This window comes from Sinohyriopsis cumingii, chromosome 1 (assembly GCF_028554795.1).
Source record: "Sinohyriopsis cumingii isolate HCF-2022 chromosome 1, ASM2855479v2, whole genome shotgun sequence".
NCBI lineage: Eukaryota > Metazoa > Mollusca > Bivalvia > Unionida > Unionidae > Sinohyriopsis > Sinohyriopsis cumingii.
This window is the reverse complement of record NC_142961.1, coordinates 175,989,897-176,134,075: the sequence shown is the minus strand read 5'-3', so window position 1 is coordinate 176,134,075 and position 144,179 is coordinate 175,989,897. Positions and strand designations below refer to the sequence as shown.

General features: G+C 36.5%; 2 long non-coding RNA genes across 5 annotated transcripts; both read left to right on the top strand.

Moving 5' to 3' along the window:
* The first annotated feature begins 13,371 nt into the window (after nucleotides 1-13,371).
* On the top strand, nucleotides 13,372-28,704 carry LOC149808435 (uncharacterized). The gene is made up of 2 exons (XR_016425000.1): nucleotides 13,372-13,491; nucleotides 26,741-28,704. It is a non-coding gene; the product is annotated as an uncharacterized LOC149808435 (long non-coding RNA).
* Nucleotides 28,705-88,098: 59,394 nt separating this feature from the next.
* Nucleotides 88,099-139,952, top strand: LOC149808434 (uncharacterized). Of its 4 annotated transcripts, XR_016424993.1 has the most exons (4): nucleotides 88,099-88,260; nucleotides 127,513-127,652; nucleotides 128,022-128,070; nucleotides 136,313-139,952. It is a non-coding gene; the product is annotated as an uncharacterized LOC149808434 (long non-coding RNA). The 4 variants fall into 4 exon arrangements; XR_016424997.1 differs by lacking the exons at nucleotides 127,513-127,652; nucleotides 128,022-128,070; nucleotides 136,313-139,952 and adding exons at nucleotides 94,813-95,011; nucleotides 105,745-107,562; XR_016424995.1 differs by lacking the exons at nucleotides 127,513-127,652; nucleotides 128,022-128,070; nucleotides 136,313-139,952 and adding an exon at nucleotides 105,745-107,562.
* The last annotated feature ends 4,227 nt before the right edge of the window (nucleotides 139,953-144,179 follow it).

Sequence of the window (144,179 nt, the reverse complement as noted above, 5' to 3'; positions counted from 1 at the left end):
GCAATTGATCTAAACAGTATATTTTGTAATTTAACATCGACAGTATGACTGTATACCAGAAGGAAGCCATTGCAGGTCTATTTGAGTGAAAAGTATTTGTGCAAACACGGACCGGTACTGGAAAAGTGCGTATTTATTAGTCCATTCAAGCCATGTGCTCCCCTTCTCTCAATTACGTAGGAACAGTGTTCAAATTTGAACAAATTAGTTTTGATTGGATTCGGTGGCTTGCCGCCGCATCCAATGCGATCAACAGACCCCAAACAGAGAAATATCTGCTCGATATGCCAAGGTGTAGATAGGGTTATCGGAACCTTGGCTACCGAAGATGCACGTGAACCTTTGACTCCAGAATCAACAGGCCTCTTCTATGGCTCAAGTACAAGTCCTGCACAAACATTTTTCCATATATGTAGTCAACAGCTAACGTTATTAAACGGAATATATCTTCTACTGCTTGCATTAGAAAAATCCAGATGTTATTCTCTTCATCCAGGTGTATGCTGATCCAACCCTGGAGGCCCATTAAGTGTTTTTAACAAAACCAAGTAAAGTATAATACTGTAATTTAGTATACATAATGTATAAAATTTTAATTTAGTATTGTTAAGAATGTATGGTCTTACATCAACAGAAAAAGTGAAAACCAAGAAGTTTTGCAAAATTCAACAATTAATTAATTTCCCTTGAAAATAAAGTGAAAATTTAAAGTGAAACTACAGTATTGTGAATTAATACCAAATAATCCTAAAAGTTCTATCAAGTCCAAAAGTAAAGAATATTTCAAATGAATCTCAGTGGTGTTCGGAATGAATTTTATTCTCGAATGTGCTGATGTACCAATAACCTGGAATAGTGTTGAATTGCTAACAGTCTTGATGTATTACAACAATATAATTCAAAATGTCTCTAAATGAACTCATAATAATCCAGAAAACGTGATTTAATCCGAAATTGTTAATGAGCACCTTTTAATTGCAATAAATAATTGAAATAAATAAATCCTCTAAATATATACTGAACACAAAGACGGATTCCACCTCAGGGGTAATGATAGAAACGAGTAGTCCTGTTTATCATTACCTTTTGATATAGAAATAATGCACAATAACACAACTAGGAATTGGGTCATTTTCCCATCAAATTCATTTCCAGAACATTCAAAATTATAAACAAGGACTGATCTCTTACTAAACGTTTAGTACAGAACATGTAAAACATCAGGTAGATCAGAGTTTTCACAAGAGGAATACAAATATCCTGAACTGAGATCCAAGTAAATATGTATGCCTCCTACTAATAATGATCTTTAAAAATAATCTAAAACATATACAATAATTAGCTATATTAATATGTTGTTTAAAAGAAAAAGACATCAGTCAGGTAGGCCCAAGTCCCGACCCTCAATTGCGGACAAAGGTCAATCACATAATGCAAATTAAATATACCATGCAGTGTAATATTTTTTTTATTAACATATCAATGCTCTTTTTATACTGTTATAATCATTATACTATTTCCTTCATATTTCTCATTTTACCTCTGAATTTTTTTCAACTTAATCCATTTTAAGAAACAATGTTGCTAGTACATAATCAAAAGGCACCAGAGATATGCAATATAAACCTAGCAGCCATGCTTGTATACATTTTAAGGCAGACTATGACGTTAGAGTACAGTACTTATAAAAATGATCTTTGTAGCATAACCTCTTGAGCGAAGATTTGCTTAGGGTGAAGGTAAGCATTGTTTGCTTAATTATTTTTGTAACGTTTTTAATTGTTGGTTTAGATTAAAGGCTATAGTATCTTTCAAACTTGCATATGTACAATAAATACAATTAAACTAAATTTAAATCACCCCTTCTAGGTACTGATATTTTTGTTTTGTAATTAAAAGACCACACATGTCTACTCAGATATGAAGCTTATGCGTCCGCAAACGAGGTCCGGATGACTATGAGCCTCATCCCTTTGATTTTGGCTCCTGGCCCCACGTTCTACCCACCCCACCACCACCACCCACTGGATACGATGTGTGTTATGCCTAGTTTGTACATGTTTGCATTTCAATTGTCTTCACTTACCTTCTACTCTGAGTAGAAAAATAGGTAATTGTATCCACTTTTCTCCAGGTGAAAGTATTACCTGTGTATTTTCATAATTTATCTTCACCATTGTGATGAAATCGTTCTTGTTCAATGATGAAGATGCTCATAATTTGTTGTGAAATGTGTGCCATTTTTTGCCGTTTGAAATCGGGCGCCATTTTTACGACTGCTAGTATTGGGCGTTTGGATTGTTAATATCTTTTCGAATTCTTCCATATTTAGTAATATTCGTGAAAATTGTCGTTGAAATTCCCGAGTGTGTTCCCAAACCTTAACATATTGGTGAGATACGTTGATCTGGCAGTTGTGGTTCAGCTGTTTCCAGTGGCGGTTTAATGATCAAACACTCTTCAACAAACACAAGTATCTGGCTCTATTTTGATACTAGCTACTACCGATACATTAAATTATTAAAAGCCTATAAGGCCAAGATTCATATAATAATTATTAATTCTTCGCACACTGTCGACCCATGGCTTAGAATGGTGTCGCAATGGTCATTTTCCAGAATAAACTTTGTTGTTGGGACACGCTACTTTAGTACTAATAACGATTATAATGTTTCTTTTAAGTGGTTTCAAAGCGTATTTCACGATTCATATCAGATACGTTTCCACAGAGTGATTAACTGTCGACACTGTCCCTGTGTCGACATCAACATAGCCATCTGGTATCCACTCGAAAATCAATATTCCGATTGGTATTATCGAATTTCCTACTTAGTTATATGTATTACTTTGAAATCACAAATTTCCATCCATTTTTTGTGTTTATGCTACATGGATCTCGAAATAATCTGCATGACACAACGACACACTTTATCGTTACTAAACGACAAATTTTCTAAGGTCTCACTGAATAGTTTTGTATTTTGACACCCCTAAATTTTTAGGAAATGGAATTTGAAATAACGTGTATGCTAGGAATAGTGCCCGATCACCGAATCAGATTGTTTGAATTAAATATAAGCAAAAAATAATATTGTAGAAATCGAGTCTATGAAACGGACAGCTATTGATTTAGGCATAGCAAGAGAAGCTGTTGAAAATCTTGCGATGGTTTTAATTTTGTTCAAACTTTCGATGAATCATTTTCATACTTGCCGATTCTTATTGGTCAGATACAAGTTTTCATACTTGCCGATTCTTATTGGTCAGATATAAGTTAACCTACTGTCAATAATACGGAATTAAATCGTCAATATCGTATTTGACGTCACGCAGATAAGATCGTATTTGATCAAACAATTTTTTATAATTTATACTATCGGTTTTACAAGCACGTTTTTGTTTTGAATCGAGGTTCTATTCGCTTACACGCTGTTGCAAGACAAACTCCAACGCCGGATATTAGCAGAACAAAACGGATTTATAACAGGTTTTTTTGTGGTAGTATTTGTAATACTGCATCAGCGTATCAGGTTCGGTTTTCGGAATATCTTCCGAAACATGATTGAAGACTCTGATTTGCTTTTTCTTCATCATCGTGTTTCGTTATAGTGAAAGTTTTGTTCCAACAACTGAATTAAATAACTGACGAAATTAATCGTTTTTAGAATCTACCACAAAATTTCTGTACATGTTACAGACATTGGAAGAAGTATCTTATACCGCTAATCTGTTAACACTTAACCTTTCCTTAACCACTTGTACGAATTAAATTTATCTTTTACTGTTGTGACATCAGTAACAAACTTATTTCGTCCGTGCTAAGATTTTCGATGTTTTCTGATAATTGCATACGCGGTCACAAAATTTGTCAAAATAACTCGCTTTACGAGTTTTTTGGAGACAATGATACCTAATGGAACACCAAACTTTTCTCGTAATATCTAATATTCTTTAGCAAATAATTTTCAATTTCGTTGTAATAATTTCTTATTGACAATTTTCTAGAACGTTTGATCGTTGATAACTGAATATCGTCTGGAATGTCATAGTATGTTTTGATCAAATCATGAACCTTTAGGTCATCAATTTCATCAAAAAAGATTTTTTTTTCTCAGTGTGGCTATAACCATCAATCAGCGAATCAAGTTCCTCAGTCACATTTAACGATTTGTTTACTATATCTGGATCAAAAGTAACATCATCATCAAGAAGAGGTAAGAGCGCATTAACGTACGTTCTAAACATTCTTTCAGCATCTTCTACATGGTCCACAACTTCAAATATAATTTTTTTTAAAATCAGAATAATCCATACCAATTCAAGAAATATTTGGCTTTTATTAAATCTTTCGTTATGCTTCTGATTTTCGACAAATTATTAATTTCTCTTTGTACTCGTTTTATTCGATTTTCTTCATGTTTTCCTTCCCTCCATGCGCTCGCCTTTTTATCAGATTTGATTTAATAATTAAATCAATATTTTCTTTCCTGAGCTCGGGTTATATATTTTCATTAAATCTTCTTTTTATTTCTTTCTGTTCTTCGTGATAATCATTCGGATGACAGTATTTGCTAATTTAATCAAAGTCCTTAGTAGCTTTTTTGAGAGCTGAGCTCTCATTCCATGCACAAGAAGAAAATTATATATGATCGCTGGTAGATCAGTTATTTGTTAACAGATTCGAGAAATCAAATAACTTTTTCATTTCGTTGATTTCGTTCTTAGCGATCGCTCCTGCACTCTGGTCGTCATTTAAATTACTGAGATTTCTAATACCTACAAAATTCTTGCTGTCATAAATATTATCATATAATTCTTTTGTACACCTTTGATGGGTCTGTCGTTGTGTCTGTCATTTAAATGTACATTGTCCGATTAAATTTGATTGCAATGATCACACCTGATCATCAAGTGTATATATTTGGAATGCGATCAGACCAGGATACAGACAATTCCGGAGAAATAACATATATTCGAAAATATTGATATTTAATGACAGTGTTTGCGGTTGTAATCGTAACATATGTTGTTGTTGACATTTACGTGTTTGTTTTTCTGTACAACGGTGTCTAGGTTACATTGTCGTTAGAACCTTCCAACCGCCAGTTATACATTTGACCAGAGTTTAGTCGACCTCACAAATGAAACTGCCAAATACATACCGCAACAGGACATTTATTCTTGATCCAAAAGATTTTTGAGTTTCTTCGTTGGCTGTCCATTCCTGACCACCAACCATGAAAAAACTAAAATGAAAAGTATTATTTAGATTGTAGCCAGTATACTGTGTTGACGCGCTTGCAAGAAACCCAACTCGGTTATCTGATGCTTCTACGAGCGTTGGAATATATCGGACATTGTTTTTAGTTTATTTTACACCACCACCTGAAACCGAGTCAACATAAGGCTTATTTGTCAGTTCGGTTGGATTAACCGGAGTATAATTTTGTTGTTATTTTGTTGTTTCCCAAGTTAATAGGACCTGATATTACATATCCGGTTTTCTTAACGTCGCGGCATCAGCTTCAGCAGATGCAGCTGTGATTACTGAAGTTTTACTGTCATCAACATATAGTTTTTTGATAAATTAGTTGGATTAGCTGGAGCATGTGATGATGTCATTTTTGGAGCCCATATCCAACGCGCCTGACATTGTGTCGCCGATTAGTTTGACGAAATTGTTTTTCACGAACCTAACATTAGTTAACCAGTCATCGTTGGTCAACGTTGTACTGTCAAGTTGTCTGTTATAAATTAACATACCACCCATGTCTATGTTGCCAGTCATTGATCCGCCAGACATATGTAAAGAAGGTGTTAGTGCGCCTTATAAATGAGCATAATTTATTGCATTACTATCATCAGCTGAGTTTGTTGATAAGCAAGCTACTTTTGCGTTGCTCGACAAAATTAAGTTACCAGTAATTGTGTCGCCGGTTTCATTTACCTTAGCCTGATAGACAGACATTAACTGATTTAAACTTGCTGCTTGACTTGTTTGCGTTTGCTGGTGGAAAATCTTGTTCTAGTCCGATAATCTTTTACCGGACATATAAACATTTCCAGTCATCTTACCACCAGACAGCCACAATTTGATACCATCAATGTATTTTAACTGTACCCAGCTTAAGGCTTGACTTAGGTTTATCGTTGCTGATTGATATGCAGTTTATTAATTTATAATCATTTCACCAGACATATAAATGTTGCTGGTAATCGTTTCGCCGGTCTTAGCTTTTTTATTATCGTCGACGGTTTTCAGCTGTGTATAAATTACCGTTTGTTTCGCGTTCACATTTACTGGTTGGTATGCTGTTTAAAGTCCTAGGACTAGCTGTTTTGACACTCACAAGTTGCCGGTCATTGTATCTAAGGATTTCCTGAGATAGCTCGATAAATCAATAGTTCAATTTGTCATTGCTGTATCAGACGATACTGGTCCGGTTAATTTTGTTCTGAATTTAGTGTAATAAATCATTGTTTATTCTCTTACCGCCGATAAAATGTTATCGGTTGTATTAAATATAACGTCAATCTTAAACTTTGATACTGAGGGATTAGTCAAACACAAACACAAACTACCTGATTGTCATTACCTTATCGTGGGTCGGATAGAATCGGGCAAAACAAACATGTTGATGAATTTACTGCTCAAAGACGCATTTAATTACGATAGGGTATACATATACACAATAAATCCACAACAGGATAAATATGTTTGTTAAACGATTACCACGAAACACTACGCGATGGATTTTGTGCCGGCGAAGATATATTCATGACCTAACAACCTGAAGATGTTATTCCGATAAATGAACTCGATTCACACGAACAGAAACAAATTGTATTCGACGATATTCCGTTAAATAACAGCGAGATGAAGAAAATACTTATTTTCTTTGTCGCGAAACAGGAAATTCAATGCTGTTTATCTCACGCAGGATTTTTATAACGTTGACAGATTTTTCAGACAAAATACGGGCTGGTTTATTATATTTCCCGGACTAGATAATGGTGATGTGCGAAATATTGCAAATGATCAATGCGGTGATGCAACCAAAGACATGTTTGTTGAGCTTTATCAATAAGCAACAAGAGACAAGTACAATTTTTTCTTATTTTATAAATTTGCACGAGATCCGGCAAAGATGTTTAGATGTTGTATTGATAGATATTTGTAAACGAAATTGTAGGACATTGTACGATAACAATGAACAAGTGAAAGATTGATTTACTGAATAAATTTGCCTGGAAGAGAACTAAGTTTAAGAAAAAAGTTCAAGAAGAATGTCAAGGACACGTGATCGCAGAAGAAACTACCAGACATTTTAGACCGGTTACCGAGGCTGTACTGGGTTAACAACCTGATTTGTCAACTCTACCCGCCTATGAGCTAGAAAAACTTGTCGAAAATATTGCTTATCCAGTTGCACGTCAAACCGAACTAAAAAGGTTAACTAATAATCCACATGCGTTACAACAAGAACTAGCAAGAGTTAGAAATAATCCTGATGAATTGCGAAGATCAATGTTTGAGTTGTCAAAACGAACAGACAAGTTGTCAAGAGAACAAAGACAAATGTCAGAAATTGCGATTAAATCCGTGCCGATTGAGGAGCAAATACGTTTTTACCGAAAACATGCACGGGGTACTATAGAAAAAGAAAAGTACTCACATTTTGTTACCAAATACAATATCACAGATATCGGCGGTATTCAAATATGGCCAGCGGATAAATATCGAAAACTTGTTTTTGATATTTTTCAAGCAATTAGCAATGATGGTAATACAACTGACAAAGAAATACAAAAAGCTACAAACGTTGATGAATATTCACAGGCTTATAATGTGATAAGAGATAAAATTATTGCTGACGTAATGCTTGAAACAGCAAAACAATATCGACTGATAGAAAAAAAAGTTACCTAGCAAATTGACCTTTTAAGAGAGTATTTGATAAGTACGATTCTGAGCGAGATAAGTCTTTATCCGTAGAAACTGTTGGATCTGGTGTTAGGGCATTTACGTCAACGGCGGAAATGTTTGACCGACTGATATTACTGATATCATCGAAAGAACCCGGAAATACAAGTATGGAAATCGACAACGAAATCGTAGATATACTTGATCATATTCGCGCAAATGGGCCATTGACCGCAGGCGAGTATGAGATTTTGCACAACGATTTACTGTAGCCGTAAAAAGAAAGATGATGTCGACTACGTTGTTACTTGATTCTTCGTCAACCACCAGCGGTGGCGACTCCGATATCGCAAACTTGTCTGTCAGTTATAATCAGCAAATACAACTTGAAATTGCGCGACAATACGAAATCGGATTAATTTCTGTAACAGCATGGCACTCTATGGCTAATCTTAAAACATGCATCAACAATGATTTTACGATTAACCCAGGTGCTTGGATCTCATTCAAGTTGCAACAGGGCGTGTCTAACGTAACATATCTTAACAAGATAATAAAAGAATTAATTACAAGGAGTGGTGGAGTCGCTGTCAATTTCGAGTTGACGTCGAACTATAACACGATAATTACGTTAAAAATAATTTGTTAATTGACTTTTCACCGGCGACTAGCATTGCGTCGCTGTTAGGTTTGAACAATCAACAATACGGCGGTGTCATAGACACCGCAATATCATACGACATCTATGTTCCTGTTAACATCTCGCAGGTAAATACTATTTTGATAAACTGTTCGATCGCGTACGGGTCATATTCTGCAGGATGCAGTCGCGGTGAAACAATTTATAGTTTTTCACCTGACGTTCCACCAGGTTCGTTAATGCAGGTTATTCCTCGACAAGTAGGATTATACCCTGTTAATCTTGAAAATCAAGTATCGAATATAAACGCATTAAGGGCATTTGCAACTGGTGCCATATCTTTAGCAGGTACTGCAGTTGGAGAAATGATCGCGACAAAATCTAAGACAAACCTGCGTTGTACACCGCTGTTATCGCACAAGTAAGTATCGCACCAACAACAGATACAAATACGGTGTTGATAGCTAAAACCAAGAAACTGTTATGTCAGCGTGGAGAACAAACTGTACGTAAACAAGAATCGTCAACTAGACAACGACCGAACATTGCCAAGTTCTAAATTTTATCGAGCGAACACAAATAAAATAATGTCTGTGAAAGATTATCTCGATCTTACCGAAAAATTTGGCACTGACGACTCAAGAACAGAATTTGAGTACGTTGAGTACCTAAACGAAAATTCTAATGATATAGATACCTTCGTCACTCGCACATTTAATACGCGAGACGAGGATATGTTTCTGTTTCCACACAAAAGCATTTCTTTAAGTACAAGGACAAGTCATGACAGAAAATGTACCTCCAATTGCAATCGGTGTCGATGTCCAATGCGCATTGGTGAATTACGGTTGGAGTTGTTTAAAAGTGCGCGATATTAATTCGCTAATCAACCAGTGGAATATATGTCATTGCATCTTCATATTGCGAGCACCATACTTAATGTGGTATCTTTTCGTGATGATTACTAACGATCTGACGCGACAAATATGTTCTGGTTTAAGGATACCGCATTAGGCACTGCGGCCTCAACCGAAATATTAAGAACAACCACCGCACCAGCAGCAGGTGCTGATAATGGTGCAACTCGTACAAATATTAGCACGTTTAATGCTCCGCTTCAGGCACAACATGAAACAGCACTTGCAGCTACCTCTGTAGAGAGGTATTGTTAGAACAGCGTTAATAAATATTTGTGACGCAGTCGGAATTGATCAACCAGGCTCATCAGCAAATACTGACGCGATGTTAGCTAAACCACAATCCATAATTCCAATTGTTTCCACGCAACCGTACAATGATGGATATTCAAAACGAGCCTTGTTAACAAATGCGTTAGGACGAGTTATAATGATGCTAACGTTGAGCACACTAATTGGATTTTGTCGTGATTACAAAAAGGCTTTTAGAAGAGTTAAAAACACTTGTTCTCCATCGAGCTGATACTAATTTAACGTTGATGCAAACAACTCTTGCTCCAAAATATCGATTCGTTATTAGAAAACTCGCATTGTGGATGACGCGAATTGTCCCGTCGATCAGCAAGTCGATTGAACGTTGAGACAATGCTGACCGCGTACACCAAAAAGATTTATTTCATGCAAAACAAACTTCATCAAACAGAGGTTCCACTGTCTGCGGATAGCACATGGCGAATAATAACAACACCAAGTCAGCAACTACAAGGGCATGTGATTATTCTTTTCCAACGTCAAGGTAGACATCGCAAGAACGAAACAGTTCAATATTCGACAACATTGATGTAAAAATAATATTTGTCAGAATAAACTCGAAACAATATCCAGAACGAGCAATCGAATGCAACTTTAACCCCGGCGCTGATAGAAACGTATCACTCGCGTACATGAACCTGGTGGAGAAGCACGAAGAGCGAATCTCAAATATCAATTGAGGAATTTTGAACATTTTTCCCAATCTTTGTATTTGACATGTCTAAACATTCCGAACGGGCTATCGGATCAACTGCCGACATTGAAGTCACCTGGACGCTTGGAGCTGCCTTAGCTGAAATTCCTGGTTATTCCGCATACGCGTTAGTTGTCAGCGACAAATTCCTGATGATCGACGCAACAAAGGACAGAATGTTCGCCAACGCTTAAAATAGCATCAGTAAATGTGCATTAACAATGACATAGTCATCATGGAAATTCATTTAAAAAATATACCTGACGCAAGGACAAATTAAACAGTTGTCGACGACATTTGCTAAACGTGCGGTTTCTCTTAAAATATATCCTAGCTCAACAAACGGCACCACCATTAAATTAATGTTGACGCAGCAACAAATAATTAAAATGTCAAAGGGCAAATCGTTTGTGCTTAACTTGTCAGTGGCTCAGGTAACATCAATGACACTGCATGGTGGATTTCTTGGTCGAGCATTGGCAACCTTAGCAAAAACAGTATTGTCAAATGTGTTCCCAGTTATGGAACACTAAGTTATCAGCAGCATCAGGTGCAGTGACAAAGAAAGTGGTATCTGGTGACGGTATCAAACAAATCGCGGTTTGATTTTGTGTGATAATAACAGATAAAATATGCCAACACGTCCAGAAAATCACCAGCGAAGAAGAGACAACCACAACCAGAAAAAAGACAACAACCGCAAGGCGGTATATGACAGCCAAACAAATGCAACAAGGTGGATTTATAGGCCCACTTCTGGCAGGAATAGCAGGAAGTCAACTTTCAAATCTGCTTCGAACTGGACGCAGGACACAAGGTCGGGGATTTAAGTTGCCAGGCACCCGGAGATGAAATCTCTCGCGTTGAAGTCTTCACACGCTCTAAGAAACTTTGAAATGCTTGACAAACTAAAATCGGTAAAAGGATTTCATGGAGTATATTTAAAAGACGGACTTGATAGTGCACCAAGTACAGGTAAATCGTGCGTCGTCAATATCCGGAATTCCAAAGATGGATCCGTAACTCACCGGACTGCTGTTTACCGTAACGCTTATTCTGATTCATTTGCACTTCCGCCAAGTGATGTTATCGACAGTAAATAAAAACGAAAATATAAAATAATATATATTCGTCGAATCAGCTGTATCCGTTTGGAACTGCTGCATGCGGTTATTACTGTGTTATGTTTATCCAGCAGATGGTGTCGGGTTAAGATTTTTTACAGTTTACTTTACAGTTTGATGAAGGTCCGAGTTGGACTAACGATAATATCGCCTGCAGATTTATCTAGTAACGAATATAAAATGACAACATATTGCCTTAAATGTCGAACTAAAACGGCTAGTATAGATGAAAAAATAAGGAACTGCAAAGAACAACAGACTAATGCTAAAACTACTTGTATGGTATGAGATAAAAAGGAAAGTATATTCTTGAAACAAACTAAAGTCGACGTTATAGAGTTGAGTAGCGGAACAGATGTAATTACCCTGACCTTTTCAGCTGCGTTGCCAGGCGTGATCAAACTTATTCTGGTCAGCAATGATTAAACTCGTTTGAAAAATATATTTTGTTGAGAAGTCCGACCGAAGAACAGAAACCTTATTAATAATAATTAATTTTTGAGAAATCCGACCAAAGATTTAATCAGCAGTTAAAGTATTAACAATGAAATGCAAATGTGAATGCGACCGAGATCTAGTCCTCGAGCAAGATAAAACTGTAACTTACTGCTAGCGCGGTAATCGCCGTGAAGTAGTCAGCGAAGGTATTGACATCCACAAACTTACTGTTAAGTTGCTGAAACCAAAAGGAGGCTGGGCATTGCCCGGATACGAATACACTGGACCTTAATATCCGCTAGATCAGCATTTGGACGAAAACGACAATCCATTGCCGGGACAACAACCTTTCTAATCGCGAGACTGTTAAAAGTAGGATTTTAAAAGAAAAATGAACTAATAAAATTATACTTTGAATGGACAATGCATTTGCTTGTTAATTGTGTATGTTGGTTTATTTGTATGTTTAGAGAGAGAGAGAGAATATGTTGTGCAAGTTGCAATATCCTATTTCAAGCTGAAAAAGTACGAGTCGGATGAAAATTTTGTCAGTATATTTTTTACCCCCACATTTTTTATTTGACCCCCAGTTCTGACACCACGTTGTGTTTATTTACCTTCAGTTTTACACCCCTGGGGAATACACTGACTTTAAACTGCCACATTAAAGACATCGTAGCGATATGACTGAAAAATTGTTAAAGCTACGTTAAAAATCCAAATCACACACACTCACACACACCAACTCTTCCTGTTGCTGTGGAATTCTTCAGACCATGTCACACACTGTGAGCAACTGTCCACTGACAACTTCCCCCGGTGGAGTGCAGGTGATGACGTTGTTAAATGGCTTAGCACGCACCTCACGCGATAATAATAATTTGATTGAAAAATGTTGATTTGTTATTTTTCTAAGCGTTGCTTGAATAGAAAACAGCCACACATTGGACTGGACGATTTCCATAAACTTTATCGACGAGCTGGTTAAGTAGATGAGGCAGTTAATTGTCAAACCTTTCTTTGTTTATTGATAAATTTTGTTAATTTAACCTAAGTTTTTATCCGTGGTTTACGTTGTTGCTAGCAATCAAATATGTGCTCAGATATATTTCAGTTTTCAACATTCAACCTAATTCAACTTTAAAAGAGACAGCAACAGAAAATTTTCCGCTGTACTATATAACCTGTTTTGCTAAAATTTACGTAACCGGTCTGGTGACTCGGGGTCAAATAACGTGCCGCTAATTCGCAGCTTACATAACGTTTGCAAGTCTGTTTTATTAATAGAAGTCAGAATGATTTGAATAGTACCCAAACCGTGTGTTGATTATCAACATTGAAACGTTAGAATTAGCTGGAAAGACAAATTGAGTGCGCCACAGTGCTAAAAATAAGACAGCGCTTATTTTGAAACCGCCCAGACAGCTAGAAGGCATCAACAGGTAAGTTATAGTAATCTTATGATTTTCTGTGTGAATTGTTAAATAATCAAGCGAATCCCAGTCTTCATAAACACGTACATTATACGCAAATATAGGCACATTTGTTTACTGTTTACAATAGCCCGATGACGTAGAAAGTTGGTCCTGCTGGTTTTGGAAAATATTGCAGGTAATACATGTTTATGCAGTCGGTGGATTTTCATTACGTACCTGCTGCATATCGTCTCCTTTCGATTACGATTTAAATTATATGGACAGAGTGTAACGTTCAGTAGTGCAAAAATAAGATATTGGACTTAGTAGTCCAAGCTTCCTTAGTCTTACAATGTATGATGTTAGACGTCTATCCTTTTGATTGACGGGGGAACCAGAGTGAATGTTTTGGTTTTGTAATGAGAGGAAAATACCCGTTTCTGCAGACACACGTTTGTTTCTTGGCATGAATACTTTAACAAACTCACTTGCTAGACCTACATCTAGCACTCTGTGGTGGTTTTAGGGATGTGCGGGCCCGGTGTGAAATCAGGACAATAGGCGCCAAAAATCTCAATTCTATATCACTGAAGAAATTCTGTGAAATATTCATTGAACAGTACAGGTTTTAAAATCAAATTTATTTTTAAATAATCTGTTTTATTTATAATCATTTTTAAATAAATTCCACAATTGTGGGGCCTTCCTAGCTTGCGGGTTTGGTTTGATCACACTTTTTTGCACCTTTCAAAGGCCACTATTGACCCTATACATCAACCTTGTCCCAGGTCTCTTAAGTTGCTGATTCAGCAGTGGGGAAAGTCTGTATTACCATATAGCACTGCTCCTAGTACACTCCTTTTCTTTGAGACTTAAAAGTTATGTTATTTTTAAATTGAAAATCAGTTCTTTGTGATTAGAATGACAATAATAACATTTTCTACTCAGAGAAATTCATGAAAATAATCACTTTGCATCTTGATTTCTGATATTGTACAAAAATGGTCAACTTAAAACTGGGTAAAGTAGGGTTACTGTTTAGCCCTAATAATGTTCTGGGTATCTGCTGTTTAGCCCTAATAATGTTCTGGGTATCTGATGGTGGAGTTCCAATTTACCTTGTTTACAGTTCTGCTGTTTAGCCCTAATAATGTTCTGGGTATCTGATGGTGGAGTTCCAATTTACCTTGTTTACAGTTCTGCTGTTTAGCCCTAATAATGTTCTGGGTATCTGATGGTGGAGTTCCAATTTACCTTGTTTACAGTTCTGCTGTTTAGCCCTAATAATGTTCTGGGTATCTGATGGTGGAGTTCCAATTTACCTTGTTAAAATGAATTTTTATTTGAAGAGATACATGTGTTTTTGTTATTAACTATCTTGATCTACACAACAGTTTACAGTTACAACCTACTACACTTTTTTTGAATAAAACTTCTGAACAACACAATGTATGTGGTAAAGCTTCTAAAAGTTTTGCATTATTCTGGGAATCTGGTTTTCTGATGGCACTGATCTTAATATGAAGGCTGATGTTGAATGTGTGTTACATGCATCTCCACCCTTCCTTAGATTTATTGTGTCCTATGTCTGGTTGTCGGATGGTAAAATATGGCACTAATTCTTTACTGTTTTTAAAAAATGAAAAATTTCTAGCAATCTGATGGTCTTCTTTTCTCACTGTTATCATTGATCTTCTCACTGTTATAATTGATCCTGTTGTGTTGACAATTTCATTTGGTTTTGGGTTGTTTGACACTGATGACTTGTCTTGCTTAACTAGAATGCTGTCTCCAAACTTGAAATTTGACTTCCTTACTTTTCTGGTTTGATCTGGATAGCTGTTCATCTTTCCATTTTCGCAGTCTGTTTTTCTAGTTGTTCTCAGATTTGATTTGCATACTTGGGAGTTTAGTTCTCATTTTTCATCCAAGTAGCATTTTGGCAAAAGATTGTTGATTATTTCATGAGATGTAGCTCTGTAATTGCGAAAGCACTTGTACATGTCTAGTTCCAACTTTCATGTTCTATGTTAGCTGCTTTCATTGCTTTTCCTCTTAAACTTTTCTGCTTAGCTGTTGGCTTGAGGCCATCAAGGTGTGATTTTCCTATTCTTAAATACTCTGTATCCTGCAGACTTTGTAAACTCTGTCCATTGAATGGAGGTCCATTATTCATTTTTACAACTTTTGGTCTTCTGAAGAGATGCTTTTTCAGATGTGGAAATAATTTCAACTACTGGATACTTTGAGTAGTCATCAATAAGTCCCATTCTCTGGATGGAAGAGGGCCACAGAAGTCCATGCTAGTTTGTCATTTCCAGAAAACCATACTTTTTATGAAAATGTTGCTTTGTCATGACTATTATTATGACTCCATGGTCATAAAATAAGTAATAAAAAAGAATGTTGTTGTTGTGGGGTTTAACATCATTTATCATCACATGAGAGGTTATACATGGCGGCCAGTATTAATGGTGGAGGAAGAACCTGGGAAAACCCCAGAAGAACCACCAACCCATGAGAAGCTACTGGCAAGCTTTATCACATACCCACACTGGCTGAATCCGAGACTAGAACCAGTGCAGACAGAGGTGAGATGGCATTGATCTGTAATGGAGAGCGCTTTAGAACATGCGGCCACTCAGGGCCCCTAAAAAAGATCGAGAAGCAACATACTTTGTAAAATTCAGCAAGTTATTTCCCTAGAATACAATCTGAAATAGTATGATTTTTTTAAAAACGATATTGCAAATTAAATCCCAGTAATCCTAAAATTACAGACACAAGTTCTAATGATTGAAGTTCTGAATGGAAATGCAAATGAAAACCAATGCCTATAGTGGTAATATGCCAAGAGTCTTTTGTTTGATAACAATAATACTATCCAACAATATATCCTTATTTTAAATTTCACTATAAATTCAAGTCTCTATCTCTAAGAATGTTAATTTTGGTGAGCACTTTATATTTACAGTTTGCAGTGAATAATTAATTTGAATAAAAGAAATTCCAGCCCAAATAAAATACTGGACACAACAATAATACAATTAATTCAGCTCAGATCTTAAAGAAAAGTAAATAATTTTTCCAGTAACAAGATCATATAGTCCTCTATTTGACCTCAGGTCACAAGTAGCATTTAAAAAAACAATTACCTAATGGAAAATAACCTTCTAGAAGGTTCCTAATGATTGCAAAATAAATCTTTTCTAATATTATCCTTGACTCAGGCCAAAATAACAATCTCAACAGTTAAACCATACTCATAGGAAACCATTTGTTATGTATAAGTTGTTGACAGAATAAAAAACAATAATAAAGGTGAAGTTGAAAATGAACCTGATTTTGAACAAAGTCAAGTCCATCATACAAATTTTTGCAGCATATAACGAAATACAAATTAAATAGAAAAATGATTAGCTAACAAACAATAGAAATTAAATATACATAACACCTGATGGCCTTTATGTGCTGTCTCTTACTCTGTGATGCAGTCCTTTCAGTACTACTAATTTCAAACAGTAGGACAACACCTTTTGTAACCAGAATGAAGTTCATGTCTGTGGCTTGAAATGTTTTCCAAGATTTTGTTTTGTTTGTATGAATGTTTCAAATTTCCAGGCTCCATTGATTCGATAACATGTTGAAAGTCCTGTTCCACTATAGAAAAGTTTGAATTTCTTCAATGGTCATAGCTTTGGGTACATCGTTAACAGACATGAATTGAACATAAGCTTTTGCAGTTTCAGAATGTTTACAGTATTCAGTTCCAGCCTTGAGGTGCCATGAAATGTAATAGCTGCATTTGTTTTACCTAGCTTGTAAACTATCTTGAAATGACCTGTAATAAAATTGCCATCTCTCAATTCTAGAAGGGGAATATGAGTTTAGATTGTTAAAAATGACTTCCAGGTGCTTGTGGTCACTGATTAGCTTAAATTTTTTACCAAACAGATGGAAGTGTTAACAGCTCCAAACTATTGCTAGTGTTTCACATTCTGTCTGTGAATGCCACTGTTCTACATGCCTAGAAATCTGCATACTTCTGATATGTTTGATGGAATACTGGCACTTTTAATTGCTTCCACTTTCTTCGGATCTGGAGAAATTCCATCTTTGCTGAAAATGTATCCAAAGAACACAAGTTTTTCTTTGTTGAACTCACACTTCTGTTTATTTAGTGTCAAACTCTTTTTCTTTATGATAATCAATGTAGATTGTCAATTTTTGTCAGGTTCTTCCTGAGTGTGACCAAATACCAGAATGTCATCACTAATAGTCTGAGCACCTTGTAGTCCTTCCAGAGCTGTAGAAAGTATTTTGAAATGTCTCTGCTGCAGATGATATTCCAGAAATGAGGCATTATCTTCATATAGTCCAGTGAGTTGAGAATCTTGTAATGTTTCTTGATTAATCATCTAATTCCAGTTGATGGTACCTGAATTTAGATAAGCGTGGAGACCATTGGATACACCATTGAGATCTACTATAAGATTGTCTATTGTTGGTGTGGTGTATCTTTCACATAGTTTTGCTTCACTGGGCAAGTGCATGCCAACACATATCCTGATTTCACTGAGGTTCTTGAGTTTGGGTGCAACCACAATTGGAGATACCCAGGGAGTAGGTCCATCTATCTTCTTGATAATATCTTTTTCAAGTATTTCCAAATCTTTTTCACCAAATGTGAAATGGCATATGCCATTGGGGCTGAGTTACAATATCATCAGTGTGAAGGTATATCTATATGTCTTTTAATTTTTTGATTCCTTTCAATATATCTGTTAATTTATTACACAGTTCTTCAGACTTGCTCTTCACTTTGTCTCATATTCTTGGAATTATTTGTAACTGTAATTCAGAGCTCAGTAACTTTTAAAATTTCCTTTGGTTTCCATGGTTTCCATTTCCATGGATGGAGTTGTCATGATCCTATCTTTAGTCTCAGTCAAGGCTTGAAATTTGCCATCTCTATGTAATTTGGTTACTGATCCATAGGCAAATACATTTGTGTGTGTTTTCTGCAGTTTAGGCTTATGTTTCAGCTTTGCATATGCATGTTGATTCATGACATCAATGCTTGATCCTGTGTCAATCAACACCTCTGTTGATCCTGTGTCAGTAAGCACCTCTATTGATCCTGTGTCAATCAACTCCTGTTCCTGTTTTATCTACTTCTACCATTGTATGAGCTTGTTTTGGTTTAAGATTATTGACTTTATCTCAGGTTTGCAGGCCAAAGGTGTATTCTGCATCTGAGCTTTCAGATGTATTACCTTTGTCTTGTTGACTTTCTACTTCATTAACTTTGATTTTGGCCTCAAGTCTTGATCTACAGATTTTAGCAAAATAGTTTTTCTTTTTGCAGAAATTACATTGTTTCCCTTTTGCAGGACACGGCTTATCTTTTTGTGGATGCTTGCTACCACCACCATGTTCACCATATGGCACTGCTTCTAGAACACTACACACAGGTTAAATTTTTAGGAATATCTCACACACCTGGTAGCCCATATGGACAGTTTTCCACAGATTGAAGTGTTAACATTTATTTTTATAGTCTAATAAATCAGCACACCCCAATATTGTTATTGCTTCCCATGAATGGAAAGTCATATAAAATGTTTTTTTTACCAGAACACTTTGTATGATTTGTTGTTGGTCCTGAATAGAATTGTGCTGATCTCATATCCAATATGGCTGCCACATTGACCTTATTGAAGATCTTATTGCTACTCCTGATGGGTTTTACAAGAAGACTTATCATGATATGTAGCTGGTACTAAATGAAAATGGTGATAATCTGACATTATTGTTATTGCTATTTCTCATAAATGAAAAGTTATATGGACTAGTTGGTTCCAGATGAAAACAGTGCCGATCTTGTGCTGCTGTGGATGACTTAATGAAGAAACATATCACCATAGTGAGTTTTGGGTCAAAGGTGAATTTCACCAACTGTATGATAAAAAATGTTTTTCTCTTAATAACTTGGCCTGTCCACCATCTTCAGTTATCAAACATTGTCAGTGGCTAGCAGTTGAGTTAAGGGAAATGTCTATTAATTTTGTTGTTGAAGGACAAGGTCACTGTGACTGAAAAAATTAAAATAGGTATCTTTTAGGAATGGAAGTAGGTTCCACACAGCAATATTCATTTTATGTGCATTAACCAACTTCATGAATGGCTTGCACTCAAGGAGGTAAGGAAGAAGACCATAGATTTTGGAGTCCAGATGGCAATGGTAAAGGTTACAGGGAATGAAAGAAGTAGAGTGGCTTTGGGAAAATAACATTTGTTTAATGTTATAGAATTGGACTGAACTTTATGATTGGCTTGCACTTGGGGTCAAAAGATGATATCCCAAAGTCACTGAGACTGATAAAAAGAATGGCTACTCACAAAACTTCAGTTATTGAAGAGTTGACAAGTTTGTGGATGGCTTGCACACTGAGTAAGAATAGAGTCAGTAGGTCACAGAGTGAATGAAGAAAACTGATTTTTATATTCTGACAATACGATGAAATGTATTATGTTATGATGCTGCTGTCTGTCTGATACCAGTCTGCTTTTCGTGCAAATTCTGATGTCTGTCTGATACCAGTCTGGTTGTCATGCAGATTCTGATGTTTGTCTGATACCAGTTTGGTTTTCATGCAAATTCTGATATCTGTTGATATGTCTGGTTTTCATGCAAATTCTAATGTCCGTCTGATACCAGTCTAGTTTTCATGCAAATTCTGATGTCTGTCTGATACCAGTCTGGTTTTCATGCAAATTCTAATGTCCTTGATCAAACCTTTAGGGTAATAAAGAAACCTAAATATTCAGAGGTTTAAAGGTAAGAGGCCATGTTAATGATGAGTCAGATTTCTGAGGTTTAATGGTAAGAGGTCATGTTATTGATGAGTCAGATTCTGAGGTTTAAAGGTAAGAGGCCATGTTAATGACGAGTCAGATTCTGAAATTTAAAGGTAAGAGGCCATGTTAATGATGAGTCAGATTCTGAGGTTTAATGGTAAGAGTCCATGTTATTGATGAGTCAGATTCTGAGGTTTAAAGGTAAGAGGCCATGTTAATGATGAGTCAGATTCTGAATTTTAAAGGTAAGAGGCCATGTTAATGATTCAGATTTCTGAGGTTTAATGGTAAGAGGCCATGTTAATGATGAGTCAGATTCTGAGGTTTAAAGGTTAGATGCCATGTTAATGATGAGTCAGATTTCTGAGGTTTAAAGGTAAGAGGCCATGTTAATGATGAGTCAGATGAAACAAAAATCGTTTCTGCAGACTTAGTTGTGATCGCATACCTTGACCAATGGTGCATTGAGACCGCTTGGCCAGTAATCACCAGAGTCATGCATGCCCAGCCAGTGCCTGAAAAGAGGACTCTTAAACACAGGGTTGGCATATACTCTTTTACCATCCACTCGATAGGGTGGGGATGTTTTCGAGGTCAGTAATGAAAGCCATAATTAGGTCGTAAAGGAAATAATAACTAACATAACACTACAAAGCCATATATTCATAACTATAATCTGATGGAAAGACTGTAAGGAATGCTGTAATACAAAGCCACATACTCGTAACTATAATCTGATGGAAAGACTGTAAGGAATGCTGTAATACAAAGCCACATATTCGTAACTATAATCTGATGGAAAGACTGTAAGGAATGCTGTAATACAAAGCCACATATTCATAACTATAATCTGATGGAAAGACTGTAAGGAATGCTGTAATACAAAGCCACATACTCATAACTATAATCTGATGGAAAGACTGTAAAGAATGCTGTAATACAAAGCCACATACTCATAACTATAATCTGATGGAAAGACTGTAAGGAATGCTGTAATACAAAGCCACATACTCATAACTATAATCTGATGGAAAGACTGTAAGGAATGCTGTAATACAAAGCCACATACTCATAACTATAATCTGATGGAAAGACTGTAAGGAATGCTGTAATACAAAGCCACATACTCATAACTATAATCTGACGGAAAGACTAAGGAATGCTGTAATACAAAGCCACATACTCATAACTATAATCTGACGGAAAGACTAAGGAATGCTGTAATACAAAGCCACATACTCATAACTATAATCTGATGGAAAGACTGTAAGGAATGCTGTAATACAAAGCCACATACTCATAACTATAATCTGATGGAAAGACTGTAAGGAATGCTGTAATACAAAGCCACATACTCATAACTATAATCTGATGGAAAGATTGTAAGGAATGCTGTAATACAAAGCCACATATTCATAACTATAATCTGATGGAAAGACTGTAAGGAATGCTGTAATACAAAGCCAAAGACTGTAAGGAATACTGTGAGAATGTAATTTGCTACAAATTAACAAAAGCGAGAGATGCATCTTTTGATTAAGTTATAAAATGCTGACCTTGGATATCAAGCAAAACTCTTTAATCATAGAGGACTTTATGGTTACTTTTATTTGGAAAGGTCAGTCTTCAATAGGACTTTTGTAATTCACCATTTTTTCTGCTCAGTGTTAACTTGGTAATATTTAGCCATGGTTGTGCTAATGAACTATTATACCTACATGCATATATCAAGCAAAATTTTCTGACTGCTTGCAAATGAAGATATGCAAATACGTTTTCCATTGGAAAGTTTTATTTTTACACATTTTGAAGAAAAGGTATTTGCATATACATGTACTTTACCAGTATGCACTTATTTCATGTGCTGAACATACTCAGTTATAAATCAAATCCAACTGCAAAGAGCAGAGACCCATGGTGCATTATGACATGGCAGATCTGGGTCTTTGCATTTTGCGGTAGGACATGTCTTACTGGTGATAGAGATCATACATCATCGTAACATCTCAGTTGCTTAACACTAACATCTTGATCTTTGGAGGTGTAATGTCCATTCTCAGATCACCTGGCCTTAAAGTCAAGGGAGATTATCCCTATCTCTGTCATGCATTGTCCGTTGGTCAGTACCACTGTGGAGAGTCCATATTTCAGATCTGATTTCAATAAAACTTTGAATATGGGCATATGTTATTAAAATCTCTGACATGTCAATAATGAGTGAGTTCCATGGATACCACTGAGGTGATCTTGCGTCTGATTGGCTGACCTTGTTACCACATTGGAGGTCATATTTCTGACCCGAGTTTGAATATATAGTTGTATCATTAAGATCTACGTTGAGTTTGATAGTGATAGTCACAAAATGATGAGATGGTCTTGCATCTGATTGGCTGAGCTATTTATTTTTCAATTTTTATTATATAGATAATATGGTTGCGTCTTGAACATTGCGGACAAGTTTATAATGAGCAGGATTCACACACTGGCAGGGCTTGTCACTGCTAAAATAATCATAGTTCTGATCTGACTTTCATTAGACTTGAAATACGGACTTAGTACAAAATCTTGGATGAGTTCGATAATGAGATCCATTATGTTAATAAAGTAATATTAGCTCTGACTGACTTAAATGCAGGTCACATTTATGATTGTATCTTGATCAATTTTGAAATAATTGCTTGTATGACCAAGATCTTGGACAGATTAGAAAATAAATTTGATCCATCCTAGTGATACCTGATTTTGGCTGAGCTTGTTTTCACTCAGGAGGCCATATGTGTGATCTAGTTTTCACCCAACTTGGAATTTATACTTGTATGATGATGGTTCAGTAAGGAATTAGATGCATGCATGTTACCAAGATGATTTTGGATCTGATTGGAATCTGCATTTCTAATCAGATTTTAATCAGACTATGGGTGTATATCATCTTCGACTTGGAATATGGGTGTATATCATCTTTGACTTGGAATATGGGTGTATATCATCTTTGACTTGGAATATGTGTGTATATCATCTTTGACTTGGAATATGGGTGTATACCTTCTTTGACTTGGAATATGGGTGTGTATCATCTTTGACTTGGAATATGGGTGTATATCATCTTTGACTTGGAATATGGGCTTATATCATCTTTGACTTGGAATATGGGTGTATATCATCTTTGACTTGGAATATGGGTGTATATTATCTTTGACTTGGAATATGGGCTTATATCATCTTTGACTTGGAATATGGGCTTATATCATCTTTGACTTGGAATATGGGTGTATATCATCTTTGACTTGGAATATGGGTGTATATCATCTTTGACTTGGAATATGGGCTTATATCATCTTTGACTTGGAATATGGGTGTATATCATCTTTGACTTGGAATATGGGTGTATATTATCTTTGACTTGGAATATGGGCTTATATCATCTTTGACTTGGAATATGGGCTTATATCATCTTTGACTTGGAATATGGGCTTATATCATCTTTGACTTGGAATATGTGTGTATATCATCTTTGACTTGGAATATGTGTGTATATCATCATTGACTTGGAATATGGGCTTATATCATCTTTGACTTGGAATATGGGTGTATATCATCTTTGACTTGGAATATGGGTGTATATCATCTTTGACTTGGAATATGGGTGTATATCATCTTTGACTTGGAATATGTGTGTATATCATCATTGACTTGGAATATGGGCTTATATCATCTTTGACTTGGAATATGTGTGTATATCATCTTTGACTTGGAATATGGGTGTATATCATCTTTGACTTGGAATATGGGTGTATATCATCTTTGACTTGGAATATGGGTGTATATCATCTTTGACTTGGAATATGGGTGTATATCATCTTTGACTTGGAATATGGGTGTATATCATCTTTGACTTGGAATATGGGTGTATATCATCTTTGACTTGGAATATGGGCTTATGTCATCTTTGACTTGGAATATGGGTGTATATCATCTTTGACTTGGAATATGGGTGTATATCATCTTTGACTTGGAATATGTGTGTATATCATCTTTGACTTGGAATATGTGTGTATATCATCTTTGACTTGGAATATGGGTGTATATCATCTTTGACTTGGAATATGGGTGTATATCATCTCTGACTTGGAATATGGGCTTATATCATCTCTGACTTGGAATATGGGCTTATATCATCTCTGACTTGGAATATGGGTGCATATCATCATTGACTTGGAATATGGGCTTATATCATCTTTGACTTGGAATATGGGCTTATATAGTCTCTGATTTGGAATATGGGCTTATATCATTGAAACTGATAATGAGTAAGATCTGTGTTTTTTAATGGAATGATGTTGCATCTGATTGGCTGAGTTTGTTATCACTCTTAAAACCATTTTTTAATCAAAATCTCACACGAGTACAGTTATGGGCAAGATCTATATATTCTAAAGAAGTGATTTTTCATTTGATTGGCTGCGCATGATAGCAGTTCAGTGACTATTCCAATCATAAGTAGCTTGGTATGAAGATATTGGATACCTTTGATTATGAGCAACAAACCATGAATACAAAATTATTGCTTTGAAACAATGTGTATAGTGCATGTAAAATAAGTAAATTCCATAAGCTGTAAAGTTTTGGGAGGTAAGTCAGGTGAGTGATGTCAGGACCACATGGGTGTCAGTTTGCTTCATGTATTTTAATGTTTACTGCATTGTGGAAGATAAATTTACAACCACCGAACTGCATATCATTTTATTCCAATTTTGCATCATCATTTTTCAGAAGTCTCCTTGTGTTTCTCAAACAGATATCACATTTTCAATGCTCTTATCTTTTAAATGTTCTTCACCTGTTCTCATAATGAACTCTATAATGGATATTCCTTCCTAATGGTAATGTTCTTCACCTACTCCCATAATGAACTCTATAATGGGTATTCCTTCCTAATGGTAATGTTCTTACACTTGCTCCCATAATGAACTCTATAGTGGGTATTTCTTCCTAATGGTAATGTTGTGAAAAGTTCCTAAAGTAGTGAAATCAAACCCAGAAGTTTCATTGGTTGACACAAGTGAAATACAGATTTGTGTAAATTTTGCAAATGAATAAAATGTTTTATTGATTGCTTATCAGTATTACAACAATCATGAAAGAAAATCCCACAGAATTACAGCAATCATGAAAGAAATCCACATAATTACAGCAATCATGAAAGAAAATCCCACAGAATTACACAGTCATGAAAGAATCCTGAAATTTAACAAACCAAAGAAGTAAAGGTTTACAAAATCTGTAAATTAGGTCTCAATAACTGCTGATAAATTACAATGATTCACTTGGATAGCTGACTGTTCTGACAGATTATTCAGGACAAGATGGACCCGTTGTTTATTATCATTAAAAAGGGGCCATAACTCTTACTGCTTAGTGGACATGTCAACATAAGATGGCATATGGAGAAAAAGTCATGATTCAGAGTCAGCTTGGGTTGGATTTGTTTAGTGTTGTCAAGATGTGTTAAACAACACGGAACATCAGAACTAGGACTGAGTTTTGTCTTCACTTGGTCTTACTTGTTTTGGTGTGAATTGTTTTTTAACAGTCTTGTGTTTAATAGTTGATCCAAGCTGCCTTTTATCAATGTGCACAGTTCTGTTGTTGTTGTTGTAGGGTATAATGCCATTTTCAGCACAAGATGGACTATACATGGTGGCTAGTATAACTGGTGGAGGAAGAACCCTGGAAAACCCTGGGAAAAACCACTGACCCACAAGAAGCTATTGGCAAGCTTTCTCACGTAACCACATTAGCCAAGGTGAGACTCAAACCCATGCAAACAGAGGTGAGATGGCAGTGATCCAGAATGGTGAGCACTTTAGGCCACTCGAGGCATGGTTGTGAGGTGAATTGTAGTTTTGTCCAAGTTTTACCAGACCAAAGTTGAATTTTTATTGGTCTGGGTTGACTTCATTTCCTGGTGGTCATATTTCATGTCTGGTAATGCAAAATGTGAGGCCTTAAAGCAGAATGATTGGTGATCTTTGCTTTGGGTTAAAGAACTGAATATAGGCTAAATGGACTTGATTGTGATTCAGCGACAACCGCATCAGCTGTACTTCTGGTGCACACAAGATATTAGAGATCTAGCCACCTTCATCTTAGTGAAAGAACTGAATTTCTGTACTTTTTTACTATGATTCACAATACCCATTAGTCTGGTTATCACTTCATTTACCATCTGCCTTGTACTGTGCTACATAAGTAAGTACTTGGGAGACACAGATTTTGCTAGCTACCAGCCTGTCATATTAGCTTGCAAAATGAGACTGGGCATCAGTGAATAGATTGACCTATGAAGCAAAGAACTTTACTAAGGACACTTTAACTGTACCTTTTCTTTATTTCACATAATCTTATGTCTTTTCAGGTGTTGTCAGGATGAAGCAAATTGACAGACATGCTGACATTGTGGTACAAAGTGGTGTAGTGGAGCTTTTTATGTTCCTCTTCGTATGTGTATTGACATTCTATGCCATCCGTAGGTGGAAACTTTCCCATCAGGGTGGCAGAAGACAGGATCACACACTTCATTTGGATTAAAATGTGGCAACCTCTCCATAAAAATATACCATAATATATGGTAGACAAGTGTTAGTAGTCAAAGACCCACATGTCTTACCTAATGGAAACATGTGCATTCAAGGTATGCATTTTTTACAAGCCCTGTTTTCACCATGAATGATTGCAGCAGACATGTTGCCACTTTCAGCTATTAACATTTACAATCGGGGGAATAATAATTTAACTTAGAATTCACTTTTAAACTGAAATTGTGTCTCATAAAGAAATATGAGCCAGCAGGACTTTCATTTCTTATCTCTGTGATGAAGCTAACTGATGAAGAGAATGACATTGTAAGTAGAAATGAGGAACAGTTTTGTGTCACAAAGGGAAAAGTGATTAAAGAAGATATTCATTGTGAGTGCTTTGTGTTACTGATATCAACAATTTGAAAACTAAATCATGTTCAATACCAGTTGTTACAGGTGAACTATTTTTGACATTCTGTGATTTGTTTTCCCCCCTCTCACTGCTTGATTCATGATGCAGTCTGGTGCTGCTGAGCAGATGTGTGAAATGGGATGTCCTGGATGCCACACGTCATGCATACATTCATGATGTGACACAGATGGTCCTGAACACCACACATGTCATGCATACATTCATGATGTGACACAGATGGTCCTGAACACCACACTTGTCATGCATACATTCATGATGTGACAGAGATGGTCCTGAACACCACACTTGTCATGCATACATTCATGATGTGACAGAGATGGTCCTGAACACCACACTTGTCATGCATACATTCATGATGTGACACAGATGGTCCTGAACACCACACTTACATGTCTTTCATACATTCATGATGTGACACAGATGGTCCTGAACACCACACATGTCATGCATACATTCATGATGTGACAGAGATGGTCCTGAACACCACACTTGTCATGCATACATTCATGATGTGACACAGATGGTCCTGAACACCACACTTACATGTCTTTCATACATTCATGATGTGACACAGATGGTCCTGAACACCACACTTTACATGTCATGCATACATTCATGTTGTGACACAGAACGGTTCTGGAAACCACACTAAGTGTCACACATACATTCATGTTCAAATTTTAAGAGTGGAAGTTAGTTGAAATCTGACAAGAATGATGCAGAATAGAATTTATTCAGTTGCAACATCAGTAAACAGTGGCTGAAATTGCTAGAGACAAGTATGACATGATTCAAATAAAATCTGTAGGTTTTGTTTTGTTTTAAAGGATAGTGGAACTTTTTAGTGAATGTCTTTTTACTTGATGGATGACACAATGCTTCTAATGCTGTCTATTATGTATATAGAGTTCCTTAAAGATTTACAGGATAATTCCTTTTCTAATTTTGGAACAATAATAAGAATTGTGGCAGTTTTGTATTTAGAATTTATTCCTTTACTTTTGAGGTGCTTTTTTCATATATACCTTTGATATATATATTTATTGTTTTGGGGGGCCCCGAGTGGCCGAGTGGTCTAAAGCGCTCACCGTTCCGGATCACTGCCATCTCACCTCTGTCTGCGTGGGTTCGAGTCCAAGGCTCGGCTAGCGAGGGTACGTGGGAAAGCCTGCCAGTAGCTTCTCGTGGGTCGGTGGTTCTTCCTTGGGTTTTCCAGGGTTCTTCCTCCACCAGTTATACTGGCCGCCATGTATAGCCTATCTTGTGCTGACAAATGGCGTTAAACCCTAGAACAACAACAATTTATTGTTTTTGATAGTTATAAAAATGTGATTATCAGAAATAAAAATGTACCTTTTCCGGGAATAATTGTTTTTCAGTTTTTCAACTTCCCCATGAGAGATTATATTTTTTAAAATTACTTGCAGCTTATTGAGTTTCTTTTATGCTCATAATCAGAGGATGTTAACTTCTGACTAACCTTCTAGTCTGATTTTTATGATCTTTATTACTTGCTTGCTTGCCTGCTTGTTTGCTTGCTTCTTGACCTACATTATTTCCCAATATAGATTTAGCACTTTTTCAGCAGCAGATTTCCCATAATTCTTTATGCTTAATGAAAAAACCCATTAACCTGATGTATATCTTTCCTCAAACCTTGCATCAGTCACTAGAAGTTGCAGATCTGAATATAGCTTGCACGTCAGTCACACACACACACACACACACACATGCCCTGGTTGTGGTCAGATCCATGGCTAGAGTACTCGATGTAATTTTGAAATGGCTAAGATTAAAACTATACAGCCCCAGGTAATACTGTACATGGCAATGAAAGCCATGTACATCATCATTCATATGTTACACAAAAGTCTTTTTGTACTCAAATGTTCATGACAAACATTGTATTATGATTGTGTTTGTGTTGCAGTTTCAAATGGCTGTTATTCAGAGTTGTGGTGTTGTGACCTGAGAGCAGTGGATTGTAATGGAAACAACTGTTTTGGGAACAATTTTAATGTCTCCAAAGCAAAATAAAAATAATTACATGCATATAAATTTTCTAAAATGTCATTGTGACCCTCAGATGTTGTGTTGTGATTCTGCATGGGCGAAGTCATCTTCACTGGCCATAATCCTACATCAGTCATAACAAAGTGGATCGACAACCTTACTGGCAAGTGAAGATGGTTTCTATGTATTCTGGCACCATATAATGAGGCTAATTAAAGAAAACTAAATCCAACTTCAAATCAAATAGTTGATGGAATATGCTAATTTGTAAAGCAGTCCAAATTTTAGAAAACTTCTATTTATAATCCATCCCAATGATGGGTATCTTATCAAAGGGAAGTTTTATTAAATGTGTCCAAACCTGAAGTTAACCCCACATTTTTTTACATTCACAGAACCCAATATATTTCACTACTGCACCTAACGTCATCTCTATATATTACATGCCTGAATTAGAGTATGTATGAAAAAGAAACATTTATTTTTGCTACTGACCTGGGGATCCTGAGTGGCAGAGAGGTCTAAAGCACTCTCCATTATGGATCACTGCCATCTCACCTCTGTCTGCGTGGGTTTGAGCCTTGGATTCGGCAAATGTGGGTATGTGAGAAAGCTTGCCAGTAGCTTCTCATTGGTTAGTGGTTCTTTCCGGGGATTTCCTTGGTTCTTCCTCCACCATTAATACTGGCCACCATGTATAGCCTATCGTGTGCTGAAAAATGGCATTAAACCCTACAACAACAACAACAAAGCTACTGACCTGATTCTGCACCTAGTCAAAATTCTTGTCACAAAGGGCAAAATCCATATGGATTAAAACCAGAATACAAACACAAAATATATTGAAAATTTATGTTCAGCACTCACTTCTGCTGAATGACCATGAACTGGAATATCCAGAACACACACAGTAAAGCATTTTGCTAAACTTCTGGCACCTTTTTTTTAAAAGTACAGACTAGTCTGTCTTATGTTACTTGCTTAGGCTTAAATAAACAGTAACACATGAAAGGGTGAAAACAAAAAGCTTTGAAAACTTTAACATAATTTATTTCCCTGTAAAAATACAGGTACTGTAAAAAAAATAAGAACTTACAGTTTTAAGAATCAAATCCAAAAATAATCCAAGAATAATCCACGCTTCAAATTTTAGAAGTCCTAATAATGAAATTTTCTAATGAATTCAAGTTTGAGTCCCGATGAAGAATCCAAGATGGAAGGCGATGACATATACTGTATCCTTTGTGGTGCTGGAATGTCTACAGTTCTGTGTTATTCACAAATAATAATCTGGTGTTTGAATTATTGAAATGTCTTTATCAAGAATTCTGTATGAGTACTCATATATTTCCAGGAAAAAGAATTATCCTTTTAGAATCCAAATAATTTTAATAATAATTGTATTATAACTCCAACTGACACAGCAGTCACTTTCCAGTGTAAAGTCAAAGCCCCAACTGAAAAAATCTCTATAAACAATGATTATGCAATAACTCAAAATGCAAAACAAGTTCCCAGATGAGGGTAAACTTTCCAGAACCTTCGAGAAGTATTAACTTATAAAAGCACGTAGTCCCAGTATGACTTTGACAAAAAACCAATCATTTTGCCCTAAGAATAGGATCTAAATGAAAAGTTGTTTACTTGTCTCAGTGATTTCTGAAATCGAGGTCAGGAAACAGGTCAGCTTAAGATGTTTACTTGTCTCAGTGATTTCTGAAATCGAGGTCAGGAAACAGGTCAGCTTAAGATGTTTACTTGTCTCAGTGATTTCTGAAATCGAGGTCAGGAAACAGGTCAGCTTAAGATGTTTGCTTGTCTCAGTGATTTCTGAAATCGAGGTCAGGAAACAGGTCAGCTTAAGATGTTTACAACTGAATGGTCATGGTCAAACTATTTTCTGAAAAATATATTGAGTTCCTAGTAAACAAAACTACATTATTTTGCCATGTAATGGAATTAAAAATAAAAAGATTTTAAAACTTACAGACAATTAAAGTAAATCAATTATAAATTTAATCAAATATACATAACATCTGCTAACCAGTAAGCTTATCAATATATTCAACCTGTTAAGTAAAGTAAAAATTTGAAGAAATCCATTTTCTTTTTAAAATTGATCATTTACACTTGTTATAAAAATAGCAAAAAAGGAAATTATTCTTATCCAACTTTTATGCAGCAGTCAGTTTTTTAAAAATAATATCAAATTTGTATGAGTGGAACTAAAGAGATGATAATTCAAATTAGAAAAACAACATTATTATTTTTAATTTTTAATTTTTTAATGAACCAAAAGACCATTATCCATATACAGGAGCATAAAAGGTAATTTGGTGAGAGAAAAAGTGTAATGATTAAAGTAAGAATTTGATCATACAAGTTTATGAAGTATATTAAAGTTGGGCAATTGGACACATTAATTGTGTTACTTGCTACTGAACACATTGTGAGGCAAGATCAAAAAAACACCCTCTATTAATTGCAACTGAACACATTAATCATGAGGCAAGATCAAATAACCACACTGTCACTTGCTACTCAACACATTAATTATGAGGCAAGATCAAATAATCACCCTCTGTTACTTGCAACTGAACACATTAATTGTGAGGCAAGATCAAATAACCACCCTCTGTCACTTGCTACTCAACACATTAATTATGAGGCAAGATCAAATAATCACCCTCTGTTACTTGCAACTGAACACATTAATTGTGAGGCAAGATCAAATAACCACCCTCTATTACTTGATACTGAATCCATTAATTGTGAGGCAAGATCAAATAACCAGCCTCTGTTACTTGCAACTGAACACATTAATTGTGATACAAGATCGAATAACCACCTCCATTACTTGCAATTGAACACATTAATTGTGAGGCAAGATCAAATAACCACCCTCTGTTACTTGCTACAGTGCAATCAAAGGGTTGTCATGTGTGAGAACAAGATACAGGATGAAGGTCAGTTATTTATTGGAAGAGTCAGACCTCTACTTGGCATTAAAAAAGTACACACATTCAAAGCTTGGTAAAAAGGATTGCCAGCTTTAAAAAAATGACTTCTTCCTTATCACACACTGGCAGAAAACATATACAACAAATGTGGCTCATCTAATTACCCAGGTAATGATGAATGGTTGGGTACCCAAACACCTGGGTACCAATTGCCAGCTTTACTAATTTGACTATAGAAATTATAAAAATTGAATTTATAAGCATTAAATGATCATGGTTGAGATTTTATGAATATGTAAATTTTTACTAATTACAAAATGCACAAAGCCTTGTGGACTTTATATAAATATTGTGAATGATTAGGTCAAATTTACACTTTGATACCTAACCAACAATGATTATTTATTAATATAATAAATCAATTAATTGAAATACATGAGAGTTCCTAGTTGCAGTAAATTTAGATATTGGATGTATGTAGTTCTTTGTAATAATTGATATTAAACCAATGGCAAAGTTACATTTCATTTCAAGTGTGTACTTGGGTTGAAATTCATTAATATATGAGTCCATGTAAGAGTCACTACACGATCATATTCATTCAGGTAACAAACTATATTTTCACTGTTCAATGACCAATCCTAGTTTTACCATCTTTCCATTTTTAGGGACTGACCATTTAATTTTCTGCATTGAGGGAACCTGGGAGTTTCTTTTGAACCAGGTTTTTCATTTACCTCAAGTTAAAATATTTTCTTAACCTCCATAATGAATACATTAATTCTTTTTGAAAATATACATATCAGAGCAAGAATATTTTGAAACCAATTTGGGTATGACATTTTTAAAAATACAGGATGCTCTCTTTCTCCCCAACCCCCCAAAAAAGAAAATTAAATGATTAGTACCTTAGCTCTACTGTTCTCAGACCAGAGAGGTTTCTAAGATGGAATAGGGTGATAATTGGGGTAAGAATTTAGTTACTGATATAGGTTCAAGTTGTCTGTCTCAATGACTTGCCTTCATGAGTGCACATGAACCCACCAAGTGAAGTTAACATTTTTGTTATGTACAGTTAATTAGTATTGTTTGTTGGCTTTTTCTTAATGATAATATTTTATATAAATCTGTATTCAGTACATGACTAGGTCCAAAATCAAGTTCATAGTGTACCTGACCAGGGACAAGTATTTTGCAAAGAACAGAATGCACAGCTAAAATGTTCTCTGTGATTGTGAATTAAATATTCAGATCATTATTAATGGAGGTAAACATGTTTATTTGAATGTTATTCTAGGACATCATGTTTCCACTTGGAAATTACTGAAGATGTTGACAACTTTTAATGTCTTAGAGAGAAACTGACCTGCATCCTGGCTCTATTATTGTGTCATAGCTTTTTATATCAGTGTGTTTATTTGAATTATTAATTCTTACCTTAATATCTGAGGCAAAATCAGTCTCATTGTTATGTTCATTTTTTATTTGGGTGGATTGTTTTAATTGAAATTATTACTCCCTGGAATTAATAAATCAACAATTTCGAATGATAGTGAATTCAGACAAGGACACTGGCACATTGTCACATTCAAAGACTACTTGCACATCCACACATTCAACATTGGAACTTATTTGGAATACCACTGAAATTCAATTGGAACTTTATACATTGGGACTTGTGATGGAAATATTTTTCGAATATTTGGGATTTAATTCACAATACTGTAAGATTATTTTAAATGGTCATTTTTTTTCTGGTGAAATACATTACTTGTTGAGTATTACAACACTTGTTTGTTTTTGCACTTTTCTGTTACTTAATTTAAGATCATAGAATCGTAAGAACATCGTAAAAACATTTGGTGTCCCATAAGATAGGAAGGCAATGTGAAGCAGACGGCTGAAACCTAGATCAGTAACCAAAGAAACCCATATTATTGTGCTACTTAATTATGATTTCAAAACCTGAAGCCATACATGTGTAACCCATGTGAGCCATATAATGAAATTATCATTAGAGCTGTTTCATTAATAATTTAGTAAACTTGGGATTGTTTGCATGAAAATGAAAGTCAATATGACAATATATGCTTGCTGTCAATTATAATTATGAGTTGCATATAAATCTTTGAGAGGTAATTAGGTCCGAAGTAACTTCTAGTCTTGATTGGCCTACTAGGGGCTCATCTGACGTAAATTCACACATTGGTCAGTAATCTCTCTCGGCTGAAGAAATTTATATGCAACAGTTTAAAAGCAGCATTTTGCTTAAAATCTCAAAGAAATGCTGATTGACAAGTACTACCCAAGCGGAGACTGTTTCCTTTAATGTGGTCATTCAAGATGATATTTTGAAGCTGTGAGGTGCTGTTGTGAGAACCTTGGCCGAGGTCAACTAAATATGGATAATCAAAGAATTTAGCGTGTTGGTGGCTTTTAATCTAATGATACCTTGATATTTCCGAGGTTGCGACTTAACAACATGTGGATGCGAAGATTACAAAATTTCTCTCATCACCGCGCGTTATAACGTCATGGGGCGCATTTAGTTGAACATTAACCAAAGAACGGTCTGAAGAATATGATGACAATAAAGTACAAAATCGACTTTTCACTAATGTTTGGGAGGGTTTTGATACACCGAATCCTCAGATCTTAAAGGAACCTAATTTTGGATCGTATATATTTTCTTATCGACATGTAGGGTGCAATAATAATAGTGATAAATCATTCCTTGCATTATACGTTAATAACACGTATTACAGAAGACAATACTAAAGAAAGTTTCATATATACTGTTTCGGTATCACTAGTCGCCGGAAGTGATGTCCAGTTCGAAGGAGGACTAAATGTCTATCCAAAAGAGTACTTAACCGTCTTTTGGCATTTGCGTTGAATATTCATTATTACATAATCTTGTTTCATTCTGAACCTGGTGATGAGGTCGCGGAATTAGCCGACATACATGTAATTGTTAGATCGACTGACAGTGGATGTAATTTTCGACGGTGATTTGAACTTGTAAAGTCATCTGCGAGGGGTGGGTTAGAAGAATTTGGCCTAGATTAGTAACCAAAAGCTTTTATTATACTACTGATGGCATGTCACCCATCGTCTATCGTTAGCACAAGCTTGCTACTCCTGAACTATTGGAATGATTGCCATGAAACTGTACATACACATTTATCCCAAATGCAGTTAGTCCCAAAATAAAAATGGTGTACCTTGGACACCCAATATGGCAACTAAAACGGTCGTCTTGAAAATCTTGTCATCACTACACTGACGAATAGATGGGGTTTTATTGGAAGACTTCATATGACGTCGGACTGATCTTAAGTAAAAATGGTATTCCTTCGACATTCAGTATAGCTGCCTCTCAGGCCATCTTGAAACATCTTGTTATTGCTGTTCCTCTTGAAGGGATGGGCATGGCTACTTTACTAAACAACTTTCGTGTACTATCTACTAGGTCCTAACTGAAACCAGTACTGATCTAACATACAATGTTGTCACCCGGGCTGGGTGGGCGGAGGGTACCTTAATAATCTTATCACAACTCATCTTGAACAGATGTATTTTCGTCGTGGCGTTTTCAGAAAGAGACTTTTTGCATTGTCCGGTTGGTTACAAATAATAAGTGTAAATCTGAGACCAATATTGCTGCCATTGGGGCCGTGTTGAAAATCTTGTTACCACTGCTCTGCATGAATTGATCATGGGGCTTTTACTGAAAGATTTTGTATAACATCTAAAGTGTTCCTAAATGAAAATGGTACCACTCTTTAATCCGATATGGCAGCCACGGATGTCCCTAAGACTCTTTTAAACACTGTGTTCCCTATATGTCCCATAATCCACCGATCCTTTTCAAGATAGGGTTCCCCTTATGACCTGTAATCCACAGATCCTTTTAAACATGGCGTTCCTCTTATGCCCCAAAGCATTATATACAACTAGTAGTGCTAAAAAGATTTTGAAGATCGCATCCGTGGCTGCCATATTGGATTACATTAATTGCCAATAGACAAAATCATGTTCTTCCAGCAAATAATAATAATGATCCAATATTAAGCATGATCAAATTAGTTTAATCAAGGAAAGATAAATAATGAAGTAGCTCTAACAATGTTAATAACAAATTATAACATATTAGACTTCTTGACTTAAATGACCGTAACAACGCATTTGATTGTTTTGTTTTGCTTTCGCATGAATGAGAAAGTATTTGAATGTAATTTTCATATGAAGGGACTTTATAAATTGGATTAAACTAATTTGAAAAACTATATTCAGTCAAGGATTATTATAAACGGACAATAAAGATTTTGTTTTGACTTTTCGATGGGTTGCAGACTGAATGATTACATGTATGTGTGTATAGATATAACCCAGAACAGAAATTCCATGGAAGAAATAAAAATAAATTATAAAGAAGATCTTGTCTCGAAGTAGGCAGATGACACCGTATTCACTCTTTGTTAAACTATAAAAACAAAATCAGGGAACTCAGAAAGATTCCTGCTGCACGCATCAATCAGAGCACTTATCCAGCAGTTACCCGGGTGACCACTTACCCATCTGAGTAACATCACAGTTATTAAACTTTGGCATTATTAATATTACTGTTAATGAGTATACTAAATTAACCTGATAGTGTACTCCAAGAACTATAGTCTCTTGTCGGTCAGCTTGTTTATATTGGGACAAGAGACAAAATTTAAAGAAAGGTAATTATTAAGGATTATCATGATGGGTGGCCTTAAAGTGGTTGCAATCAGTATGATGGCAGATTCATTATTGATAACCTTAATCAGAAGAATGATTACTATTAAGCCTAAAATCAAAAGTTGAATTGCTGTTCTTAGAAACACAAAGAAAGTATTCCTATTTGAAACATATTTTATTAAAATAGTGAATAAATGCTTGAATAAGTTTGGAAAGATATCTTTTTAGCATATATAAAACTGTATAGTATGTTTAACGTTGACACCAAAGTAGAATTTGGTGTTTGTCTTTTCGACCAGCCCCCAAACATGGCTTTCCTTACATGTGATGGCGGCTCGTTACACCAGCTCTCACTTGTGTTAACGCGGCTTGGTCCCAGCTGCGTTGTAAAGAATACAGCCTACCAAAGCACGGCACAGAGAACATAAAATGACATCGCATCCATCTACTGCAGTTAATCTTGAGCAATTAAGCTTGTCGAGTCGATACGATGGATAGTGTGAGCGGCGTGCTTGCCGTCAGGCTCTACTTTTTATTATCAGATTGGCGCTCGGCAAGTCTTTTACAATCAGTAAGTCTATATGGGTATTTATCCTTGGTGACGTTTGTTACCTGAGCCTGTCATTCCCGCTGCGTAGTCGTTGTATTGGCGCATCGGTTGTCAGTTATGGTGGAGTATCCATCGTCGGTTTAGCTTCTAGATCCATTTTCGGTTGTGCTTGCAATTTCTTTCTTCTCAGAAACAACATATTTGTACGTTTTCATGAAAGCCGCCATTGGTGCTAGTACAACACCCCCATACCTTAAGTAAAGACAGCTGTTGATAACTGAATAAATACAGAAATGTTAATAGTTTGTCTCGTGTTTTTCTTAATTTCCTATGTTAATTATTCCGATTTGAATGCATAAAAATCTCTCCCTGTGAGGATAATGTTTAAGAGACATGAAATTACATAACCACATATTTTCATCAATTTCTAGTATGAGGATGGTATTTTGGATACCTAAAATTTTCTTAGTGTTGTTTTCTTGAACCATATATTAAAAAGTGTTTATGGCAGATAAGAGGTTGATTTTGATTTGCACATCTTGTCACATGGAACATTAATTAATGTAGGGATCTGAAACCAAATGCCATACGTGAGTCTAGACAGATCATCAGCAGATATTACCTCCCCTTATGCAAAGAAATTATATAAACAATGCGGAATATAATTCTAACAGCACAAGACAGATAATTTTTAAAAAAATCAACTTGAAAATAATTCTCATACCAAGGGTGTAACAAGTGAAAAGAACGTTAAGACGGATGTCGCAAAAGTGTGATACAATGGCACTTGAAGTTGGAGGAAAAGTATAATCTTGTTAACAAACAAAATAAATCCATTTAAAAAAAAAGATCATCCCTGGTAATGACAAGGAGGACGCTTTAGTGTAGTACAAGAACTTATGGCATACTAACACCATAGCTATACAGGCTGATCTGTATGCTGGTGACTCCAAACAAGGGGGTAGCAAAAATGCATCATAATTCTATTTTACAAACTGCATTATGAAGATGGTTCATTCTGAGAGACAACGTTCTTCGGACAGTTCTTAATTTTAATATAAAAATACAAAATACCATTTTAGTATTAAAGTTAAGATATATTACTATGGAACGAATAGCTCATTCTCAAACAGTAGACTAGGGGAGATAACCTGTGCAATCCAACTAATACTTTGACACAGAGAGTTGTCAATTAGAACTGAAGACATTTAAAAAGCACATTGCAACATATTATAAGATAATTGTTAGATTCTACGTGGCATTGAAGTTAATGCATTAATAATTTTCACGTTAGATCTAGCGATAAGAGTACATAAAGGAAAGATATGACAAAGATCCGAAATGAAATAAGAAATGTGAGCACATTATTTACATTCATTGTGATGATATATGCACAATGGCGTAATTAATTTAGGAGCTGGAAAAACGCCATGACGCCCTGCAGCTCAATGCTGTTACATTCTGATACAAAGTGTTACTAAAAATAACAATGCGATTCATTTGGTGACATAAACAATATATGCGCCCAGGGTCAGTGCCATACATCTCAGGAAGTTGTTAACTATGCGAGTTGTACAAATGGATATTGGTGGTAAAATAAAGCATGACCCATAGAGGGTTTATTCGAACTTAAACTTTTTGATGGAGGTAATAAACTTGTGACAAATTATCACTATAGTAGTTGATGCTATGCATCTGCAAGGCTTCATGAAGCTTGCTTTCCATAATTCTTTGTATTTTGACTTGGGTCTGTTTTAAACTACTCGAAAATATTCTATCGTATTGTAACTTGTCATAATTCAACTAATGACAGTGAAAATAGTTTAGGGCTATTTGGAGGACACCCCCCCCCCCATTAATTTCCGATATAACTTAATGTTAATATATTTGAAATAAAAGCAATTTCTGCATTAGTTTGGTATACAAGCCGCGTAATTTGTTCCAGCCTTGATAAATATAGGTTGCTGCATTTGTATGGGAAAATATGAACGAGTTTTGTGATGAAATACTGCACGACCTAGGGAATGCAGTTAATCCATATGAAAAAGCGAGTTCATATTTTCCAATACAAATGCAGTAGCCTTTTTATTATATGCTCATTTTTTATTCTACCTAAGGCTTAATTATATTAACAAAATACACTACAAGAAAAAACGTAAATGAATGTATGCCTTATTCCAAACTAAATACACAAGCGTATATTCATCATTACACAACAACAACATTATTACTGCGCACATAACTCCACTCAGATAAATTTGACTTTGGTCGCGCGCTCGAAATAACTTTCTAAAGAAAATGGCGTGTGTAGTTAAAATTGAAATATGAAATCATATTGTGAATGAATGTGCATTGCAACAACTTTTCCATTTGATCTGTAAAGAATAGATTTTTGTATTTTTTTTCTTCTTCGATTCTACGAAATTTCGTGATCATGGACTGTATTTGTATGTGACAATATCACATGTATTACATGGGATTGAAGAAGCTAGGGAGAAGCGTGTTGACATCTGCAAATGTGTTTCTGTTTCTGTCTTTGAATGTTTGAAATCATAATGTGGGGAAAAATATGAAGTCTTTCAATTGCAATCATCAAAAAGACCTATGGAATTTAATGCTTATTTCATTCTGAGTGCAGTAAGGAGGATGTAATTGCACTTATCATCGAAATTACAGTACAATTTCGAAATGTGTAATCAAGATTGAGAACCTATAACATGGGTCATGTAATTAGGATTTGCAGAACTAAAAAAAAGTACCTTTTGAGGAAATTCAGGATGTAAAACTGTAAGTATATTAATTTGTTTTGCCATTCTTATCACCAGCTTAAGAAGACAGTATATGACTTGCCACTTGTATGTTATTTGCAAGGACCTTTTCTTGCGTCTGTTGTATACTGTGCTAGCCTAAATCCGAAATATTGTGTGAACGCGGAATATTCCAAATTAGCTAGTATGTGGCAGTCCACGAAACATCTGTTTTATTTCATTCAGAAACAAATTTAAACAACCACAACGTAATTCGCCTCTTACGCGAGTGTACATGATTTGTTTACAAATTAAAAGTGATGGCGTCTGCGTCCATTGTTTGTTTACAAAAGAAGGTAGTTCCTTTATGCACGTGAATGCTATATGTGTATTGGCGCGGGAATTCAATATTGGGTAATACTGCACGATTCTGACAATGTAAAGTTAACGGGGGGAAAAATGAGCATATAATGAATACCTTTTATTCCATCTTCCTGCCGTTAAACAAGGTAACCACTGGTCTGCACCTAATAACGTAGCCTCGCACGAAGAGTTTTAATCTGTCAATTAGCAGCAGATTAAATACAGGATATCAACATAAAAATAAATAATTTGTTGTTAACTATAGTACATACATTGATGTTTGTGAATCATTAATGGAAGACAAAAGTCAAATCCATTTATTATCCAATGCGTGAATCTAAAATTTGATAGTATTCTACGTTTTATTTTCCATCCAGTAGAATGGTTATCTTCTTTAAAATGTTTAGTTGTCCGGTACATAATTTATTAATTGAAGTGTAATGTTCCAAGCTCCAGACTACTATCTATGTTGTAAAGAATCAGGTTTTTTTCTTTCTAAAGACTGTATACTTTAAGATAGATGTTTTCCATTTTACCGAGGAACTTATTTGTGGCAAAGATATGTATAAAATGTTTTCCATTTTGCTGAGGAACTTATTTGTGGCAAAGATATGTATAAAATGTTTTCCATTTTACTGAGGAACTTATTTGTGGCAAAGATATGTATGAAATGTTTTCCATTTTACTGAGGAACTTATTTGTGGCAAAGATATGTATAAAATATTTTAAGCTGAAAACAAAATGAATTTTATTACCCTGAATATAAATCAAGTACTTAGACCACTAATTTTTATGTATTGAAGTTTAAAGTTTTTATTTGAATGTAGAAGTTTCATGATTGTTGTTTTCAGGCATTCCTCAAAAATTCTGTTCGTCGATTATTATCAGTTAAATGTGAGAAGTTTCGATATCCATGAGCCGTTTCCATTAATAATTAAACGATGCACCAAAATAACTGATTCATGTATTTATTCCATTGATAGATATAAATGTATTTATTCCATTGACAGATATAAATGTATTTATTCCATTGACAGATATAAATGTATTTATTCCATTGACAGATATAAATGTATTTAATGTTGCTTCTCTGAGATTATCGTAGTATGAACAGTCAGTTGCCATATCACACAGCAAAAAAATATATTTCCTTCTATTTTTCACATCTTTGATCAATTTCAGTGTATTAATTAATTTTAAATTCAGAAGCTTAAGACCATCTTACGTATGCTATGCACAGACGTAAATATATTTGATTCAAATGCGCAAAGCCGGCGTGAAAATGAAAACCAAGGATGCAGATATTTCTTTAAATATATTTTTGTCAATTTTAAACACACCATGTTATTATACAGATAAACCATTCAAGTACCATTTGGAGACAGATAGTCAGTTGACAGATCATCAATGAATAATTGATGATATCACTAAATTTGAAAATGAGTATGACATATCTGTAAATGTGTATCACATTCTGGAATGTGCTACGGATGTTAATATCATGCAAAGGAGATAATTCGCCATCGTGGAGTTCAGTTCAGCTCCAAGAAAATGTTTTAAATCCACCGGAATAAGTGGGCATAGTAAGACAGACGCCTTGAATGGTTCATCGTACTTCTTTCAAGCTATCTTTTTAATAACTAGTAGGACTGGAGGTATAATTACAAGTAGTAGTGAGTGTCTGTTTGTCTCCGCGTTTGCAGTGTAAATTACCAATCTGGTCCAACCCCTATTTGGTGGGCTAAAATTTAGTGATCTTAAACTATCAGAAAAGAATATTCGCTTAAATAAATATGGGCGAAGTAGTATGCATTTTGAAGATGTATTTATTAGCAAAAACATGTGTTCTTGGATAAAACTATGAACCAGAGAGATGTTTAGAAAAAACTACGTGGGTATATCCAGCCCTGTATCGCCGCAAAGAGCAGAAAAGGATGTGTGAGCTGGCCATTTTGGAAATGTGGTGTTCACGTCAAAAGCAGATCATCGGATCAGCAAGGACTGTAAAGGTAACATTATAAAACATGTGTTCTTGGATAAAACTATGAACCAGAGAGATGTTTAGAAAAAACTACGTGGGTATATCCAGCCCTGCCATTGCCGCAAAGAGCAGAAAAGGATGTGTGAGCTCGCCATTCTGGAAATGTGGTGTTCACGTCAAAAGCAGATCATCGGATCAGCAAGGACTGTAAAGGTAACATTATAGCCTGAGACCTGAAAAAATAGACATAAAGACCAAAAAGAAGTTTGACGTGTTTTGTTTTTTTTTTGTTTGTGAGATTCGTTCGCATAATAACTTTATTTAGAGGATTGTGATCACATTGGTTAGTACTGACGACCTGATAGACGAGTTGCTTAAAGATTTTACTCCACAGGGTGATCTGCTGGGCTTCACAGAGTGTTAGGACAGAGTCGACGCAAATGTTAAAGACTACCATGCTACCGTAACCAAAATGCATTTCTTTGTGCAACTGCGTCTCATGCGCATGACGTCATCGGCAGGGGGTAGAAAAACTTGGCAAGGTTTAGCTTCATATTGACGGCACAGCTGGTAAAACAGCTTGAGGAAAACAGGACCACATCCTTAGGATTACAACTTTTTAGGAGCATAGCCAGAAGTAGCCATGTGTATTAACGAGGTATAGGCGCTATTCGCAAACACAGTACGACAAACTAAAGCACATCGAGGAGTAAATGCGCGACGGGTCTGGAGATGGCATTTAGTGAGATGGAGAAACACAATTTAAGTGTGTCGCAGTGCCGTCCTTTTCAGGCCAGATCTACAATCCACTACAGCCTGCATTCTGTCACGATCTGTTATCAAGGCGACAAACACCGACAACCGCTGTATTGGTTGTGCTATTTTGTCGGCCCTATACTCAGTTGACGATTGGCACATTAACCGGCTAGGTATTTATCGCCAGTATCTGAGAGAACGAAACACCCAATACAACAGGTTTCAAATTTAGGTGAACGACAGTTGATAGTTTGAACGCTGCTACAAAGAAATCACAGTCAATATTTTTAGGATAGTTTGTGGCGGATCTTGTGAGCGAGCACTGCCATATTATCGGCAAGTACCGCGCCGTGATCCACAATAAATGTAACATCAGCTGCGCTACAATCCATACATAATAAGTTGCCAGGTGTGGTTTATTTCCGAAGAAAACTGGACATTTTTAATTCTTTAGGGCGATAGTAACGGTAACTTTATAAGTTTAAGCCTAAACTCTCTTGGAGTTCCTATAGAAACCCGCTGTGGGCGTAGCGTGTTTTTAAGAACGTTCCGTATAGAAACCCGCCGAGGGCGTAGCGTGTTTTAAAGAACGTTCCCTATAGAAACCCGCTGTGGGCGTAGCGTGTTTTAAAGAACGTTCCCTATAGAAACCCACTGTGGGCGTAGCGTGTTTTAAAGAACGTTCCCTATAGAAACCCACTGTGGGCGTAGCGTGTTTTAAAGAACGTTCCCTATAGAAACCCGCTGTGGGCGTAGCGTGTTTTAAAGAACGTTCCCTATAGAAACCCGCTGTGGGCGTAGCGTGTTTTAAAGAACGTTCCCTATAAAAACCCGCTGTGGGCGTAGCGTGTTTTAAAGAACGTTCCCTTCGACACAGTGTTCAGAATTTATACATTTCATTCGATACTTACATTGATTACGGATGCTTGGTCTCTGAAGCAAATCACTTCTTTATTACTCCTCAAGCAATCTAACTATACGATATAGACTAATACATATATGTAATATTCAGTTGGTGATTACATGGGCATAACATTTCTTTTTAAGATGGCAGTAATCATTACCTTTTAACATTTTAACACAATTTCATATATATATATATATATATATATATATATATATATATATATATATATATATATATATATATATATTCAAATCTGAGTACCGCTCAGGTGGACTTGTGGTTAGAGCGTCCACCTCGGAAGCGGTAGGTCGTGGGTTCGATCCCCGGCCGAGTAATACTAAAGACTAAAAAATTATGTTAACAGCTACCTCGCTTGGCGCTCAGCATTAAGAAGTTAGTGTTATGACTGGTCGGCATCGTGTCAGGATAATGTGACTGGGTGGGGCATCATGCTACATGTATGTGGTATGATGCCCCAGTGCGTGACATCACAATAGTCTGCCATACTGCAGACATCGTTGCAATAAGACTGAAAAATTGTTAAAGCTACTTTAAAAATCCAAATCACACCCACACACAAAACTGAGTATCTATCCAAATTTAGCGGATGAATTCTGTTTAAGTTCTGTATGCATTAATTTCCATGACATGGTCACATTGCTAGAGAAGTACGAAAGAAATTAATTGCGCCAGAGACCTGGCATCCATATTAAACGTAGCTGTCTCATGAATCAGAATTTAATGGAGCAATCTTGTTGAAAAACATTTTTTCGCTCATATTGAAATTTACGATTCCAAGACATTTTTGGATAAAAGTTCAAGATTCATATCACTATCGCCATAAAGAATTGTAAAAAGTCAAATAAATATCTTCAAGTCGCGCACGGACAAACCCCCCAGTCGCTTTCGGCAGTTAGATACATGAATTCCTTATTCGGAACATGTTAGTCTCTTATCGGTGTGAGTATAAAAATCTTCGAGTCTCTGAAAGGGAAAGAAAAGTAATCGTAGTGATACTCCAAAAGTAATCGTAGTGATACTCCCACTCCACAATGAACGCGATTTTGACAGGAATATTCGGGTAGAAAGGAAGTATGATTCATCATTATGAAAACGAGATGTTGAAAATTAACATTTCAGGATCATTCAAATAAATTAACGACTTCCATTTTTCCTTTTAGTTGACATTTCTCTTTCAAAATACACAAAATGACGTTCAGTTTTCATAGTACCAAGCTTTTATCTACGTTGCAATTGATGAAATGTCTTTGAATGTGGCATTTTTGACGTAATATTTTACGATTAACGAAGGAAATACCTGAGCGTATTCCGACTGGAGTTACCCATATTACCAATTTGTATTAAAAGAGGCAGCCGGTTTGAATTTCATGGAGAAGAATTAATCTATCGCTTGACACGAGTCCGGCACGGTAACCACTGAGTCACCGCGACTCCCAACATTTGTTGGCAACGTACAACTCTGTGTTGTTCGATTTTTCCCGCGGTGAGGGGTTGAAAAATGAGAAAATAGATCTGTTCTATCCAGTGGGGTGGGTGGGTGTATTATGAAGTGCAGTAAATACGTGTTGCACTGTGGGTACAAAACATATTTTTTATAAACACCTTTATTCTAAATCGTGATTTTGTAGAAAATTGGCAACGACAAATTTTGTTCAGGACGTCTACAACCATCTTTTCAAAATGGGTTTCGTTTTGGTATATATAACAATTCTGCACATTTTGTTATTGTACTACAACGTCCGGCACGTTCACGCAACAGTCACTCAGTCTCGTCATTAAACGACGGAAAGCATATTTTTTCTCGAGTTTTCAAAGTGAATTAAACTGACGATCGTCTGATGTGTTTGTTTCAATGGTGTATCAAACGAAACATAAATAAATATCAATTAATAATAAAGACACTGAGTAAAAGGCAAACGAACCTCTCTGTTTGGAGCACCTCTGCTGGCTCATAATCGTTATGCTAAAATCTTCAAACATTATTCTTACTCTTTAGGGTTTTAATAAGTACAATTTTTGTAACTTTTTTTAACGTACACAATTTCAAACATAGATGACAAATTTGATTTATTTATTTATTTAGTTAAAAATAATCCATAACGCATACCAGCAACTTGATATAAACGACCGTTTGTGTTCACTGCTCATCTATATCATGAATTTGTTTATCCTGAAATGTGGTACAAATTCTAAAAAATTATGGAATACACAGTCTATTCGTAAAACATAGTGTAAATGGGCACATGATAAAAACATATAATGGCACTACGTTTCGGTCTACGTTTCATATTAGAAACCTTGAATAAATATAAATGGTGACCTTGATTAAAATCGATTTATTCAAAATCAATAAATTCATATTCTGTATTACCTTTAATTTTGACCTGACAAAATATGTCTGGCTCTTGTGTTGAGATGGTTAAGCAGGATGTTTCTGATCAAGTTTACCCTTCTCTTCATGATAACCATTTTAGGATGGTAACTTACCCACAAGTCTCAATGTAATTTATCGCTATCTGAAGACGGTAAATGGTCTGGTTTTTTTTTTTTTTACGTAATCGCTACAAACTGGAATATCATTTTAAAAGGGCGACAAAATTTACCGTCGTCTTCATGGTCTTCGCATTTTGTATTTACATAAAATATTACTGCTATATAGGAAGTTACAGATTTCTTTTTCATGAATTAATTCATCTATAGCGATTTGCTTGACATACGTGTAAATAGGAGCTGAATGCATAATGAAACAGTACATATAGTTCCAGGGCCTGCCTTAGGCCGATTTTACCGATTTGACCCAATCGGGTTCTCCGGTCTCAGGAAACACACGCGTAAGTAATTTTTAAAAATATATCTAAAGAGAGAAAGTGCTTAATTTTCTCATCATGTACAACGTATGTTGCAAATGTAGTTGTAATAGACCCCGTGTGACAAAATATACTGTTGATTTTCGACAAACTAACTATATTCACATGACTTCACCCTATCAATGGAAATCCACAGAATTGTTCTGAAAATAACAACATCCCAACATTCAGTGAGAAAATACGACATAGGCACCATTTTAAGCTTTATTATTACGAATATCTTTACTAATTGTGAACACATACGTAAATATCTATTTATCGATCCCTTGTAATTTGCCTTTTTACAGAGCCGAATTGCGTACACAACGTATTACAGAATATATTCTGTACACTTTACGACCATGAATAAAAAGTACGAAAATTAAATAAAATTAAATTCGAGAATTTACAGAAAATATAGGTATACATAACAATTTCCCTCATAAAGAAAATAAAGATTTATGCAGTAATGCTTTCTTTTTCCATGTTAATCAAATACTCATATGCCAAAATTTAAGAGAAAGAGGATTTTGTGAATGTACAAAATGAATACAAAATAAAACAATATAAAACTATTATACACGTGAAATTGCATCTGTGTTGATAGCCAAAAATAAAAACATTTACCTAATTACATAGTCCAAAAAGAATACACTTTATATACCATGGGAAGAACTTGAGGAAAATGCAGTGAGTTCAAAAGAAACAGAATGTGTAACTTTCAAGTTAAAACTTGTTCTCACATTGCACAAACAATAACTATCTATAGAAGTTCATATTTGTCCTGTGAATAATTAAACTGATTGTATCAGCAAGGATTCTTACGTTTTACGAAGATAAAAATATAATTGATTAAACTCATTGTTTAAGAATTATCAGTACGATTCCATTGCATTAGTCGTTAAATATTACCTTATTCATTATTATACCTTAAAACGTGTACACAAAATATCTAAACTCGACATTTGCTACAACGAAACTTTTTTTTTTTTAAATGCAAAGTTTAGAGTTCATTAGAGGTTTATTAAATTGGGAATGCCAAACTTACAAGGTTCACCAAAACAATTAGATTTATTAAACTAAAGCTTTCTTACAGTGGAACAAATTGATTTGGAATGTACTTAAGATTTATATCGGACGGAAACTTTTGCAGACCACTGAAACAAATAGTAACTCAGAACTTGGACCTAAAGCTATATCGATACAAAGTTTTAACAAACATTTAACTATAACGCTTGAGAAAGATTGCATAAATAAGGCACGTAAGAATTTATATAATTCCAGAACTTTGTATTATTTTATAATCTAAAACTGTCTATTTTATATTGATTTTAGAGTTCCTTGTGTTCCAGTGTCATTAATAAGTCATACATTTTAAACTCCTTGTGTTCATTACATTAATTTAGCACTGATTTAAAATCAAAGTCAATAACTCGATTAAGCATTTGACAATAAAATGCAATGTACTGTTAATTAATTAGTTTCATTGGAATTGCCTTAGATCACCGACATAACCAACGATCTACACTTTGAGAAGCATCGGATTCTCGAGAAGTTCGAGACAAACAAAATTTGGATGCAATCAAGCAACAAAACATTAGATGATGATACAGATGTTGAAAATGGCGGAAAACGTCACGGGTAAAGTAGAAATGTTTGTTTATATTTCAAATAATAGCAAGGTCTTACTCTGAGTATATAAAAAAAGCACATACAGAGACATATTCACACAGAAAGCCAAACACAATTAACTCCATTACATGCATTGTTTTGTGTTATTCTTCTGTACGTATGTATTACTCCGTTTGTGCCACCATTTGTGCGTTATATTTTTAGTCCTCTTGACTCTGGCATAACTTTAACTTAGTTTGATATTAGTCGAATTTAGCATGTAGCTTTATATTTATCATACTCTGAATGCGTTCCATTTCATTGTTCCATAACATCGTTTAAAAAGACAGGCCACGGGATTCTCCATTTTATTAATTTTGGTTTCCTCTGTTTTATCAGGAATAGACGACGGGACTTTGATGAGTTTGTACCATAATAGTCTGCCAAGGTAACTTTACATTTTGGTACTCAACTTTACCAAGGATGTTTGGATTTAGGCAAATTTATTCTGTAAATTTAATGAGACCATGAGTTAATTTTATTCCCAGCATTGATCGTCATTATCTGTGACTTCTAAACGTCTGTTGTCTTAACGTTGGTTTCCAATCACAAGTTCCACTGTTTCATGCTCTGTGTTTTGTTTTAGGTCATATAAACGATGGTCACATGAGGTATGATATGGCACCGCATGCACGGAAAGTCCGTACATCAGCGTGAGCATAACATGAATTATATTAGCAAAATAAATGACCATATTTAAAAGAACGTAGATACACTATCCATTTGGACCCGTTCTACCAACGTCGTTCCCGTTATTGATGTCCAAACATAGCATAGCAAATGGGTGGAAAACCTTTATTTTCATTTACCTGACACTTTGGATTCAATATTAGTCATCTTTTATTTGCCGTATTCTTTCAAGGACGAATATGACATCAAATAAGGCTTAGAAATAATCGCATCTAATATATATAGTTCATCTTTGCAGCTATTTTTGGAGTTCACATCATATGATCCTTGAGATTTTCACTTTTAGCACTATTCCGTCATTCAATATGTCAAATTTGACTCTAATTTAAAATAAGAGATATAACAACTTTTTCTCAGAAGCCTTTAATTAAATTTGACAGAACACTTCTCCAGATTTGACATGGACAACTGTCGGCCCTGTGAGTTTTCTTAAGTCTACACTTGATCAGAACTCAGTTTAAACTTTCTAAGGTTTCCTGAATTGTATCCCTTCATCGCCTTAGATTTCAGGCTTCTGCTAGGTTATTCACGTCGTTAAATTAGTATAATTTATAGTTTGTGCGCACAGGCATCAAAACACACCCTTAATAGAGGTGAATAAGTCGCTGAATCAATACTATCACGTTAACCATTCAGTAGCAACTGTAGTACTTACGTTCTCGGGCGACACTATGCAGTGCAATTGCAATAGGTAGTGTAACAGGCTAACAGAGAACAAAGCGGAAACTATCCACAGTTTAGATCCGCGCCTAACTTCCGAAGAACCAATATGCTAGAGGGAAAAATGGACCTACCACACCCTTCAGTTTTGCGATTAAAATCATTATATAACTGCAAAACAATATTACACATTTAACAAAGTCTTACTGTATTTGCCTATCTTAGGGAGAATTGTAATTTCCGCCTAGCCGTCTCAAACATATTGATGCAGATGTTTATTTTGTCAGCCCAAAGGGGTTCGATAATGTTATTGAGGTTTCTCTCACGTTTTCATATGAATCGTATGAATGTATACCTTATGGTACTGTGTCTCGGAGATAACGCCACAGAAATGGCTCTAGTCCATTCAAACAAGTCAGAAGAGGTGTTTCCTTCCATGGCTTGGTTACATCAATCGATGATGTCGTGTTGTTCATTATATATGTTATATGTATGCTGAAATGCTAAATAAGTCAAAGTGTCGGAGTGATTTCTCGACACCGAGTATTATGTGTGTTGCATGGCTCTCATTAGACATGAGCAGTAATTGGCCTACACGGCCATCTTCTGAGTCAAGTTTCTTTGAAACGATAATGGCGATCCATTCTCTTTTACACGGCAAGTGTAATGTCGGCAATACACGCAATACACGCCATGCAACCAGAAATTAATGAAACCAAGAACAAAAAACAAACCATGACAAGGAGCAACAAAGAGAAAAACAGCCGATATCGGACCCCACCAAAAACGCCAAAAGCAACCTCACACGAAATCAGTTTGCAACAACCAGCAAAACTCATGCCCGTCCAAGAGCAAGAAGCAGCACTAACAACCAAGCACATAAATTCAACAACCACCAAAAACAAGGATCACCCAAACACTACACCAACAAAATACAAAACACCAACCAAACACCACAACTCATAATGCAGAATAAATGCTCATTAACCCTTATATACCTTTTCTATGGAAATGGAGCAAGCACTACGCATTCTATCTCTAAATTGTAACGGACTAAACCATCATAAAGCAAAACAACTCTTACAATTTGCAAGACATTATCACATTATCCTATTACAGGAAATACACGAAATAAACATTCAAGTAATACAATACATGGAAAACAATTTGGATGCTACTATCATAGTACAAAAAGATCTAATTAACCCAAGATCAGGAGTAGCTTTTATATTTAAAAAAAAAAAAAAATAATGGAAAAACTACGACATACCCGACACACTAAAAGGTAAGGTAGTACACATTGTTATTAACAACATCCACATAATAACATATGTGCACTGGGAAATAAATCACATAGGAGACACTACTAAGAAACCCTACAAGAATACCTAAGAGATTTCAACTTCGAACACATGTTGATAGCTGGTGACTTTAACTGCACTATATCAGACTTAAGACCGGAAGGGAGGAATGTCTGAATTTGATCAGGAACATGCCCCCACCTTATCCAACGTGATAAAGGAAAACTCACTAGCGAATACATACAGATTCAAAATTCCAAAGGAGAATCAATTTACATATCACGATACAAGCGATGGAGCCTCGAGACTGGACAGAATGTATGTCAATGACGAAAACCAGGGAAATATCATAGACTCTGAAATCACAAGTGGGGAATGGGACAATGGAAATTACACAATCAATTACTACATTTGGAAACATATCAGCAGGAAATTGCTCATATTTTGACCCACCACGATACATACTACAATAATATAAGAGGAATGGGAACACAAAAAGGACATTAAAAATTTCCCAATCATATGCACTCTCCATAGCTCTCCATAGCAAAAAACAAAATGTATATTGAGAGGGAATGTCATTACATTATCCACCACCTTCAATCCACAAACGAAGATATACAAACGGCACAGTGTCCTACAAACACTAAAAGATAAAGAAGAAATAGGAAATAGTCTCAGAGCTGGTAAATTTCACTACATTTACAAAGAAGGAAGGCACCTATATAGAAAAGAGGAGATTAGAAATGGGTTGGAACAAAGCATCACAGGAATAAAGGAAGAAGAAAAAGTACTAAAATATAAAACAGAAATACTAGACTATATAAATAAATTTTATGCAACTCTATACTAATCACAAAGAATACCAGCAACACATATAACACATTACATGGAAAATGTAAACTTTCCGAAACTAAGCCAGGAGAATACAGACCTCTGCGAAGAACCCATCACGAAACAAGAAATAATAAATGCAATCAACCAATTAAACAAGGATGAATCCCCGGAACTAGGCGGCCTAACCGCTGAATTCCATTAGACTTTCCAAAAACTACTAGCACCATTATCATGTAAGATCTTCAAGGAAATCTTCAAACAAAAAGGGATGTCCCCATGCATGAAACAAGGACTAATCACGCTAATTTACAAAAACAAAGGGAATGTAAACAAATTAACAAATTGGCGACCAATCACTCTACTGAACACAAATTATAAAGTACTAAGTAAAATACTGGCCAGTAGAACCACCACTATACTTAACGATATAATCAATATAAATCAAACATGCGAACGTGAAGACAAAACTATTCTAGACAACACCTTATCAATCAAAGCCATTATAGGCTTTACTGCGAACCAACAGGACACCTGAGCGATGATCCTAATAGATCCAGAAAAGGCTTTCGATTGGGTTTTTAAAAAAATTACATAACTGAAATCCTAAAACGTTTGAATTTTGGACCAATTTATAAACAGTGGATATAAATCCTATACAACAATATATCGGCAGTAGTACAAACTAATGGCGCGATTACAAAAATATTCCCTGTAGAGAGATCGGTGAGACAGGGATGCCCTTTATACATGTTACTCTATGTAATGGGCATCGAAGCGCTAACAATCAAAATACAGAGCAATAAAAATATCAGAGTGATTCATATTCCTAACCTAAAAGATGAAATAAAGATGCCACAGCACGGGGATGACTGTACCAATTTTATAAAAAAAAAACATAATCTCATATAAACACCTAATGTACGAATACTATAACTATGGAAAAGCATCCGGATCCCAGACAAACAATGGGAAAACCGAAATCTTGTTACTCGGGAACTGGCGTGTAAACCATCCAGGTCTTTCCACCTGAAGAAAAAATAGAAACATGTTAAAAGACTGGGCATTTGTTTGTGGTAAAAACATGAACCACTTAAATTACCTAACTATTCAAAACAAACTAAGAAGTAATTACAATTGTGGAGCTCGATATATTTTAACCTTATCACAGAGCTCACATAGCTAAAACATACCTTTTTAGTAACACGTGGTATGAGTTTAGTGTTATAGAATTTGATTTTATAGAAATTCGAGAAGATAATATATATGGAATGGGAAAATACGCAAACTCAGTAAACAGACATTACAAAGGGAAAACAAGAAATGAGGGCTATACATCCCTATTCTTGCAATCAAACAAACAGCAAACACCATTAACAGAATTAAAAGATTACAAAAGCTTGACGGAAGACCATGGAAAACATATATGTTTATTTCTTTGGATATATCTTAAATAATTTCCTCAAAATATATAAAAATAACAAACTAACAAAGAAACTAAGAACCCCAAACATCGCATATAAAGTAAAAAACATGATCATAGAATACAGAACTAACAAAAGTATATGGAGCTTACATGAAGAAAAAACATACGGATACTTACATAACATTTATACAAATACAAAACACAAATAGAACATCTACACCCAGGCCTAAATTGGATTTAAAAAAAGAACACCACCACTCAAACAAGAATATATCTCTACCTACACGATGCATGGTGGACAGGAGAAAAAGCCTTCGTTAGGAAAATCATCCCAGAGATACTACCATGCATCTTATATAACACACAACACGATAGCAATCGACATTTAATTTTATATTGTCCATATACAAAAACACAGAGTGATGCCGTAAAACAGAAAATTACATATTCAATAGAGAATTTTCAGACAAAACACTTTTTATACACAGACAATAAAGAGGATAAAAACCTATATGAACTAGAAACGAAACAATATGGACTACCAAACCATCCGAATAGCATCTAACATGTACAAGGGACTAATTACCATTGCGATAAAATGCCATCCAACATGTACACAGGACTAATTACTATTGCACAAAAATACCATCATCACATTTAACTAAACCCCACCAACAACCTACTAAAACAGTTAGCAGAAGAGGCGGCGGACATTAAGTATATTAAAGAGTATATCTCAAACGGAAACCCCAACCCCAGCCTGTGATCACAACCCAACTAAATCGGGACTGTCTACCATTATATAGAAATATCACCACCATAATTAATTATCAACCACCTACGAACTTAAGTAACACAGAAACAGTCAACAGACGAGGCGGTGGGCAAAAACCCTATCAAGGAGTTTATCCCAATGGACCCCACCCCCTGTCTGTGACTACTGATTTGAATAGATCCAATCTTTCCACCTGATCATATACGGTAAACCTGGCCCTACTATAAAAACACAACTATTTCATCCCGACTAGTGAACATAGCAGAAACATATGTGCGGGCTAGAGAATTAGCTCTCTTAAGGAGTTTATCTTGAGGGAATCTCAGTCAACACTTCTGTAATTGATACCCCTCCCAAACAGAACACAAAATAAACAACAACCCACCAGAATATGTCAGCCAGCTGTACATCTATTGCCTGCTAGATAAAGCCGAGGGAAGGGACTGTTTTAATAGAGTCCATGCAGGTTATGTCTTTACATAAAGCCCACCGAAAACTACATAACCTAACTCACTAACACACACCATTTCTATATATAGCAGAGATCGGCGACGCATCATGTAAATGTGTTCTGCATATCACGTGTTACACAAAAGCGAAAATGTAGGACAAACAATGACAGCGGTTGATAATTAAAGGTTACTGCATTTGTATGGGAAAATATTAACGAGTTTTCGGATGGAATACTGCACGAACTTGTGAGTGCAGTATATCCTTCCGACAAAACGAGTTCATATTTTCCCATACAAATGCAGTAACCTTTTTATTATATGCTCATTTTTTAAATTCTACCTAAAGTTTAATTATATAAACAAAATACACTACAAGAAACAACGTAAATGAATGAATACCGTATTCCAAACTAAATACATAAGCGCAGATTTGACATTACAAAATGACATCATTTTTAATGCGCACATAGCTCCGCCCAGATAAATTTGAACTTAGTCGCGCGGTCGACATAACTTTCGAAAGATAATGGCGTGTCTAGTTAAAATTGAAATTTGCAGTCATATTGTGAATGAATACGCATTGCAACGACTTTTCCATTTGATGTGGAGTGAATATATTTTGGTATTTTGTTTCGATTCGACGAAAGTTTGTGATTTTGGACTGGATTCATCTGTGCAAATTATACATGAAATACATCGGATTGAAGTGGCGCGGGAGAAGCGTGTTTACGTCTGCAAATGTGTTTCTGTTTCTGTCATTGAATGTTTGAAATCATAACGTGGGAAAAAATATGAAGTCTTTCAATTGCAATTTTCAAAAAGACGCTATGGAATTTAATGTGTATTTCATTTTGAGTGCAGTAAGGAGGATGCAATTGCACTTTATATCCATAGTGTATAAATATATATATATATATATATATATATTACAAAAAAGATATAAATATAATGAAGTTATTTGATATTATTATCTGTTTTTATTTAGTCTATATTGAAGACAGTTTTAATTCGTGTATGTAGAACATTTTGAAGAGTTAATACACATGTATCATTTCAAAATAATAAAGTTGTATATTCTTTTAGTGATAATACACTTGTACACACAAGATGTTTTAAAACTGTTGGCAATGTAAAAATGTTTATCATTTAGTACATAACATGCCATCCTGAAATATTCATGAATCATTTTACTTTTAGATAGAATATCAAAATAAAATCTATTGGTGATGCAACTTCTGTCTTTTTTTAAGTAAGTTTCCGCCGATTGGGATTCATTGTTTCCTTTATATTTTTATTGGCAACCACATCACTGTCATATTATGTAGTTTGTGTCCCAGCATCACAAACAGGGGTTGCTCTATACATAATGGTGGTCTCTTCTGGTATCCACAAAAGCAATCAGAAGACAAGTAAATATGTTACATACCACAGTTAATTTTGAATGTGTGAGAATTATAAGTTTGTTTACTCTTGTTTGTATTTTTACACTTAAAAAGAAATATATGAATAAATGTTCCTACATATTAAATAAGCTGCCATTTGAAAATTAATATTGTCTTATTGCTTAAAATATAAACTGCAAATTTTGGTAGTACATACATTATTCCCCATGGGTCCCACTACTAGTATTTTTTGTTGTTGTATATAAACATCTTTGTACAGTTTTGTATATCAAGCCAATATTAATCTAACATTATTTAGACACCTGCAAATACAACATTTGAAAATTTATTGTCAAAATATTTTTTCCTTCTGATATCTGAGTTGATGGCGGGACCCTAAGTACCCCTTCCCCTTGCACTGAGCCGGCCTGTATATAATTCTGAAGTACACAAATCAGTGAGGAGGCAGGACTACACACACACACACACACACACACACACACACATATATATATATATATATATATATATATATATATATATATATATATATATATATATATATTCTTTAAGTTTGAGCTCTTGTGTACTTCTTTTATTTATCTAGACTCTAGACCCCCTCTGTTTCATTCTTGGATCCGCCCCTCTATCACAGAACTGAAAGACTTTGCATTACTAGCATATCTATTGATTAAAAACATCCCCCACCCCGATATTAATCGAACATGTTTTAGTTTCTACACAGATGTAAATGAGGAACCTGATTTGGTGTAAGTGTTGCTGGGATAGGGTCAGGATGATCCGTCGTCGGTCTATTCCCACATATGAAATGTTTACTGCAGATGTATGTCCATCTTGTGATTTGTCAGTAGTAAAATTTCCCCTTTCACATGCACGTACCTAACGCCCGAACTTCTCGAGATTGTTTTTCGGTTTTGGAAATGCAATCGTAAATACACACGTCATATGTTCACGATCTGAATACCTACTATCGTTGTTACAAAGTCCAAAGCAAGAATGACTTGAAGCACCCGATTTTGTTTGCTTTTCAGGGAAAGATGCAGTCTCTTCAGTGTGTTCCGCCATTTATATTGTAGTACAAAAGCCGGTTTACTTGTCCTACATTTTGCAGCTGAGTGTGCGAGCCATAAATGTGCGTGCTATTTTTAGCAATTAACAGTGTCGGTCAATCTCTGCTATAGGAACCAAACAAAAAGCAGATAGGTATGCACAACAACAAAGTAAACTGCGTACATGCAGAGCCCCCCCCCCCCCCAATTAAAACCAAATATGAATATCCCCCTAAATGACATAATAAATGACGCGCCTATATACAAACTATCCCATAAAAATCTCAGTACTAACTTATAATGACAGGAAATCTTAAGAAGAATAATTAACAATGGTTATTTACACCCAAGCCTGAAAAGCCAAAACACAACTATCTACATACATACAGTACTTCTCCCCAGGGAGTATTTACCAAATCTACCATGCCACTACTGAAATTTAGACCGTTAATCCAAAACTCTTAAGATATGATCTAGATAGGGCCAGTCCATACAGAAAACATTCAGTTACAACTCAAAACACACAAACAGCACCACACCGGACTTTAATGACTACTGCAAGTCACTTCAAATAATAACGATAACGAAATGGGGATGGAAGCGGAAACTTTCACCCTGAACTTTTGCAAAGGGAAAACGAGTACGATCCTAAGTTTCATGCATGCCAGGTTCAAGGCAAGAAAACAATCACAAGCACTAGTGTTTGCAAGTATTGACCTGATAATGGAAACCGACCTGCGTACCGAGTGGGAACGGAGTACATCTCAGAACCCGCATGCATGAACAACTCGAAAAATATGACGAAACTAAACAAAGAACAACCCTGACGGATAAAAAAAAGCCCAACTCACACACGAAATCCAAAATTGGGAAGACGGGGGATACATAAATCATAAACCATGACCTTTAGAAACGAAAAACAGGATGACACCTCCAACTCTTTACCAGCATCTGCTGGAACGGAGTCATGGAGTGCCATCATAACTTTTCAAAGTTAGACTGGACCTCACCGAACCAGTCTTACGATTATAATTATATTTTCACTTATTACACTTCGACTGGTTTAAATAAGATTTCTATTTCACACACGCGCAGATCAAGGTTAATTTGCAAGCGAAGAGACGTCTCGGTTATTAGGGTAGAACTAACACAACACTAAAAAGTTTCACGTTCCTAACTCTTGATTAATACCAAATTCTGACGCCATTCTCTTCGCAACAATTTTTTACTTCATTGTCGCTGGTATTTCTTTGTTGATATTATGTATGCAATGGGAAGATGAACTCAGTATCGGCTCACTAGCACTATCAAGTAGAATGAGAATTCATTTCACCACTCTTGGATGAAGCAAAATAATAACTGTAGTCACCCATAAATACGTTCTGATGATGTTATGCAAATCAAAAAAAAAAAAGATAATAACAAAAACAAAAAGAGTAAACCAACATATAAAATGTAAAATAAAGAAAACAAGAACTGCATGCTAATATTACTGTTTTATCTATTTGGCAAGACTAGTCGTAAAAGTAGATAACGTAGAATTTTATTGAAATATTTTAAAACGTTTTTGTGATTGTGTTCTTTCTATTTTTATTTATTGTCGTGTGATGTTCTTTTCCTCGTAATTTTGAATTGTATTGAATGTCGTGAAGTGTTCTTTTCAGTCTATTTTTTTTTAAATTTTACCGAATATTTTGCAATGTACTTTTCAACGTATTTTTTGGTTGCATTTTACTGAGCATTTCGCAGTTTTTCTCATTGTATTTTTGAACTTCACTAAATGTCTGGCAATGTTTTAATCATTGTATATTTTTAATTTTACCGACTGTTTTAACAATGTTATTATCATTGTAATTTTGATCTTTAACTTTTACTTTACTTCATGAATGTTTTGTCCTCTACTGAGCCTTGAGGAATAGTAAAAGTATTAAGATTGAAATTTTCTCAAGATTGTATTAAAAGTAATTTTTCATTAAATTATATTGAAAGTAATTTTCCACTAAAAGATATTGAGATTAATATGATTTATTTGTGTAATACAGCTGTATGCTATTTTGTAAAGATCGCTCTTTACGAGCAGGTGCCTAAATCCATAAAATACATTTCTCTTGCATTTAAAGGTCGGCAATTTAGATTTGGTGGGAAGCTGCTGAACTGGCAAATTATTAAATCAATAATGAAGGAGTTAAGCGAAATGATTCACACGGTTTCCGTGGGAAAGGTCGAGAGCCTTGTTCTAATCCGAAATGAGCGAAAACAAAAACTGCTTATAAATAGAGAAGCAGACTTGCGCAGAATTAGTTTGTTCCTCGAGTCAGAACAGCTGTCTTTTCCTTACAGTGATTCCGTACCTCTTTCCCCAAGATGTAGCTGTATCAACACGGTTATTGGTGACATCATTGTTAAGAGAGCCTGAACTCCTTCTTCTCTCTCTAACCTTTGGAAAGACATTTCTTAACTTATGAGAAATCCCTTCTCATAGAAAGAAATGAGAAGAAGGTTATGGTACAACCGAGAGTACAAATACACATCGTTCACAGTATTATCACGGTACACATATTCGACGCAATGCACGTGCATACTGGAAAATATTGTACTGCGTATAATGTCTGCATGGGCATATCTAGAGAAACAAATTTGCAGACATAACACAACGTGCTGACATATAAGAGTAAAAAAATCCTGACATGACGGATCGAGCGTACATGATCAGAACGAAAATTTGCGTCCACAATGGAATGCGAAAACGTTTTGGAACAAAAAGGTTTCAGACAGAACGGAACGCTCTGTCATATATAAGAGCGAAAAGCTGACGACATAACAAAACGGATGACTGAAAGCGGTCATTGCGGAACATGCAGACATAACGGGACAAAACAAGTGTTTCGGTTATACATTTTTGAACTGAAATATTTGTTTGACTGTGTACCACTCTCGATATGATATCAACCTGTTTTTCACAGTAATAAATACTTGCGTGAAAATTATGAAGTGTAAGATTTTGTTTTCTCATTTGTGTTGTCGTTTATAATTGGTTAATATAGTATGATACTGTTTTCTCATGTAAGTCTATGCTGCAGACACGTGAAAACATGGATAAGGCAGTAGAATCAAATGTTAAGTGAAGCTTCTTTTGTATTTACTTGATCCTTTAAGTCCCAACGTGACAAACATTTAAAGAAACCGTTTTGTGTATTATGTTAGATTTAGCACATCACATCAATCTGATTAAAATAGATCTATAATGTCCTGAATGAAGATCTGACAATGACTGCTTAGGGGTCATGCTATTCTGATCGATGGTATTACCATAACTGGTACTTTTATCAGCGAATCAGGTGAAGTCTTATACCTTCGCGTTTGGGAGACTGAGTAGTATGGCTGAAGAGCATTAATATGATTTGAACGATTGATTTACTTTCAAATTTCTGATAGCTGCATTTCCATTGGCTAATTCAAAGGTCACCATAACATGACTTCTAAGCTGTCGCTGTCAGATCTTCACGTAGGACACTGGGAGATCTGACTTGAATCAGATTGCACAGCTCGTATTGTATTAGTTGCATGGTTACGCATATTGTTGCTTTATGGGTCTGTAATAATAAACGGCTTATGTCGTGAAAGGTAATTTATTAGAATATAAAACGGTGGTGGAGTGGTGTTAAACTATTTAGGAAGAATGTCATTTTACTGCAAATTCTTGAATAAAAGCCAAACTTCCAAAGACCTGTAAGAAGTAAATACTGGCCAAATTTTGAATGCCTGTTAGTTTTATTTTACTGCTAAGTTGCCGCTTCCGCTACATGCGAACAAACACACCATAGTGAGGAAATCGCTAAAATATCGTGAAAATCTAATGACATGGTTCAAATACGCACATAAATTAGCACATGACAATCAACTGTGATTACCCGGCCATTTTGGTGCAGCTCTGGTTACGAATGTTATCCCCAACTTCAAGGTCCATGCACAAGTAAAGAGCGATACAAATTGTAACAACCATTATTATGGAACACGTGATCATCTTAGGTCCATCTAATTAAGCCCACTATAGTTAATTTCTTCAGGTGGAATGGCTATTGCATAAAAATGTTTGGAAGCATGAGATTAATAGAAAGACGGGAAGAGAAAATAAATATCCCGCCACATCGAATAGAATGGTTTCATATTTCTTAGTCATACACATCGAAGCAACCTTTGTACAATGATCAGTAAAACTCATTAGTGCTCTCGACTCACCTCAGCATGGAATTCAATGTATCTGTTCCGTCTGCCAAGTTACCAGGGTCTGTAATTTTTTGTGATACGTGCAAGTTTTACAAGCAAATAAATCCATTATAAGTGAAACTTATAAATGATTTCCTTGACGTGGAACTCCTAATGTGAGCATGTTTATGCGGCCCTTTTAATGTATATAACGTGGGCGCGTGTGTACTAATCTCTTTCTTCCATTTGCTCTTGATCTGGAAACAATCTTTAAACATCTTCTCTATTTATATATCTTTTAGGTCAGTTTTAATCAACTTGAATCCTAAAATCAATATTTCCTTAATTTATACGATATGCATTTCTGATCTATCATTTAAGCATTCTAAAAACTTAAGTGTTTAAGTGTTGCCTTGCTGTATCAACTTTAAAAAAAATGTCATTTATTTCGGTGAAAGGGTTACAACATATTGACGTCAGTATAATAAATGAAATCGGATTAACATATGCATCCAAACAGGAATTAATTTGTATAGTTATGGAACATACAAGGAAATATATAGTAAAAACTTAACGATAGGGATTTGGATGAAATGGATTCAAATCAAAACAACAAATAGTATGAAATTTTTGTAACGCTAGATTAGACAAAAATATAAAAGTAATTCATATGTGCAATAATTCAAGCAAATACATTTTTGAAGAGTACATTTCTTTCAATGTATTACATAAACGAATTACAGAAAACGTTAATAGGAGACTACGTAATAAACAAACGGAATTATGATATTTTAGTAGGTTTTTATTAAATTGCAAATTTCAGCATTAGTTGCTAGCTTGATCAATTTTACATCCAATAATTTTGGAAAGTAAAGCGAAAAAAGCAAACAAATTGCAGAAACCCAAGACGCAATTACTTGAGAAACTCAGTAACTATACATAATATTTAAGATATTTGTAAGTTAAAGATAATATTAACATTCTTGAAAATAATTGGAAGGTAACTTGAAGTTATTTATGGGAATTTGAAGGTAATGTGATAAACGCTTCCAGGTAGCTTTCACATAACTTGAAGGTAACTTGAACATAACTTGAAAGTAGCTCGAAAATAGCTTCAATACTTGTTTTAGAAAACTTTAATATCGTTGCGAAATAGGTAGAGGGTGGCGACAGACATATGGAATAAAAATTTAAAGTTACCTACCTAAGTCAAAAGAGAAAGAAACTTCTCAAAAAGTAAAATGTCTTCGAAAAGCCAGCTTGAAGAACATGTAGAACATTGACAAGAACTTTTTACAAAAGACAAAATAGAAAAATTAAAATGTCTACTGCGATAACGAATGACATGGTGTAAAAATAGGATTTGACATTTAGTACTTGATAGCTAGTGTAGTTGTTGCTATATGAATGCTTCATAAATTCAAAACAACACCAAGAAATGAACAAGTGACCTCGGAGACTACTAACATAGGATCCAAAGAGTAAAATAAAGTGAATCCATTTTGTACAGTAACAGATTTTCCCAACTTAGTCAATATATCAGTAAATAGAGGAGTTAGGGATAAATTTAACAAAATTTATATCACTAAGATATTACATAGAAAATAGGAATCAAAATACAATCTTTAACCGAAAAATATTCTACCTATTGACCCCATGGCCAAGCCCAGGGATTTGAACCAGGTGTAGGAGTAGGTAAAATAAGTATGTTCAGGATATCTTCACGTAAATTCCAAAGGGCATGTTATGGAATATGGAAGTATAAGCGATGAAAAAGCAAAAATATGAACCCAGATGTGTCCTTGTTATAAATCTTGACCCTATGGGCAGAAATGGTAATGAGAGAAGGGGGTATATGATGATACCATATTCCATACATGAATTGAATGTGATAATATATTCACATAAACGAACTGGACTGCAACAGTATAATGCTTCAATCAAAAACTTTTGATGTTCTATCTCAAACACGAAGTGAAATGGAAAAGTGGTTATGTAAATATGTGATTAAAAGAATTATAAATTAAGACATTTAACCAAAGTTATCATGTATTATTATAATTCTTATACCCGTGTTTCCAAGGAGGGAGAACTCTGGGCAGGATTGGTACTGAGAGAAGAGGAGTATATGATAATATGAAATATTGAAATGTGTATCGGATGAAAGGTAAATGAACCTTAAGCAGTCGCAAGAAATATTCAAAACCCTTTTAAAGAGTTTTTATATATAAAAATTCGTGTTACAATACCAATATCAAGTTGGAAAGAGATGTATACACATATAAATCACGAACAAAACTTTGACTAAAAGCTGTAATCTTAACTAGTCCTGATCATATTTCATAATTCTATACCCCCCCCCCCCCCAACCAGTTGCAGAACCCATAGACAGGTGTGATACTGAGAGAAAGGGAATATGTAATTTATTTTCTATAGATGAAGTTAATCGGTTTAGGAGTTACTGAGCTACAGGTGCTGGGAAAAGGACTTTTAAACTTGGCGCAAACTTCTTCCCCAAAATAATAGCGTATCCCATGACTGCATCTAAGGGTAAAACAGAGGCAGATGTACTGAGACAAGGAGCGTACATAATGATGTTACATTCCAGAGATAAAGTTAATTCGCAAAGGGCATGTGAAGATATAAAATTTACTTTAAATTAAAAGATGAAGTCAAATGTTTTTTTTTCTCTCGAAAAATCAGCAGAAGTAGGAAAATTGTGAAGGTATCTAAACATTTTACGATATTTTGCTGCATCATTCCTCCACCTTGCAGCGTTCTAAATAACATAGTACTTTAGAAAAGAAAATTAGCCTGAACATGTTTGAACTTTGTTGGTTTAACAGTGCATTTTGATCATTAATTTTGATCATTAAGAGTAGCACTATAACTGCAACAATGAGTAAATATCCGTATAATGCATACCTGCCTCCCCTCGGTACGATAATGGATACGAGATAGGTATAAACATCACTAATGTACAATATAATAAACAGAACTTTGTGGGTTTAACAGCGCAGTTTTGATCATTAATTTTGATCATTAAAGAGTAGCACTATAACTGCAACCATGAATAAATATCCGTATAATGCATACCTGCATCCCCTCGGTACGATAATGGATACGAGATGGGTATAAACATCACTAATGTACAATATAATAAACAGGATGGGGCGGAGAGAGAGAGAGAGAGAGAGAGAGAGAGAGAGAGAGAGAGAGAGAGAGTTGGTTGGTTACTTAGGGTTTTAGGGGTTCAGAATTAAACCAGCATTTCTTAGTTGCAGTGTGAGAAAAGTTAAAAGACTTTGTTGTTTGTCAATGTTATATCAGGCAGTTTTTCGACTATATTTTCGGCGAAATATTTATTGTGGATATCCGGTAGGTTACCACGTCGGATATAGTAAATTCAATTCAGTGTGAAATACTTATTTAAGGAATGGATTCAAGAGTGAGATACATTAACAAGTTAACGATGACAAAATGTGAAATCAGTTTACACTTTTGGGAATATAGTTTTATCCGAGCTCTTATTCCTGCATGCCACATGTATAAGTAGATGTATATAGGTAGTTAGGATTTTGGAATGCATGTCACGTTTAAGTCCATGCATATAGATATAGTCTGACTCTACATCCCCGTTTGTTTGTACCCCCCCCCCACCGATTTCCAAAACGATAATGTTTAATGTGATAAAAAGAGCACAGAACTAAGTCAACTGAATCACTGATTTATAATTTCTAACCTGACTCTGACCAGAATGGCACTAATATGGCATCCCCTGCACCATTTCATGCTTAACGGACTTTCCATACTAACACGGCGCCATATTGCGCACACTATAGGCTAGTTTATTTCCATCAGACAACATAATGACGTAGTTCATCCTGTTCGGCAACTGCTGAATAATTGCGTAAATTACATAACGTTGTGAGTTTGGAATTATATCCCTCTGCATATATGAACATAGAAATTAAACCGCTTGTTAAATCCACATGAAAAGCAAATTTGTAGGTGTCATGATTTTCCTTTGCTTGATTAGACATTGTAAATATTGGAAACAGACGACTTATGTATGTACATCTATAGTCTTGATTTATCCCTTTGCTGAAAATGGACTTGTCCAGAAACTGGAAATGGATCCGAGCATGTCCGTCTATTACACTGAAAACTTCCGTTAAGCATGAAACGCGCATAAGATGAGGTGTTAGGGCCACTCTACTCAGAGTCAGGTTAGAAACTATAAATCAATAAATGAATTGACTAATTGACTAAGTTCCTTGCACTTTTTATCACATTAAAGATTCCATTATTTAAATCTGTAGGGGGGTACAAACAAACGGGTTGGTATTATCAGACTATTGTTAGAATGTTGCAAGATGTATCCTTAGTAGTGAAGTGGGGCACCCTAGGGACAATGGGAATTACCATTACAGACACCCCTGGGCAACTCTGGGGACTATGCAAATTTAACATGGAGAAAAATCGTGGGCAACTCTAGGGACAAGGGGAATTAGCATTACATGGGAATAGAGTTTGGGTCTGTCTAGGGACAAGGGAAATTGAACATGGTCAATAGAGTTTGGGTCTGTCTAGGGACAAAGGGAATTGAATATGGGATTTTTTTTTTTTAAATTTTTAACATAAAAATTTTTTAAAAAAAGGGGTAGGCAATGGAAAGTCATTCTCTTTTCGAGAAATATGGGTGGCCCTGAATAGGGCCTTTGGTTTTTTTTCTTCTTCTTCTAGCACCTTAACTTCTTCCACCATCCTCTTATTTTTTTCCATCATTCCTTTCTTCTTCTTCTTTTCTGTTTCCGGCATCCAGTCTGAGTGACCCATGGCTCGGAACTTCTCTTGGATTTTCATCCAGTTTGCGTTTAGTTTCTCTAGTTCTTCCTTTTTCTTTCTATTTTCTTCTTTTCTTTCCTTTGACCACTTTTCTTTGATCTTCTTGACCTCTTCGGTCAGCACTTTCCTCATTACTTCTTCCGCTTTCTTAAGCTTGTCTAAGCCCCACTTCACAAAAGACCAATCTGTCCATTCTACAATGTCTTCTAAAAAACACCTTACACTCGTCACATAAACTATGGCTTCTTTCAACTTACCCACTTTCACATACGGTGGGTTAATTAAACCTCTGATTCTCTTCTCCTCATCCTCTATCATTTCTTTTACAATATTTATGGCTAAGTGGAGGCTGGTTACTTGTCTTGAGACGAAGTCTTTTGTCACTGCATGCCTCCATTCCTGTTCAAGCCTTTCTGCTACATTCAATCCATCCACCATCCAATACCAACTTCCCATAAGGTTGTTGTACAAAGCTGAAGCTGCTGGCATCTTCTTGTTTGCTTATTCCGTAGAATGGGCTCCAATGGCAAACACTGTTAGTTTAATACTAAAAGTGCGGACGTGAAGGAAAACATCCCCCTAAAAACATAAAATTGATCTTACCTAGATCATGACCAAACAACGCGCGGACGTGAAGGAAAACATCCCCACTTTTCTCATTTTATATAATAAAACCCAAACTATACTCTCCACATACGCTAAGAAACAATAAAGAAACCCATACTCTACTATTCACACAAACTTACGTGAGCAGTTACAAACACAATCACTAACACACAAACACATACACTCTCATTATTAAAAAAGAGTTAGTGTTTATATTCACACTACTCTACCTACACACAAACACACACACACACACACACACACACACACACACACACATTGGCAAATGTATAGTTATTTCTTTTCTAGAGTATTGGGTAGCCCTGAAAAGGGCTATTGGTTTTTTTTTTTGAACTCCAGATGCACCTATCTAATGATGGCACCTTCCTGGACTGGCGCCACACACGCATCTTCTTCCCCAGTCTCCTTTCACCTTTCTTCTTGGGAGTGCAGAGGCGGGATGATTGGCTTCAGCACCCCAATCCTCTGTCTCTGGTATCTTGTAAGTCATCCTCTCTCCTATTTTTTTTCCTCCTCTTCCCTCTCTCTTCTCTCCTCCTCTTCCTTCTTTATTCTCGCCTCTTCTACTATGGCTTCCGCGGATAGTTCATTTACTATGCGCCTGGCATATTCCAGGTGCATCTGGAGTTCTAGCAGTTTCACAATTCTGGTGTTCATTCTTCTGGTGGTGTTGATCAATCAACAAGGGTAGCTATACTGCCGAGCGAGTTTCAATTTATACTGAAAGCGCGGACGTGATGGAAAACATCCCCCTAAAAACATAAAATTGATCTTACCTAGATCATGACCAAAAAAAACAACGCGCGGACCTAAAAGAAACACTCACTCACTTTTTATGCTACCCATTACTATTGTAAAAAATTTTCATTAATCACTTCTATGGACTATTCACATACGCAAAGCAATCAAACCCCCAAATCTACTCCCCACACCTCAAACACCAAAAAAAAATCATCTTAATCTACTTTCCACACCAACGTACGTGAGCGGTTACAAACACAAACACACAAACACATACACTCACACTATTAAAAAAAGAGTTAGTGTTTATATTCACACTACTCTACCTACACACATTGGCAAATGGATTGTTATTTCTTTTCTAGAATATTGGGGGTAGCCTTGAAAAGGGCTGTTTTTTGTTTGCTATGGCAATCTTTTAGTTTCTAAGAATGCGATGTCCTCTGAGGAAAGACTTTCTGGCGATAGGTTTGCTTCTTCGGAAAGAGAAGAAGAACTCTTTGGTGTCGATACGACAATCGACAAAGCCTCTGTCAGCTTCAGGTTGCTGCTGCTTCTGCTGTTGTTGTTGTTGTTGTTGCTGCTGTCTCTGAAGTCTGTACTTCTCTGTCCATTCTTCTTTCTCCCTGTTCACTTCTTCTCTGAAGAGCTCTTCTATCAGGTCTTCAGTGACTTTTAACATTCTCACATTCTCTATTTCTTCTGGCTTCGGTATCAGACTGTGTCTGACCCTATGCAAATTCACGTAGGCTTCGCTGAGCTTAGCTAATTTGGAGCACACCTTCGTAGGAGGATGAGTCGACAATGGATGGTTAGACTGGAAACAACCCCGGTTCTTAAAGTCAAAGCGCGGACGTGAAGGAAAACATCCCCCACACGGATTTCGAGTCGCAACGTTCAATGAGTGTCTTGAGAGGGATAGTAAGAAATTAAAGAGCATCAATCAAACATTCTTATAGCTAAACAAAAGACAAGGCATTTTTTTTTTCAAAACACAACATTTTTTATTCAAAAATCACTTAACACTAAACAACGACATTTCTAACATTTTTAACAATAATCCAACATGATAACATCAAACATTTTTTCTTCAAAAAAAAAAAATGAAAAACATTTTTCTCAATTCACACTCTACTTTAAACAGGGCTGACAACGTTGTGATTTCCACTGTTGGAAATCATTAGGCCATTGATGGACACTACGTTTCCTAGCTTGAGACAAAAGATAAGCATAATGGTCACAAAACCATCGATCTACTTTCACATCGTTTCTAGTAGAAGAACGAGGATCAAAATGAGTTACTAAACGTTCTAAGGAATAGCCCAGGCTGCGATGATGCAGAAAATGCACACAATATTGTCCACACACCAAGGAATCTGTGCCTTGTAGTTTCACATTATTGAATCGGGTGGTCTGAGCATTTCTTCTCATAAAGTCAATGATATCGTCTTCCAAAGGGGGCAATCCGTACGAATCGAACTATTCCACACATCCTTCTTGAGGAAAGTAGACGGCTACCCAGTGGGTTCCTGGGAGATGACTGTCGTCCGTGTTGATCACGTAAGCTAGATGGTCTTTAGGTTTGCGATGAGGGAGTTCATCTTTAGCACAGACGACAGGATTCCAAGAAGCCGTATACGAACTGTGGTTCAAAAGGTAATAAAGTTCCCAGGTATCCATTTGTGTGTTGTTTTTTTCTTCTTCACAGGTAATAATACGTTGTCAATTCGATCCTGACTTTTTGCTTGAAAATGTCTGACAAATAACCGTTTCTTCGTTTCGTATCCTCACTCTGATTCAGGAGAGCTTCGATACGATGGATCTCTTGAGTGGTTAATGGTGGACAAGAATGTTCACGCAAGTCTTTATACCACTGGTGCCACACGTCTTCGTCCGAGATGAGACTCCAAGCTTCGTCCAGATACTCGTCCAATTTTTCTTCTTGACTTAACATCAGGCATTTATCGTGTTGAATTTGACTGGGATGATCGTTTTGACATCCATAGCAATTTTTCTTGATCAATTCCGTCATTTTTTCGACCAAGTGTTTTGCAAAACAGGAGACTAAATGGGCTTCTTGTTCTGGCCATCTTGACTTCATCATAACTTCATCGTCTTTGTCTTGGGATTCTCCTTCCATGGTCTCCTTACATTCCATGTCCAAAGTTTCTCCACTAGGTAAAGAGGGATAACAGTCTTCCATGGTTTCTAGCAATCTAGAATGACTTCTCTCAAACTGTTACTTTCTATGGCATTATCGAATTCTGCATACAGGATGACGTTCACTGTCTCGTCCAGTGGCTTTGTAAACTGAAGTTCCACACGAATCTGGCCGGATTTTATAGGGTGGAAATGTCCCTCGTCGCTGCCTTGGTCTGGAGTGAAATCGAAAGCCCACAAAGCGTAGCCTCCTGCATAATCCTCGTACGTAATGCCGTGACTGGTGTTGGTTCCTAACTGTCCCGTGGCTTCGTACAGGGACAAGTACGACCTCAAATAATTCCCGTCACCAAATTTAGGTTCGAAAGGTCGGGTACACAAGGTCTTGCCATCGCGACTGACTTCGATCTTGGACACGTCAAAGAGTTTAAAGTAGAAAGGATTTTTAGCGATAGCTCCGTTGAAGGCTGTATTCTCGACCATACCAACGATTAAACGTTTGAGTAGCTGTCCTTGGAACAGATGATCTTCGATCATGGATTGCTGTCCCCTAGGAATGGTGAAGGTTTTCACTTCCACACGTCGGATCGGATACTTGGCTGTCGTTCTGCTCAACGTCTGACTGATGTCGTTTCCCACTTTAGGTAACACTTCCACACGGCGTACGTAGAGTCTGGTTCTTGGATTTTGGTTTTGTAATTATCGTCACTATCAGCTATTAAATGGAAAGCGGTACTGCTGCGATTCAGTCTCAGGCGGACATCCACCCCGTTCAGCAAATACTTTTCTTGCAACCACATGTCCAAATGCAAACGATCCATCAGTTCTAAACTCTTTCCATCTTTGATTTTGTCTCTTTGTTCTACAAATCCCGCATTGTGGTCTTTGGTTGGATCAGTTTTGAATGTTTCAAATTCGCCTGCATCGTCAGCTTCCTATACCACACAGGCATTGAGATGAGTGTTCTTGGCGTCTATTCCGTACGTCAAGAGATTTTCCAGGTACGCTCCATAAGGGTAAGTATCCATGCTGTTACTGACTAGTTTGTTATTCAAGTACAAGTCCACTCCGGTAAACAAGGAATGCATGAAATTGTTGACGGGAGCTACTGGCTCAGTGTCTATAGCATTTCCATCCTTATCTTGAACTTTGACTTTCAAGTACAAGTAACTGCTATTCAGATCGATGTAATCTTCGGGCTGTCCTTTGATTTCAAACTCGATGGGAGCGGAATCGGTCAGTGAGGAGACGGGATGAAATTCCACCTATTGGGATTCTTGCATGGTCATCATGGTGGGTGGCATGGCAAACAGATCCAGTTCCGTCTTGGAACAGGCGCAAGACTCTCTGTGCATCATTTTTTTGTTGCTGTGTCTCAATAATCGAAAACGTCTAAGTCTCGGACGGTTCTTCTTTTCTTGGCCTTTCTAGCTTTAGACGTGTGAAGTCTGGTGAAAGGATATTTTCTTCGTCGTCTCTTTCTGCCTTGTCCTTGCTGAATGCCTGACTCGGTAGCGTGCGGGGCATTTATAGGTGTTTCTCGGCGGCCCAAAAGGTCTTTGCCCGTTTGTAGCAAGACATTTTTGCCTGCCCTCATGAAGGCTTCTTTAGGGTTTTGTTTGTCGATGATGACATTTTGGAGAAATTCTTTGCCTTGCGTCAGTGCCGCATCTTTCAAGGCGTGCAATCCGCGTGTCACCATCGGTTTCAAGACTGGGGCCACCGAACGAAAGGCCGATTTTAACATATCTCCTAAACCGTGTCCTCGCTGCCGAGCAACCCCTCGATGCACTGGATACATGACTTACGAGTCGTGAGAGAACCGTTTTCGAAAATGGAGTTTCACCGTGATTTTTCCTTTGGTGAATGGAATATTTTGTCCTAGATCTCCTTTTATAGCAATGTTGACCGTGTCCAAATACGACTTGCTGACAGGCAAATAGTGAGGATGTACAAATTCGCGGTGAACGTGATAAGTGTTCCCGCCTTCCTGGTCACTGGTCGCAGCACTATCCACTTTGAAGGGAATGACACGCAGTAACGGTACAGAGGTGTGTCCCACCACGTTGTACTCCACCACATCGGAATACACAAAGATCAAATTCAGTCCTTGGTTCAGTTCTACAGGGAATCGAAAAAACTTGTAAAATTCCGTATTGCTGTTGATCTTCGGTTTAAAATTTGGAGCCATTTTTGTGTCTCCACCTAAAATATCAAACAAGTCACGATTAAAACTGATGGACAACGTTTGGGTATCCTGAAATTTCATCAGTAAGCGACGAGCCACTTTATGGTACTCCAGGGTGACACTTTTTTTGACTTTGTTCAGGGCTTTGCCAAAGGATAACTCGAACCTGGAAGTAATGGTGTCCACCAAATGTTGGCCACTAAAATAAAACCCTGCCGGAATTTTCAAGGTGTAGATATTGAAGGGTGAATTGTTGGATGGTCCTGTGTCCCCTGAAAACCCGATGTCATTCATGGCTTCTTGTAATTGTTGGTTCAGGATTTCGACCTCAAAAGTGTTTTGCTTTTCGGTGATGTTTTGGATTTGTGTAGGGTGAATCATTTCTACCAAAGCCACATCCCAATGGGATTCGTGATCTAAGGGGATGCCCTGAGGTAATTTGGCCGTGTAACAGCACAACGTGTTGTTGGGAAACACCTCCAAGGAACTGTCACTGGGTAAGGTTAAGTAAAATTGGTTTTGGTGACTCATAATTCCAGAATTCTGTGGCTGTCCGAGGGGTTACTGGACGTCAGAGGCGTGTCTCCGCCCAAAATGGGGTTCTGGTTGTTGTTGTTGGAGTGGTGACTGACACTGGCACTGGACACAAGGTTCCCGTGGTTCCCGTTCGAAGAGAATTTCAGGGAGGGATTAGGAAGCAGGTAACCGATGCAACTGCTCAATAAAATGGTCCAAAATTGTTTGTCTCTTTGTTGCAAACTCAAATTGGCAATGGCTGCCCCGATGACACAATACACCACGAAGATTTGGCAGAAAAAGACGATTTGCGTTTTAGGCACACGTTCTCCGCACCACACCCACAAGGGTTGTTTTTGTAAATCTTGCACAGAAGAACTAGGTGAAGGAGTGGTCGACGTAGCTGCGTCTGTGTGAAAGGGCATGATGGTCACTTCTTTTTATAGTCGATGACTTGCGAAGCGTCGATCCAAGAATAAAAACTGGGTGGATATCCTTTCCAACGTACTTTCACTTCTTTGACACGTCGTTTGCCCACTTTACGGGTTCTGCGTTCGAGAATGCTTTCGATGTCGTACACGTCGTCTTCTTTTTTGGTCACACGTTGTAACTCGGGCAAATAAAACGTTCCTTTGAGCACTTCTCCGTTCATGTCTTCCAATTTATAGACGGTAGGATGACGACCATGCACTCGTCCAGTGACGCGAAACAATTCGGTCGTCCAGTTAGGTAAGTAACCTTTGTCGAAAGTGCGTTTGGTTTTGCCAATGCGCACCCAATCTCCTACGGCCAACTCTCCACTTTTCTTGGGGACAGCCCTCGTCGGGGACGTACCAAACAGGCGCTCAAACACCAACACTTCGTTGTCGGGAGTCACTTCTTGCGGGGCACGTCCGATGCTTCAATGGTAAGATTGGTTGTACGCTTGCACCAGGTGCGGTAAGATGTCGATGTACTTCAGAGTGTGGTGATGCGTAAAATATTTCCACATGCGTTCTTTCAAAGTGCGTTGAAAACGTTTCACGATGCTGGCTTTGGTTTCGGGATTCTCGGTGGTAAAAAAATGAATGTCACGTTTCTTTAATTCTTTTTGGAAAGCTTGGTTCAGAAATTCGGTGCCTTTGTCCGTTTGCCATCGAAGAGGGTGACGACCGCTTTGTTTCAACACCCGTTGCAGGGCTCGCACTAACTCGCTGCTCGATTTGGAAGTCAAGGGCACGACCCAGGCAAATTTGGAAAAGACGTCGATGACACAAAACAAATATTTGTAGCCACGATTGTAGCTGGCCAAATGAGAGACATCGGCTAAATCGGCTTACCATTGATGATCGATGCCTTCCACTCGGGTGCGACTTCTGGCAAACTTGCGTCGAATGGGTTTGTGTAAAGTGTAGGTAGCTTGTTCTTGTAACCATCGTTGCACTTGAGGTAAACGGAGACTTTTCAGTCGAGTTTTGGCAGCACGATACAATTTTTGAACTCCTGCGTAACCTGCAGGATGCGAGGGATCGTAGTAAATGCTGGCTAAGACTTTTTCCATTTTTTGTGTTGGTGTGTTAATAAGTCACCCACTCTTCTGTGATGCTACTTTGGGTGGGTCGAAAGGGTGGTTTGGAAACGGATTTACGTGTCCGATTGGCTACGGGAGTAGAAGTCGAAGGTAGTGGTGGTGGAGGTGGAGGTGACAATGGAATGGCTTTGGTTTTCTTTTCTTTTTTCGCTTCTGGTTTCCCTTCTTTCTTTTTCACTTCTGTCGAAGGAGGCGTGGACATCATCTTTTTAACCCAAGCTTTCATTTCTTCTCGTTGGGGTGTGGGGGACGGGGTCAACAAGGATGCTGCAATCTTACTCGAAATGGGAGCTGCTGACGGTGTTTGAAACACTTCTCGCATCTCTTCTTTCTCAGGTCTTTGTGGGGTAGCATCTCTGGTGACCCTTGGGGATGGTAGTAGTAGTGGTGGTGGTGGTAGTGGTGATGATGGTGCTGGACTTTTCATCAAGGTCTTAAAATCTTTCAGAGTGGTTAGAGCTGTTTCGTCTAAAGCTTTCTGGTGAAAGAGTTGCAGTCGTTGCAAGAGTTGACCGTACTTTTGCGATTTTTCTGTTTCGGACAAATCTTGGCGATCCATCAAGGATTGCAATTCGTGTTGTAACTGGGACATCTCGCTCAAATGGGGATTGGGAGGTAAATGCGGGGTGCGTTGTTCTTGCCAGCGATGGTATTCCATCCATCGTTTGTAAGGCACTAAAGCTAGTTTTCGTCCTTCCATGGGGTTGTCAGCGGTCGATTCTGAGATCTTGGGACTTCCGAGGGCCTTTTTCTCTTGCTCCCACCAGTCCTCCCAACATGGTTCCCAAGACTCCTTTCAGTATGGGGCCTAACAAGAGAGGTAAAATGCCTCCACGTTGGACCAACATCTTCTTTTTTTGACGAATGGGAATTTTCTTTTGAACCATTTTCCGAAGAACGTGACGATGTTTGCCTAAGCATTGTTTCTGGTGTTTGGACAAAGGGATCGTGCCTTTCAAAACGTTCAAACAACATTCGCACACGGTATCGATGACCTCTTTGGAGGCTGTTTGAATGAGTTTTTTTCGTAGGGGTGGAGAAGCTTTGGACAGGACAGATAACATGTCCCCATGTTTGGCTAAACGTGGTGGCAGTCCTTTCCTTATCTTTCCTTGGGGTTTTCTGGAGGGTGACATCTTTGAGTCTTCAGGAGCACCAAAAAACACTGATACCCTACTCGGTCACAGGCCTTCTTTATACTGGAACGCGTCGCCACTGATTGTCTTTACATCGTATCAGTTTGAGGACAGGCATGACACGTGCAGGGGTACGCAACGGACTACATCGAGCCAGTTCTTTCTTGGACAAATCCAGTAAACTTTGTAACATACCCGATCTTTCATGGACTTTGATTTTGGGAGAAGGTATTTTGTGAGCAGCAGCCACTGCCGCTAAATTGGAGGGTCCTGCCACTGGGGAAGTTCTTTTGGGGGTCATCAACGGAGAAGTTCTTGGTGTGATCAACGTCTCCAAGTACTCTTCAGTTCCTGGTGACATCAAAGGAGAAGTGGACAAACGTGAGGCTGCCGGAGACGCAGTCACCGCTGTGGCAGGTCGTGGTTTGCGAGTGTAAGGTTGCGTCCTGGCCGAAGTGCCTCTCTTGCGACTAGTTTTCTTCTGTGGAGTTTTCTTTTTCTGGGGACTTTTTCTCTGTTTCTTTTTCTGGGGGCTTCTTTTCTTTTTCCGGGGTGGTGTCTGGTAAGAGGAGGGTCCCGCCACTGGAGAAGTTCTTCGTGGGGACCTGTTCTTTTTCTTTTTCTTCTTGGGACTTCGTTGGACTTTTGTCTTGGGGATAACTTTGGGGGCATTAGGATCCCATCTTAAGAGTGAGCGAATGATGACCCCTCCTAGAGTACCGCTCCCTCCAGGTTTCAAAATGATTTGTTTTTTGGTTTGAGTGTCGATGCGGGGATCGGCCAGTTGGACCAAAGCGACTTTGTTTCGATCGAAAAAGCGTTTGGTTTGATGAGGAATCTGAATGATTCCTTGGAGTAATTGACGTGCCGTCACCGTGAACCATCGTAAGACTTCTTTGAGACTAGCTTCTAAGACACGAGCTCGTGTTTGTGGATTTTTTTCTCGACTGATGCCATACAAGGCACGAATCAATTTGACGGGAAGATGCGACTGAAGGGACGTCATGTTCACACTGTGTGAGACAGACGAAAAAGGGTCTGAGGATTTTATAAATTTTTTTATGGGGAGTGAAATGAAGTCGAGGACGGAGACGTGTACAGGACAGGCCCTCCGTCTTGGCACCAGTGGTGAAACAAGTGGGTACGAAATCGCAAATCCTCGGGGGTCGTAGGTTTCAAATCGACGAGTAAATAGGCGTGTGGCGTTTGAGTGGCATCGTCGTACGCCTGAGTCAGCCAAGGCGTTCCTAACTGTTTGGCTAAGACTTGCACTTGCGATTTATCTCGAGGGCTTTTAAACAAGACCACGTAATGCGCATTGAGACTGATGGTGCAATGGGCTTTACTTTGTTGAAACAAATTTTGGGTGATGTAAACGACACTGGCATTACGGTGATGCCCTTTGCGCGCGAACCACAATTTAATTTCTTCTTCGTCTTCTCCTAACATGTCGTCGAAAATGACCAAATGGGTTTGACGGGAGTCAGAGACGATGCCGTCGTCTTCTTTAGGAATGCCTTCCACAAACACGATGGAATCGCCTTGACTTTCTCGCAAGAGGCTGTACGCCGATTGCCACTCTTTGTAACACCACACGATCCGTTGAGGGGGCCGATCGATCAAATGATGTTTATGTTCGATCAAACGTTTGACGAATTCGGTTTTGCCAGAACCGCTAGGTCCAGCAATGAGCATGTTAAAGGGATGGCGAAGATACAAAGCCTCCCAACTGGCACGATCTAAGTGTTCGTCGATGACTTTGACAGTAGAGGAAGAGGGAGCAGAGACAGTAGAGGTAGCCATGGTGTGAGAAATGTCACTTGTGACACGAAAACAAACAAGACAAGAGTTTATATACTTTTTCAGAACACGTTTATTGAATGTTTTTTTTTCAAACATGAATACGAAAGACAAAAATACATAAAAGCCAAAGGCTTAAGTACAAGGATAAAAGGCACATGATAACGATGAACGTGGAATAAACACAAGTGTCTGTACAACATGTTTTGGGTAGTGTTCTAACCAGTTCTATAGTAGGGGGTAAGGTCACACAAGTGTCCTCCCGAAAGGTCTTTCAGGTCTGTCCACGACAGTCCTGTCCTGGGTGACGGGTTCTTCTGGCACCGTCACTAACACGGGTTGAAAACTAACTTTTTTCCTTGAACAACTCTCGTGCATACTGGGCCACTTCTTGGGTCCAAGCCTAAAAACCCCATTCTTTCCAGGCACGGACATCTGTCCAATGGGGATGTAAGTCACAAGCTACACACACATCGTCATACACGTCTTGGGTAGCTAAAAGTTGACGAATCTTTTTTTCCTGTTGAGGTCGAGAAGTATCCAGATGAAAACGCAAGGCTTTGAGCAAAAGGAGTTTTTCGTGACCATTTAAGGCCATGGAGGTGGTAAATACTGATCGTAAAGAGTCCACAAAGAATCGGCTGGTAAACGAAATCCCAGAAAACAAGTCACTAAGACACACACCACTTGTCGTCCCAAATTGAATGGATACAGTTCTTGTAATAATTGATGGTAATGATCCACGGTTTGAATATGGTCATTGAGTTCCTTCCACGGAATCTGTTGGATTACATACGACATAAGTCGTGGCATTACAGCCTGTTTTTATAGTCTCTTTGTTTCGAAAAGAATACACGTACTTTCTAGCCAGTGATGTTCCTTTTCCATTTGGGAATGTAAATCTTGCATACTGTAACCTGAACTTCAGATTTCGATTAGAAGTTTCCTCTTCCGCTAAGTAGATTCCACGGAAAATATGTTGGTAATCCTTTACCTCGTCTTCCTCAATGGGTTGCTCTAGGTAAATCTCGAAGTAACCAAAATGATCAACACGTGAATCATCGGGGGCCTGGAAGTATTGAACAAGGTCTGACCACTAAAACAATTTCTGACGAATCAGTTCTCTTATACCATTCAGGTACCAGTGCTTAAAGATCTGGTGACGTAACGGATGCAATTGTTCTTTACGTTTCACTTGTATTTTCACCAGCTCTCGGTAAATGCGTTCTCTCAACTCCACAGGCAAAGCACGAATGTTCTCTAGCAAAGTATCCATGAATAGGTCATACTCAATCCTCTTTGGTCTGACACAAGAAATGTACTCTTTGCACAAACATGGTTTCACTTCAGTGTCGAATTTAAATCGTTGAGTCACTAATCTACACATTACAATTCGTTCAAAAGTTTCCTCTTTCACCAAGTTGACATTGTGTTCAAGATGTTAGTAATTCGTTAACTCTTCCTCTGGAATTCGATGCAGTACGTTTACAATGATGTAGTAGATAGAATCGTCCATACCAAACCAATCCTTTTTAAAACTAGAGGATCGTTGATCAATGTCTGTCCGATGGAACACTTTCAATTGAATCAGTCCTTGTATAGCCTTCAGGTACCAGTGATTCAAACACCGGTGGCGTAACGGATGCAATTGTTCTTTACGTTTCACTTGTATTTTGACCAGCTCTCGGTAAATGCGTTCTCTCAACTCCACAGGCAAAGCACGAATGTTCTCTTGTAAAGTATCCATGAACAGATTATTATGGTAAGAAGTGACTTCAATGTCTCGGTCCCACTAAGGGTAAGTAATGACAATTCGGTGACCATCGAGCATGTTCTACGTAGGCCGAATCTTGCGGTTCCCAGTGGTGAAGTGACACACCGCAACTGAAGCACTTGACTTTATCTCCTTCGCCCAAGTAGAAAAATCCGGCTCTGGCTAATTCTTCGGGGGTCGGTCCTCCCAGATACTTAGGCCATTTTCCTTTGAACGATTGAAGACGATTTTCAAAGTCGCAGTATTCCGACAAACGCACAGGAAACGAATATTCGTTTTTCACAGGTTCGTTTCGATGAGGGTTGAGTGACATGGGCAGGAGTTTGCTCAGGGCTGGATGACATCCGTAGGGAGGTAAACGTGAAGGTCGACATTCTCCTTTAAACCCGGTAAAATGTCTAAGAGGACGAGCGGCATCGCTTTCGCATCCCTCAGGTTTGACACGCACAGCATCACTTTCCATGATAGGGGCAGTGAGAACAAAGTTCCCATGATGCTTTACGGCATCGCTCAGGTCACAAGGTATAGCATCGTAGCCATCGCAATGCTCACAATCGCACTCGTCTGCAAACTCCGTTACGCAATTACAATGGTAACCACATGGACAATCGCAGTTTCCTTCCGGACATTTTCCGTCGCAATGTCTGGGTCTTATCCATCCAATATTAGTCACACTAGAGGAAGATACAACTTTTTTACAATCCCCAAACTGGAACAATGTCTCTTTCAAAGTATTCATCTTGTTCGCTCGGTCTTGGTAGTCACAATGAACTATCGATCTTGCCTAGGGTTCCTTTTTTATATACAGACCAATACCGACGTGACCGTACGGTAAGGTGAAATGATTGGGAAGTCTAAACTCGCTTCTGGTATACAATTTGATAGACTTTTTCCAAGGGTCGACTGACGATGTGGTGAGTGGGTAAACGTACAATTTTGTTCGGTTGGTGAGTGGTCACTTTAAAGTTTCCATCCTCTCCCGATTGCAAGGCTTCTTTCAATACCCCAAAGTTGACCACTCGACTGGTACGATAATTCAGAGTCAGTCCTTTCACTTTGCACGTCGTGTGCACTTTTCCTTGTTTGTCACGGTATTCGTAGCCGTAATTTTTGGGACCGCCACTGACGAAACTTAGAATCTTGTCGTCGGGATGCTCGTCTGTCCAGGCTCCTAAACGGTCTCCTTCGATGTTAGGGTGATGTTGAATCGGGTGATGGATGTAAATGCAACTGTCCGTGTCAAAGTACAGGACGCGTTCCCCTAACAGTTCTAAAGCTTCGTACAATTTTAAGCGAGCATGGGCTGTCACGTAAGCCGCAATGATGACATTTCCAAAAGGGTCGTCTTGTACAAAGTCCAGATCTTCTTCGTAATTGACCAAGATCAAATTCTCTCGAACGACGTCCACGTGTTTCATGTATTTGGTTTTGTCGTGAATCATCTGGAAGTAGCGGGAAGGTTCTGTCAAATATTCCGTCTTGGGTAAACACGGTCGTTGTGCCATTTTACCCCACAAGCAATTTAACATCACTTTGGCAAACGATCGCCTGCCTTCGTTTTTCTCGATGTGGTCTAAAGAGATGCCTTCTTGTTCATAGTATTTCTCTTTGAATTGTATTTGGTCTTCGGGAGTGTGACACCAGGAAGGATAGCCGCTGGCTTCTTGTTTCAGTTTCAAAAAGGCATCGACGTAGTCAGCGAAAATGCCTTTCTGACTGGGATCACCCTTGTGGTATTGTTGTGTCTTGGGAAAGTGGCAAATTTCGTACACTTCTAACAGTTGGTATCCCATGTCCAGAGCTTTGAACAATTCTACGCTGATCCAGGTTCCCGTCAAGGCCCGTTCTTCCTAGGTGTGCTGACAAGGTTGGTCTTGGTTGCACGTTTCGGCACAAGTACGGCAGAAGGGAAACATCAGTTTGCCTTGACAATGGTGAGGTAAGACGGGATGGTATAGGTTCGTGGGAGGCAAAACTTTGCACTTGATCAAGCCTTCGTATTGTCGAATGTTTTTCAGGTCGACGTGTTCCGTCAGCAATTGCGGGTGCCCTGTAGGAAAGCGACAATATTTGCACACGTAGGGATACAGCGAACACACATCCAATTATTTGATTTCTTCTCCTTTCTCTTCGTCGGCTTGGTACAGCAAACAGGTGGCATTGGTCCTTCCTCCGTACAAACTATCCCTCGGGTTCAGCGGGTCCATGAACTGGTAACTTTCCACGAGGCGTTTAAACTCGGGATCGGTTTTCATACGGTGATCGTACTCGTGTTCCCACATTTCCACCACTTCGTATCCTTCCTGTTCCAACTTTAGGCGCCGCTGACAAGTGTCCTGGTACAGGTCTTCCATGGTTCGTTGCAAAAACTGATTTTTAGTGCCACGGTCAGGGTAACAGACGGGACATCCGTGAAATAAGCAACCGTTAAACTCGTACACGATCTTGGGGTTTTCTAAGTCCCAGCCATCGACCGAATACGTTCCGATGGTCTTTTCGCCCCCTCCGTTGCGGGCATGCTGAATCCACTTGTCTTCCTTGTCGCACAAGTAATGTAACCAACGTAGGGCTTTGACCGAGTATTGACGTTTGACATAGTGGGTCGTTTGAGGACTGATGACAGCCACGGTGTTTTCAGGCATGAATCGTTGTCGATACACTAAGGAACATGCTTTGGCAATGGTGCAAGCTTCTTTCAAAGGATCGACCCCTCCGTGTTCCATGAACAGTTCTCGAAATTTTCCACAGCAACGCCGTAAAATGTCCACGTCGGAACGACAATACTTTAGCATTTCTTCCTGAAAGTCGAAAGGGTCCGAGGCGTGAGCCTGGTACCAAGCGTAGAAAGCTTCTCGTTGTTCGGTACGCATGTTGTCGGGGTCGTAATAGTGAGCCTCAGGTAAATGGGGTAGAACGGCGTGTTGATTGGCTTCCGTATTGAAAAAGTGAGGAAAGTACCCTTTAGCCATTTCTGTCATTCCAAACGTTTTAGGCATTCGACTCAAAGGCATGGCCAAATAGCTCATCGAATCTTTAAACTGTACTTGTCCCACTTGCATGAAAATGATTTTGGCTCCGTTCAAAGTCACTTTAGGACGCTCGGTGCCTTGTTCCGTATAGTATCTCAAAAGAAACTGTCCATCGTATCCGGAGAAATTGTGAGCCATCACCGTGGCATGACAATGACAATCTCCGTAACGTTCGATGTCCTCTTGGCTCCACGTCTTGTCGATGGGGTCTAAGACCCATTGGGCAAAATCGGCTAACGTGTTCGGTCCCCGAAAGATTTTTTCACGCCCTCCAGGAATCTTGCTGCAGTGAGGGCAATGACTGAAGATAGGTTCTTGAATGCACTTCTCGCACGCTCGATGAGCCACGCAGAAATTAGGAATGTGAATGCCGGTCTCTTGCATGCATTCGAAATCGAAAAAGATGAAATTGCCTTTCTTCTTGTGACTGTCCTCTTTCTCTGGTGGGGGTTGGTATTTTTGCACGTAAGAAGTTCCAAGTCCACGATGTGGTGACAAATGTGACATTTTTTCTTTCCTGAACATACGTGTGCCTTGGTATTATTGGTACGTATCACTTGTTCACAGGTAGGGCACAATCTCAGCAGTTGACAAGCACATTTCTTCTGTGAACCTTGCGTCTTCAGATGTTGTTGGTAACAGGCAGGGCTGACAAACGTGCGTAGACAAGTTGAACAAGGCAATGGTTCTTCGCTCAGACAGGGTGAAGAGGCCAAACATCCTGTGCATTTCGATCCACAATGCTTGTGTTGCTCTCGATTGTTATAACCATGGTCACATTTCTCACAGTAATAACCGTATCCCAGGAATCCGGTGATACTGGTAATGGTATCGAAATGGTCATCGTGATGATAAACATGAATGTATTTTCCATCCTTAAAATCTTGCCCTCGAAACAACAGAGGTCCGCGCACTTCTTGAGGGTGCACTTTCAAGGTGTATCGTGGAGCTAGGGCATCTTGCAATTTTTGCATCTCAGGAATGCCACAGGGTGTGTCTTTGGACAGGCCAGCTTGTTGCAACAGGAGTTCTGCTTCGTTTCGTTATTTGGCTCTGTCCGATTGTCGAATAGTTTTCCAGGTTCTTTTCCATTCTACCGTGTCGTTCTTGTTGGCATAGGTTCGTCCCACCACGATGGCACGGGCTAAACACATCTGGTCATGAGGATTGTGAATTTGGACAAGGCTAGGCTTAATGCTGCGAAGGTCGTTCACCAATAACATCTTTTTGCGTCCGGTCCCTTGAGGAGGAGAAACGTGGGTCATGTCCAATGTGGCTTTTCCATCGGTGATGTCAAACTGGTCATTAGATTGTTGCACGTGTTGAATCTTGTCCATGACTTTGGAAGCGGTCAATTCTGCAGGGGTGCTAAACTCGATCCAAACAGGGGATTTCAAACCGTCGTGTTGTATGGAAAGTCTCAAGCGATCGTCTTCTTTGGGTTGACATTGTCGCTTGAGTGCAGTGAGCAGAGAATCCCACACCCCAGTGATAAACACTTCTGCTTTCTCTAACGGTACTTCAGCCTTGAAATCTTTAAACTTCACCGTGTATTTGTAAGCCGTGGTTCTAAATTTTCTAGAGGAGCGCTTTTCCGTCTCTCGAATGGAATAGTACTTTTCAGGGTTGACTAAGGGTGGTGAACTTGGTTTAGAGGTTTCAAATTCTGGTTCACTCATGTCCTCTTCAAAATCACTGGCATGAATTTGTGCCAAGATTTCAGCCCTGGTTCGAGGCGATAGATCACGTTTCTGCCTCTTACTTTCTTCTTCTTCTTCTTCTTTCTTCTCGAATGAACAGGATCGTTTCATCTTGAGTGAAAAACGTCAAATGACTCAAGTTTAAACACCATAGACTAATTTATAGTCATGGCAGACCAGCGTATATAAAAGGGTGTGTGTCTTGTCCTTTCACTATTCATTTCACTCTCAAGCTGAGCACAACGATGGAAGAGACTAACCAAATCGAACGTTTCGTCAGAGCTTTGCGAGGGGTCATTAGAAAATTCTCTTCAGACCAGCCTACGGACTACTCTCCTTCCTTTCGAGATAAAAGTCAAGATACTTGCTATATCTGTCAGAAGAAAAGGCATTGGTCTTCAGAGTGTCCAGACCGTCAAAAAAGAACAAAAACAGGGGCTAAAAAAGACAAAAGTCAAGATACCTGTTATTATTGTAAAGAAAAAGGACATTGGTCTCCAGATTGCCCAAAAAAGAAACAAGAGGAGTCAGAAGAAAAGAGGGATTCTTCAGAAGAAGAGAGGGATTCTTCAGAGGAAGAGAGGGATTCTTCAGAGGAAGAAAGCAGACAGGTGAAGAAAAAGAAACAGGAGAAGAAAAGAAGAAGGGAAGAAAGTGAGGAGGAAGAAGAGGAAAAGAGTGTGACGGTGAAGAAATTCAAAAAACAGAGAGACTAAACAAGGAGAAAGAAGAAGTCAATGAACTTTTAATTAAAGTGTTGTGTTGTGAATTGTGAATTGGATTGTAACAATGGATAAAAGAATAAATTAATGATATAAGGTAAGTGTCTTTGAGTTTTGATTTTAAAATAAGAAGCTACACTCACGCACTCATACACAGACACGTACTATAGGGGTAAAATGGGTGGGTTTTTTTTTGAGTTATTGGCAAATTGAAATTGTATTTCTTTTCGAGAAATGTGGGTGGCCCTGAAAAGGGCCTTTTTTCTTTATGGTGTAGGGGTGAGTTTAAGCAATCAATTTTAACTGCCTTAAGCCTTTGCCACGGCCAAGGCCTACTTCTGGACTGCGTAATGTTGATGATGATAATGATTGGGTTGAAATCACTAAGGGTGGTACGGTAGGCTTAGTCACAGGGTTGACGTGTTTGGCTCGGGAAGGTCGTATTCTCTTCGGTCGTAATAAAGAAGTCTGATACATTTGTTTCAGACTTCTTAACTCCGCTAAAATGTCCAACAGTACCGTGACCGTTTCATTTTCACCCTCTTGTTTCTTTGCTGCTACTTCTTCTTGCTGTTGTTGCTGTTGTTTTTTTCTTACCTCTTCTTCTTGCTGCTGTTGCTGTAGGAGAAAAGCCTGTTCCGCTTCCTTTTGTCGTTGTATAAATTTCTCCAATTCTTCTTTCTGTCTCTGTCTAAAATTCTCCACTTGCGGTAATGAAGAAGGTAACGAAGGTTCCGGAACAAATTCTTGCGAGGAGAGAAAATCCACAAAATCCCAATTCACCTCTTCTGAAAGTAAGTCCGGGTTCCCTTGGGCAGTCTCCCTTGTTGGTGCAGCCCAATGGATCGTTTTCTGAGTTTCCGTCATGTTGAATCACTGTCGCATAGATTGACTGCACACAAGTGCTAGCGAATCTATATAGACTACGTGACGTCACAGACTGCTCTCTTCGGATTGGATGCGGGCTGACTGAATTTTGTAACGCGTGTTCGGATTGGTGAATGAACTCAATCCGTTTCAATCCTTCCTGTACCTATAAATAAGCGCAGTTCACTGCATTGATTCACCTGTTCTCGGCGCCTCAACATGTGGACCGATGTGCACTCTTCAACGCTTGTGTCAACGATGATGTTCAGGACGGACATGCTCATGTATGTCCGATCCAAGTGGACCGTTGTCCACAGGACCACCAGCAGTTTGTGGATAAGAAGAGTCTACATAGAGAGACAAGGTTGCCTCAAGAGGACTCTGATGTATGGCCCTGCTGTAAGACGCAGCTTGAGGACAAGAAGATGCCACAGATGCCCTTTATGTTAAGGGCATATTAACATAAACCCAAAGGCCCTTTTCAGGGCCAGCCATATTTCTCGAAAAGAGATAGCCTTTCCATTGCCTACCCCTTTTTTTAATTTTTTTAAAAAAAAAATCCCATGTTCCATTTCCCTTGACGCTATACAGTCCCACCTTGTTTTAATTCCTTTGACACTATACAGTCCCAATTCCCATGTTCAATTCCTCTTGAGGCTATATCGTCCCACGATTTTTCTCTATGTTAAATTCCCATTGAGGCTATATGTTCCCACGATTTTTCTCCATGTTAAATTTCCATTGAGGCTATATGTTCCCAAGGGGGTCTGTAATGCTAATTCCCATTGAGGCTATACTATCCCCCTTCACTACTTATATTTAAAAGACGGACTTGACAGTGCACCAAGTACAGGTAAATCATGCGTCGTCAATATCCGGAATTGCAAAGATGGATCTGTAACTCACCGGACTGCTGTTTACCGTAACGCTTATTCTGATTCATTTGCACTTCCGCCAAGTGATGTTATCAGACAGTAAATAAAAACGAAAATATAAAAAATATATATTCGTCGAATCAGCTGTATCCGTTTGGAACTGCTGCATGCGGTTATTACTGTGTTATGTTTATCCAGCAGATGGTGTCGAGTTAAGATTTTTTTACAGTTTACAGTTTGATGATCGTCCGAGTTGGACTAACGATAATAGCGCCTGCAGATTTATCTAGTAACGAATATAAAATGACAACATATTGCCTTAAATGTCGAACTAAAACGGCTAGTACAGATGAAAAAACAAGGAACTGCAAAGAACAACAGACTAATGCTAAAACTAATTGTATGGTATGAGATAAAAAGGAAAGTATGCTCTTGAAACAAACTAAAGTCGACGTGATAGAGTTGAGTAGCGGAACAGATGTAATTACCCTGACCTTTTCAGCTGCGTTGCTAGGCGTGATCAAACTTATTCTGGTTAGCAATGATTAAACTCGTTTGAAAAATATATTTTGTTGAGAAGTCCGACCGAAGAACAGAAACCTTTTTAATAATAATTAATTTTTGAGAAATCCGACCAAAGATTTAATCAGCAGTTAAAACATAACAATGAAATGCAAATGTGAATGCGACCGAGATCTAGTCCTCGAGCAAGATAAAACTGTAACTTACTGCTAGCGCGGTAATCGCCGTGAAGTAGTCAGCGAAGGTATTGACATCCACAAACTTACTGTTAAGTTGCTGAAACCAAAAGGAGGCTGGACATTGCCCAGGTACGAATACACTGGACCTTATAATCCGCTAGATCAGCATTTGGACGAAAACGACAATCCATTGCCGGGACAACAACCTTTCTAATCGCGAGACTGTTAAAAGTAGGATTTTAAAAGAAAAATGAACTAATAAAATTATACTTTGAATGGACAATGCATTTGCTTGTTAATTGTGTATGTTGGTTTATTTGTATGTTTAGAGAGAGAGAGAGAGAGAGAGAGAGAGAATATGTTGTGCAAGTTGCAATATCCTATTTCAAGCTCAAAATGTACGAGTCGGATGAAAATTTTGTCAGTATATTTTTTACCCCCACATTTTTTATTTGACCCCCAGTTCTGACACCAAGTTGTGTTTATTTACTTTCAGTTTTACACCCCTGGGGAATACACTGACTTTAAACTGCCACATTAAAGACATCGTAGCGATATGACTGAAAAATTGTTAAAGCTACGTTAAAAATCCAAATCACACACACTCACACACACCAACTCTTCCTGTTGCTGTGGAATTCTTCAGACCATGTCACACACTGTGAGCAACTGTCCACTGACAACTTCCCCGGGTGGAGTGCAGGCTCTGCATATTGCTGATGATGACGTTGTTAAATGGCTTAGCACGCACCTCACGCGATAATAATAATTTGATTGAAAAATGTTGATTTGTTATTTTTCTAAGCGTTGCTTGAATAGAAAACAGCCACACATTGGATTGGACGATTTCCATAAACTTTATCGACGAGCTGGTTAAGTAGATGAGGCAGTTAATTGTCAAACCTTTCTTTGTTTATTGATAAATTTTGTTAATTTAACCTAAGTTTTTATCCGTGGTTTACGTTGTTGCTAGCAATCAAATATGTGCTCAGATATATTTCAGTTTTCAACATTCAACCTAATTCAACTTTAAAAGAGACAGCAACAGAAAATTTTGCGCTGTACTATATAACCTGTTTTGCTAAAATTTACATAACCGGTCTGGTGACTCGGGGTCAAATAACGTGCCGCTAATTCGCAGCTTACATAACGTTTGCAAGTCTGTTTTATTAATAGAAGTCAGAATGATTTGAATACAACCCGAACCGTGTGTTGATTATCCACATTGGAACGTTAGAATTAGCTGAAAAGACAAATTGAGTGCGCCACAGTGCTAAAAATAAGACAGCGCTTATTTTGAAACCGCCCAGACAGCTAGAAGGCATCAACAGGTAAGTTATAGTAATCTTATGATTTTCTGTGTGAATTGTTAAATAATCAAGCGAATCCCAGTCTTCATAAACATGTACATTATACGCAAATATAGGCACATTTGTTTACTGTTTACAATAGCCCGATGACGTAGAAAGTTGGTCCTGCTGGTTTTGGAAAATATTGCAGGTAATACATGTTTATGCAGTCGGTGGATTTTCATGACGTACCTGCTGCATGTCGTCTCCTTTCGATTACGATTTAAATTATATGGACAGAGTGTAACGTTCAGTAGTGCAAAAATAAGATATTGGACTTAGTAGTCCAAGCTTCCTTAGTCTTACAATGTATGATGTTAGACGTCTATCCTTTTGATTGACGGGGGAACCAGAGTGAATGTTTTGGTTTTGTAATGAGAGGAAAATGCCCGTTTCTCCAGACACACGTTTGTTTCTTGGCATGAATACTATAACTAAGTCACTTGCTAGACCTACATCTAGCACTCTGTGGTGGTTTTAGGGATGTGCGGGCCCGGTGTGAAATCAGGACAATAGGCGCCAAAAATCTCAATTCTATATCACTGAAGAAATTCTGTGAAATATTCATTGAACAATACAGGTTTTAAAATCAAATTTATTTTTAAATAATCTGTTTTATTTATAATCATTTTTAAATAAATTCCACAATTGTGGGGCCTTCCTAGCTTGCGGGTTTGGTTTGATCACACTTTTTTGCACCTTTCAAAGGCCACTATTGACCCTATACATCAACCTTGTCCCAGGTCTCTTAAGTTGCTGATTCAGCAGTGGGGAAAGTCTGTATTACCATATAGCACTGCTCCTAGTACACTCCTTTTCTTTGAGACTTAAAAGTTATGTTATTTTTAAATTGAAAATCAGTTCTTTGTGATTAGAATGACCATAATAACATTTTCTACTCAGAGAAATTCATGAAAATAGTCACTTTGCATCTTGATTTCTGATATTGTACAAAAATGGTCAACTTAGAACTGGGTAAAGTAGGTTTACAGTTCTGCTGTTTAGCCCTAATAATGTTCTGGGTATCTGATGGTGGAGTTCCAATTTACCTTGTTAAAATGAATTTTTATTTGAAGAAATACATGTGTTTTTGTTATTAACTATCTTGATCTACACAACAGTTTACAGTTACAACCTACTACACTTTTACGAATAAAACTTCTGAACAACACAATGTATGTGGTAAAGGTTCTGTAAGTTTTGCATTATTCTGGGAATCTGGTTTTCTGATGGCACTGATCTTAACATGAAGGCTGTTGTTGAATATGTGTTACATGCATCTCCACCCTTCCTTAGATTTATTGTATCCTATGTCTGGTTGTTGGATGGTAAAATATGGCACTAATTCCACTGGTCAACAGTGAAATCATTACTGACTTGAAAAGGCCCTAATCTGTAGTATTTTGGTGTGCCGAACACGAATATAACCGTGAAAAATTTGTATTGGCTCTCGTTTTGAAGATATTCATATACCTCATTTTCTATGTTTCACTGTGTAAATTTCTCCAGTAGGACTGCAGCAACATCCGGAATAATGATGTAACATTGCATAATACCATCATGCTCACATCATCCACAGTTGATTGCATCATTTTCTGATGCAATGCAATACTAATGCCATGCGGCTGCTGAAGTAAGTTGACGTCAGCAGTGTACTATACATGTGTAGGCCTATTATACTAATGCCAGGCGGCTGCTGAAGCTGACGTAAGCAGTGTACTATATAAAGCCCAATCAGATAGGTTCAGCATTTAAAATATTTTAGACGTTGTGCGAGACAGTTCAAGCTACTGTTACATAAAACTTATTATTTTATCCATTTACATACAATAAAGAACAGCAATGCCTCGAAAGTGTGTTAATACCGCGGACAATTTTTGCTATATTTGTGGGGAAGTGACATTTGCCAACCAGAAGAAAAGTATCAATTCTCAAGTGAAGAAGGCATATCATCTTTACTTCGGATGCAAGGTTGGTGACCAAGACAAGCCTTGGGCTCCGCATATATGCTGTGCTACATGTACAACACAGCTTTCACAGTGGTTGAATTGCAAAAGGTCATCAATGCCGTTTGCAGTCCCAATGGTGTGGAGAGAGCCAAGCAACCACCTAAATGACTGTTACTTCTGCTTGGTTCCTCCTCTTTCCGGCGGAATAACGAAGCGAAAGAAGTCGAGAATAGTCTACCCAAACATTCCGTCTGCATTGAGACCAGTTCCACATGGTGAGGGACTTCCTATTCCAGAACCTCCAGCAGAATATTCTCTTGATTCATCTGACGAAGACAAAGGTGAGTCGACCTGTTCTTCTCCTGGTCCATCAGCATGCAGTGATCCAGATTTTCACTGTGGTGCATCATCAACCCCACACAGAATAACACAGGAAGAACTAAATGACCTGATTCGTGATTTGGACTTATCAAAGAACAAGGCAGAATTGCTAGGATCAAGACTCCAACAATGGAATCTTCTAGAAGAAGATGTCACAATTACTGCATATCGAAAGCGCCACCAGCAATTGGAGCCTTTCTTCAGAAAGGAAAGTAATCTGATATTCTGTTCCGATATTGAGGGCCTCATGAATGCTTTAAAAATCACTCATGACCCACAAGAATGGAGACTATTTGTGGACTCTTCGAAACTGAGTCTCAAGGCTGTGCTTTTGCACAATGGAAACATTCTTCCATCTATTCCAGTAGCGTATGCTGTCCACATGAAAGAGACATACGATAACTTAAGGCAGCTACTGAATTCCATTGAGTATAACAAGTACAGCTGGCACCTCTGTGGTGATTTGAAGGTAGTTGCCCTTTTAATGGGACTGCAGCAAGGATATACAAAATACATGTGTTTCTTATGCGAGTGGGATAGCCGAGCAAGGGAAATGCACTACATGAGGAAGGAATGGACTCACAGGCAGAATGTAGCCATTGGAGAGAAGAATATCCAACACCCAGCTCTGGTTGAGGCTCAGAAAATCTTGCTACCACCCCTTCACATCAAACTAGGTTTGATGAAGAACTTCGTGAAAGCCATTGACCGGACTTTGCTAGCATTCCGATACCTGCATGAAAAATTCCCTCGACTCAGCGAAGCAAAGATTAAAGAGGGAGTTTTTGTGGGTCCTCAGATTCGAGAGCTTTTCAAAGATGACCGGTTCAACAACTTGCTGGAAGGTGACGCGAAACAAGCATGGAATGCTTTTCGCCTAGTTTCTACAAACTTCCTCGGAAATGTTAGGGCAGAAAACTATAAGGAACTAGTAGAAGACATGTTGATGAAGTATAAGAAACTTGGCTGCAATATGTCTCTAAAGATTCACTTCCTTCATTCCCATTTGGATTTCTTTCCTAGCAACTGTGGTATTGTTAGTGATGAACACGGCGAACGTTTTCATCAAGATATCGCAACAATGGAACAAAGATACCAGGGAAAATGGTCCACTACAATGCTGGCTGACTACTGCTGGACACTCCTCAGAGATGCTCCCGAACAGCTGTACAAGAGACAGGCGAAGAAATCTAAGATGTAGTCAATGACTTGATTTTTTATAGGTAGGCTATTACAGTTGACCTTTTACTATTGGAATGCATTTCGTTATGTAAACATTAATTTCTTGCAGATTACAAAAAAACTAGAGCCAATTTTGCAATTTGACTGTCATATTCGTGTTCAGCACATAAAAATTGATAAGAATTGACTAATTTTATTTCAGTAACATGACTTTTGTAAAAATTTGTTGTCCAGTGTTCTTTACTGTTTTTAAAAAAATGAAAAATTTCTAGCAATCTGATGGTCTTCTCTTCTCACTGTTATCATTGATCATCTCACTGTTATAATTGATCCTGTTGTGTTGACAATTTCATTTGGTTTTGGGTTGTTTGACACTGATGACTTGTCTTGCTTAACTAGAATGCTGTCTCCAAACTTGAAATTTGACTTCCTTACTTTTCTGGTTTGATCTGGATAGCTGTTCATCTTTTCCATTTTTGCAGTCTAAGTTTTCCTAGTTGTTCTCAGATTTGATTTGCATACTTGGGAGTTTAGTTCTCATTTTTCATCCAAGTAGCATTTTGGCAAAAGATTGTTGATTATTTCATGAGATGTACCTCTGTAATTGCGAAAGTAGTTGTACATGTCTAGTTCCAACTTTCATGTCCTATGTTAGCTGCTTTCATTGCTTTTCCTCTTAAACCTTTCTGCTTAGCTGTTGGCTTGAGGCCATCAAGGTGTGATTTTCCTATTCTTAAATACTCTGTATCCTGCAGACTTTGTAAACTCTGTCCATTGAATGGAGGTCCATTATTCATTTTTACAACTTTTGGTCTTCTGAAGAGATGCTTTTTCAGATGTGGAAATAATTTCAACTACTGGATACTTTGAGTAGTCATCAATAAGTCCCATTCTCCGGATGGAAGAGGGCCACAGAAGTCCATGCTAGTCTGTCATTTCCAGAAAACCATACTTTTTATGAAAAGGTTGCTTTGTCATGACTATTATTATGACTCCATGGTCGTAAATAAGTAATAAAAAAGAATGTTGTTGTTGTGGGTTTAACATCATTTATCATCACACAATAGGTTATACGTGGCGGCCAGTATTAATGGTGGAGGAAGAACCTGGGAAAACCCCGGAAAGAACCACCAACCCATGAGAAGCTACTGGCAAGCTTTATCACATACCCACACTGGCTGAATCCGAGACTAGAACCAGTGCAGACAGAGGTGAGATGGCATTGATCTATAATGGAGAGCGCTTTAGACCATGCGGTCAATCAGGGCCCCTAAAAAAGATTATTGAGAAGCAACATACTTTGTAAAATTAGCAAGTTATTTCCCTAGAATACAATCTGAAATAGTATGATTTTTTTAAAAACGATATTGCAAATTAAATCCCAGTAATCTTAAAATTACAGACACAAGTCCTAATGATTGAAGTTCTGAATGGAAATGCAAATGAAAACCAATGCCTGTAGTGGTAATATGCCAAGAGTCTTTTGTTTGATAACAATAATACTATCCAACAATATATCCTTATTTTAAATTTCACTATAAATTCAAGTCTCTATCTCTAAGAATGTTAATTTTGATGAGCACTTTATATTTACAGTTTGCAGTGAATAATTAATTTGAATAAAAGAAATTCCAGCCCAAATAAAATACTGGACACAACAAAAATACAATTAATTCAGCTCAGATCTTAAAGAAAAGTAAATCATTTTTCCAGTAACAAGATCATATAGTCCTCTATTTGACCTCAGGTCACAAGTAGCACTTAAAAAAACAATTACCTAATGGAAAATAACCTTCTAGAAAGTTCCTAATGATTGCAAAATAAATCTTTTCTAATAATATCCTTGACTCAGGCCAAAATAACAATCTGAACAGTTAAACCATACTCAAAGGAAACCATTTGTTATGTATAAGTTGTTGACAGAATAAAAAACAATAATAAAGGTGAAGTTGAAAATGAACCTGATTTTGAACAAAGTCAAGTCCATTATACAAATTTTTGCAGCATATAACGAAATACAAATTAAATAGAAAAATGATTAGCTAACAAACAATAGAAATTAAATATACATAACACCTGATGGCCTTTATGTGCTGTCTCTTACTCTGTGATGCAGTCCTTTCAGTACTACTAATTTCACACAGTAGGACAACACCTTTTGTGACCAGAATGAAGTTCATGTCTGTGGCTTGAAATGTTTTCCAAGATTTTGTTTTGTTTGCATGAATGATTCAAATTTCCAGACTCCATTGATTTGATAACATGTTAAAAGTCCTGTTCCACTATAGAAAAGTTTGAATTTCTTCAATGGTCATAGCTTTGGGTACATCATTAACAGACATGAATTGAACATAAGCTTTTGCAGTTTCAGAATGTTTACAGTATTCCAGCCTTGAGGTGCCATGAAATGTAATAGCTGCATTTGTTTTACCTAGCTTGTAAACTACCTTGAAATGGCCTGTAATAAAATTGCCATCTCTCAATTCTAGACGGGGAATATGAGTTTAGATTGTTGAAAACGACTTCCAGGTGCTTGTGGTCACTGATTAGCTTAAATTTTTTACCAAACAGATGGAAGTGTTAACAGCTCCAAACTATTTACATTCTGTCTGTGAATGCCACTGTTCTACATGCCTAGAAATCTGCATACTTCTGATATGTTTGATGGAATACTGGCACTTTTAATTGCTTCCACTTTCTTCGGATCTGGAGAAATTCCATCTTTGCTGAAAATGTATCTTAAGAACTCAAGTTTTTCTTTGTTGACTGTTTATTTAGTACAGACTGTTTTTCTTTATGATAATCAATGTAGATTGTCAATTTTTGTCATGTTCTTCCTGAGTGTGACCAAATACCAGAATGTCATCACTAATAGTCTGAGCATCATGTAGTCCTTCCAGAGCTGTAGAAAGTATTTTGAAATGTCTGCTGCAGATGATATTCCAGAAATGAGGCATTATCTTCATATAGTCCAGTGACTTGAGAATCTTATAATGTTTCTTGATTTTTCATCTAATTCCAGTTGATGGTACCTGAATTTAGATAAGCGTGGAAACCATTGGATACACCATTGAGATCTCCTATAAGATTGTCTATTGTTGGTGTTGTGTATCTTTCACATAGTTCTGCTTCACTGGGCAAGTGCATGCCAACACACATCCTGATTTCATCGAGGTTCTTGAGTTTGGGTGCAACCACAATTGGAGATACCCAGGGAGTAGGTCCATCTATCTTCTTGATAATGTTTTCTTCAAGTATGCAACCACAATTGGAGATACCCAGGGAGTAGGTCCATCTATCTTCTTGATAATGTTTTCTTCAAGTATGCAACCACAATTGGAGATACCCAGGGAGTAGGTCCATCTATCTTCTTGTTAATGTTTTCTTCAAGTATGCAACCACAATTGGAGATACCCAGGGAGTAGGTCCATCAATCTTCTTGATAATGTCTTCTTCAAGTATGCAACTACAATTGGAGATACCCAGGAAGTAGGTCCATCTATCTTCTTGATAATGTTTTCTTCAAATATGCAACCACAGTTGGAGATACCCAGGGAGTAGGTCCATCTATCTTCTTGATAATGTTTTCTTCAAGTATGCAACCACAATTGGAGATATCTATCTTCTTGATAATGTTTTCTTCAAGTGTGCAACCACAATTGGAGATACCCAGGGAGTAGGTCCATCTATATTCTTGATAATGTCTTCTTCAAGTATGCAACCACAGTTGGAGATACCCAGGGAGTAGGTCCATCTATCTTCTTGATAATGTCTTTTTCAAGTATTTCCAAATCTTTTTCACCAAATGTGAAATGGCATATGCCATTGGGGCTGAATTACGATATCATCAGTGTGAAGGTACCGGTATATCTATAAGTCTTTTAATTTTTCGATTCCTTTCCATATATCTGTTAATTTATTGCACAGTTCTTCAGACTTGCTCTTCACTTTGGCTCATATTCTTGGAATTATTTATAAATGTAATTCAGAGCTCAGTAGACTTTTAAAAATTTTCTTTGGTTTCCATGGTTTCCATTTCCATGGAATGGAGTTGTCATGATCCTATCTTTAGTCTCAGTCAAGGCTTGAAATTTGCCATCTCTGTGTAATTTGGTTACTGATCCATAGGCAAATACGTTTGTGTGTGTTTTCTGCAGTTTAGGCTTATGTTTCAGCTTTGCATATGTATGTTCATCCATGACATCAAAGCTTGATCCTGTGTCAATAAGCACCTCTATTGATCCTGTGTCAGTCAACACCTGTTCCTGTGCTATCTACTACTATTGTATGAGCCTGTTTTGGTTTAAGAGAATTGACTTTATCTCAGGTTTGCAGGCCAAAGGTGTATTCTGCATCTGAGCTTTCAGATGTATTACCTTTGTCTTGTTGACTTTCTACTTCATTAACTTTGATTTTGGCCTCAAGTCTTGATCTACAGATTTTAGCAAAATAGTTTTTCTTTTTGCAGAAATTACATTGTTTCCCTTTTGCAGGACATGGCTTATCTTTTTGTGGATGCTTGCTACCACCACATGTTCACCATATGGCACTGCTTCTAGAACACCACACAGGCTAAATTTTTAGAAATATCTCACACACTTGGTAGCCCATATGGACAGTTTTCCACAGATTGAAGTGTTAAAGTTTATTTTTATAGTCTAATAAATCAGCACCCCCCCAATATTGTTATTGCTTCCCATGAATGGAAAGTCATATAAAAAATTTTTTTTTACCAGAACGCTTTGTATGATTTATTGTTGGTCCTGAATAAAATTGCTAATCTCGTATCCAATATGGCTGCCACATTGACCTTATTGAAGATTTTATTGCTACTCCTGATGGGTTTTACAAGAAGACTTATCATGATATCTAGCTGGTACTAAATGAAAATGGTGATAATCTGACATTATTGTTATTGCTATTTCTCATAAATAAAAAGTTATATGGACTAGTTGGTTCCAGATGAAAACAGTGCCGATCTTGTGCTGCTGTAAGGAAGAAGACCATAGATTTTGGAGTCCAGATGGCAATGGTAAAGGTTACAGTGAATGAAAGAAGTAGAGTGGCTTTGGGACAATAACATTTGTTTAATGTTATAGAATTGGACTGAACTTTATGATTGGCTTGCACTTGGGGTCAAAAGATGATATCCCAAAGTCACTGAGACTGATAAAAAGAATGGCTACTCACAAAACTTCAGTTATTGAAGAGTTGACAAGTTTGTGGATGGCTTGCACACTGAGTAAGAATAGAGTCAGTAGGTCACAGAGTGAATGAAGAAAACTGATTTTTATATTCTGACAATACAATGAAATGTATTATGTTATGATGCTGCTGTCTGTCTGATACCAGTCTGCTTTTCGTGCAAATTCTGATGTCTGTCTGATACCAGTCTGGTTGTCATGCAGATTCTGATGTTTGTCTGATACCAGTTTGGTTTTCATGCAAATTCTGATATCTGTTGATATGTCTGGTTTTCATGCAAATTCTAATGTCCGTCTGATACCAGTCTAGTTTTCATGCAAATTCTGATGTCTGTCTGATACCAGTCTGATTTTCATGCAAATTCTAATGTCCTTGATCAAACCTTTAGGGTAATAAAGAAACCTAAATATTCAGAGGTTTAAAGGTAAGAGGCCATGTTAATGATGAGTCAGATTTCTGAGGTTTAATGGTAAGAGGCCATGTTATTGACGAGTCAGATTCTGAGGTTTAAAGGTAAGAGGCCATGTTAATAATAAGTCAGATTCTGAGGTTTAATGGTAAGAGGCCATGTTAATGATGAGTCAGATTCTGAATTTTAAAGGTAAGAGGCCATGTTAATAATAAGTCAGATTCTGAGGTTTAATGGTAAGAGGCCATGTTAATGACGAGTCAGATTCTGAAATTTAAAGGTAAGAGGCCATGTTAATAATAAGTCAGATTCTGAGGTTTAATGGTAAGAGGCCATGTTAATGATGAGTCAGATTCTGAATTTTAAAGGTAAGAGGCCATGTTATTGATGAGTCAGATTCTGAGGTTTAAAGGTAAGAGGCCATGTTATTGATGAGTCAGATTCTGAGGTTTAAAGGTAAGAGGCCATGTTAATGATGAGTCAGATTCTGAAATTTAAAGGTAAGAGGCCATGTTAATGACGAGTCAGATTCTGAATTTTAAAGGTAAGAGGCCATGTTAATGATTCAGATTTCTGAGGTTTAATGGTAAGAGGCCATGTTAATGATGAGTCAGATTCTGAGGTTTAAAGGTTAGATGCCATGTTAATGATGAGTCAGATTTCTGAGGTTTAAAGGTAAGAGGCCATGTTAATGATGAGTCAGATGAAACAAAAATGGTTTCTGCAGACTTAGTTGTGATCGCATACCTTGACCAATGGTGCATTGAGACCGCTTGGCCAGTAATTACCAGAGTCATGCATGCCCAGCCAGTGCCTGAAAAGAGGACTCTTAAACACAGAGTTGGCATATACTCTTTTACCATCCACTCGATAGGGTGGGGATGTTTTCAAGGTCAGTAATGAAAGCCATAATTAGGTCGTAAAGGAAATAATAACTAACATAACACTGCAAAGACTGTAAGGAATGCTGTAATACAAAGCCACATACTCGTAACTATAATCTGATGGAAAGACTGTAAGGAATGCTGTAATACAAAGCCACATATTCGTAACTATAATCTGATGGAAAGACTGTAAGGAATGCTGTAATACAAAGCCACATATTCATAACTATAATCTGATGGAAAGACTGTAAGGAATGCTGTAATACAAAGCCACATACTCATAACTATAATCTGATGGAAAGACTGTAAGGAATGCTGTAATACAAAGCCACATACTCATAACTATAATCTGATGGAAAGACTGTAAGGAATGCTGTAATACAAAGCCACATACTCATAACTATAATCTGATGGAAAGACTGTAAGGAATGCTGTAATACAAAGCCACATACTCATAACTATAATCTGATGGAAAGACTGTTGTTGATGTTGATCTAGGGTTTAACGCCATTTTTCAGCACAAGATAGGCTATACATCGCGGCCAGTGTAACTGGTGGAGGAAGAACCCTGGAAAACCCAGGGAAGAACCACCGACCCATGAGAAGCTACTGGCAGGCTTTCCCACGTACCCACGCTAGCCGAGCCTTGGACTCGAACCCACGCAGAAAGAGGTGAGATGGCAGTGATCTGGAACGGTGAGCGCTTTAGACCACTCGGCCACTCGCGGCCCCTGGAAAGACTGTAAGGAATGCTGTAATACAAAGCCAAAGACTGTAAGGAATACTGTGAGAATGTAATTTGCTACAAATTAACAAAAGCGAGAGATGCATCTTTTGATTAAGTTATAAAATGCTGACCTTGGATATCAAGCAAAACTCTTTAATCATAGAGGACTTTATGGTTACTTTTATTTGGAAAGGTCAGTCTTCAATAGGACTTTTGTAATTCACCATTTTTTCTGCTTAGTGTTAACTTGGTAATATTTAGCCATGGTTGTGCTAATGAACTATTATACCTACATGCATATATCAAGCAAAATTTTCTGACTGCTTGCAAATGAAGATATGCAAATACGTTTTCCATTGGAAAGCTTTATTTTTACACATTTTGAAGAAAAGGTATTTGCATATACATGTACTTTACCAGTATGCGCTTATTTCTTGTGCTGAACATACTCAGTTACAAATCAAATCCAACTGCAAACAGCAGAGACCCGTGGTGCATTATGACATGGCAGATCTGGGTCTTTGCATTTTGCAGTAGGACATGTCTTACTGGTGATAGAGATCATGCATCATCGTAACATCTCAGTTGCATAACACTAACATCTTGATCTTTGGAGGTTTAATGTCCATTCTCAGATCACCTGGCCTTAAAGTCAAGGGAGATTATCCCTATCTCTGTCATGCATTGTCCGTTGGTCAGCACCACTGTGGAGAGTCCATATTTCAGATCTGATTTCAATAAAATTTTGAATATGGGCATATGTTATTAAAATCTCTGACATGTCAGTAATGAGTGAGTTCCATGGATACCACTGAGGTGATCTTGCGTCTGATTGGCTGACCTTGTTACCACATTGGAGGTCATATTTCTGACCCGAGTTTGAATATATAGTTGTATCATTAAGATCTACGTTGAGTTTGATAGTGATAGTCACAAAATGATGAGATGGCCTTGCATCTGATTGGCTGAGCTATTTATTTTTCAATTTTTATTATATAGATAATATGGTTGCATCTTGAACATTGCGGACAAGTTTATAATGAGCAGGATTCACACACTGGCAGGGCTTGTCACTGCTAAAATAATCATAGTTCTGATCTGACTTTCATTAGACTTGAAATACGGACTTAGTACAAAATCTTGGATGAGTTCGATAATGAGATCCATTATGTTAATAAAGTAATATTAGCTCTGACTGACTTAAATGCAGGTCACATTTATGATTGTATCTTGATCAATTTTGAAATAATTGCTTGTATGACCAAGATCTTGGACAGATTAGAAAATAAATTTGATCCATCCTAGTGATACCTGATTTTGGCTGAGCTTGTTTTCACTCAGGAGGCCATATGTGTGATCTAGTTTTCACCCAACTTGGAATTTATACTTGTATGATGATGGTTCAGTAAGGAATTAGATGCATGCATGTTACCAAGATGATTTTGGATCTGATTGGAATCTGCATTTCTAATCAGATTTTAATCAGACTATGGGTGTATATCATCTTCGACTTGGAATATGGGTGTATATCATCTTTGACTTGGAATATGGGTGTATATCATCTTTGACTTGGAATATGTGTGTATATCATCTTTGACTTGGAATATGGGTGTATACCTTCTTTGACTTGGAATATGGGTGTGTATCATCTTTGACTTGGAATATGGGTGTATATCATCTTTGACTTGGAATATGGGCTTATATCATCTTTGACTTGGAATATGGGTGTATATCATCTTTGACTTGGAATATGGGTGTATATTATCTTTGACTTGTAATATGGGCTTATATCATCTTTGACTTGGAATATGGGCTTATATCATCTTTGACTTGGAATATGGGTGTATATCATCTTTGACTTGGAATATGTGTGTATATCATCTTTGACTTGGAATATGGGTGTATATCATCATTGACTTGGAATATGGGCTTATATCATCTTTGACTTGGAATATGTGTGTATATCATCTTTGACTTGGAATATGGGTGTATATCATCTTTGACTTGGAATATGGGTGTATATCATCTTTGACTTGGAATATGGGTGTATATCATCTTTGACTTGGAATATGGGTGTATATCATCTTTGACTTGGAATATGGGTGTATATCATCATTGACTTGGAATATGGGCTTATATCATCTTTGACTTGGAATATGTGTGTATATCATCTTTGACTTGGAATATGGGCTTATATCATCTTTGACTTGGAATATGGGCTTATATCATCTTTGACTTGGAATATGGGTGTATATCATCATTGACTTGGAATATGGGCTTATATCATCTTTGACTTGGAATATGTGTGTATATCATCTTTGACTTGGAATATGGGTGTATATCATCTTTGACTTGGAATATGGGTGTATATCATCTTTGACTTGGAATATGGGTGTATATCATCTTTGACTTGGAATATGGGCTTATATCATCTTTGACTTGGAATATGGGTGTATATCATCTTTGACTTGGAATATGGGTGTATATCATCTTTGACTTGGAATATGGGCTTATATCATCTTTGACTTGGAATATGGGTGTATATCATCTCTGACTTGGAATATGCGCTTATATCATCTTTGACTTGGAATATGGGCTTATATCATCTTTGACTTGGAATATGTGTGTATATCATCTTTGACTTGGAATATGTGTGTATATCATCTTTGACTTGGAATATGGGTGTATATCATCTTTGACTTGGAATATGGGTGTATATCATCTTTGACTTGGAATATGGGCTTATATCATCTTTGACTTGGAATATGGGTGTATATCATCTTTGACTTGGAATATGGGTGTATATTATCTTTGACTTGGAATATGGGTGTATATTATCTTTGACTTGGAATATGGGCTTATATCATCTTTGACTTGGAATATGGGCTTATATCATCTTTGACTTGGAATATGGGCTTATATCATCTTTGACTTGGAATATGGGTGTATATCATCTTTGACTTGGAATATGGGTGTATATCATCTTTGACTTGGAATATGGGTGTATATCATCTTTGACTTGGAATATGGGTGTATATCATCTTTGACTTGGAATATGGGTGTATATCATCATTGACTTGGAATATGGGCTTATATCATCTTTGACTTGGAATATGTGTGTATATCATCTTTGACTTGGAATATGGGCTTATATCATCTTTGACTTGGAATATGTGTGTATATCATCTTTGACTTGGAATATGGGTGTATATCATCTTTGACTTGGAATATGGGTGTATATCATCTTTGACTTGGAATATGGGTGTATATCATCTTTGACTTGGAATATGGGCTTATATCATCTTTGACTTGGAATATGGGTGTATATCATCTTTGACTTGGAATATGGGTGTATATCATCTTTGACTTGGAATATGGGTGTATATCATCTCTGACTTGGAATATGGGCTTATATCATCTTTGACTTGGAATATGGGCTTATATCATCTTTGACTTGGAATATGTGTGTATATCATCTTTGACTTGGAATATGGGCTTATATCATCTTTGACTTGGAATATGTGTGTATATCATCTTTGACTTGGAATATGTGTGTATATCATCTTTGACTTGGAATATGGGTGTATATCATCTTTGACTTGGAATATGGGTGTATATCATCTTTGACTTGGAATATGGGCTTATATCATCTTTGACTTGGAATATGGGTGTATATCATCTTTGACTTGGAATATGGGTGTATATTATCTTTGACTTGGAATATGGGCTTATATCATCTTTGACTTGGAATATGGGCTTATATCATCTTTGACTTGGAATATGGGCTTATATCATCTTTGACTTGGAATATGTGTGTATATCATCTTTGACTTGGAATATGTGTGTATATCATCATTGACTTGGAATATGGGCTTATATCATCTTTGACTTGGAATATGTGTGTATATCATCTTTGACTTGGAATATGGGTGTATATCATCTTTGACTTGGAATATGGGTGTATATCATCTTTGACTTGGAATATGGGTGTATATCATCTTTGACTTGGAATATGGGTGTATATCATCTTTGACTTGGAATATGGGTGTATATCATCATTGACTTGGAATATGGGCTTATATCATCTTTGACTTGGAATATGGGTGTATATCATCTTTGACTTGGAATATGGGTGTATATCATCTTTGACTTGGAATATGGGTGTATATCATCTTTGACTTGGAATATGGGTGTATATCATCTTTGACTTGGAATATGGGTGTATATCATCTTTGACTTGGAATATGGGTGTATATCATCTTTGACTTGGAATATAGGTGTATATCATCTTTGACTTGGAATATGGGTGTATATCATCTTTGACTTGGAATATGGGTGTATATCATCTTTGACTTGGAATATGTGTGTATATCATCTTTGACTTGGAATATGGGTGTATATCATCTTTGACTTGGAATATGGGTGTATATCATCTCTGACTTGGAATATGGGCTTATATCATCTCTGACTTGGAATATGGGCTTATATCATCTCTGACTTGGAATATGGGTGCATATCATCATTGACTTGGAATATGGGCTTATATCATCTTTGACTTGGAATATGGGCTTATATAGTCTCTGATTTGGAATATGGGCTTATATCATTGAAACTGATAATGAGTAAGATCTGTGTTTTTTAATGGAATGATGTTGCATCTGATTGGCTGAGTTTGTTATCACTCTTAAAACCATTTTTTAATCAAAATCTCACACGAGTACAGTTATGGGCAAGATCTATATATTCTAAAGAAGTGATTTTTCATTTGATTGGCTGCGCATGATAGCAGTTCAGTGACTATTCCAATCATAAGTAGCTTGGTATGAAGATATTGGATACCTTTGATTATGAGCAACAAACCATGAATACAAAATTATTGCTTTGAAACAATGTGTATAGTGCATGTAAAATAAGTAAATTCCATAAGCTGTAAAGTTTTGGGAGGTAAGTCAGGTGAGTGATGTCAGGACCACATGGGTGTCAGTTTGCTTCATGTATTTTAATGTTTACTGCATTGTGGAAGATAAATTTACAACCACCGAACTGCATATCATTTTATTCCAATTTTGCATCATCATTTTTCAGAAGTCTCCTTGTGTTTCTCAAACAGATATCACATTTTCAATGCTCTTATCTTTTAAATGTTCTTCACCTGTTCTCATAATGAACTCTATAATGGATATTCCTTCCTAATGGTAATGTTCTTCACCTACTCCCATAATGAACTCTATAATGGGTATTCCTTCCTAATGGTAATGTTCTTACACTTGCTCCCATAATGAACTCTATAGTGGGTATTTCTTCCTAATGGTAATGTTGTGAAAAGTTCCTAAAGTAGTGAAATCAAACCCAGAAGTTTCATTGGTTTGACACAAGTGAAATACAGATTTGTGTAAATTTTGCAAATGAATAAAATGTTTTATTGATTGCTTATCAGTATTACAACAATCATGAAAGAAACCCACATAATTACAGCAATCATGAAAGAAACCCACATAATTACAGCAATCATGAAAGAAAATCCCACAGAATTACACAGTCATGAAAGAATCCTGAAATTTAACAAACCAAAGAAGTAAAGGTTTACAAAATCTGTAAATTAGGTCTTAATAACTGCTGATAAATTACAATGATTCACTTGGATAGCTGACTGTTCTGACAGATTATTCAGGACAAGATGGACCCGTTGTTTATTATCATTAAAAAGGGGCCATAACTCTTACTGCTTAGTGGACATGTCAACATAAGACGGCATATGGAGAAAAAGTCATGATTCAGAGTCAGCTTGGGTTGGATTTGTTTAGCGTTGTCAAGATGTGTTAAACAACACGGAACATCAGAACTAGGACTGAGTTTTGTCTTCACTTGGTCTTACTTGTTTTGGTGTGAATTGTTTTTTAACAGTCTTGTGTTTAATAGTTGATCCAAGCTGCCTTTTATCAATGTGCACAGTTCTGTTGTTGTTGTTGTAGGGTATAATGCCATTTTCAGCACAAGATGGACTATACATGGTGGCTAGTATAACTGGTGGAGGAAGAACCCTGGAAAACCCTGGGAAAAACCACTAACCCACGAGAAGCTATTGGCAAGCTTTCTCACGTAACCACATTAGCCAAGGTGAGACTCAAACCCATGCAAACAGAGGTGAGATGGCAGTGATCCAGAATGGTGAGCACTTTAGGCCACTCGAGGCATGGTTGTGAGTTGAATTGTAGTTTTGTCCAAGTTTTACCAGACCAAAGTTGAATTTTCATTGGTCTGGGTTGACTTCATTTCCTGGTGGTCATATTTCATGTCTGGTAATGCAAAATGTGAGGCCTTAAAGCAGAATGATTGGTGATCTTTGCTTTGGGTTAAAGAACTGAATATAGGCTAAATGGACTTGATTGTGATTCAGCGACAACCGCATCAGCTGTACTTCTGGTGCACACAAGATATTAGAGATCTAGCCACCTTCATCTTAGTGAAAGAACTGAATTTCTGTACTTTTTTACTATGATTCACAATACCCATTAGTCTGGTTATCACTTCATTTACCATCTGCCTTGTACTGTGCTACATAAGTAAGTACTTGGGAGACACAGATTTTGCTAGCTACCAGCCTGTCATATTAGCTTGCAAAATGAGACTGGGCATCAGTGAATAGATTGACCTATGAAGCAAAGAACTTTACTAAGGACACTTTAACTGTACCTTTTCTTTATTTCACATAATCTTATGTCTTTTCAGGTGTTGTCAGGATGAAGCAAATTGACAGACATGCTGACATTGTGGTACAAAGTGGTGTAGTGGAGCTTTTTATGTTCCTCTTCGTATGTGTATTGACATTCTATGCCATCCGTAGGTGGAAACTTTCCCATCAGGGTGGCAGAAGACAGGATCACACACTTCATTTGGATTAAAATGTGGCAACCTCTCCATAAAAATATACCATAATATATGGTAGACAAGTGTTAGTAGTCAAAGACTCACATGTCTTACCTAATGGAAACATGTGCATTCAAGGTATGCAGTTTTTACAAGCCCTGTTTTCACCATGAATGATTGCAGCAGACATGTTGCCACTTTCAGCTATTAACATTTACAATCGGGGGAATAATAATTTAACTTAGAATTCACTTTTAAACTGAAATTGTGTCTCATAAAGAAATATGAGCCAGCAGGACTTTCATTTCTTATCTCTGTGATGAAGCTAACTGATGAAGAGAATGACATTGTAAGTAGAAATGAGGAACAGTTTTGTGTCACAAAGGGAAAAGTGATTAAAGAAGATATTCATTGTGAGTGCTTTGTGTTACTGATATCAACAATTTGAAAACTAAATCATGTTCAATACCAGTTGTTACAGGTGAACTATTTTTGACATTCTGTGATTTGTTTTCCCCCCTCTCACTGCTTGATTCATGATGCAGTCTGGTGCTGCTGAGCAGATGTGTGAAATGGGATGTCCTGGATGCCACACATGTCATGCATACATTCATGATGTGACACAGATGGTCCTGAACACCACACATGTCATGCATACATTCATGATGTGACAGAGATGGTCCTGAACACCACACTTGTCATGCATACATTCATGATGTGACACAGATGGTCCTGAACACCACACTTACATGTCTTTCATACATTCATGATGTGACACAGATGGTCCTGAACACCACACATGTCATGCATACATTCATGATGTGACACAGATGGTCCTGAACACCACACTTACATGTCTTTCATACATTCATGATGTGACACAGATGGTCCTGAACACCACACTTTACATGTCATGCATACATTCATGTTGTGACACAGAACGGTTCTGGAAACCACACTAAGTGTCACACATACATTCATGTTCAAATTTTAAGAGTGGAAGTTAGTTGAAATCTGACAAGAATGATGCAGAATAGAATTTATTCAGTTGCAACATCAGTAAACAGTGGCTGAAATTGCTAGAGACAAGTATGACATGATTCAAATAAAATCTGTAGGTTTTGTTTTGTTTTAAAGGATAGTGGAACTTTTTAGTGAATGTCTTTTTACTTGATGGATGACACAATGCTTCTAATGCTGTCTATTATGTATATAGAGTTCCTTAAAGATTTACAGGATAATTCCTTTTCTAATTTTGGAACAATAATAAGAATTGTGGCAGTTTTGTATTTAGAATTTATTCCTTTACTTTTGAGGTGCTTTTTTCATATATACCTTTGATATATATATATTTATTGTTTTTGGGGGCCCCGAGTGGCCGAGTGGTCTAAAGCGCTCACCGTTCCGGATCACTGCCATCTCACCTCTGTCTGCGTGGGTTCGAGTCCAAGGCTCGGCTAGCGAGGGTACGTGGGAAAGCCTGCCAGTAGCTTCTCGTGGGTCGGTGGTTCTTCCTTGGGTTTTCCAGGGTTCTTCCTCCACCAGTTATACTGGCCGCCATGTATAGCCTATCTTGTGCTGACAAATGGCGTTAAACCCTAGAACAACAACAATTTATTGTTTTTGATAGTTATAAAAATGTGATTATCAGAAATAAAAATGTACCTTTTCCGGGAATAATTGTTTTTCAGTTTTTCAACTTCCCCATGAGAGATTATATTTTTTAAAATTACTTGCAGCTTATTGAGTTTCTTTTATGCTCATAATCAGAGGATGTTAACTTCTGACTAACCTTCTAGTCTGACTTTTATGATCTTTATTACTTGCTTGCTTGCCTGCTTGTTTGCTTGCTTCTTGACCTACATTATTTCCCAATATAGATTTAGCACTTTTTCAGCAGCAGATTTCCCATAATTCTTTATGCTTAATGAAAAAACCCATTAACCTGATGTATATCTTTCCTCAAACCTTGCATCAGTCACTAGAAGTTGCAGATCTGAATATAGCTTGCACGTCAGTCACACACACACACACACACACACACATGCCCTGGTTGTGGTCAGATCCATGGCTAGAGTACTCGATGTAATTTTGAAATGGCTAAGATTAAAACTATACAGCCCCAGGTAATACTGTACATGGCAATGAAAGCCATGTACATCATCATTCATATGTTACACAAAAGTCTTTTTGTACTCAAATGTTCATGACAAACATTGTATTATGATTGTGTTTGTGTTGCAGTTTCAAATGGCTGTTATTCAGAGTTGTGGTGTTGTGACCTGAGAGCAGTGGATTGTAATGGAAACAACTGTTTTGGGAACAATTTTAATGTCTCCAAAGCAAAATAAAAATAATTACATGCATATAAATTTTCTAAAATGTCATTGTGACCCTCAGATGTTGTGTTGTGATTCTGCATGGGCGAAGTCATCTTCACTGGCCATAATCCTACATCAGTCATAACAAAGTGGATCGACAACCTTACTGGCAAGTGAAGATGGTTTCTATGTATTCTGGCACCATATAATGAGGCTAATTAAAGAAAACTAAATCCAACTTCAAATCAAATAGTTGATGGAATATGCTAATTTGTAAAGCAGTCCAAATTTTAGAAAACTTCTATTTATAATCCATCCCAATGATGGGTATCTTATCAAAGGGAAGTTTTATTAAATGTGTCCAAACCTGAAGTTAACCCCACATTTTTTTACATTCACAGTACCCAATATATTTCACTACTGCACCTAACGTCATCTCTATATATTACATGCCTGAATTAGAGTATGTATGAAAAAGAAACATTTATTTTTGCTACTGACCTGGGGATCCTGAGTGGCAGAGAGGTCTAAAGCACTCTCCATTATGGATCACTGCCATCTCACCTCTGTCTGCGTGGGTTTGAGCCTTGGATTCGGCAAATGTGGGTATGTGAGAAAGCTTGCCAGTAGCTTCTCATGGGTTAGTGGTTCTTTCCGGGGATTTCCTTGGTTCTTCCTCCACCATTAATACTGGCCACCATGTATAGCCTATCGTGTGCTGAAAAATGGCATTAAACCCTACAACAACAACAACAAAGCTACTGACCTGATTCTGCACCTAGTCAAAATTCTTGTCACAAAGGGCAAAATCCATATGGATTAAAACCAGAATACAAACACAAAATATATTGAAAATTTATGTTCAGCACTCACTTCTGCTGAATGACCATGAACTGGAATATCCAGAACACACACAGTAAAGCATTTTGCTAAACTTCTGGCACCTTTTTTTTAAAAGTACAGACTAGTCTGTCTTATGTTACTTGCTTAGGCTTAAATAAACAGTAACACATGAAAGGGTGAAAACAAAAAGCTTTGAAAACTTTAACATAATTTATTTCCCTGTAAAAATACAGGTACTGTAAAAAAAATAAGAACTTACAGTTTTAAGAATCAAATCCAAAAATAATCCAAGAATAATCCACACTTCAAATTTTAGAAGTCCTAATAATGAAATTTTCTAATGAATTCAAGTTTGAGTCCCGATGAAGAATCCAAGATGGAAGGCGATGACATATACTGTATCCTTTGTGGTGCTGGAATGTCTACAGTTCTGTGTTATTCACAAATAATAATCTGGTGTTTGAATTATTGAAATGTCTTTATCAAGAATTCTGTATGAGTACTCATATATTTCCAGGAAAAAGAATTATCCTTTTAGAATCCAAATAATTTTAATAATAATTGTATTATAACTCCAACTGACACAGCAGTCACTTTCCAGTGTAAAGTCAAAGCCCCAACTGAAAAAATCTCTATAAACAATGATTATGCAATAACTCAAAATGCAAAACAAGTTCCCAGATGAGGGTAAACTTTCCAGAACCTTCGAGAAGTATTAACTTATAAAAGCACGTAGTCCCAGTATGACTTTGACAAAAAACCAATCATTTTGCCCTAAGAATAGGATCTAAATGAAAAGTTGTTTACTTGTCTCAGTGATTTCTGAAATCGAGGTCAGGAAACAGGTCAGCTTAAGATGTTTACTTGTCTCAGTGATTTCTGAAATCGAGGTCAGGAAACAGGTCAGCTTAAGATGTTTACTTGTCTCAGTGATTTCTGAAATCGAGGTCAGGAAACAGGTCAGCTTAAGATGTTTACTTGTCTCAGTGATTTCTGAAATCGAGGTCAGGAAACAGGTCAGCTTAAGATGTTTACTTGTCTCAGTGATTTCTGAAATCGAGGTCAGGAAACAGGTCAGCTTAAGATGTTTACAACTGAATGGTCATGGTCAAACTATTTTCTGAAAAATATATTGAGTTCCTAGTAAACAAAACTACATTATTTTGCCATGTAATGGAATTAAAAATAAAAAGATTTTAAAACTTACAGACAATTAAAGTAAATCAATTATAAATTTAATCAAATATACATAACATCTGCTAACCAGTAAGCTTATCAATATATTCAACCTGTTAAGTAAAGTAAAAATTTGAAGAAATCCATTTTCTTTTTAAAATTGATCATTTACACTTGTTATAAAAATAGCAAAAAAGGAAATTATTCTTATCCAACTTTTATGCAGCAGTCAGTTTTTTAAAAATAATATCAAATTTGTATGAGTGGAACTAAAGAGATGATAATTCAAATTAGAAAAACAACATTATTATTTTTAATTTTTAATTTTTTAATGAACCAAAAGACCATTATCCATATACAGGAGCATAAAAGGTAATTTGGTGAGAGAAAAAGTGTAATGATTAAAGTAAGAATTTGATCATACAAGTTTATGAAGTATATTAAAGTTGGGCAATTGAACACATTAATTGTGTTACTTGCTACTGAACACATTGTGAGGCAAGATCAAAAAAACACCCTCTATTAATTGCAACTGAACACATTAATCATGAGGCAAGATCAAATTACCACACTGTCACTTGCTACTCAACACATTAATTATGAGGCAAGATCAAATAATCACCCTCTCTTACTTGCAACTGAACACATTAATTGTGAGGCAAGATCAAATAACCACCCTCTGTCACTTGCTACTCAACACATTAATTATGAGGCAAGATCAAATAATCACCCTCTGTTACTTGCAACTGAACACATTAATTGTGAGGCAAGATCAAATAACCACCCTCTATTACTTGATACTGAATCCATTAATTGTGAGGCAAGATCAAATAACCAGCCTCTGTTACTTGCAACTGAACACATTAATTGTGATACAAGATCGAATAACCACCTCCATTACTTGCAATTGAACACATTAATTGTGAGGCAAGATCAAATAACCACCCTCTGTTACTTGCTACAGTGCAATCAAAGGGTTGTCATGTGTGAGAACAAGATACAGGATGAAGGTCAGTTATTTATTGGAAGAGTCAGACCTCTACTTGGCATTAAAAAAGTACACACATTCAAAGCTTGGTAAAAAGGATTGCCAGCTTAAAAAAAATGACTTCTTCCTTATCACACACTGGCAGAAAACATATACAACAAATGTGGCTCATCTAATTACCCAGGTAATGATGAATGGTTGGGTACCCAAACACCTGGGTACCAATTGCCAGCTTTACTAATTTGACTATAGAAATTATAAAAATTGAATTTATAAGCATTAAATGATCATGGTTGAGATTTTATGAATATGTAAATTTTTACTAATTACAAAATGCACAAAGCCTTGTGGACTTTATATAAATATTGTGAATGATTAGGTCAAATTTACACTTTGATACCTAACCAACAATGATTATTTATTAATATAATAAATCAATTAATTGAAATACATGAGAGTTCCTAGTTGCAGTAAATTTAGATATTGGATGTATGTAGTTCTTTGTAATAATTGATATTAAACCAATGGCAAAGTTACATTTCATTTTAAGTGTGTACTTGGGTTGAAATTCATTAATATATGAGTCCATGTAAGAGTCACTACACGATCATATTCATTCAGGTAACAAACTATATTTTCACTGTTCAATGACCAATCCTAGTTTTACCATCTTTCCATTTTTAGGGACTGACCATTTAATTTTCTGCATTGAGGGAACCTGGGAGTTTCTTTTGAACCAGGTTTTTCATTTACCTCAAGTTAAAATATTTTCTTAACCTCCATAATGAATACATTAATTCTTTTTGAAAATATACATATCAGAGCAAGAATATTTTGAAACCAATTTGGGTATGACATTTTTAAAAATACAGGATGCTCTCTTTCTCCCCAACCCCCCAAAAAAGAAAATTAAATGATTAGTACCTTAGCTCTACTGTTCTCAGACCAGAGAGGTTTCTAAGATGGAATAGGGTGATAATTGGGGTAAGAATTTAGTTACTGATATAGGTTCAAGTTGTCTGTCTCAATGACTTGCCTTCATGAGTGCACATGAACCCACCGAGTGAAGTTAACATTTTTGTTATGTACAGTTAATTAGTATTGTTTGTTGGCTTTTTCTTAATGATAATATTTTATATAAATCTGTATTCAGTACATGACTAGGTCCAAGATCAAGTTCATAGTGTACCTGACCAGGGACAAGTATTTTGCAAAGAACAGAATGCACAGCTAAAATGTTCTCTGTGATTGTGAATTAAATATTCAGATCATTATTAATGGAGGTAAACATGTTTATTTGAATGTTATTCTAGGACATCATGTTTCCACTTGGAAATTACTGAAGATGTTGACAACTTTTAATGTCTTAGAGAGAAACTGACCTGCATCCTGGCTCTATTATTGTGTCATAGCTTTTTATATCAGTGTGTTTATTTGAATTATTAATTCTTACCTTAATATCTGAGGCAAAATCAGTCTCATTGTTGTGTTCATTTTTTTTTGGGTGGATTGTTTTAATTGAAATTATTACTCCCTGGAATTAATAAATCAACAATTTCGAATGATAGTGAATTCAGACAAGGACACTGGCACATTGTCACATTCAAAGACTACTTGCACATCCACACATTCAACATTGGAACTTATTTGGAATACCACTGAAATTCAATTGGAACTTTATACATTGGGACTTGTGATGGAAATATTTTTCGAATATTTGGGATTTAATTCACAATACTGTAAGATTATTTTAAATGGTCATTTTTTTTCTGGTGAAATACATTACTTGTTGAGTATTACAACACTTGTTTGTTTTTGCACTTTTCTGTTACTTAATTTAAGATCATAGAATCGTAAGAACATCGTAAAAACATTTGGTGTCCCATAAGATAGGAAGGCAATGTGAAGCAGACGGCTGAAACCTAGATCAGTAACCAAAGAAACCCATATTATTGTGCTACTTAATTATGATTTCAAAACCTGAAGCCATACATGTGTAACCCATGTGAGCCATATAATGAAATTATCATTAGAGCTATGTTTCATTAATAATTTAGTAAACTTGGGATTGTTTGCATGAAAATGAAAGTCAATATGACAATATATGCTTGCTGTCAATTATAATTATGAGTTGCATATAAATCTTTGAGAGGTAATTAGGTCCGAAGTAACTTCTAGTCTTGATTGGCCTACTAGGGGCTCATCTGACGTAAATTCACACATTGGTCAGTAATCTCTCTCGGCTGAAGAAATTTATATGCAACAGTTTAAAAGCAGCATTTTGCTTAAAATCTCAAAGAAATGCTGATTGACAAGTACTACCCAAGCGGAGACTGTTTCCTTTAATGTGGTCATTCAAGATGATATTTTGAAGCTGTGAGGTGCTGTTGTGAGAACCTTGGCCGAGGTCAACTAAATATGGATAATCAAAGAATTTAGCGTGTTGGTGGCTTTTAATCTAATGATACCTTGATATTTCCGAGGTTGCGACTTAACAACATGTGGATGCGAAGATTACAAAATTTCTCTCATCACCGCGCGTTATAACGTCATGGGGCGCATTTAGTTGAACATTAACCAAAGAACGGTCTGAAGAATATGATGACAATAAAGTACAAAATCGACTTTTCACTAATGTTTGGGAGGGTTTTGATACACCGAATCCTCAGATCTTAAAGGAACCTAATTTTGGATCGTATATATTTTCTTATCGACATGTAGGGTGCAATAATAATAGTGATAAATCATTCCTTGCATTATACGTTAATAACACGTATTACAGAAGATAATACTAAAGAAAGTTTCATATATACTGTTTCGGTATCACTAGTCGCCGGAAGTGATGTCCAGTTCGAAGGAGGACTAAATGTCTATCCAAAAGAGTACTTAACCGTCTTTTGGCATTTGCGTTGAATATTCATTATTACATAATCTTGTTTCATTCTGAACCTGGTGATGAGGTCGCGGAATTAGCCGACATACATGTAATTGTTAGATCGACTGACAGTGGATGTAATTTTCGACGGTGATTTGAACTTGTAAAGTCATCTGCGAGGGGTGGGTTAGAAGAATTTGGCCTAGATTAGTAACCAAAAGCTTTTATTATACTACTGATGGCATGTCACCCATCGTCTATCGTTAGCACAAGCTTGCTACTCCTGAACTATTGGAATGATTGCCATGAAACTGTACATACACATTTATCCCAAATGCAGTTAGTCCCAAAATAAAAATGGTGTACCTTGGACACCCAATATGGCAACTAAAACGGTCGTCTTGAAAATCTTGTCATCACTACACTGACGAATAGATGGGGTTTTATTGGAAGACTTCATATGACGTCGGACTGATCTTAAGTAAAAATGGTGTTCCTTCGACATTCAGTATAGCTGCCTCTCAGGCCATCTTGAAACATCTTGTTATTGCTGTTCCTCTTGAAGGGATGGGCATGGCTACTTTACTAAACAACTTTCGTGTACTATCTACTAGGTCCTAACTGAAACCAGTACTGATCTAACATACAATGTTGTCACCCGGGCTGGGTGGGCGGAGGGTACCTTAATAATCTTATCACAACTCATCTTGAACAGATGTATTTTCGTCGTGGCGTTTTCAGAAAGAGACTTTTTGCATTGTCTGGTTGGTTACAAATAATAAGTGTAAATCTGAGACCAATATTGCTGCCATTGGGGCCGTGTTGAAAATCTTGTTACCACTGCTCTGCATGAATTGATCATGGGGCTTTTACTGAAAGATTTTGTATGACATCTAAAGTGTTCCTAAATGAAAATGGTACCACTCTGTAATCCGATATGGCAGCCACGGATGTCCCAAAGGCTCTTTTATACACTGTGTTCCCTATATGTCCCATAATCCACCGATCCTTTTCAAGATAGGGTTCCCCTTATGACCTGTAATCCACAGATCCTTTTAAACATGGCGTTCCTCTTATGCCCCAAAGCATTATATACAACTAGTAGTGCTAAAAAGATTTTGAAGATCGCATCCGTGGCTGCCATATTGGATTACATTAATTGCCAATAGACAAAATCATGTTCTTCCAGCAAATAATAATAATGATCCAATATTAAGCATGATCAAATTAGTTTAATCAAGGAAAGATAAATAATGAAGTAGCTCTAACAATGTTAATAACAAATTATAACATATTAGACTTCTTGACTTAAATGACCGTAACAACGCATTTGATTGTTTTGTTTTGCTTTCGCATGAATGAGAAAGTATTTGAATGTAATTTTCATATGAAGGGACTTTATAAATTGGATTAAACTAATTTGAAAAACTATATTCAGTCAAGGATTATTATAAACGGACAATAAAGATTTTGTTTTGATTTTTCGATGGGTTGCAGACTGAATGATTACATGTATGTGTGTATAGATATAACCCAGAACAGAAATTCCATGGAAGAAATAAAAATAAATTATAAAGAAGATCTTGTCTCGAAGTAGGCAGATGACACCGTATTCACTCTTTGTTAAACTATAAAAACAAAATCAGGGAACTCAGAAAGATTCCTGCTGCACGCATCAATCAGAGCACTTATCCAGCAGTTACCCGGGTGACCACTTACCCATCTGAGTAACATCACAGTTATTAAACTTTGGCATTATTAATATTACTGTTAATGAGTATACTAAATTAACCTGATAGTGTACTCCAAGAACTATAGTCTCTTGTCGGTCAGCTTGTTTATATTGGGACAAGAGACAAAATTTAAAGAAAGGTAATTATTAAGGATTATCATGATGGGTGGCCTTAAAGTGGTTGCAATCAGTATGATGGCAGATTCATTATTGATAACCTTAATCAGAAGAATGATTACTATTAAGCCTAAAATCAAAAGTTGAATTGCTGTTCTTAGAAACACAAAGAAAGTATTCCTATTTGAAACATATTTTATTAAAATAGTGAATAAATGCTTGAATAAGTTTGGAAAGATATCTTTTTAGCATATATAAAACTGTATAGTATGTTTAACGTTGACACCAAAGTAGAATTTTGGTGTTTGTCTTTTCGACCAGCCCCCAAACATGGCTTTCCTTACATGTGATGGCGGCTCGTTACACCAGCTCTCACTTGTGTTAACGCGGCTTGGTCCCAGCTGCGTTGTAAAGAATACAGCCTACCAAAGCACGGCACAGAGAACATAAAATGACATCGCATCCATCTACTGCAGTTAATCTTGAGCAGTTAAGCTTGTCGAGTCGATACGATGGATAGTGTGAGCGGCGTGCTTGCCGTCAGGCTCTACTTTTTATTATCAGATTGGCGCTCGGCAAGTCTTTTACAATCAGTAAGTCTATATGGGTATTTATCCTTGGTGACGTTTGTTACCTGAGCCTGTCATTCCCGCTGCGTAGTCGTTGTATTGGCGCATCGGTTGTCAGTTATGGTGGAGTATCCATCGTCGGTTTAGCTTCTAGATCCATTTTCGGTTGTGCTTGCAATTTCTTTCTTCTCAGAAACAACATATTTGTACGTTTTCATGAAAGCCGCCATTGGTGCTAGTACAACACCCCCATACCTTAAGTAAAGACAGCTGTTGATAACTGAATAAATACAGAAATGTTAATAGTTTGTCTCGTGTTTTTCTTAATTTCCTATGTTAATTATTCCGATTTGAATGCATAAAAATCTCTCCCTGTGAGGATAATGTTTAAGAGACATGAAATTACATAACCACATATTTTCATCAATTTCTAGTATGAGGATGGTATTTTGGATACCTAAAATTTTCTTAGTGTTGTTTTCTTGAACCATATATTAAAAAGTGTTTATGGCAGATAAGAGGTTGATTTTGATTTGCACATCTTGTCACATGGAACATTAATTAATGTAGGGATCTGAAACCAAATGCCATACGTGAGTCTAGACAGATCATCAGCAGATATTACCTCCCCTTATGCAAAGAAATTATATAAACAATGCGGAATATAATTCTAACAGCACAAGACAGATAATTTTTAAAAAAATCAACTTGAAAATAATTCTCATACCAAGGGTGTAACAAGTGAAAAGAACGTTAAGACGGATGTCGCAAAAGTGTGATACAATGGCACTTGAAGTTGGAGGAAAAGTATAATCTTGTTAACAAACAAAATAAATCCATTTAAAAAAAAAGATCATCCCTGGTAATGACAAGGAGGACGCTTTAGTGTAGTACAAGAACTTATGGCATACTAACACCATAGCTATACAGGCTGATCTGTATGCTGCTGACTCCAAACAAGGGGGTAGCAAAAATGCATCATAATTCTATTTTACAAACTGCATTATGAAGATGGTTCATTCTGAGAGACAACGTTCTTCGGACAGTTCTTAATTTTAATATAAAAATACAAAATACCATTTTAGTATTAAAGTTAAGATATATTACTATGGAACGAATAGCTCATTCTCAAACAGTAGACTAGGGGAGATAACCTGTGCAATCCAACTAATACTTTGACACAGAGAGTTGTCAATTAGAACTGAAGACATTTAAAAAGCACATTGCAACATATTATAAGATAATTGTTAGATTCTACGTGGCATTGAAGTTAATGCATTAATAATTTTCACGTTAGATCTAGCGATAAGAGTACATAAAGGAAAGATATGACAAAGATCCGAAATGAAATAAGAAATGTGAGCACATTATTTACATTCATTGTGATGATATATGCACAATGGCGTAATTAATTTAGGAGCTGGAAAAACGCCATGACGCCCTGCAGCTCAATGCTGTTACATTCTGATACAAAGTGTTACTAAAAATAACAATGCGATTCATTTGGTGACATAAACAATATATGCGCCCAGGGTCAGTGCCATACATCTCAGGAAGTTGTTAACTATGCGAGTTGTACAAATGGATATTGGTGGTAAAATAAAGCATGGCCCATAGAGGGTTTATTCGAACTTAAACTTTTTGATGGAGGTAATAAACTTGTGACAAATTATCACTATAGTAGTTGATGCTATGCATCTGCAAGGCTTCATGAAGCTTGCTTTCCATAATTCTTTGTATTTTGACTTGGGTCTGTTTTAAACTACTCGAAAATATTCTATCGTATTGTAACTTGTCATAATTCAACTAATGACAGTGAAAATAGTTTAGGGCTATTTGGAGGACACCCCCCCCCCATTAATTTCCGATATAACTTAATGTTAATATATTTGAAATAAAAGCAATTTCTGCATTAGTTTGGTATACAAGCCGCGTAATTTGTTCCAGCCTTGATAAATATAGGTTGCTGCATTTGTATGGGAAAATATGAACGAGTTTTGTGATGAAATACTGCACGACCTAGGGAATGCAGTTAATCCATATGAAAAAGCGAGTTCATATTTTCCAATACAAATGCAGTAGCCTTTTTATTATATGCTCATTTTTTATTCTACCTAAGGCTTAATTATATTAACAAAATACACTACAAGAAAAAACGTAAATGAATGTATGCCTTATTCCAAACTAAATACACAAGCGTATATTCATCATTACACAACAACAACATTATTACTGCGCACATAACTCCACTCAGATAAATTTGACTTTGGTCGCGCGCTCGAAATAACTTTCTAAAGAAAATGGCGTGTGTAGTTAAAATTGAAATATGAAATCATATTGTGAATGAATGTGCATTGCAACAACTTTTCCATTTGATCTGTAAAGAATAGATTTTTGTATTTTTTTTCTTCTTCGATTCTACGAAATTTCGTGATCATGGACTGTATTTGTATGTGACAATATCACATGTATTACATGGGATTGAAGAAGCTAGGGAGAAGCGTGTTGACATCTGCAAATGTGTTTCTGTTTCTGTCTTTGAATGTTTGAAATCATAATGTGGGGAAAAATATGAAGTCTTTCAATTGCAATCATCAAAAAGACCTATGGAATTTAATGCTTATTTCATTCTGAGTGCAGTAAGGAGGATGTAATTGCACTTATCATCGAAATTACAGTACAATTTCGAAATGTGTAATCAAGATTGAGAACCTATAACATGGGTCATGTAATTAGGATTTGCAGAACTAAAAAAAAGTACCTTTTGAGGAAATTCAGGATGTAAAACTGTAAGTATATTAATTTGTTTTGCCATTCTTATCACCAGCTTAAGAAGACAGTATATGACTTGCCACTTGTATGTTATTTGCAAGGACCTTTTCTTGCGTCTGTTGTATACTGTGCTAGCCTAAATCCGAAATATTGTGTGAACGCGGAATATTCCAAATTAGCTAGTATGTGGCAGTCCACGAAACATCTGTTTTATTTCATTCAGAAACAAATTTAAACAACCACAACGTAATTCGCCTCTTACGCGAGTGTACATGATTTGTTTACAAATTAAAAGTGATGGCGTCTGCGTCCATTGTTTGTTTACAAAAGAAGGTAGTTCCTTTATGCACGTGAATGCTATATGTGTATTGGCGCGGGAATTCAATATTGGGTAATACTGCACGATTCTGACAATGTAAAGTTAACGGGGGGAAAAATGAGCATATAATGAATACCTTTTATTCCATCTTCCTGCCGTTAAACAAGGTAACCACTGGTCTGCACCTAATAACGTAGCCTCGCACGAAGAGTTTTAATCTGTCAATTAGCAGCAGATTAAATACAGGATATCAACATAAAAATAAATAATTTGTTGTTAACTATAGTACATACATTGATGTTTGTGAATCATTAATGGAAGACAAAAGTCAAATCCATTTATTATCCAATGCGTGAATCTAAAATTTGATAGTATTCTACGTTTTATTTTCCATCCAGTAGAATGGTTATCTTCTTTAAAATGTTTAGTTGTCCGGTACATAATTTATTAATTGAAGTGTAATGTTCCAAGCTCCAGACTACTATCTATGTTGTAAAGAATCAGGTTTTTTTCTTTCTAAAGACTGTATACTTTAAGATAGATGTTTTCCATTTTACCGAGGAACTTATTTGTGGCAAAGATATGTATAAAATGTTTTCCATTTTGCTGAGGAACTTATTTGTGGCAAAGATATGTATAAAATGTTTTCCATTTTACTGAGGAACTTATTTGTGGCAAAGATATGTATGAAATGTTTTCCATTTTACTGAGGAACTTATTTGTGGCAAAGATATGTATAAAATATTTTAAGCTGAAAACAAAATGAATTTTATTACCCTGAATATAAATCAAGTACTTAGACCACTAATTTTTATGTATTGAAGTTTAAAGTTTTTATTTGAATGTAGAAGTTTCATGATTGTTGTTTTCAGGCATTCCTCAAAAATTCTGTTCGTCGATTATTATCAGTTAAATGTGAGAAGTTTCGATATCCATGAGCCGTTTCCATTAATAATTAAACGATGCACCAAAATAACTGATTCATGTATTTATTCCATTGATAGATATAAATGTATTTATTCCATTGACAGATATAAATGTATTTATTCCATTGACAGATATAAATGTATTTATTCCATTGACAGATATAAATGTATTTATTCCATTGACAGATATAAATGTATTTAATGTTGCTTCTCTGAGATTATCGTAGTATGAACAGTCAGTTGCCATATCACACAGCAAAAAAATATATTTCCTTCTATTTTTCACATCTTTGATCAATTTCAGTGTATTAATTAATTTTAAATTCAGAAGCTTAAGACCATCTTACGTATGCTATGCACAGACGTAAATATATTTGATTCAAATGCGCAAAGCCGGCGTGAAAATGAAAACCAAGGATGCAGATATTTCTTTAAATATATTTTTGTCAATTTTAAACACACCATGTTATTATACAGATAAACCATTCAAGTACCATTTGGAGACAGATAGTCAGTTGACAGATCATCAATGAATAATTGATGATATCACTAAATTTGAAAATGAGTATGACATATCTGTAAATGTGTATCACATTCTGGAATGTGCTACGGATGTTAATATCATGCAAAGGAGATAATTCGCCATCGTGGAGTTCAGTTCAGCTCCAAGAAAATGTTTTAAATCCACCGGAATAAGTGGGCATAGTAAGACAGACGCCTTGAATGGTTCATCGTACTTCTTTCAAGCTATCTTTTTAATAACTAGTAGGACTGGAGGTATAATTACAAGTAGTAGTGAGTGTCTGTTTGTCTCCGCGTTTGCAGTGTAAATTACCAGTCTGGTCCAACCCCTATTTGGTGGGCTAAAATTTAGTGATCTTAAACTATCAGAAAAGAATATTCGCTTAAATAAATATGGGCGAAGTAGTATGCATTTTGAAGATGTATTTATTAGCAAAAACATGTGTTCTTGGATAAAACTATGAACCAGAGAGATGTTTAGAAAAAACTACGTGGGTATATCCAGCCCTGTATCGCCGCAAAGAGCAGAAAAGGATGTGTGAGCTGGCCATTTTGGAAATGTGGTGTTCACGTCAAAAGCAGATCATCGGATCAGCAAGGACTGTAAAGGTAACATTATAAAACATGTGTTCTTGGATAAAACTATGAACCAGAGAGATGTTTAGAAAAAACTACGTGGGTATATCCAGCCCTGCCATTGCCGCAAAGAGCAGAAAAGGATGTGTGAGCTCGCCATTCTGGAAATGTGGTGTTCACGTCAAAAGCAGATCATCGGATCAGCAAGGACTGTAAAGGTAACATTATAGCCTGAGACCTGAAAAAATAGACATAAAGACCAAAAAGAAGTTTGACGTGTTTTGTTTTTTTTTGTTTGTGAGATTCGTTCGCATAATAACTTTATTTAGAGGATTGTGATCACATTGGTTAGTACTGACGACCTGATAGACGAGTTGCTTAAAGATTTTACTCCACAGGGTGATCTGCTGGGCTTCACAGAGTGTTAGGACAGAGTCGACGCAAATGTTAAAGACTACCATGCTACCGTAACCAAAATGCATTTCTTTGTGCAACTGCGTCTCATGCGCATGACGTCATCGGCAGGGGGTAGAAAAACTTGGCAAGGTTTAGCTTCATATTGACGGCACAGCTGGTAAAACAGCTTGAGGAAAACAGGACCACATCCTTAGGATTACAACTTTTTAGGAGCATAGCCAGAAGTAGCCATGTGTATTAACGAGGTATAGGCGCTATTCGCAAACACAGTACGACAAACTAAAGCACATCGAGGAGTAAATGCGCGACGGGTCTGGAGATGGCATTTAGTGAGGTGGAGAAACACAATTTAAGTGTGTCGCAGTGCCGTCCTTTTCAGGCCAGATCTACAATCCACTACAGCCTGCATTCTGTCACGATCTGTTATCAAGGCGACAAACACCGACAACCGCTGTATTGGTTGTGCTATTTTGTCGGCCCTATACTCAGTTGACGATTGGCACATTAACCGGCTAGGTATTTATCGCCAGTATCTGAGAGAACGAAACACCCAATACAACAGGTTTCAAATTTAGGTGAACGACAGTTGATAGTTTGAACGCTGCTACAAAGAAATCACAGTCAATATTTTTAGGATAGTTTGTGGCGGATCTTGTGAGAGAGCACTGCCATATTATCGGCAAGTACCGCGCCGTGATCCACAATAAATGTAACATCAGCTGCGCTACAATCCATACATAATAAGTTGCCAGGTGTGGTTTATTTCCGAAGAAAACTGGACATTTTTAATTCTTTAGGGCGATAGTAACGGTAACTTTATAAGTTTAAGCCTAAACTCTCTTGGAGTTCCTATAGAAACCCGCTGTGGGCGTAGCGTGTTTTTAAGAACGTTCCGTATAGAAACCCGCCGAGGGCGTAGCGTGTTTTAAAGAACGTTCCCTATAGAAACCCGCTGTGGGCGTAGCGTGTTTTAAAGAACGTTCCCTATAGAAACCCGCTGTGGGCGTAGCGTGTTTTAAAGAACGTTCCCTATAAAAACCCGCTGTGGGCGTAGCGTGTTTTAAAGAACGTTCCCTTCGACACAGTGTTCAGAATTTATACATTTCATTCGATACTTACATTGATTACGGATGCTTGGTCTCTGAAGCAAATCACTTCTTTATTACTCCTCAAGCAATCTAACTATACGATATAGACTAATACATATATGCAATATTCAGTTGGTGATTACATGGGCATAACATTTCTTTTTAAGATGGCAGTAATCATTACCTTTTAACATTTTAACACAATTTCATATATATATATATATATATATATATATATATATATATATATATATATATATATATATATTCAAATCTGAGTACCGCTCAGGTGGACTTGTGATTAGAGCGTCCACCTCGGAAGCGGTAGGTCGTGGGTTCGATCCCCGGCCGAGTAATACTAAAGACTAAAAAATTATGTTAACAGCTACCTCGCTTGGCGCTCAGCATTAAGAAGTTAGTGTTATGACTGGTCGGCATCGTGTCAGGATAATGTGACTGGGTGGGGCATCATGCTCAATGTATGTGGTATGATGCCCCAGTGCGTGACATCACGATAGACTGCCATACTGCAGACATCGTTGCAATAAGACTGAAAAATTGTTAAAGCTACTTTAAAAATCCAAATCACACCCACACACAAAACTGAGTATCTATCCAAATTTAGCGGATGAATTCTGTTTAAGTTCTGTATGCATTAATTTCCATGACATGGTCACATTGCTAGAGAAGTACGAAAGAAATTAATTGCGCCAGAGACCTGGCATCCATATTAAACGTAGCTGTCTCATGAATCAGAATTTAATGGAGCAATCTTGTTGAAAAACATTTTTTCGCTCATATTGAAATTTACGATTCCAAGACATTTTTGGATAAAAGTTCAAGATTCATATCACTATCGCCATAAAGAATTGTAAAAAGTCAAATAAATATCTTCAAGTCGCGCACGGACAAACCCCCCAGTCGCTTTCGGCAGTTAGATACATGAATTCCTTATTCGGAACATGTTAGTCTCTTATCGGTGTGAGTATAAAAATCTTCGAGTCTCTGAAAGGGAAAGAAAAGTAATCGTAGTGATACTCCAAAAGTAATCGTAGTGATACTCCCACTCCACAATGTACGCGATTTTGACAGAGGAATATTCGGGTAGAAAGGAAGTATGATTCATCATTATGAAAACGAGATGTTGAAAATTAACATTTCAGGATCATTCAAATAAATTAACGACTTCCATTTTTCCTTTTAGTTGACATTTCTCTTTCAAAATACACAAAATGACGTTCAGTTTTCATAGTACCAAGCTTTTATCTACGTTGCAATTGATGAAATGTCTTTGAATGTGGCATTTTTGACGTAATATTTTACGATTAACGAAGGAAATACCTGAGCGTATTCCGACTGGAGTTACCCATATTACCAATTTGTATTAAAAGAGGCAGCCGGTTTGAATTTCATGGAGAAGAATTAATCTATCGCTTGACACGAGTCCGGCACGGTAACCACTGAGTCACCGCGACTCCCAACATTTGTTGGCAACGTACAACTCTGTGTTGTTCGATTTTTCCCGCGGTGAGGGGTTGAAAAATGAGAAAATAGATCTGTTCTATCCAGTGGGGTGGGTGGGTGTATTATGAAGTGCAGTAAATACGTGTTGCACTGTGGGTACAAAACATATTTTTTATAAACACCTTTATTCTAAATCGTGATTTTGTAGAAAATTGGCAACGACAAATTTTGTTCAGGACGTCTACAACCATCTTTTCAAAATGGGTTTCGTTTTGGTATATATAACAATTCTGCACATTTTGTTATTGTACTACAACGTCCGGCACGTTCACGCAACAGTCACTCAGTCTCGTCATTAAACGACGGAAAGCATATTTTTTCTCGAGTTTTCAAAGTGAATTAAACTGACGATCGTCTGATGTGTTTGTTTCAATGGTGTATCAAACGAAACATAAATAAATATCAATTAATAATAAAGACACTGAGTAAAAGGCAAACGAACCTCTCTGTTTGGAGCACCTCTGCTGGCTCATAATCGTTATGCTAAAATCTTCAAACATTATTCTTACTCTTTAGGGTTTTAATAAGTACAATTTTTGTAACTTTTTTTAACGTACACAATTTCAAACATAGATGACAAATTTGATTTATTTATTTATTTAGTTAAAAATAATCCATAACGCATACCAGCAACTTGATATAAACGACCGTTTGTGTTCACTGCTCATCTATATCATGAATTTGTTTATCCTGAAATGTGGTACAAATTCTAAAAAATTATGGAATACACAGTCTATTCGTAAAACACAGTGTAAATGGGCACATGATAAAAACATATAATGGCACTACGTTTCGGTCTACGTTTCATATTAGAAACCTTGAATAAATATAAATGGTGACCTTGATTAAAATCGATTTATTCAAAATCAATAAATTCATATTCTGTATTACCTTTAATTTTGACCTGACAAAATATGTCTGGCTCTTGTGTTGAGATGGTTAAGCAGGATGTTTCTGATCAAGTTTACCCTTCTCTTCATGATAACCATTTTAGGATGGTAACTTACCCACAAGTCTCAATGTAATTTATCGCTATCTGAAGACGGTAAATGGTCTGATTTTTTTTTTTTTACGTAATCGCTACAAACTGGAATATCATTTTAAAAGGGCGACAAAATTTACCGTCGTCTTCATGGTCTTCGCATTTTGTATTTACATAAAATATTACTGCTATATAGGAAGTTACAGATTTCTTTTTCATGAATTAATTCATCTATAGCGATTTGCTTGACATACGTGTAAATAGGAGCTGAATGCATAATGAAACAGTACATATAGTTCCAGGGCCTGCCTTAGGCCGAATTTACCGATTTGACCCAATCGGGTTCTCCGGTCTCAGGAAACACACGCGTAAGTAATTTTTAAAAATATATCTAAAGAGAGAAAGTGCTTAATTTTCTCATCATATACAACGTATGTTGCAAATGTAGTTGTAATAGACCCCGTGTGACAAAATATACTGTTGATTTTCGACAAACTAACTATATTCACATGACTTCACCCTATCAATGGAAATCCACAGAATTGTTCTGAAAATAACAACATCCCAACATTCAGTGAGAAAATACGACATAGGCACCATTTTAAGCTTTATTATTACGAATATCTTTACTAATTGTGAACACATACGTAAATATCTATTTATCGATCCCTTGTAATTTGCCTTTTTACAGAGCCGAATTGCGTACACAACGTATTACAGAATATATTCTATACACTTTACGACCATGAATAAAAAGTACGAAAATTAAATAAAATTAAATTCCAGAATTTACAGAAAATATAGGTATACATAACAATTTCCCTCATAAAGAAAATAAAGATTTATGCAGTAATGCTTTCTTTTTCCATGTTAATCAAATACTCATATGCCAAAATTTAAGAGAAAGAGGATTTTGTGAATGTACAAAATGAATACAAAATAAAACAATATAAAACTATTATACACGTGAAATTGCATCTGTGTTGATAGCCAAAAATAAAAACATTTACCTAATTACATAGTCCAAAAAGAATACACTTTATATACCATGGGAAGAACTTAAGGAAAATGCAGTGAGTTCAAAAGAAACAGAATGTGTAACTTTCAAGTTAAAACTTGTTCTCACATTGCACAAACAATAACTATCTATAGAAGTTCATATTTGTCCTGTGAATAATTAAACTGATTGTATCAGCAAGGATTCTTACGTTTTACGAAGATAAAAATATAATTGATTAAACTCATTGTTTAAGAATTATCAGTACGATTCCATTGCATTAGTCGTTAAATATTACCTTATTCATTATTATACCTTAAAACGTGTACACAAAATATCTAAACTTGACATTTGCTACAACGAAACTTTTTTTTATTAAATGCAAAGTTTAGAGTTCATTAGAGGTTTATTAAATTGGGAATGCCAAACTTACAAGGTTCACCAAAACAATTAGATTTATTAAACTAAAGCTTTCTTACAGTGGAACAAATTGATTTGGAATGTACTTAAGATTTATATCGGACGGAAACTTTTGCAGACCACTGAAACAAATAGTAACTCCGAACTTGGACCTAAAGCTATATCGATACAAAGTTTTAACAAACATTTAACTATAACGCTTGAGAAAGATTGCATAAATAAGGCACGTAAGAATTTATATAATTCCAGAACTTTGTATTATTTTATAATCTAAAACTGTCTATTTTATATTGATTTTAGAGTTCCTTGTGTTCCAGTGTCATTAATAAGTCATACATTTTAAACTCCTTGTGTTCATTACATTAATTTAGCACTGATTTAAAATCAAAGTCAATAACTCGATTAAGCATTTGACAATAAAATGCAATGTACTGTTAATTAATTAGTTTCATTGGAATTGCCTTAGATCACCGACATAACCAACGATCTACACTTTGAGAAGCATCGGATTCTCGAGAAGTTCGAGACAAACAAAATTTGGATGCAATCAAGCAACAAAACATTAGATGATGATACAGATGTTGAAAATGGCGGAAAACGTCACGGGTAAAGTAGAAATGTTTGTTTATATTTCAAATAATAGCAAGGTCTTACTCTGAGTATATAAAAAAAGCACATACAGAGACATATTCACACAGAAAGCCAAACACAATTAACTCCATTACATGCATTGTTTTGTGTTATTCTTCTGTACGTATGTATTACTCCGTTTGTGCCACCATTTGTGCGTTATATTTTTAGTCCTCTTGACTCTGGCATAACTTTAACTTAGTTTGATATTAGTCGAATTTAGCATGTAGCTTTATATTTATCATACTCTGAATGCGTTCCATTTCATTGTTCCATAACATCGTTTAAAAAGACAGGCCACGGGATTCTCCATTTTATTAATTTTGGTTTCCTCTGTTTTATCAGGAATAGACGACGGGACTTTGATGAGTTTGTACCATAATAGTCTGCCAAGGTAACTTTACATTTTGGTACTCAACTTTACCAAGGATGTTTGGATTTAGGCAAATTTATTCTGTAAATTTAATGAGACCATGAGTTAATTTTATTCCCAGCATTCATCGTCATTATCTGTGACTTCTAAACGTCTGTTGTCTTAACGTTGGTTTCCAATCACAAGTTCCACTGTTTCATGCTCTGTGTTTTGTTTTAGGTCATATAAACGATGGTCACATGAGGTATGATATGGCACCGCATGCACGGAAAGTCCGTACATCAGCGTGAGCATAACATGAATTATATTAGCAAAATAAATGACCATATTTAAAAGAACGTAGATACACTATCCATTTGGACCCGTTCTACCAACGTCGTTCCCGTTATTGATGTCCAAACATAGCATAGCAAATGGGTGGAAAACCTTTATTTTCATTTACCTGACACTTTGGATTCAATATTAGTCATCTTTTATTTGCCGTATTCTTTCAAGGACGAATATGACATCAAATAAGGCTTAGAAATAATCGCATCTAATATCTATAGTTCATCTTTGCAGCTATTTTTGGAGTTCACATCATATGATCCTTGAGATTTTCACTTTTAGCACTATTCCGTCATTCAATATGTCAAATTTGACTCTAATTTAAAATAAGAGATATAACAACTTTTTCTCAGAAGCCTTTAATTAAATTTGACAGAACACTTCTCCAGATTTGACATGGACAACTGTCGGCCCTGTGAGTTTTCTTAAGTCTACACTTGATCAGAACTCAGTTTAAACTTTCTAAGGTTTCCTGAATTGTATCCCTTCATCGCCTTAGATTTCAGGCTTCTGCTAGGTTATTCACGTCGTTAAATTAGTATAATTTATAGTTTGTGCGCACAGGCATCAAAACACACCCTTAATAGAGGTGAATAAGTCGCTGAATCAATACTATCACGTTAACCATTCAGTAGCAACTGTAGTACTTACGTTCTCGGGCGACACTATGCAGTGCAATTGCAATAGGTAGTGTAACAGGCTAACAGAGAACAAAGCGGAAACTATCCACAGTTTAGATCCGCGCCTAACTTCCGAAGAACCAATATGCTAGAGGGAAAAATGGACCTACCACACCCTTCAGTTTTGCGATTAAAATCATTATATAACTGCAAAACAATATTGCACATTTAACAAAGTCTTACTGTATTTGCCTATCTTAGGGAGAATTGTAATTTCCGCCTAGCCGTCTCAAACATATTGATGCAGATGTTTATTTTGTCAGCCCAAAGGGGTTCGATAATGTTATTGAGGTTTCTCTCACGTTTTCATATGAATCGTATGAATGTATACCTTATGGTACTGTGTCTCAGAGATAACGCCACAGAAATGGCTCTAGTCCATTCAAACAAGTCAGAAGAGGTGTTTCCTTCCATGGCTTGGTTACATCAATCGATGATGTCGTGTTGTTCATTATATATGTTATATGTATGCTGAAATGCTAAATAAGTCAAAGTGTCGGAGTGATTTCTCGACACCGAGTATTATGTGTGTTGCATGGCTCTCATTAGACATGAGCAGTAATTGGCCTACACGGCCATCTTCTGAGTCAAGTTTCTTTGAAACGATAATGGCGATCCATTCTCTTTTACACGGCAAGTGTAATGTCGGCAATACACGCAATACACGCCATGCAACCAGAAATTAATGAAACCAAGAACAAAAAACAAACCATGACAAGGAGCAACAAAGAGAAAAACAGCCGATATCGGACCCAACCAAAAACGCCAAAAAGCAACCTCACACGAAATCAGCTTGCAACAACCAGCAAAACTCATGCCCGTCCAAGAGCAAGAAGCAGCACTAACAACCAAGCACATAAATTCAACAACCACCAAAAACAAGGATCACCCAAACACTACACCAACAAAATACAAAACACCAACCAAACACCACAACTCATAATGCAGAATAAATGCTCATTAACCCTTATATACCTTTTCTATGGAAATGGAGCAAGCACTACGCATTCTATCTCTAAATTGTAACGGACTAAACCATCATAAAGCAAAACAACTCTTACAATTTGCAAGACATTATCACATTATCCTATTACAGGAAATACACGAAATAAACATTCAAGTAATACAATACATGGAAAACAATTTGGATGCTACTATCATAGTACAAAAAGATCTAATTAACCCAAGATCAGGAGTAGCTTTTATATTTAAAAAAAAAAAAAATAATGGAAAAACTACGACATACCCGACACACTAAAAGGTAAGGTAGTACACATTGTTATTAACAACATCCACATAATAACATATGTGCACTGGGAAATAAATCACATAGGAGACACTACTAAGAAACCCTACAAGAATACCTAAGAGATTTCAACCTCGAACACATGTTGATAGCTGGTGACTTTAACTGCACTATATCAGACTTAAGACCGGAAGGGAGGAATGTCTGAATTTGATCAGGAACATGCCCCCATCTTATCCAACGTGATAAAGGAAAACTCACTAGCGAATACATACAGATTCAAAATTCCAAAGGAGAATCAATTTACATATCACGATACAAGCGATGGAGCCTCGAGACTGGACAGAATGTATGTCAATGACGAAAACCAGGGAAATATCATAGACTCTGAAATCACAAGTGGGGAATGGGACAATGGAAATTACACAATCAATTACTACATTTGGAAACATATCAGCAGGAAATTGCTCATATTTTGACCCACCACGATACATACTACAATAATATAAGAGGAATGGGAACACAAAAAGGACATTAAAAATTTCCCAATCATATGCACTCTCCATAGCAAAAAACAAAATGTATATTGAGAGGGAATGTCATTACATTATCCACCACCTTCAATCCACAAACGAAGATATACAAACGGCACAGTGTCCTACAAACACTAAAAGATAAAGAAGAAATAGGAAATAGCCTCAGAGCTGGTAAATTTCACTACATTTACAAAGAAGGAAGGCACCTATATAGAAAAGAGGAGATTAGAAATGGGTTGGAACAAAGCATCACAGGAATAAAGGAAGAAGAAAAAGTACTAAAATATAAAACAGAAATACTAGACTATATAAATAAATTTTATGCAACTCTATACTAATCACAAAGAATACCAGCAACACATATAACACATTACATGGAAAATGTAAACTTTCCGAAACTAAGCCAGGAGAATACAGACCTCTGCGAAGAACCCATCACGAAACAAGAAATAATAAATGCAATCAACCAATTAAACAAGGATGAATCCCCGGAACTAGGCGGCCTAACCGCTGAATTCCATTAGACTTTCCAAAAACTACTAGCACCATTATCATGTAAGATCTTCAAGGAAATCTTCAAACAAAAAGGGATGTCCCCATGCATGAAACAAGGACTAATCACGCTAATTTACAAAAACAAAGGGAATGTAAACAAATTAACAAATTGGCGACCAATCACTCTACTGAACACAAATTATAAAGTACTAAGTAAAATACTGGCCAGTAGAACCACCACTATACTTAACGATATAATCAATATAAATCAAACATGCGAACGTGAAGACAAAAATATTCTAGACAACACCTTATCAATCAAAACCATTATAGGCTTTACTGCGAACCAAGAGGACACCGGAGCGATGATCCTAATAGATCCAGAAAAGGCTTTCGATTGGGTTTTTAAAAAAATTACATAACTGAAATCCTAAAACGTTTGAATTTTGGACCAATTTATAAACAGTGGATATAAATCCTATACAACAATATATCGGCAGTAGTACAAACTAATGGCGCGATTACAAAAATATTCCCTGTAGAGAGATCGGTGAGACAGGGATGCCCTTTATACATGTTACTCTATGTAATGGGCATCGAAGCGCTAACAATCAAAATACAGAGCAATAAAAATATCAGAGTGATTCATATTCCTAACCTAAAAGATGAAATAAAGATGCCACAGCACGGGGATGACTGTACCAATTTTTTAAAAAAAACATAATCTCATATAAACACCTAATGTACGAATACTATAACTATGGAAAAGCATCCGGATCCCAGACAAACAATGGGAAAACCGAAATCTTGTTACTCGGGAACTGGCGTGTAAACCATCCAGGTCTTTCCACCTGAAGAAAAAATAGAAACATGTTAAAAGACTGGGCATTTGTTTGTGGTAAAAACATGAACCACTTAAATTACCTAACTATTCAAAACAAACTAAGAAGTAATTACAATTGTGGAGCTCGATATATTTTAACCTTATCACAGAGCTCACATAGCTAAAACATACCTTTTTAGTAACACGTGGTATGAGTTTAGTGTTATAGAATTTGATTTTATAGAAATTCGAGAAGATAATATATATGGAATGGGAAAATACGCAAACTCAGTAAACAGACATTACAAAGGGAAAACAAGAAATGAGGGCTATACATCCCTATTCTTGCAATCAAACAAACAGCAAACACCATTAACAGAATTAAAAGATTACAAAAGCTTGACGGAAGACCATGGAAAACATATATGTTTATTTCTATGGATATATCTTAAATAATTTCCTCAAAATATATAAAAATAACAAACTAACAAAGAAACTAAGAACCCCAAACATCGCATATAAAGTAAAAAACATGATCATAGAATACAGAACTAACAAAAGTATATGGAGCTTACATGAAGAAAAAACATACGGATACTTACATAACATTTATACAAATACAAAACACAAATAGAACATCTACACCCAGGCCTAAATTGGATTTAAAAAAAGAACACCACCACTCAAACAAGAATATATCTCTACCTACACGATGCATGGTGGACAGGAGAAAAAGCCTTCGTTAGGAAAATCATCCCAGAGATACTACCATGCATCCTATATAACACACAACACGATAGCAATCGACATTTAATTTTATATTGTCCATATACAAAAACACAGAGTGATGCCGTAAAACAGAAAATTACATATTCAATAGAGAATTTTCAGACAAAACACTTTTTATACACAGACAATATAGAGGATAAAAACCTATATGAACTAGAAACGAAACAATATGGACTACCAAACCATCCGAATAGCATCTAACATGTACAAGGGACTAATTACCATTGCGATAAAATGCCATCCAACATGTACACAGGACTAATTACTATTGCACAAAAATACCATCATCACATTTAACTAAACCCCACCAACAACCTACTAAAACAGTTAGCAGAAGAGGCGGCGGACATTAAGTATATTAAAGAGTATATCTCAAACGGAAACCCCAACCCCAGCCTGTGATCACAACCCAACTAAATCGGGACTGTCTACCATTATATAGAAATATCACCACCATAATTAATTATCAACCACCTACGAACTTAAGTAACACAGAAACAGTCAACAGACGAGGCGGTGGGCAAAAACCCTATCAAGGAGTTTATCCCAATGGACCCCACCCCCTGTCTGTGACTACTGATTTGAATAGATCCAATCTTTCCACCTGATCATATACGGTAAACCTGGCCCTACTATAAAAACACAACTATTTCATCCCGACTAGTGAACATAGCAGAAACATATGTGCGGGCTAGAGAATTAGCTCTCTTAAGGAGTTTATCTTGAGGGAATCTCAGTCAACACTTCTGTAATTGATACCCCTCCCAAACAGAACACAAAATAAACAACAACCCACCAGAATATGTCAGCCAGCTGTACATCTATTGCCTGCTAGATAAAGCCGAGGGAAGGGACTGTTTTAATAGAGTCCATGCAGGTTATGTCTTTACATAAAGCCCACCGAAAACTACATAACCTAACTCACTAACACACACCATTTCTATATATAGCAGAGATCGGCGACGCATCATGTAAATGTGTTATGCATATCACGTGTTACACAAAAGCGAAAATGTAGGACAAACAATGACAGCGGTTGATAATTAAAGGTTACTGCATTTGTATGGGAAAATATTAACGAGTTTTCGGATGGAATACTGCACGAACTTGTGAGTGCAGTATATCCTTCCGACAAAACGAGTTCATATTTTCCCATACAAATGCAGTAACCTTTTTATTATATGCTCATTTTTTAAATTCTACCTAAGGTTTAATTATATAAACAAAATACACTACAAGAAACAACGTAAATGAATGAATACCGTATTCCAAACTAAATACATAAGCGCAGATTTGACATTACAAAATGACATCATTTTTAATGCGCACATAGCTCCGCCCAGATAAATTTGAACTTAGTCGCGCGGTCGACATAACTTTCGAAAGATAATGGCGTGTCTAGTTAAAATTGAAATTTGCAGTCATATTGTGAATGAATACGCATTGCAACGACTTTTCCATTTGATGTGGAGTGAATATATTTTGGTATTTTGTTTCGATTCGACGAAAGTTTGTGATTTTGGACTGGATTCATCTGTGCAAATTATACATGAAATACATCGGATTGAAGTGGCGCGGGAGAAGCGTGTTTACGTCTGCAAATGTGTTTCTGTTTCTGTCATTGAATGTTTGAAATCATAACGTGGGAAAAAATATGAAGTCTTTCAATTGCAATTTTCAAAAAGATGCTATGGAATTTAATGTGTATTTCATTTTGAGTGCAGTAAGGAGGATGCAATTGCACTTTATATCCATAGTGTACAAATATATATATATATATATATATATATATATATATATATATATATATATATATATATATATATATATATATATATATATATTACAAAAAAGATATAAATATAATGAAGTTATTTGATATTATTATCTGTTTTTATTTAGTCTATATTGAAGACAGTTTTAATTCGTGTATGTAGAACATTTTGAAGAGTTAATACACATGTATCATTTCAAAATAATAAAGTTGTATATTCTTTTAGTGATAATACACTTGTACACACAAGATGTTTTAAAACTGTTGGCAATGTAAAAATGTTTATCATTTAGTACATAACATGCCATCCTGAAATATTCATGAATCATTTTACTTTTAGATAGAATATCAAAATAAAATCTATTGGTGATGCAACTTCTGTCTTTTTTTAAGTAAGTTTCCACCGATTGGGATTCATTGTTTCCTTTATATTTTTATTGGCAACCACATCACTGTCATATTATGTAGTTTGTGTCCCAGCATCACAAACAGGGGTTGCTCTATACATAATGGTGGTCTCTTCTGGTATCCACAAGAGCAATCAGAAGACAAGTAAATATGTTACATACCACAGTTAATTTTGAATGTGTGAGAATTATAAGTTTGTTTACTCTTGTTTGTATTTTTACACTTAAAAAGAAATATATGAATAAATGTTCCTACATATTAAATAAGCTGCCATTTGAAAATTAATATTGTCTTATTGCTTAAAATATAAACTGCAAATTTTGGTGGTACATACATTATTCCCCATGGGTCCCACTACTAGTATTTTTTGTTGTTGTATATAAACATCTTTGTACAGTTTTGTATATCAAGCCAATATTAATCTAACATTATTTAGACACCTGCAAATATAACATTTGAAAATTTATTGTCAAAATATTTTTTCCTTCTGATATCTGAGTTGATGGCGGGACCCTAAGTACCCCTTCCCCTTGCACTGAGCCGGCCTGTATATAATTCTGAAGTACACAAATCAGTGAGGAGGCAGGACTACACACACACACACACACACACACACACACACACATATATATATATATATATATATATATATATATATATATATATATATATATATATATATATATATATATATATATTCTTTAAGTTTGAGCTCTTGTGTACTTCTTTTATTTATCTAGACTCTAGACCCCCTCTGTTTCATTCTTGGATCCGCCCCTCTATCACAGAACTGAAAGACTTTGCATTACTAGCATATCTATTGATTAAAAACATCCCCCACCCCGATATTAATCGAACATGTTTTAGTTTCTACACAGATGTAAATGAGGAACCTGATTTGGTGTAAGTGTTGCTGGGATAGGGTCAGGATGATCCGTCGTCGGTCTATTCCCACATATGAAATGTTTACTGCAGATGTATGTCCATCTTGTGATTTGTCAGTAGTAAAATTTCCCCTTTCACATGCACGTACCTAACGCCCGAACTTCTCGAGATTGTTTTTCGGTTTTGGAAATGCAATCGTAAATACACACGTCATATGTTCACGATCTGAATACCTACTATCGTTGTTACAAAGTCCAAAGCAAGAATGACTTGAAGCACCCGATTTTGTTTGCTTTTCAGGGAAAGATGCAGTCTCTTCAGTGTGTTCCGCCATTTATATTGTAGTACAAAAGCCGGTTTACTTGTCCTACATTTTGCAGCTGAGTGTGCGAGCCATAAATGTGCGTGCTATTTTTAGCAATTAACAGTGTCGGTCAATCTCTGCTATAGGAACCAAACAAAAAGCAGATAGGTATGCACAACAACAAAGTAAACTGCGTACATGCAGAGCCCCCCCCCCCCCAATTAAAACCAAATATGAATATCCCCCTAAATGACATAATAAATGACGCGCCTATATACAAACTATCCCATAAAAATCTCAGTACTAACTTATAATGACAGGAAATCTTAAGAAGAATAATTAACAATGGTTATTTACACCCAAGCCTGAAAAGCCAAAACACAACTATCTACATACATACAGTACTTCTCCCCAGGGAGTATTTACCAAATCTACCATGCCACTACTGAAATTTAGACCGTTAATCCAAAACTCTTAAGATATGATCTAGATAGGGCCAGTCCATACAGAAAACATTCAGTTACAACTCAAAACACACAAACAGCACCACACCGGACTTTAATGACTACTGCAAGTCACTTCAAATAATAACGATAACGAAATGGGGATGGAAGCGGAAACTTTCACCCTGAACTTTTGCAAAGGGAAAACGAGTACGATCCTAAGTTTCATGCATGCCAGGTTCAAGGCAAGAAAACAATCACAAGCACTAGTGTTTGCAAGTATTGACCTGATAATGGAAACCGACCTGCGTACCGAGTGGGAACGGAGTACATCTCAGAACCCGCATGCATGAACAACTCGAAAAATATGACGAAACTAAACAAAGAACAACCCTGACGGATAAAAAAAAGCCCAACTCACACACGAAATCCAAAATTGGGAAGACGGGGGATACATAAATCATAAACCATGACCTTTAGAAACGAAAAACAGGATGACACCTCCAACTCTTTACCAGCATCTGCTGGAACGGAGTCATGGAGTGCCATCATAACTTTTCAAAGTTAGACTGGACCTCACCGAACCAGTCTTACGATTATAATTATATTTTCACTTATTACACTTCGACTGGTTTAAATAAGATTTCTATTTCACACACGCGCAGATCAAGGTTAATTTGCAAGCGAAGAGACGTCTCGGTTATTAGGGTAGAACTAACACAACACTAAAAAGTTTCACGTTCCTAACTCTTGATTAATACCAAATTCTGACGCCATTCTCTTCGCAACAATTTTTTACTTCATTGTCGCTGGTATTTCTTTGTTGATATTATGTATGCAATGGGAAGATGAACTCAGTATCGGCTCACTAGCACTATCAAGTAGAATGAGAATTCATTTCACCACTCTTGGATGAAGCAAAATAATAACTGTAGTCACCCATAAATACGTTCTGATGATGTTATGCAAATCAAAAAAAAAAAGATAATAACAAAAACAAAAAGAGTAAACCAACATATAAAATGTAAAATAAAGAAAACAAGAACTGCATGCTAATATTACTGTTTTATCTATTTGGCAAGACTAGTCGTAAAAGTAGATAACGTAGAATTTTATTGAAATATTTTAAAACGTTTTTGTGATTGTGTTCTTTCTATTTTTATTTATTGTCGTGTGATGTTCTTTTCCTCGTAATTTTGAATTGTATTGAATGTCGTGAAGTGTTCTTTTCAGTCTATTTTTTTTTAAATTTTACCGAATATTTTGCAATGTACTTTTCAATGTATTTTTTGGTTGCATTTTACTGAGCATTTCGCAGTTTTTCTCATTGTATTTTTGAACTTCACTAAATGTCTGGCAATGTTTTAATCATTGTATATTTTTAATTTTACCGACTGTTTTAACAATGTTATTATCATTGTAATTTTGATCTTTAACTTTTACTTTACTTCATGAATGTTTTGTCCTCTACTGAGCCTTGAGGAATAGTAAAAGTATTAAGATTGAAATTTTCTCAAGATTGTATTAAAAGTAATTTTTCATTAAATTATATTGAAAGTAATTTTCCACTAAAAGATATTGAGATTAATATGATTTATTTGTGTAATACAGCTGTATGCTATTTTGTAAAGATCGCTCTTTACGAGCAGGTGCCTAAATCCATAAAATACATTTCTCTTGCATTTAAAGGTCGGCAATTTAGATTTGGTGGGAAGCTGCTGAACTGGCAAATTATTAAATCAATAATGAAGGAGTTAAGCGAAATGATTCACACGGTTTCCGTGGGAAAGGTCGAGAGCCTTGTTCTAATCCGAAATGAGCGAAAACAAAAACTGCTTATAAATAGAGAAGCAGACTTGCGCAGAATTAGTTTGTTCCTCGAGTCAGAACAGCTGTCTTTTCCTTACAGTGATTCCGTACCTCTTTCCCCAAGATGTAGCTGTATCAACACGGTTATTGGTGACATCATTGTTAAGAGAGCCTGAACTCCTTCTTCTCTCTCTAACCTTTGGAAAGACATTTCTTAACTTATGAGAAATCCCTTCTCATAGAAAGAAATGAGAAGAAGGTTATGGTACAACCGAGAGTACAAATACACATCGTTCACAGTATTATCACGGTACACATATTCGACGCAATGCACGTGCATACTGGAAAATATTGTACTGCGTATAATGTCTGCATGGGCATATCTAGAGAAACAAATTTGCAGACATAACACAACGTGCTGACATATAAGAGTAAAAAAATCCTGACATGACGGATCGAGCGTACATGATCAGAACGAAAATTTGCGTCCACAATGGAATGCGAAAACGTTTTGGAACAAAAAGGTTTCAGACAGAACGGAACGCTCTGTCATATATAAGAGCGAAAAGCTGACGACATAACAAAACGGATGACTGAAAGCGGTCATTGCGGAACATGCAGACATAACGGGACAAAACAAGTGTTTCGGTTATACATTTTTGAACTGAAATATTTGTTTGACTGTGTACCACTCTCGATATGATATCAACCTGTTTTTCACAGTAATAAATACTTGCGTGAAAATTATGAAGTGTAAGATTTTGTTTTCTCATTTGTGTTGTCGTTTATAATTGGTTAATATAGTATGATACTGTTTTCTCATGTAAGTCTATGCTGCAGACACGTGAAAACATGGATAAGGCAGTAGAATCAAATGTTAAGTGAAGCTTCTTTTGTATTTACTTGATCCTTTAAGTCCCAACGTGACAAACATTTAAAGAAACCGTTTTGTGTATTATGTTAGATTTAGCACATCATATCAATCTGATTAAAATAGATCTATAATGTCCTGAATGAAGATCTGACAATGACTGCTTAGGGGTCATGCTATTCTGATCGATGGTATTACCATAACTGGTACTTTTATCAGCGAATCAGGTGAAGTCTTATACCTTCGCGTTTGGGAGACTGAGTAGTATGGCTGAAGAGCATTAATATGATTTGAACGATTGATTTACTTTCAAATTTCTGATAGCTGCATTTCCATTGGCTAATTCAAAGGTCACCATAACATGACTTCTAAGCTGTCGCTGTCAGATCTTCACGTAGGACACTGGGAGATCTGACTTGAATCAGATTGCACAGCTCGTATTGTATTAGTTGCATGGTTACGCATATTGTTGCTTTATGGGTCTGTAATAATAAACGGCTTATGTCGTGAAAGGTAATTTATTAGAATATAAAACGGTGGTGGAGTGGTGTTAAACTATTTAGGAAGAATGTCATTTTACTGCAAATTCTTGAATAAAAGCCAAACTTCCAAAGACCTGTAAGAAGTAAATACTGGCCAAATTTTGAATGCCTGTTAGTTTTATTTTACTGCTAAGTTGCCGCTTCCGCTACATGCGAACAAACACACCATAGTGAGGAAATCGCTAAAATATCGTGAAAATCTAATGACATGGTTCAAATACGCACATAAATTAGCACATGACAATCAACTGTGATTACCCGGCCATTTTGGTGCAGCTCTGGTTACGAATGTTATCCCCAACTTCAAGGTCCATGCACAAGTAAAGAGCGATACAAATTGTAACAACCATTATTATGGAACACGTGATCATCTTAGGTCCATCTAATTAAGCCCACTATAGTTAATTTCTTCAGGTGGAATGGCTATTGCATAAAAATGTTTGGAAGCATGAGATTAATAGAAAGACGGGAAGAGAAAATAAATATCCCGCCACATCGAATAGAATGGTTTCATATTTCTTAGTCATACACATCGAAGCAACCTTTGTACAATGATCAGTAAACCTCATTAGTGCTCTCGACTCACCTCAGCATGGAAATCAATGTATCTGTTCCGTCTGCCAAGTTACCAGGGTCTGTAATTTTTTGTGATACGTGCAAGTTTTACAAGCAAATAAATCCATTATAAGTGAAACTTATAAATGATTTCCTTGACGTGGAACTCCTAATGTGAGCATGTTTATGCGGCCCTTTTAATGTATATAACGTGGGCGCGTGTGTACTAATCTCTTTCTTCCATTTGCTCTTGATCTGGAAACAATCTTTAAACATCTTCTCTATTTATATATCTTTTAGGTCAGTTTTAATCAACTTGAATCCTAAAATCAATATTTCCTTAATTTATACGATATGCATTTCTGATCTATCATTTAAGCATTCTAAAAACTTAAGTGTTTAAGTGTTGCCTTGCTGTATCAACTTTAAAAAAAATGTCATTTATTTCGGTGAAAGGGTTACAACATATTGACGTCAGTATAATAAATGAAATCGGATTAACATATGCATCCAAACAGGAATTAATTTGTATAGTTATGGAACATACAAGGAAATATATAGTAAAAACTTAACGATAGGGATTTGGATGAAATGGATTCAAATCAAAACAACAAATAGTATGAAATTTTTGTAACGCTAGATTAGACAAAAATATAAAAGTAATTCATATGTGCAATAATTCAAGCAAATACATTTTTGAAGAGTACATTTCTTTCAATGTATTCCATAAACGAATTACAGAAAACGTTAATAGGAGACTACGTAATAAACAAACGGAATTATGATATTTTAGTAGGTTTTTATTAAATTGCAAATTTCAGCATTAGTTGCTAGCTTGATCAATTTTACATCCAATAATTTTGGAAAGTAAAGCGAAAAAAGCAAACAAATTGCAGAAACCCAAGACGCAGTTACTTGAGAAACTCAGTAACTATACATAATATTTAAGATATTTGTAAGTTAAAGATAATATTAACATTCTTGAAAATAATTGGAAGGTAACTTGAAGTTATTTATGGGAATTTGAAGGTAATGTGATAAACGCTTCCAGGTAGCTTTCACATAACTTGAAGGTAACTTGAACATAACTTGAAAGTAGCTCGAAAATAGCTTCAATACTTGTTTTAGAAAACTTTAATATCGTTGCGAAATAGGTAGAGGGTGGCGACAGACATATGGAATAAAAATTTAAAGTTACCTACCTAAGTCAAAAGAGAAAGAAACTTCTCAAAAAGTAAAATGTCTTCGAAAAGCCAGCTTGAAGAACATGTAGAACATTGACAAGAACTTTTTACAAAAGACAAAATAGAAAAATTAAAATGTCTACTGCGATAACGAATGACATGGTGTAAAAATAGGATTTGACATTTAGTACTTGATAGCTAGTGTAGTTGTTGCTATATGAATGCTTCATAAATTCAAAACAACACCAAGAAATGAACAAGTGACCTCGGAGACTACTAACATAGGATCCAAAGAGTAAAATAAAGTGAATCCATTTTGTACAGTAACAGATTTTCCCAACTTAGTCAATATATCAGTAAATAGAGGAGTTAGGGATAAATTTAACAAAATTTATATCACTAAGATATTACATAGAAAATAGGAATCAAAATACAATCTTTAACCGAAAAATATTCTACCTATTGACCCCATGGCCAAGCCCAGGGATTTGAACCAGGTGTAGGAGTAGGTAAAATAAGTATGTTCAGGATATCTTCACGTAAATTCCAAAGGGCATGTTATGGAATATGGAAGTATAAGCGATGAAAAAGCAAAAATATGAACCCAGATGTGTCCTTATTATAAATCTTGACCCTATGGGCAGAAATGGTAATGAGAGAAGGGGGTATATGATGATACCATATTCCATACATGAATTGAATGTGATAATATATTCACATAAACGAACTGGACTGCAACAGTATAATGCTTCAATCAAAAACTTTTGATGTTCTATCTCAAACACGAAGTGAAATGGAAAAGTGGTTATGTAAATATGTGATTAAAAGAATTATAAATTAAGACATTTAACCAAAGTTATCATGTATTATTATAATTCTTATACCCGTGTTTCCAAGGAGGGAGAACTCTGGGCAGGATTGGTACTGAGAGAAGAGGAGTATATGATAATATGAAATATTGAAATGTGTATCGGATGAAAGGTAAATGAACCTTAAGCAGTCGCAAGAAATATTCAAAACCCTTTTAAAGAGTTTTTATATATAAAAATTCGTGTTACAATACCAATATCAAGTTGGAAAGAGATGTATACACATATAAATCACGAACAAAACTTTGACTAAAAGCTGTAATCTTAACTAGTCCTGATCATATTTCATAATTCTATACCCCCCCCCCCAACCAGTTGCAGAACCCATAGACAGGTGTGATACTGAGAGAAAGGGAATATGTAATTTATTTTCTATAGATGAAGTTAATCGGTTTAGGAGTTACTGAGCTACAGGTGCTGGGAAAAGGACTTTTAAACTTGGCGCAAACTTCTTCCCCAAAATAATAGCGTATCCCATGACTGCATCTAAGGGTAAAACAGAGGCAGATGTACTGAGACAAGGAGCGTACATAATGATGTTACATTCCAGAGATAAAGTTAATTCGCAAAGGGCATGTGAAGATATAAAATTTACTTTAAATTAAAAGATGAAGTCAAATGTTTTTTTTTCTCTCGAAAAATCAGCAGAAGTAGGAAAATTGTGAAGGTATCTAAACATTTTACGATATTTTGCTGCATCATTCCTCCACCTTGCAGCGTTCTAAATAACATAGTACTTTAGAAAAGAAAATTAGCCTGAACATGTTTGAACTTTGTTGGTTTAACAGTGCATTTTGATCATTAATTTTGATCATTAAGAGTAGCACTATAACTGCAACAATGAGTAAATATCCGTATAATGCATACCTGCCTCCCCTCGGTACGATAATGGATACGAGATAGGTATAAACATCACTAATGTACAATATAATAAACAGAACTTTGTGGGTTTAACAGCGCAGTTTTGATCATTAATTTTGATCATTAAAGAGTAGCACTATAACTGCAACCATGAATAAATATCCGTATAATGCATACCTGCATCCCCTCGGTACGATAATGGATACGAGATGGGTATAAACATCACTAATGTACAATATAATAAACAGGATGGGGCGGAGAGAGAGAGAGAGAGAGAGAGAGAGAGAGAGAGTTGGTTGGTTACTTAGGGTTTTAGGGGTTCAGAATTAAACCAGCATTTCTTAGTTGCAGTGTGAGAAAAGTTAAAAGACTTTGTTGTTTGTCAATGTTATATCAGGCAGTTTTTCGACTATATTTTCGGCGAAATATTTATTGTGGATATCCGGTAGGTTACCACGTCGGATATAGTAAATTCAATTCAGTGTGAAATACTTATTTAAGGAATGGATTCAAGAGTGAGATACATTAACAAGTTAACGATGACAAAATGTGAAATCAGTTTACACTTTTGGGAATATAGTTTTATCCGAGCTCTTATTCCTGCATGCCACATGTATAAGTAGATGTATATAGGTAGTTAGGATTTTGGAATGCATGTCACGTTTAAGTCCATGCATATAGATATAGTCTGACTCTACATCCCCGTTTGTTTGTACCCCCCCCCCCCAC